General features: G+C 37.5%; 3 protein-coding genes across 3 annotated transcripts; 2 read left to right on the top strand and 1 right to left on the bottom strand.

Moving 5' to 3' along the window:
* Positions 1–1,491: 1,491 nt before the first annotated feature.
* LOC140166030 (nucleoporin NUP188-like) lies at positions 1,492–91,373 on the bottom strand. Its single transcript, XM_072189403.1, is given in 49 exon segments — positions 1,492–4,290; positions 4,837–4,966; positions 6,351–6,469; positions 7,325–7,456; positions 8,001–8,079; positions 8,418–8,566; positions 9,701–9,913; positions 10,620–10,787; positions 11,364–11,552; positions 12,252–12,386; positions 13,441–13,811; positions 14,772–14,929; positions 15,654–15,817; positions 17,228–17,359; positions 18,216–18,291; positions 19,157–19,230; positions 20,066–20,135; positions 20,790–20,893; positions 21,342–21,524; positions 21,527–21,565; positions 22,729–22,818; positions 23,207–23,450; positions 24,683–24,802; positions 25,664–25,766; positions 26,749–26,881; positions 27,327–27,441; positions 32,255–32,331; positions 33,629–33,716; positions 34,584–34,704; positions 35,048–35,149; positions 35,699–35,764; positions 36,229–36,358; positions 38,189–38,302; positions 49,923–49,988; positions 50,950–51,039; positions 51,693–51,893; positions 52,409–52,451; positions 52,875–52,946; positions 53,937–54,019; positions 54,289–54,375; positions 56,004–56,051; positions 73,516–73,638; positions 75,825–75,917; positions 80,324–80,368; positions 80,765–80,845; positions 81,406–81,490; positions 81,841–81,914; positions 83,872–83,926; positions 91,327–91,373. Coding segments are annotated over 49 exon segments (5,655 nt in total). The 5' UTR covers positions 91,344–91,373; the 3' UTR covers positions 1,492–4,086.
* LOC140165507 (adrenocorticotropic hormone receptor-like) lies at positions 57,327–58,372 on the top strand. Its single transcript, XM_072188797.1, has 2 exons — positions 57,327–57,781; positions 57,952–58,372. The coding sequence occupies exons 1-2, from the start codon at positions 57,327–57,329 to the stop codon at positions 58,370–58,372; spliced, it is 876 nt and encodes a 291-aa protein (XP_072044898.1).
* A 252-nt stretch (positions 91,374–91,625) lies between the features above and the next one.
* Positions 91,626–101,235, top strand: LOC140165352 (DNA-directed RNA polymerase I subunit RPA12-like). Its single transcript, XM_072188678.1, has 5 exons — positions 91,626–91,703; positions 94,466–94,614; positions 98,543–98,649; positions 98,843–98,952; positions 99,520–101,235. The coding sequence occupies exons 1-5, from the start codon at positions 91,636–91,638 to the stop codon at positions 99,542–99,544; spliced, it is 459 nt and encodes a 152-aa protein (XP_072044779.1). The 5' UTR covers positions 91,626–91,635; the 3' UTR covers positions 99,545–101,235.
* The last annotated feature ends 1,736 nt before the right edge of the window (positions 101,236–102,971 follow it).

Genomic DNA, 102,971 nt, shown 5'->3' with positions numbered 1-102,971 from the left:
ATGTTGGTATTTTAATCTTTTAGCTGGAGATCAAGGATGTGAATGAGGGTATTATAATCTCTATAGTGTAGTAGCTGAAGATCAAGGATGTGAATGAGGGCATAGTTAATTCAATGACTGCACTTTCAACCAATCATATGACAGGAATATTTGTATGAGGTATATAAAATCTAATAGTGTGGTAGCTGAAGATCAAGGATGTGAATAAGGGTATTATAATCTTTATAGTGTGGTAGCTGAAGATCAAGGATGTGAATGAGTGTATTATAATCTATTAGTGTGGTAGCTGAAGTTCAAGGATGTGAATAAGGGTATTTTAATCTTTATAGTGTGGTAGCTGAGGATCAAAGATGTGAATGAGGGTATTATAATCTCTATAGTATGGTAGCTGAAGATCAAGGATGTGAATGAGGGTATTATAATCTCTATTGTGTGGTAGTTAAAGATCAAGGATGTGAATAATTGTAATATTATATCTTTTGGTAGTAGCTGAAGATCAAGGATGTGAATGAAGGTACTATAAATTCTATAGTATGGTACCTGAAGATCAAGGATGTTAATGTTGGTATTTTAATCTTTTAGCTGGAGATCAAGGATGTGAATGAGGGTATTATAATCTCTATAGTGTGGTAGCTGAAGATCAAGGATGTGAATGAGGGTATTATAATCTCTATAGTGTGGTAGCTGAAGATCAAGGACGTGAATGAAGGAACTATAAATTTTATAGTATGATACCTGAAGGTCAAGGATGTTAATGTTGGTATTTTAATCTTTTAGTGTTTTAGCTGAAGATCAAGGATGTGAATGAGGGTATTATAATATCTTAGTGTGGTAGCTGAGGATCAAGGATGTGAATGAGGGTATTATAATCTCTATAGTGTGGTAGCTGAATATCAAGGATGTGAATAAGGGTATTATAATCTCTTAGTGTGGTAGCTGAGGATCAAGGATGTGAATGAGGGTATTATAATCTCTTAGTGAGGTAGCTGAAGATCAAGGATGTGAATAAGGGTATTATAATCTCTATTGTGTGGTAGTTGAAGATCAAGGATGTGAATAAGGGTATTATAATCTCTTAGTGTGTTAGATGAAGATCAAGGATGTGAATGAGCGTATTATAATCTCTATCATGTGGTAGTTAAAGATCAATTCTATAGTGTGTTATCTGAAGATCAAGGATGTGAATGAGGGTGTTATAATCTCTTAGTGTGTTAGATGAAGATCAAGTATGTGAATGAGCGTATTATAATCTCTTAGTGTGGTACTGGTAGTTGAGGATCATGGATGTGAATGAGGGTATTACGGTAGCTGAAGATCAAAGATGTCCATGAGATATATAATACCCTCATTCACATCCTTGATCTTCAACTGCTGAAGTTTAATAAATCATGTGTTGATAGACACGGACACCACAAACATTCTAGTTCCATGATTTTGTAAGAAGTTCTTTATCCTGCAAAAGGCACTCCAAATCAGTCAACCAAGATTACATTTATTTTTGTATTGCTATTTTCTTTTTATTTTCAAGTTTTTCTTGTTTGTTTTGTTTTTTGTTTTTTTAAATACAAACATTTTGCTTTACAATTGTTTCATTGCATGACATATCAAATATGAAAATACATTTTTTTTATATACGTCTACTACAAAATTGGCATCTGAACTTGTACTACACATCAAATAGTGGTTTCGCCAAATGCCTATTGACCATGCATTTCATCGGTCAAAACACAAAGTGACATAGCGATTTTTCAAAATTTTCACGTAGTGGCTTAAAGGTTTAGAACTAGCTATATCCTATAGGCCTAATAGTTATTCCTTTTCAACTAAGGGATCAAATCAAAACTCGACCGGTGGCCAACTGGCGGTCCTGGGCGGTTCCGTCCGGTTGGAGCCGGTTTCTATTGTTCCAAACAATGGAACGCGGTTAAACCGCCGGTAACCACCGTTCAACCGGCGGTCGAGTTTTGATTTGATCCCTAATGACCGTTAAACTTCAATTTCAAATGGAATTGGGCCACTGAGAGATAACAGTGGAGGAGTATAGACTCCATTATTACTAGCATATCCTACAAAAATGTTTTTCTCGTAAATATATTTTGTCCTTCACGTACGCCATTGTGTGTTGCGACCGATGATTTCATACACATGTGTTCAAACGCCATTTGTGTTCGAAATAAACAGAATTTGTTTTACCTGTTAAACACATGTCAACATTTCTGGTCAATGAAAAAGAATGATTCACCTTCAGCTGGGACAGTATGATTGGTGCAAAGGGCATTTCCATGACATGTCACTGTGGACGATTTTGGAATTCAAATCACATTCTTTCAAGGACACCTTGTATGTTCTAGTGATTATCTCATTAGAAAATTAGATGATTTTCACTTGAAAAATTTAAATAAGCTATTCACCAGCTTGGTGAGTTATATTAGAAAATTGTGTATTTCCCACCTTTTCCTGTATTGGATAATGCAAAATTTCCCTCCAAATGCTAAAATTTCCCTCCAAATGCCCAAATTTCCCTGGAAAAAGCTTCCTGATTTCCACATTTTTTAGGCATGCCTTTCTCATATTTCACTTAAAGGCATAATGCACAATTTTTTTTTTGGTGCTCAATTGGTGGATAGCTTTTTTTTCAATTGAATACCTGAGTGGAAGAAGGGCCCAACTCCAATTTTTTTACAGAAATGAGTTAGACTCAGCATTTTATTGCCAGCAGACTGTTCTTCCTTGTGTGTGAAAGATGAGCCAAAATCCACTCTCTAAATAGTCTTCCACATACACATAATCATGGTTTTCATGGAAGAAAGGCCCAACTCCATGGAGTTGGGCCCTTCTTCCACAAATATTGGGATAAAGAGGAATTTTGTTCATCCACGAAATCTGCTTTTCACTACAATAAACTTTCTTGCTAACATATTACAAGCTTCTACTTGTGCAATTAATGGATAATTACCAAATTTCTGTAACACATCTACTTATGGAACTGGCACTTGCAGTATATTAGTGGAAGAAGGGCCCAACTCCAGCTCGTATTAAGACCTGTACCGTTGCCATGGAAACATCATATATAATTTCGAATGTATGTAATACTGTATGTTCATGTATTAAAGGTTCCCTGAAGATGAAAACATTCTGTCTATAAAACTTTTCAAAATATTAAGTTTTTTCTTAATATCTCAAAAACCGTTTTGATGGAGTTGGGCCCTTCTTCCACTCAGGTATTCAATTCTAAAACTTAACTTCTTTTGTATTATTTCTCTTTGGTTTTCTTTTACTTTACCTTGTTATTTCAACTTAAAATGGACAGCAACCCTTCCTGGCAGTTATTACTAATATTATTTCAACATTTTGAATAAAGAATAACAAAATTAAAATTTGACAGAAATCGTACATTAAAGTTTTAATAGTCACATACATAGCTGGATAACAGAGAGATCCATATAAAAGGTCTGGATAATGACGGTTGAACTGTATTGTACTGTACTTTCAGCCAATTTCCATCACAGGGCTCAAATTTAGCACTTGTCTGGTTCAAATCTGAAAATATACCGGGCAAGTTTTAAAATAGCCATTACTTCCCCAGACGAAATTGTTTACAGGGATGCCAGTGGCCTTAAGTGACTTTGCAGGAAAAGCCTGAAAAATTGCACAAATTTGGGCTATAAAGCCTAAAAATGGGCTGAAAATAAATAAAAGTGCGGAAATTTGGAGTTACAAAAAGTAGATAATCGGGTAATTACCTGAAAACTGGCATCCTTGGGTTCATCAAAAACACTTTGGTTTTGAACATTGTGTGCAACAATACATCACAAAATCCTGAAAATATACCTTTCCCTGTTCTTTTGCACAGGAAGGGTAGAGCAAAAATATCCTGAAATCTGCCAATTTTCTTTTCTTTAAAATTCCCTGAAATCAGGAAAGTTCCTGAAAATCTGGCAAGTTGCTGTGCTTTACTACTTGCCCGCCTGAACAAGTTGGCCAAGATTGGAAAACGTTGTGTGAGTCTTTGATCCACCAGCATTGGCACTACCCAGGTGTGGAGCAAGGTATTTGAAGGGGGTGGGGTCCAAATTTTCCTCAACCTCATCTAAGAATCTGCTGGATAAACATTTGGAGGACTCGGAAGAAGACTTGTTCCTGCTGGTCACTGAAAGATGAATGCAAGGATGACTTGCTGCCCGATGCAGATAATGGATTTCGTAAGATTGACGTAGATGGGCTGGCTGAAGACGGCGAGGCTGGACCGCCGCGTCGGAAGTAGCGTTGCAATTCGTGCAAAAATGTGCTCTGCAACAAAAGATGAAGAAATGAGTGTTGTTGAATGGGTTGGAAAGTTAATCATAGATTGTTTGGCTTATAATTGGTGAAAATTATTCAGTTTTTGTTACTGCGGGCGTCACTAAAGTTCCAACGCTTGTGTAAATTCACATATGTGCGTGCCAGTCACACATAACACAAGATGCAACTGGCATAAACACTGTGACTGCATGTATGCCATTCTTTATGAATACATGATATTATGAGTCTCATTTTTTTCGGCAATAATCAGCTAACCAAACTATAGTAAGTATTACAGGGTGTATCAAAATAAAGTATACTGTTTGAAAAATGCCACTAGATTAAAACGTACGAAGTATTTGGTCAAAATGTTACAGTTGATAGCAAAATCAACATCTTGTCCTCCTACAACTGTAAAATAACTGGCGTGTGACCATTAATAAGGGCTCAGTGCCTATTTTTGTGAGCCGGGTCAAAATACAGTTGCACAAATATGGTTGATCTACCATCTAGCTGCCCCTTGGCATTGCAATGTCTGATAATTCGTGGACTTACCAGTTCAGTGCTTAGTTCTCTTTTCAGCAGCTGTCTGTCACGTAATGGAAGATTGGTTTCCTTTAAACACCTCAAACCTTGTGTCATAATCAACCAGATACCACTCTCCATGATTAAGAATAACACAGATCTATGCACACAAAGAAAAAAAGACACACTTGAGGTTGAACAAATTCATCAGGTTTGGTGAAACTCAGTAAACCAGGTTCGTTGTATCCAATCCAGAAAATGCACTTGTGTATGTTTCAGCAAACACTGTTGCCTTTGTCAACACTTGATGAGGAGTGACTGCTACTGGATCCCTTGCTACTGGCAAATGATCATGAAAATACCCAGATGGAAACCAACTGTTAATAAGTTCTGCGCTAGAGATACATCTAGCAGCGGTTGCCAGTAGCAGTCGTTCATCTTCACATGTTAACAAAGGCATCAGTGTTTGCAAGTAAGTGGGTTTTTTTGATCAGATACAACAAACCTTGTTTACTGACAGATAAGGCCTAAAAAATTGTTTGATTGGCGTAACATAAAAAAAATTTAGGGTAGGTAGGTCGGGATTCTTTTTTTTTTTTTTTTTTTTTTTCTTTTTAAGCTATAAATTTCGGTTGATAAAGGCTTTGGAACTTTTTTTTTTTTTTTTTTTTAATTAATTTATCTTTATTTTTTTAATTTTATTATTTTTTTTGCAAAAAAAATAATAAAAAAAGTTAGGGTCGCGCCTAATTTTAGGGTAGGTCGGGTTACGCCAATCAAACAATTTTTTTTTAGGCCTAACAATGGCTATTCCATTTGAAATCCATACAGCCCATATGGAAGACATGACCGCAAATTTCAAATTCAGGTAAATCCATTTGAAATTCACACTCCCTGTAGGTCTTCCACAGGGGGTGTATGGATTTCAAATGGAATAGCCCAAATGTTATTACAAATAGAGTAATGGTTTTTTTTCACATTTTGATTCTATGAAATCTTAAAATGATTTTTTGTCCAGTGATTGGTTACCAGACAGATGACACCACGTCCATACACACCCATTGCCTCACACATTTGTGACCTGCTCCCACTAAATCAGTGGAAAGTCGCAAAATTGGTAGTTTTGAGGCTCCCTGGCTGCTGCTTTGCTATTCTTTATTTGATGCACACATTTACAAGCCAGCAGTATGTCCTTTGAGAATGCCCCATTGTGCATGATATGCCCCATTCACAAAGGATATACTACTGGCATGTACATATGCACGTCATACAAAGAACATCAGTTCAGCAGCCAGGTAAATAGCACTTGAGATCTTTTCGACTGCGTGGGCAACAACAATGAGGCTGCCCACCCAGATGAAAATAATTCCACTTGCTATTTACCTCCCTAAGCCAGGGGTCTTGAAACTACCCACTTGCGACTTTACGCTCATTTTGTGGGAGCAGGTCACATTCTGTGGATATGATATAAAATGGTTCAAGAATTTAATATTGGGCACTATTTACATTTTTATAAAATCAAACACTGGTTCTATTTCACCTACCTGTCAAATGGATTTTCTAGAGGACTCTCAGCATCTTTCTTTTCTTTGCTGCCAAGTCTTGATGTCGGCGCTTTTGTGGGAGATTTTGACGGTGACGGAGCATTGCGAATGCCCTCCATCTGTTATAAACAAATCATTAAATAATATTTATATATTAAGATAATTGCGAATCTGTTATAAAACAAAGTATTCTACAGTAGGCAGCAGAATGGTACATCAGTCGTTTTTTGCCAATGAAGCATGTACATGCCCTCCATCTGATATAAATAAATAATACAGCGCTTTTTTTGCCCATGGAGCATGTACAATGTCAGGGGCGGATTTGGAGGGGTCGCACCCTCTAATTTTTGCAGAGCGGCACCTGATTTTGTGTTTTTTGCAGAGCGGCGCCTGACTTTGTGTGGGCAGCGGCGGTGGCTCGGCGCCCCCTTTATTGAAAATTCCTGGATCCGCCCCTGAATGTGTACACCATATAATTGATTTTAAGGTTTCAGTTTCTCTTTGTATTTTAATAGGAGATTTTTGTGACATCAAAATGGGCTATTCCAGTTGAAATCCATACACCCCTGACGATATGACCTTAATCTCTCACTCAGGGGGTGTAGATTTTAAATGGAGTCGCCCATTCAGGTAACCCCATTTGAAATTCACACTCCCTGTGTGGGAGATTAAGTTCTTGTCATCCACAGGGGGTGTATGGTTTTCAACTAGAATAGTCCATATCTAAACAACTGCAAAGTTAAGTTCAATGGGCCTCATGGAAGAACAGAACATCCACTGATTGAATAACCCAGGCAAAAACAAAAACAGGATTTTGTAGCCTGTTGAATGGACAGGTGTCGTAAATGGGAACAAAATTACATTGTTATGTCGCATATGAAGGCAAATTAATAATCATCAGTGCCCAGGCATGGGAGGTTTTTTAGATCTTTAAAACAACTTCCTACCAACTACGGTAATAATTTGAGTCTTACCTTGTTTAGAAATTCTATAGACATGTTAACAGCAGATAGGAATGTCCCAAATGTAGCTGGTGTATCCTGCCCTAATGCTGGAGCACTGAAGCCTAACTCAAATAAGATGGGGTAATCAGATACGGTCATACTCTGAAAATACATACACATAAACAAACTTATTATGTACTCAGTTAAAAAGTATTTCACGATTCTAGTATCCTTATAGTGGTATGTTTCATTAGATATCCACAAAAAAACCTTATTTTCAAAATTTCATGTTTTCCCATCTTCTACGGCAGCATCAAATTTTTGAATGTTATTTATTTTCAAATTCACCCTATTCTAGCTTCACAACAATCTTAAATTGGGCAGCGACCACTGAAAACCACAACAACTGATGCCCGGCATTGTGTCGCTTATTTTGAACAACTTGAATATCAGATAACTTCCTTTGACAATAAAAGCATGTTTATTGAAAATTGATAGTGCAATAATCATATATTTAACCCTCACGAATTGTATATTGTTATGCCCATATTTGGAATTGGCATGCAAAATGCATTTAAATGAGTATAATCAAGCCCAGTATTGATCAGTGGTTCTTGAGATAGCTCTTGATATTTTGATAAAATATCTCACATCTTGGAAATTAAATTAGAATCCTATGGCTAGCATGCAAGCAAAGTATTAATACCTGATTGAGAAGCAACTCCAAGAGATCTGGACTGAAATACCTCAATGCAGACAGACTTTGGTTGAGAATAACTAATAATCTGTAAATGTATGAAAACAAAACAATTCAAAACACATATCCATGTCAAAACAATGCACATGTCAGCAGCTATATATACCCCTTTGCATTTATCAATTTTTTTTTTAAATCTCCAGAACGGGCCTGTAGGACAGTACCATTTTTTTTTCGATTGACATTAATATAAAAAATGCAAATATATTATTTTATGAAAACTCAAAGCCTTAAATTTATAAACTAGCAAAATAGTTCAAAATTGGCACAGTGCCAAAAAATACCACTTTTACACTCATTTTTAGGTTTTTTGAAAAGCAACGATTAAAAACAGTAGGATTTTGAGCGACTTATCACTCGACTCACTTTGCTTGTGTTTTCATGACTTTTGGGTCCGTCTGGGCACCGTCCACCTCAGCTTGCTCAAATGACACCTGTCTCTGTAAACCTACAGGTGTACTGCGCATCATGTGACTCAGTTGTTGTGGTACTAGCTCCACCCTCCTGGCACTCATCTACATACATCACCATGAATATAAACACAAAATACAAAATGCAGGGTTAGTGGTTACGTAGCATGATGAAGTAAAAGAAATGATTTGTATGTCAGAGGTCAAGTTACAAAGAGTCATCTATAAATGCTTGAACAACTAGGCATCATATTTTTGTCATCTAATGCAAAGTGGTGTCGATGTTTAAACATTTCAAGTTTAACCGACTGCAAATGCACTATTCGTTTAGAAAAATCACTAACCATTTAAACGGAAAACCTTAGATTTTGTTTGGTCAAAAAACATACTATTTGGTGTTCCAAAACAAGACAACAATGGTTGATAACAAATGCTGGACCCTCATAAAATAATTTGAAATTATTTAAGAATTTGAAAATTCTGTGTGCACTTTTTAAAAATAATTTGAAAAAAATTGTTTTTATAAGGGTTGTTAACCATTGTTGACTTGTTTTGGAACACCAAATGTTTGGTTTTTAACCAAAATAAAAATGTCCAAAAAAACAAAAAAATTTTTTTTTAATATACGTTTAGACGGTTAACAGAACCGATTGAGGTCCATTTAAATAGATAGACAAATAACTTACATCCCTTTCATTCTGCATCTGATCCACAATTCAAATGCAGTGATTGAAGCGTATGAATAATTAGGATTGAACTGTTTCGTTTGGCAGAACTTGATATTTTAATCCAAAAAAAATAATACTACTGTATTTTTCTGGAATGGAGAGTAGTGACCATAGGTAGGGGTGTTTGTGTACCTTTGACAATTTGCAAACTAAGGCAGAAGTCTAATAGTACATGGCATTTAAGAGATCATGTACATAATAAACATTTGCAATGATTGCTTATGATAATAACAGACCACACACAAGCACTAAATAATAGCAAAACAATCCCTTGGCACATCATTTTTGCCGCCATGATATGACACCATCGACACTGCTCACTATTAGTGTGTCTCGTCTCAAGTTGAGAGAACACCATTCGAATCAGTGCATCGTCAGTGTACAGACAAATCGCCCTTCTACGTGTGTGTATACGCCCGCGGCATTAGGTTAGCACACGCAATTCAAATCTTCCACTGCAAAATCCAACATGGCGTTACTCTCAACTTGAGATGAGACAGACTTAAATTACCTCTAGCAGTCTCTGCAGCAGCCTTGGTCTCATGATTAACGCTACACAGGTATGGCATAACTGTGTCAATCTTCCTAGCAGATGATCCAACTCAGTGGGCATGTGAAACCTCCAATCCTGCTTGTAATGTGCCATCTGATAGAGGAATAGTGTAGTGGCCTGTGCTTCTAGTAAACAAGCCTGGCTTTGGTTCAGTTGAACAGATTCAAGACACTGTGAAGGTAAGGTTGAACATTGAAGAATTAATCAATAAGGCAGAAACAAACGACAACAAAAAACCTCAGACGCCACCCCAGTTCACTTAACAAGGACAAAGGCAGCCACCAGCTACCACCGGTCTATGAACCTGTTCTGTCACATGACATTGCCAGCTCGTCATGTGACAACCCAGATTAACAAACCAGTCACCATCAGTTTGAAAAAGACACAGAGTTGTCGTAACGAAAGCTCACGTAAGTGAACAAATATAGTTGTGTGTATCGTTTTAAACTCTATCAATATATAACAAAAAACCTGTTCTACGGGCCTGAATGACCCAGACTTTCCGTTTTGGGATTTTTTTATTGCTGTATGCAATTGCATGTAAAATCAGCTGTTTTTTGGCCAAATGTGGGTTGAATTTGACAGAAATTGCTATAAACAAGCCAAATCAGCTGTGTTAGGCAAAAAGTTGATTTTGTTGGACTAAAAAAAACATGCAATTTCTTTCCAGATTTTGGTGACTTTTAGAGCCAGTTACGAAAAAAAACCCCAACAACAACAGCAAAAAGCCTGACTGACCGACCCTACTTGAAAGGTCCATCCACCTGAAGAACAGGGTATTTTTTCCATCTAAAGCTGAATTTACACTTCTCACAGAGCAATGAACAATAGTTTTTTGACCATTCATTTTAACTCGTCCCAAATTGTTGCAACCTACCTGTACAATTCTTTCTCTATGAACACCAAAGAAATTGAGTGCATCTGTAAGGTACGCATGATGCAGTGTAGCTAACATAGAGGTGTTAAGAGACACACATAATCGGTAGATACCAGGCCATGAGATGACCTCTTGCGGCTGATGTTGATGCTGCTTGGGTTTATCAACCTACAAAGAAACACAAATGTTGCAATTTTTGACTGCAAATTTTTACTCACATTTGCTGGTGTTAACAACACTCCCAATGCGCCTTGACTGCATTGGACATACGCGCAGTTGAGCCTCCTCACGGAACATGAATCGCACACATAATCACAATATTTTGCATTCGCGCATTCCTGACTCACAATTTCCCACCACTTTACTAAGCTGTCTTGAGCCATGTAACTTTTTATAGTTGAAAAGAGTCAAATAAATCAAGCAAAAATATAAGGAATATTAACAAGTTGTATTTTATCAGTTTCAAGTGAAAGAATACATCTTCGTGTTATAAGTATCAAGAAATCTTTGGGCGTGGAGGAATGTGTCTCCCCTTATTCTGGCTTTAAGCAGCTGGAATTCCACAAAATTCCATGAGCTCCAGCCGGATCTATGACAAAATGCCAGCTGTAAATTCAGGCCTGCTTTAACTTCTGACTGGAATTGTTCTTTTTTTACATGTCTTCCAAAAGACAATGGAGGATTCAGAATTCATCTGGAATAATAATAACAAATAACTCATTAAGTTGAAAAAATGTTACCTACCTTCAAGTCTTTAATTCTAGTATTTGCTGCGAGTTTAGAGTCTCCATTCTGTTGGTATAGGTGGAGTAATGCTAGACAGGTATGCTGTGTCAGGCCTCCTATACGCACAGATTCTGCCGATTCTTCTATCGTGGCTAAATCAGTTAACAATAGGAGCACAGCTTCTACATAATGTATACCTTTCTGGGCCTGCATGGGAGATATGACAAATCAAAATGAAAAAAGATATTACTTCTCCTGCTTTTGTAATGTTTACACATGTCCCAACTTATACACCTAAATGAAATTGGCCAAATTTGTTGTTTGTCAGGTTAGTAGAGTAAACTGACACACTGTCAAAATTAGCACATTAAGTCCCTCATAGAACTTCCATGTTAAACAACCAAAATAGCAAGTGGGGTTTCTTTCGCTTTACCTTGTTATGTTGGTAATATAATTGACAGGAATCTTTTCTGACAGTATTACTTATATTATTTCAGAAATGAGTAAAGAATAACAAAATTAAATTTTAATGGAAATCATACATTAGGCCAAGTGAAATAAAAAACATGTTTCACATCCGGGTTTTTGACAAAGGAGGAAGAGGGGGCTTTTTATTTTTCATTTTTTATCGCAAAATCAGCGTAAATACCCGTAAGTAGAGCTGTTTTAATAGCGTATACAATAATGCCTGGAAAAAGGAGGACTTTTTTTATTTGTATTTCTGGAAGGTAGACCCTCTCTAATTATCACAAAACCTTCCAAGAATGTTTCTTGTATATTAGCAAGGCCATGGAAAGCATCTGTACTTCCTAGGCATATTTTTTGAAGCGGGAGGGGATGTGAAACATGTTTATTTTTTTTTATTTGGCCTTATGGTTTTAAAGCCAAATAATTAAGCCAGCTAACCTGCATACAGTCTTGGAGTGTGCTGAGTAACAATGGTAACACACTATGTTGTCTGAGTAGTGGCATCCAAGCACTGACTTGATCCTTCTCAGCTAGGAGTAGCTCATCAAGAAGATACGCAGCAACTACCGGTAACTACAATGGTGGGAACAACAGAAATACTGTAAAAGTGGACATTTTTTACGCTACATTCATTTTTGCGCTTATCACGTTCCAAGCTGCTACCGCAAAAATATCAACGCGCGAATATATTCCTTTTGTGTATAGGCCAATGTAAGGAAACTTAGAATCACAATTTTAAAAACAAGGGAAACAGTTCAAAATTGGCAAAGCGCCAAAAAATTCATCTCGCGAAAATGTCCACTTGTATAGTATGACAATTACTGGGCTATTCTAGTTAAAATCCATACACACCATATGGAAGACATGACCTTAATAATCCACACAGGGAGTGTGAATTTTATCATCACAAGCACTGATAACGTATAACACGATTGTGCATGTATGCAGCGCGTTGTGTGCATAGTGTGTAGACCTAGTACACGCAACTGAAGACATAAAGTTGTAAACAAGTTTTACTCATTTTATGATACATTTACTGGGGGTTTTTATGACCGAAACATAACTTTTGTTTAGCCTATGGTTATTAAAATAATATTGATCCGCCTAAGAATGAGACTGAACGATATAAAATTTTTGAGTATTGTTGAAATTAAGATTTGATTTAAATCTTGGCAACCAGACATACACATTTTTGACGGACGAACTGACGTTGCGACTGAAACCTTCAGTCTTCAGCAAGGTTGCAATGCAAATTATAAATATGACTGTGATATGAAATTTTGTAATAATGATGAAATTTTGGTTTAACTATGCTCTACCGTGTGATAAGATGACAGCCAAGAGTGCCAGGTCCAAAATTATAGTGGATACCTACTGAGCCAGCATCCACTACCAGAGATGCCACTTGGTGTTGTTAAAATTTCCTGAAAATCATGGAAAAATTCTGAAAATGCACTTTTCCACATTCTTTTGCACAGAAAGGGTATAGCAAACATTTCCTGAAATCGGCAAATTTCCTAAAATCAGGAAATTTCCTGAAAAGTGGCACCTTTGTACTACTCAAACTATTGGACCTACTTGTCATCACAAAAATGTCTACAGTTTATTCTCTAAATACTACACTCACACTCTGTTTGTGCTTATTGACTGGTTCCTCCACATCCACCTGATTCTCCTCCAATTTACCCAAACCCACAGATTCCTCCATCATCGACACATCACCAAAGACACCACTCGGTTGCTCACTGAGCAAACTACGGCTCGGTGTATCCATGGTGCTACGATTCCTTCTGGGCGTATCCATGGTACTACGATTTCTTCCGGGCGTGTCCATAGTACTGCGTTGTCTTCTGGGTGTGGTAGGTGTGCCATGTGTTGTTGGTATATTACTAGATGTATTGGTAGTGGTAGTATTTGGTTTATTGTACAGTGTTGTACTCTGCTGCATAGCTACACATACTAGTGGTAGAAGTGTCTCAATGGTCTCAATACTCAATCCTATAAACAAGAAAAAAATATATTTATATTAAAACAAATGAAGTAATAAGGAGCTGGTAGCGGACTATCATAATGGGCTATTTCAGTTGAAATCTATACGCCCCCTATAGAAGACATGGCTTCATCTTCCACACAGGGAGTGTGAATTTTAAATGGAGTTACCTGAATGGGTGGTTCCGTTTAAAATCTCCATCCCCTCTGCAAACATGGGTGGGGTGAGACAAGCGAGGCAAAGCGCCTTGCCCAAGTGCGCAACACGGTGGCGGGACGGGGAATCTTACCCACGCACGTCGAGCAAGCTCTCAGATTATGAGTCCCAAGGCCGTAACCACTGAGCCACCGTGCGATTAAGGTCATGTTTTCCATAGGGGTGTGGACTTCAACTGGAATAGCCCAATCCAGGAGCTGATAGCCTATTGCACTATTGTCATGCACCCTGTTGAAGCGAGACGAATGAATGACTGATTCTGATGTATTTCAGTGCTAGTAACATATGATAAGACCATTTTATACAGTGCATTGTAGATCCTCAAAGTGTGTGGGACTAGATGTTAAACTAAGGTACGCTACCCATTTAAATAAATAATCCATATAAATAAAATGATATACAATTGGTACCCTACGTAAATAATAGGGATTTACTACAGGGGCCCTCTGTAACGTTATGACTAGTGAAAGGGTATTCACAACTTGCAAGCAGTTACTCCAGTTAAACCCATGAACCTCCAGATCTATCAGGATATTGGCAGTTTGCTACAAATTGAAAGTTTCTGGCATTGGAGGTTTAAAAGGTGCAAAGTCCGATTATCATATAAAAGGAGTAAGAAATACAAACAGAAGCCATTTCAAAATTACACACTTGTGCTATTCATCAGCAAAAACAATGCAATAGAAATACAATGATGACGAACATTTTAAAACAATTATTTAACACTATTTTTGTAAAGAGAGCAAGCTTACCTTTTTCTCTGTCCTGTTTCCGATGGTCCTGTAGTAAGGTGGTCAATGTTGCCATGACAGCAGACTGACTACGTTGTAAAACCCCTTGCTCTGCATCAGCGTATTTCTCTATGACGGACACAAAGGCTTCAGCATGCTTCCACTGACTATTCTGACAACTAAATGACAAAAAGGAAATAATTGATTAAGACACTGTCTTAAGCGGGTCTGTTTCCTCTACATATATAATATAGGATCCACAACTTGAAGTTCCCACTAATGATTTTTAAAACAAATCAAAAAAATAATTTAGGTATGTGTCTCCTTATTTGTTGTACACATCTGGACCAATTTATAGCATCATCATTGCACACAGCGTCATCATCCCTATATCTTTGTGTCAAAAATTGCCATGATAATAGTGCGAATCCACCAGTTCTTTAACAGCCACACATGGCGATTTTGTTCGAGATAGGCCGAGCCACCCATGATATTGCACACGCCCGTGTACGATTAAAAGGTACGCTTCATTGCCACTACGAATTAAGCGTTTCCACATAACTCTGAAATGCTGCGCATGCTCATTATTGTGTTAAACGTTTGAACTCAAGGAAACTCGATTGTTTGTCAGTTTTTGCTTTCAATAACCCTGACTGGAAGTTCAATACCATGACCCCTACCTTTCAACACATATATTCAACTGCAAGCCAAGTGGATTTTAACATATACCAAAAATAAAAGGATATTTTCTATGATTAGAGATTATAATCACACAGTGACATATCAATGGAAAATGCACACCATCAACATACATTTTTCATTAGGCCTATAGGAATAGATACCATAAATACTTTAACCCTGTATTATGCTATGAATAAAAGGAAGTGTCTTTCTTTTACTAACCTTTTCCACCTAGTCAGTAATGCGAGATATAAGCCAGTGAGCAGTGAGCACGCCTTGGCATTAAACACAGAACTCAAGAACTCTGTCTGGTTATGGATAGCCATTGCTATACCATTCAAAATACTGCATTTGGTTTTAACATCTGTCAACTGTATAGCATTACCCTGAAATCAAAAATACATAACAATTTCTAATTAGTTTAACTCTTTCCACGCGGGAGTCGACTGCAGACGACAAATTAAAAAAAAAAAAAAAAATCAAAATTTCAAAAATTTCAGAATTGTAATTTTTATTACCATATTTGGAATCAGCATGAAAAATGCATTGAAATGAGTACAAACAAGCCTAGTATTGGTTCAGTGGTTCTTTAGATAGCTCTTGATATTTTGAGAAAATATCTCAAAATTTGGACTTTTTATGTTGAAGCCTATGGCTAGCACGCAGAGCATTAAAAATGCAGTCAGACATATGCTGTATCAAAATGATTGGTACCCATCAATTTTGGTGTTTATTGAAAAAGCCTGCCTTTTTTTAAGTACAACATTGGATATTCTTGAAATGTCACAATGTATAGTTTATGCCTTGTTAATTGTTATACAATTCATCTTATGTTGAATTTTGATGCGCCGGACTCGTCCATATAAAAAAAAATCAATGAATGAAATCAAAATCGATACAGCTTATACATTCTTAAACCCATAACAATTCATTGTCATGACTTGACAAAACTCACAAGAGACTTCTGTTAATAAGCAGGGTCGTACACGTAAGTTGCTATTGAAAACAAATCTACACATCTTTTTAGTGAATGTGAAGGATCTGGGAATATGCTACAGGGTTTTTATGGCACACCCTCCTGTGACACCACCTCTTCCTTGTCGGCAGAACTACTCCCCATTTCAGAAAAATACAGCACTCATTTTTTTTAATTAAAAAAATGCCAAATGAAACACAGCTAAATCCTAATCCTTTATTTAGTTCTAACTGGCAATGAAAATTAGATTGTAATTTTTGGTCAATTTTGGGAAAATAGCCAAAAAATGCAATTTTGCATATGTTTTTTTACAATTGTAGCCACCAAATCTTAAGACTTAGTCTAAGCATTAAAAATCTTTAGTATTGGCTACTAGTTAGCTCAACAGTTTAAAATGTTATGTTATTTTTGATTATTGGTTATGAAAAAGCTTAGAAAATGTGTTTTCCAAAATTAGGATGCACAACTTGAAATTAGTCTTTGTACAAGTCTTGGGCTTGATTGTCACAGCATATAAAAAACACATGTTTTTCGCAGGTGTTTCCAAAAATTGACCAAATTTTAAAATATGATTTTCATTGCCAGTTAGAACTAATTAACGGATTAGGATTTAACTACGATTCATTTGGCAAAACGGGCTAATACTTTTTTAATCCAAAAAAATTAGCGCTGTATTTTTCTGGAATAGGGAGATGTTGGTGTCTGATAAGAAAGACAGGAACCACTAGAAAACTTCAATAACACAGTCCGTAGTTTACCTGCTAATGCAGAACAAAAAAACAACAACATTTAATTTCATAATAAAAATCAATAGACTCACACTTTGAGAGGCTGCTACTAACAAGAACATTCTCCATCCTTGTAATAAGACTAACACTTCATGTTCCCTCAGCAGGTATTCCTCTATGTCTTGGCCATGGCCATCATTGGATTCCAATAACTCACACAAATACTGAAAAGTTGAATCAAAATTATACACTATAGTCAAATTTCATGTACACAATCTTATTTCAAAATACAACACAAATGCATAACCAATTTTATCAAACAAACAAAAACAAAACAATTAAACAGTGACACATCTCATCGCCCCCTGGCAAAAATTGCCTATTTGGGCCCCTGCCCCCTAGTGCATGGAAAAAAAGAGGGAGAAAGAGGAAAAAGAGAGGAGAGGGGGAGAGAGATGGGGGAATCCATACGATATGCAATACCATATGATTCTTATCAATAAGCCTGGCAAAAATTGTCTATTTGGGACCCTGCCCCCCCCAAGTGTAGAAAATTTGGTGGTTTTGGGCCCCCGCCCCATACAGGCTTGCCCCCCTGGAAAAAATCACAGCTACGCTGCTGCCCAATAGGATTGCACATATATATGTCTAGCATTCCACTGGTGTCTTTTGACTTTATCATGGGGTATAGCAGTTCTTGGAATCAAAAAAATTTAAAAAAATAAAATTCAATAAAAAAAATCTGATTTAAATCAAATAAATCAAATTTAAAATTTTTTTTTTAATGAAAAAAATCGCCAACCCTGACACATTTTCACTACCCAGTACCCACCCCACAAACCCATTTAAGAAACATCCTCATCACACTATGGCCCACAATTCCAGTGGCATAGTTCAATTACCTCAAATAAACACTCATAGTGCAAAATTTGACCTCAAGCTGCAGAGTATGAGTATTTGGACCCACATTTTCTAAGGTCATTCAATGAATGTACAAATGTATTAGGGTTAAAGAACTCTGCCATGATAGATAACCATGTTGTGGATCGTAGTGTCCATTCAAACTCTTCACCCACTTACCTGTGACCAATACACATATCTATTCTTGTCTTTCAGCTTTTGGAAAATATTTTGTAAACCATCATCCAATGTATTGCTGCAAAGGAGAATAATTACATGGTCTTACTATAAGTAAAGACAAGGGATACAATTTATTGCATAAAATATATACCACATTCCTTGCAAAGCTTTCTTTCTAAAGGATTTTGGTTCCGTATGTTTCATACTTTTGGTTGTAATTTTTATTTTGAAAATCTGAAAATGTCAAATTTTGTCAGACCGCTATAAGCGTTATGGCAACGAACACACCCACGCGTTGCCGTTGCACTTCTGTGATTGGTAGCTCTTGTTGTTGTTGCCAATGTCAAATTTTTGTAGGGTAGGTAATAACAGTAATTAAAACTGGTTATATTTAACAACGTTTTATGACATAAAATAACATAATTTGATTTGTTCAAAATATCAGATACGAAGGTATATGAATGACAATAATAACTTTGCACCATCTATTTTTAGTTCATTGTGTGAAATTGTCGAGTTTTGTTTTGGGCCTCTGTATTTTTGCTCAGGAGCGGTACCGGAGCTACCGCTCCCTCGGAAAAATACCTCGGCCCCAAACAAAATCCTTTGATTTCACACAATGAACTAAAAATAGATTATGTGCAGTTATTATTGTCTAAATATATCAAAAACTGGGCTATTATGTCTCTTTGAAATTGGCTGGTTGGATGAGCAGAAAAAAATGCATCTATCTAACATTTTCATTCTCTGGACCCCTGCAATTTTGTTCTCTCATCTCCTCCTACTGACCAAAGATGTAGAGAATGGTTGATACAAGTCGGCAGCTGATTGGTTAATAAGTGCTTGAAATTTGAACATACTGTATTTCTTTTGTGACAGTCACGAAATGAGAATGCTAGCGCATTGCAACATCATGTGCACAATGCATGTGTACAACTTACTTGCCAACGTAAAAGCATTCCAATGCCAGGATCAGAAATGCATGGGCTACAGTCTTGATTTGGCACCTCACAGCCTAAAGGGAGAAAATCAAAACACAATTGAAGAGCAGACTATCAACAAAATTACAGTGCAAAAATAATCTTCCTTCATTCCTTTGTTTCCTACCTTCCTTTCTTCTTTCTTTACTTCTATCTTTCTTTTTTTCTTTTTCATCTCCCTTCCTTTTTTTCTTTCATGATATCACCCACCATCATCTTAGAAATGTATGATCAGATTTTCAATTTCAGAATCACACTGCACAAAAGATTGAGCCTATGATTCTTGACAATAATAACAGGACTTCTGCTGGTTTCATACTTTCCTGCAGCTTTGACGATGATTTTGCTCCACTGCACAATCGCACAAAAAATGCTAGTCGTGACCAGCAACAAGCCGATATATCAATCACTCCACTGCTTTGCCCAAGCAGCAGCATCACGATGAGTTGAATTCAATCAACTCGGAGCGGTGCCGCTGTGACATATGAGAACAAAATGGAGTGGCAACACTGGCTTTTAGAGTCATGCCACTGCCACTGAGCGGTGTGCTGCTCCGCTTGCAGAAAAGTGCAAGCGGCATGATGAAGCATCATGCCTCTCAGCAGCTCTCAGCTTTAGCCTACAAATTATCTAATTAACTTCATCAATACCAGAATGACCTCTTACTTTTGATCTACTGATCTGTTGCTCATACACAAGTAGATGGTGCACATTAAATCTGTAGGGTCAGAGGCTCATCAAAATTTGGACCTGACATTTTAGCATCGGAGCAACTTGTGCGGAGACAGACACGCACAAATGACAGAATACAGTATCGCATAATCCCCTCCTGTTTTCACAAAGTCAGGGGATAAAAAGGAATACACTTACATTAGCTTCTCCTTCAGGCACAGGCAGATCTTGAAATAATGGAGCTGCAACGTTTTGCCAAAATTTAGGTCTGAAATAGAAAACACATAAATTACAGATTGGTATATTTGTGGTAAGCTGCAGATCTTTTGTACTTGCAAGTGTTGATTTTCTAGCATGTCTTATTTCCAATCATCAATCATCGCTGCTCGCTCATCAGAAGTTAGCTAAATCAATAAGGTGTTAATAAGACTCTGTTCTCATCAAACAATTGAGCTAATTTTAAATTCCCCTGGATGGGAACTACCTGCTTATAGTATCTGTTAACTTGTGGAGCTAATCCTGGTTGTGATGGTTTATTGTGGTATGTTTAGGGTGTACACTTCTATGCTGCAAGTTTGAATTGTTGTTAAATGGTTTATATGGTGTGTCTTGGGTCCTGTAAAGTTTACTGAAGCTTGTGGGTTTATGGCTGTGCATATCGCAATATATATCACTGCTTTTTTCCCTTTTTTTGTTAAGTGTTATGACCATCAACATTATCATCAACAACGTAATATTATCAGTTTTATTACAATATCATTATTGCTATCATAAGTGCTAGAATTAAAAGATCCCAAATGCAGCTACCCCAGAAATCATACCTTGTAAATGTGATGACCCATATGGGTGAAGTTTCTATCAGAATTTCATCAGGTAGGAAAGTTACTTTTATTGTAAATCTTTTTTTTTTTATTCAACATACCTTTTGCGTAGCAACGTGAGTGCAGTCTCCCTGCAGTCATGCCACAAAGCTCTAAGTAGACCCAAAGCAGCACAGTGTAAATCTGGTGGACAATGAGTAGTACCCTGGTAGCAAAATAGATAAAGCATAGTAATTCATGAAATATGTTGATGAAGCATGTCCTTTGTATTAGGAATCTGTTATAAATCAATTCCCTACCAAGATGGACTGGCACAGTCAGGGGTTAACACCATACTCTTATTAAAACTGACTGTGAGCTACATTGAACAGATATGGTCCTCCTTATACCAACACCTTGACCCCTCCTAAGGACAGAGCATTCTCATGGTTCATTTATCCATTCAAATATGTACCATAGGCAAGCAGGGACGTTTTAGCTTAATCTTTAGATGTTATCAAGTAAATTCAGACCCCGCAAATACTCCTCCAAGTCACCACCACCCGATATTGAGCCCACGACCACATTCCCCAGCGGCAAGTACATAATCCACTTTGCCCCACACTCCCTTCTGATAACCGCCTCATTTGCTCACACTATGTTGCATATCTCACCTGTTTGGGTTCTTCAATTATGTCCAGCACGGCATGAAGACAGCTAATCTTTCCCAACGTCATCTCCTTTTGCTGGACCGGAGCTCTAGCTGTTGATGTAGATGCTTGATCTTTGCTGTCTTTTTTAGCCGGTTCCAGGTTGAGGAATAACTCGCTCAAACCTGGTTGGGTCTCCACCGCTGCTTGGTAAGGAATTCTAATATGCCCACTTTAAGACGAACATTCTGAAAACAATCGAGAAGATTTGAACAACAACCCATTACTAGACTCCCCGTTCCAAACCGGACCGAAAATTGGGGAAAATAGCCTCTCTGCCTTGGTCAGGTCTACGTCAGGGAAACAGTCCAGTCCGGGGTGCCCTGCTCATCATTAATATGAAGTAAAACTCTTAAAATGTTTTGGGGGTACTATTTTAAAGCCATATTTACTACTTCCCTTGGCCTTTTTGATTAAATGTGATTAAATGAGCATCATTAAGGGCTGGGGTATGAACGTTTGAACAGTATTTATTTTGGGACATTAGAGCACATCAGACATATCGAATTGCATTCTGAATACGAAGAATGTCATTCTGATATCAAATAATTTTGATTTTTTGAAATTCGCAATTTAATACACATTTTATGGCAAATCATTAAAATTGATATTTTTGATATTTAACAGTACTTGAAGTAAACTTTATAAATCTGATGATTTATACTTAAAGTGTATTTAGGTGGGATGAAAAGCCGACAATCAATTGAAAATTTTGACCTTTGGTATTGAAGATATGGATTTTTTTCCCAAAACACCAAAAAAATTAGGTCTTTTGGGAAAAAATCCATATCTTCAATATGAAAGGTCAAAATTTTCAATTGACAAATCGCCTGCTTTTCCTCCTGCTACATACACTTTAAGAATATATCATTAGATTTATATAATTTACCGAGGACTGTATTATATCAAAAATATGAAAAATATCAAATTTTTATAATTTGTCATAAAATTTGTATTATATTGTGATTTTCAAAAAATGAAAATGATTTGATATCAGAAAGACATGCTTCAGATTCAGAATGCAATTCGATAGGTCTGGGGTGCTCTCAGGTCCCACAAAAAAATACTGTCGAAACCCAATAAACGCTCATTTTAGATCCCTTAATGCTCTGCAGAAAAAGTTCAAAAACTTGAAATATTTCTCAAAATATCAAAAGCTATCTTAAGAATTACTGAACCAATACTAGACTTGTTTGTACTCATTTTAATGCATTTTTCATGCTGATTCTAAATATGATCATAAAAATTTACATTACTGAAATATTTGAATTAAAAAAAAAATTTGATACATGTCGGCTGCAGTCGCAACCGGCGTGAAGAGCGTTAACATAAATGTCTAGACTTGTCTTACCTCTGAATGTGTCTGTAGTCTAGATAAGTACATGTCTCTCAGTGCTGCAGCTTGATTCCCTAGACAGCCAAAGATAGACATCGGAGCAGCCTACAAAGTTATCAAAACAAAACAAAGAAGTGTTGATATATCAAGCACTTTTTGTTGATGTGATGGGAAAGACCAATAATTTGAGCCCATTCTCAACAAAATCGGAGCATGCATTTTTCAATTTTGATCCCTTACCTGTGGTGCCAAAATTAGACCTATGATGCCACAATGTTACTTTTTGCGCATTACTCCATAACCATACATCGTGAGATAGGTCAAAATATACTTTTTCTGAATCCTTATGAGTGGAGGAACACATTGCTTGTGTTTTTAACCAATGCCGAGCAATTTTGAACACTGTGTTAAAGTTCAACGACCTTTTTCCACCAAATAAGGGCGATTGTTACGGGAATTTATTGGACTAATAGAAACCTTGCCATGAACATACCAGAGCTAACCGTCTCAACAGCAACGTAGCCAGTGTAGATAACCTTGGATCATGTCTATGATAGATATAGCTCGCCATAACGGCTATGAGATGTGGCTGATGGGGCAAGCCTGTCGTATGCGATGTCAAATAGTGCTCTAAGGGACACGGTGGCCGATTAGCTGGTTTTAGAAGCAGCAGTCTGTTCAGTATGGATAGCGATAGCTTAATGAGCTGGCTCAGACGCTCTGCTGCACCATCAAAACTGTAAAGCAAACCATTTCTATGTGATTATGATTGAAGAACAAGTTATGTTTGAGCATAAGTTAAGAGCACAAAACTAGTAATGCTCAGAAATTACATGACTTTGAACTGTCGAGTGTATATGCACATTTTGACAAAATATTAGTTTTAGCTGGCTAAAAACTTGTCAAATAGTCAAAACTATTAACTTTTTCAAAATGTATTCCTGTCAGAATTATAAATCATGTTCATAAGTTACCCAGCAGGCCAATTAAAATTTGAGTCTTGACAATTTCAATGCAGAGAGAAGTCACCATTGAATGCTGTGCATCTATTGCTTTCCTGCTTTTTGGATGTGAGTTAAGCTCTAACAAGCTGGCAGTATTCAACATTGTGTATGTAACAGACTCCAGTAAGTTTCTACATTAATATGACTACTCATCAATTGGTGTCATGAGCTCACCTATTTGTCAGAGTTTTTTGTACAATGTACCAGTGTTATCATCAAATGATAATTTAGCTTGGTACTATGCAGCAGTTCTATTTTTACTATCAGGAAGAGCTCATCATTACTTTCATTTAATTCTGTTTCCTATTTCCAGCAACGGTCCAAGTCCAATGGCCAATAACCCTTTCCCACAATTGAATACATGAATACAAAACCCACCCAAGTCCATACTTGGCCAAAAATTCATCCTCTGTGTCTATCGAGCATGTGAAAAATAGCATGTATGAAAGAACCACCCAAATCCAGGATTTGAGTCTTGCAACACATTGATTGAAATCCAGTATGCATAAAAAGTCCACTTGTGACATTCATTGCTGGAGAGTGACTTTTGAAAAAAAAAATGGGGTTAATCAAGGAAAGTGTGCGGTTTATATTACATGGCAGTATGCTTATCAACATTATTCATACATGTGTGCTTTATTTTGTATTATCTTACTAGTGGTAATCTCATTCCAACATTGTTGTCTTTGTATATGATTCAAAAAACCACCCAAGTCCATTATTTAAAATGAACCCCACAAAGTCCCTGTAATGCTAATCGCCATACCAAATACAGTTTAACCCACTCATTGCACGTAAATCTTACCATATTGACCAGGTAAATCTAACTGAAGGAATTAAAATGATACACAGGTTTTTTTCTCAAAATCACTTCCCATGGACTTGGGTGGGTTTTGAATTCATGTATTCAATTACCAAAGATGGGTTGGCAACTAATACTTTAGATTCAAAATTTTGCAACATACCTTCCCTGTTCAATGATTTTCTGCTCCAAAGTATCTACACCTGTTCCGGCTATGGCTAACAGTGCTTCACCAGCTGATGTGTGAAGAAACGCATGAACGCAGGCTTCACGAATGGACACACTGATAGAGAAATGATAGAGATTACAAAATTAGAGAAAAGTATGAAATATTTGTCAAACAATAGACAACTTGTGTGAGACACCCATGTCAAATTATATTAGAAATAACATATATGAGCCATTGTATAATACATGTATGTCACATACATCCATTTTTTTTTATCTTTAAGAAAAAATTAACATATCTGAAAATAGATTGTGCAATGTTAAATTTTTTTAGCCTTCAAACAAGGATATATATGAATGATTTAAGAAAGGTTAAGTTCTTACAATATTGCAAATTAGAAGTGTTGTGTCAAACACACATGTGACGTGTCATGTCAAAAGGAGACACTTTGGGCAGGGTCGTAAATGGAGAAATAGCCAAAAACCTGCCTGAGGGTGATTTTTTCACAATTTGGGTTTGTTGCGAATTTGTGATGTTATTAATGTTAAAAATATTGTCTGATAGTTTCAGATTGGAAAATAACTGGCATCTTGTATTTTTTGAGAAATTTTTTAAGGTAATTCCTACTCTCAACATTGTCAAAAATATTTTTAAAGGCCGATATCTCAATTTCCAATTTTTTAATACTACAACTTACGAACTCAATATCTTCGTTTTCGAATGTCCAATTTCATTGGGAAAAACGGCGTTGTGGAGCAAAATATCTCTATATTTAAGATATGTAAAAACCTCAAAATTGATAACCTGCCCAAAGTGTCTCTTTTTGACATGACACGTCACATATATTCAGCATCAATCGACCAATCAAGTGAAAGCCAAACAGACTGTATAACTTCATCTAAAAGAAAATTGATGGAAAACAAAATCCCGGCTCAAAATCTCTGGCTGTAAATTTTCGAGATATTTAATGCATACCTCTGTATTTCTTTGCGATCTGCATCTGTCTGTGATTCTTCTGTAACTCTCAATATTGGTAATACATGTAACACTGTATGGCACACCTCTAGACTCAGTTGACCTGAAAAACAATATCAACAGATATATGTCACAAAAAGTTGTACAACGAATGTTAAGGGACACCACAAAATAGTTTGACAAATGCACACAAAACCATTAAGCAATTAAAAAACAGCCTCACTACTCCACAAGGAACATGTCAACATTACGAAAATTCTCCATTTGCACTCAATTTTGCCATGTTTCAGCTCTGAAAAGATTTTTTTGTCTGAAAAAATCAATTGCCAAATGCAGCAAAAACCTACTCAAAAAATATATGAGTACCCCTAGGCTACAGGACCATACATGTGATTTGATGGATATTCTGTAGCCAATCTGTTAGAACACTATGTAAAATAAAAAGGTCATGCTGGACCAAACTGCACACGTTAAGTTGTCAATCTCTAATTATTCCTTGGCATTTGGCCATACTCCCATGTAATATGCTGTAATGGGTTCTACACTTCTCTAGAACAATGAGTTTCTCTTCCCAGCACTATACACTGGCAAAGTGATGGAATAATCAGATTAACTACCATAGCAATAGGTGAAAACAATTTTGAATACATCGCGCTGCACTACAAGCAGGTTGCACTCATCACCTGTGTGTGTCTGCAATCATAGATTGAATACAATACTGTTTCTTTTCAAGTACAGGGTACAGCAGAGGTACAGTGTGAACGTACCAGTGCAGCGCAGTATATTCAAAAATTGTTTTAACCTATTGCTATGGTAGTTAATCCGATAATTACATCACTTAGCCAGCGTATATTATATGGTACCCATTTACACGCCTGGGTGGAGAGAGCCGATACACGTAAAGGCCTTGCCTAAGCACACAACACGATGGTGCTACCATAGTTCATACTTGCAACCTTGAGTCAAAGATTGTATCACTGCACCACTGTGTCCACAAATCAAAACAACATGTCACATTTGAAACTTCCCATCCTGCAGAAATGTGTGATATCAAATTGATCACTCTCTATAACCAAAATACTCACCAACTTGCTCCATGTGTGTGAAGTTGGCATAGCGCCACTTCTGAAAATTAGCAAATATTTCTTTCTGCACAAAGATGACGCATGCCAACAGATCTTGTGATGTTGCTAAACTAACATTCTCACCGGCCAAACCCTGTAAAAAAACACACAAAATCAATATCATTGGTTTCAAGACTCATAACCTCATGAATCATGATATATCATGGTTTAAACGTAGTTTGATGCAACACATACACCACATGTGCTGGCAATGATAAGTAAATGCTATTTGAACCAATCTGAGGTGCAGAGCAACAATGGAGCTGATCGATTCTCAGCCCTAGGTAAAATGTAGGATTTAATTTGATTAAAATTAAGTACTCCCAGTATACAATAATATCTTTATCTGAATTGAAGTGTTTAAGAATGAGAATAAAGGTGTTGTTTTTAGCTACCATCATTATTTCTGGCATAAAACAACTCGGCTGTGTCTTGTTGTTCTACTTAAAATAATGATGTCGCCTGGACGATAGATGCATGACTGTGGCTAAAAACAATACCTTTATTCTCTATTAAAATAAATGACAATGCGGACTAACCTTGAGTAATGCCTTCACCAACTTGAGAAACTCTAGTGTGACAGGATATGAGCCGCAAGTCATCTCATGTTGACATAGAATCTTGCCATAATCAGCAGGTAATATGCCGGCACCACTGAAATATTTATATGGTTTAAAAGTTTAAAAGATTACTCCTACAAACAGTAAGACACAGTTATTATGATACTTGCATTACAGTAACTTACATTATGCTGGACTTACTTATATCATTGTCATTATTAGATATGACTGTTCTGCCAATATAAACTAACATAAAGATAGAATAAAAATTCTGAACAAATTTATTGAAGCAAAGTGAGATTACAGTGGCCTTTCAAAACTGAGGGTGTTTGCGTTATGAATACATCATACAAGGCTAGTCCATATGAGACACAATCTGATCTGATCAGACCAAAATAAATCTAAGCATACTGTTGTTGAGATTCCGAAGTACCAAGCTTGCAAAGTTACAAACTTTTCATGCATCCACTTGTTATGTTTTGCCTCTTATTTTTGTCTACACATCAATTTCATCACTGCCGACTTTAAGGTCAGACTGGATCAGATCATGTCAGATATGGAGAGACCTACAACACCTCCCCATAAGGCGTAGGACAGGTGATGGAGACAAAATGTTTGAGTTGAAGGATGTAAAGATTTGGTTCTGTATCTAAATTCCTTTTTGAGATATTTCAGCTCTAGCATAACCACTCCGCAATTTATACGCAAACTTTTAAACTAGATTGTTAAGCAATATTGATGAGCCATTGAGAGAAAAAATTCTGTAATGGTGTCTGTTGTCTGTCTGATCTTCAAGCAATGGAGACAGGTCAAACAGATTTATTCAAATCACCGTCATATTCAAAAGACAGCACCCTATTTGATAGTGAAAATGTTCAGCTCACTCTTTGCTATTTCCATTACTTTCATATAAAATGAAAATAATGACCCTTTGCCTGATGAACACACCAACGAGCTATTCCAGTGAGGATAAGCTGGATATAATAATCAAGCAACTAAATGAACTAAAGGATATACCACAGAATCTGTATGGAGTATTAGAGGTTATCCACTTCACTCATGTGTGACTTCTAACAAAAGCCGCTGGTTCCTGTAGTATTCCTCATTCAAACCAATTCAATGCATGACCTCAAGAGTTACCTGCATGACTTTTCTCTGGTTATTTTGAAACAGTCATGGTTGCACATGCAGGTACTTCTTTTGAAAGTCCTAAACAAGGTATAGCAGTCGCTGATAGGATATGCAGCTTATAGAACACAGATAACCTCTATAATGCGATTTGATAAGGACGGGATTGAAGAGAGTTTGGAACACGCACATGAAGATATTAAAGACTTGAAATCGAAATGTGAAGCTTTCAATAAGGCTAACTATGCTAGATACAATGATTTTGATACACTGAGTGAGGACATGTACACTCCAGGGAAAATCTGAAGCAAAGAATCAACAGTTATAAACAACCTGATATTCTGTGGTTTACAGGGGAATGAGAAGGAGAAATGGGAAACAGAGAATGGCCTACGCGAGTTTTGGATACAATGTATGGGGGTTCCCGAAAATTGGGCCCATTCTATAATTTTACTTGACTATCATCGTTTAAAAGCACAGCAAGGGAGACCAACTAACATTGTGGCAAATCTTGCCCAAATGGGAGACTGAGACTTCATACTGAGCTTTGCAAAGAACTTGAAGCAGTATAAAGTGAAGACCTGAACTGGAGTGAGACAGCAATACTTCGTACAACAGCATTACTCCATGGAACTGCAATAGCAGAAACAAGGACTTTTGCCATTATTCAAGAAGGCTGGTCAAGCAAATCTACCTAGGACCTTCCAAGTTGTTGGTACATGTATGGAGCTGGCTTTGTTCATAAACAAACAAAGATTTTACCACAGAGAAAAGATTCCTGAAACACATCCAATTTCTACCCATTTGAGATTCACAGATTCTACGGATTCCATGGCTGTCCGGAAAGGATGAAGCTGAGAGATCAGATACAGAGACTGTGTTGTCAACACCGAGTCCTCCACCAGAAAAGCGTACTAGAATCACAGAACCAGAAGAAGACTCTCCACATCAACAGCAATACCACCATGGGTCCTGATTCAGCTAATTAGGTCGGTCTTTCTGCACACCTGACTGAACTTGAAAATGGAAATCTCTAGGACTCTAAGATTGAGATACGTGGTTCGCATTTCAGACCCCTATACGATCCTTTTGATAATTGCAAATATTTTCACAATTTAAATTAAGCCTCGAACATTTATGCTCTCTGTATTGCCTGCTATATCATGGGAAATTATGTATTTTGAATTATTTACGATTTTATCTGCTATATTTGTTTGAATGTTTATATGTTACATGTTGGCAACTATGGTAAGTGAATGTTATCTTATTGATATTATTGTATTATTTGATATATATTAATTTTGAAATGGAGTATGATTGAAAAATGTAATTCAAAAATATCATGCATCACCAGCCAGATTTTGTGTATTGTGTGTGATACACTCTATCACACCTGTTGTGTTTATTCTGATCAAAATCATGAGAATTGGCTTTGTTTTAAATGTACTGGTGAAGTGGTAGCCTCCCAATCAATTAGTGGTGCTACCGTGTCCAGCGTTTTCGATCATCTGAGTAGTCGTAAGGATCTACATATCTATAAAGATATTGTTATCCACGCAGGAACAAACGATGTCGCTAAGGTCATTGCTTTTGACAAAACCATTTCTTATATGGAAGCATCAATAATTTTGCTGATGCGCAAAGCCCCCACTGCAAAAGTTCATATATCCGTCGCATGCCCACGGACGAAAGATCAGCTTCAGCACAAAATAGACACTCTGAACGCAGCTTTTAAGGACCTCGAAACACGGTTGGACTGTAATTTTATTGAATCCGGACAACAAATGGTTTACCAAAATGAACGCGTAGCTTTAATAAAAATTGTGATCATATTAAATTTAATTTTCTTTCAGGATTGAAACATACATTTTCTGTTATGCGTTATCTGAAACGTAGTTCAAAGAAGATGGGTCTAATATTATTGCAATTGATCATGAAGATTATGTTATTCTACATGAGCCTCATTGTGGTAGGAGTGGTGGTTACCATTTATGTTCATAATTTACTCTTGTATAGAATTAGAAATAATTTGAAATTAGTTGAAGGGCCAAGTGAAGAGATGTACCATTCAGAATCTGAAGAACTGGCAACACCTACTGGTGTAAGGTGTCCTTATGGACACTCTCTCACATTTTCCTGCCAACTGATGGAATCACATATTTGTCACAATTTTGGTGATGACTGATGGATTTTGCTAAGCACATGGATCATTTTGATTCATTTTGTTGAATGTGTGTCACCCAAAACCCACATTTTGAAAGGATTTTGTTGGATATTTTCATCAACATTTAGCTAGTACATTATCCAATGTAAATCTCGGCAGTCCTTTAAGTCAGCCCTCCGTGCCCATCTTGGCTAACCAGTTCACTTGTTTTGTTATGGTGTTTGTTTTTTCTGTGTTTTAAGTTTTCTTTTTCTTTTTGCTGTTTTGATGTTTGGCCTCCCTTTAATTTATTGCTTTTGCAATATTGGGCTGTGCCAGGCCTATGGGCCGAATGGGATAAAACTAAAATAAATAAATAAATAAATAAAATAAATAATCTTCGTAGCTTAAATAAAAATTGTGATCAAATTAATTTTAATTTTCTTTCAGGATTGAAACATACATTTTCTGTTATTGCGTTATCTGAAAGGTAGTTTAAAGAATATGGGTCTAATATTATTGCTATTGATCATGAAGATTATATTTTCTACATGAGCCATTTATGTTCACTCTCGTATAGAATTAGATATAATTTTAAATTAGTTGAAGGGCCAAGTAAAAAAGAATCAATTTTCTTTGAAATTTCAGTTCCTGGTAAGAAAAATATTATTGTTGGTAATGTTTATCGTGCCCATCGATCTAATACTGATATGTTCCTTAATGATCTTACCAATTGTTTAACTAAAGTTAATTCTGAAGATAAACATGTTTACATTTCTAGTGATTATAATTTTGATTTGTTACTTTGTACTGATAATGTACATGTAAAAATTAATACCATTAGTGAGTTCCTTTCTATTTTTTATAATCATAATATGTTCCCTCTTCTTGACAGGCCTACCAGAATCACACCCATAACAGCATCTTTAATTGATAATATTTTTAGTAACATCTTTATGCATAATATGAAATGTGGTGTTGTCATTGCTGATGTTAGTGATCATTTTCCTATTTATCAAATTACCAAGTCTATTCAGCTCTTCAATTAAACCAAAGTTAACAACTTTCATTGTAAGGGTAGAATAATATATTCAAAATTTGTCCAGGGTAGACATACCCCTCTCAAACTTGCATTCCCGAGTTTAACACTCTGCAACCGTTTATTTACTTTTTCAGAGTCATTGAATATCACAACACAATCTCGCGCCAAGGTTCTCGCGATCAGCAACTCTCATTGGTCATGTCATGTCATCACAGCAACCTACCAAACAACGAGCACAACCTGACCCAAAATCGTTGTGTTTCCACTGGCAGAAATTACCAGGTGTCACACCACATGGTCTACCTCATGAGGTGGATCACGATTGCCGGGTGTCCACACCGCATCACTCTGAACCAATCTGTTTCCACTGAGCACATTAACCGGTAACACTCTAAACTAAACCGCATTACCCGCCAACCGTTCCCCAGTAGATACACGCAGTGTGTCTCTGCACTGTTTTGTATTTCGTTATTACTTTTCAGGGTGGGCAAAGTGTTCTCAAGCTTTGCTTTTTTTTGGTCATCCTTCCATCTTTTCATTGAGTTGTTGATATGGTAAATAAATAAACTGAAACTGAAAACTGATTCCACTAACCTTACTGCTTCAGCAACTTGAGTGTACACATTGCCTGTGTGTGGGAGAAAGGTGGTCTGTTGAAGAGATTGCCACACCTGATGAGGAAATTATGATATAAAGATTATAGATATTAAGACCTTCCTTAAGTTAGTGATTTTGTATACATGTATATCACATTAAAAATGTCAGAGGTAACACACATACTGTATACAGCACATTTCTAATATTACTTGTATAGTACGGTATTCCAACATTTATTTATCAATTAATGCATGAAATACACAGAATATATCTTTACAACATAATTTCGGGCATGAAAACTGGTCTTGAAAAACAAAACACTGAAAACCATGTTTTTTACCATTTTCTGTTAATTTGATTCAGAAAAAGGTTGAAAAACACTGATAACAACAAAAAACTCTGAAATCAGCTAAAATGCTGAAATTTTTTATGCCTGTAATTTATATATCATACACCAAGCTATTGTCAACCTTACTAGGCTTCACTAGACTATTCTTCTTAAAATCCATACACCCCTGTACAACTCCTCCCACATGATCAGTATGTTTTGCCGATACCCATTTACACACTCGAGTGGAGAGGAACAATAGAGGTAAAGGGCCTTGGACGTAGTGCACAACATGATTACACTGCACAGGGTTCAAAGCTGTAATCAGGGGCGTGATTAAGTATATAGCCTGAAGTTACCCAGAAACAATGCAAACAATTCTGATGGGTGCAGTTCTATACAGACATATTACACAATGAGTACGGAAAAGGAATCAAAGAATATGTGGACTTTGTCTCGATGTTGTTATGCCCTGTGTTTCATGAAGCATCGTTAATCTCATTCCCCAGCCATTTTATTGTGACACGTAATGCTATCAGAGATACACAGACACTATTTTTGATTTTATAATTTTGATTATTATAATAATTTTTTAAATCTGGGAAAATTATAAATCCGGAGAAATTATTAAATATCCGGAAAATCTGAAATATCCGGGCAAATCACACCCCTGTGTAATACTTCAGATATAATTCTTACTATATGTGCAATATAGGTATGTAAAATAAAATAAAAACAGCCATCCCAAATTAAAAAGTTTGCCTTCCACTCAGGCCTTGAAATAAGCCAGAATTTCTGAGGGCCATTTGGGCCCTTGATCTTAAATGTTTGAGGGCCCTCACAAATTTTTGTGGGTCTGAATTTGGGCCATTGGTTTTAACCTATGAACCCCACAAAAAAGTGAGCAAATTGCCACAAATTTTGCGGGCCCGCCGGATGTGCCTTTTGTGGGCCCTCACTGATTTTCGGGGGCCAAGGGCCATTGGGCCCTCCTTATTTTGAGCCCTGCTTCCACTTACGATGAACATATGATTGTGACTTACATGTTGTGCATCATTATCTGCCATGACTGCCAAGCATTTGATACAAGATGCTAACAGGGTCAGTGGAGGGTTAGGTACCACACATAAACTGAAAAATTAAAATTCACAATAATGGTTCACTTAAATACGAAAGCTGTTTGTGATATACAAAATCATAAGAGAGGTACAGAAAGAGAAATAGAAACACATACATGCATTAATAGCTTTCTTCAAGACACTACCAAGTTCAGTAAACTTTAGTTACGCGACGGACAAAAAACACCGTTCTAAGGGCCTGACCAACCCAGATTTTGCATTTGGGGAGAATTTTTTATTTTTACAAAATCAGCTGTTTTGGGGCCCAAATTTAATGATTTTGACTGACAACTTTTGAAAAAAATTCAGGAAAACAAAACACATACATGCATTAATGGCTTTCTTCAAGACACTGCCAAGTTCGGTAAACTTCAATTAGGCAAAAAAAACCAGTTTTTCGTTGCCTTACCACCAAATGGTGTTATGGTAGTCCTTCTTGAAAATATGTGTGGTTTGAGAAGTTTACCACAGGAAATACAAAAACTATGATTACATCAGTATCATCCATTCTGGAGTTGATGTGGGACATATAGCAAGAGCACTAAGCCCTGTTGGTGCCCTGTCTATGGAAGAACAATTTTTGAAACAAATTGCTCAGATATGGCAAGAACGCTTAAATACAAACACACTTGTAATTAACACACATCTATGCATGTTTGCAATCTTTCTTTGAAGGCACGATTACAAATACGCACACAAATAGACGTAGTTGATACTGACAGGGTTAGCTCTTTGCATGTGGACACATAGAGAACTTCAATCAGATAGGTAAATCTTACAAAAATAATGCTTATCACCACGGTTCTTGAGGTACGAAAAACTAATCATGTCAAGTAACTCAAAGCAGACAGAAGAAATGACAAAACCTTAATTTTCTTACCTTGATATAAGAGGATAGATACATCCCATGATTGGTTGCAACCTTGCTGATATGGACCAATCCGATTCCAGCACTTGCGTCAACAGGTTCATAATTTCTGTCACTTGACGGCTTTGTATTTCTAGATAACACAGAAAGGTGAATTTTATGATAATGATTAAATCTTATAAAAAAATCTCATGATCTTGAAAATCTGCACTGGATACTTGTTTGTTACCAGATTCAATTAAAATATCTCCTGACAACTACTAAGCCATCGGTGGTCTTGCACCTCAATATATCACCAACCATGTTAACTCGTAAACTTCTTACAACCCTCCCTATGTAGCTCAACATCTTCGCATACCCACATGAAAACTTAATGCATATGGTTGTTGCGCATCTAGCAGTGCTGCAATATGCCTGTCCAAAATGATGGGTGGACGGGTGGCTGGATAACACCTTGTTACTACACTCATACTAACCTGAGAGGTTTCCTTTGCTTATAGAAAGAATAAGCCAATCTATTAAACACTGGAAAAGCTGCCAACCATTAAACTCTACGGCCCATCTGATGAGTGGAGGCCCTGAAATAAGGCAATAAAGAATAAACATCCATATTACACACAAAAATTAATATGATATTAATTGCTTTTGTAACAGAAATCCTTAACAAAGTCAATATCTGTCTAAACCAAAAAATCCACTGGGTTATTCCAGTTGAAATCCATGTGATGCGATGACGCAATCAGCCTAAGTCATATATACCCAGGGAATTACTGGCCGGGCCAGTGTTATCCATGTGGCTACAGGTCGGTGACCTTCTGCGTGGCATGCGGGGGGTACAAGGTTCGAATCCCGGGGTACCAAGTGACTTCTTTGTTCATCTTCTCTCCTTTTTCATTTCTTCTTTCTCTTCCGATAGCAAAAATACTTGTGTTAGGGTTAATGTTTAAACTTTCAAATGCCATGTATTGTACGGTAACAAGCTAGATTTACATTGCTTTGGTCACCATGATAGACAATCTCGCAGGATAGACAATCTCGCAGGATGGATATCCCACAGTATTACCAAATATGGTTATCCAGTGTTCTCCTAATCTTAATTTCTTTGTTTCCAATTCAGATCTACTAACCTTCTGGTTGGTGGATAAGTTCTCCAAGAGTTCCCATAGGAATCACAAAACCTTTGCAATGCTTGCCTAAAACAAAGAACACAAAAACACATTAACATCTATAGTTTCTATACACTGGTGTTTTTTCCCACTTATCTATGCACTGGCATTTTTACCTCACGAATAACTCACAGCAATTGGAATCGGAATTAGACACATGGCCAATTAGTCAATTATGCAATCAGTATGTTTAATGTATGATTGAGTGGCTCTCTATTACAAGTAAAAATTCCTAGAGTTTTTTTAACTTGTTAAAATTAAACCAGATGTAGCAATTATCATCTTTTAATTTCAGCCTCAATACTGTATAGCGGAACATTTTTGTGTGGTTTTCATTTTCATGTTTTTTGCGGTTGATTTCAGAATCGCAAATTTTAAAAGCCCTGTGAAAGCATTTGTTACCCATAGGCTTTAATATACAACTGTTTACAGATATAAGACACTGCAAAACTGGTGTGGACAGTGTCTTGAAGCCATGCATTATCACCTACCTGACATGAAGACAACCTTGTTGGCCAGCAGCTTCCACACACCTTTCCGACCAGTGCTCTCAATATCCTCTGACCTGTTATTGTCTAAGGGTTCAGTATAGCTTGGAAGCTGCTCAACAAACTCAAACACCTGTGGGTGTGGGGGGGGGGGCACACAAAATCATTATTTGAGTGGTAAAATGTGTAATTCAAATGCAAAGTTATGGCTTCGGGTCTGAAGCAATTACAATTTAACAATGTAAAAATGACCAACAAATCAGCTCCAAAACTCTTTCATATGTTTATATTTACAACTCTTTCTTGTTTCCAAATGCCTCCTCAATGTTGACTGCTGCAATGCTATGCTAAAATCCGTCCAAATAGTAGGCATCCCGATTACCTTATTTTTCACCATCTCAAAGCCAAAACTGATGCTTTTCTTTATCATTCCATCCAACGCTTCCCTAAAAAATGGTCTGACCTCCCCCGTCACATCACTGATATTTATTTGTGGAATAGCTTTAACTGCTTCAAATCCCACTTGAGAGACTACTCAGTCTATTCAAGAAATTGTAATCCTTTGTGCCATCTATGTTTTGTGGTGGTGATAGGGTGGGAGGGGCATTATCTCATTATGTTGTGGTGTGTTTTATCCTGCTTGGCTAAGTGCAATATATTGTGTCTCTTGTATCTTGGGGCTTCATGCTTTTAACATAGTGCTAAAAAAAAAAAAAAAAATGTTTGTACTTTTAATGTGTTAATAATCTTTGTAATTTTTATGTGTATTTATAGTGCAATACTTTGTTTATTTTCATGACCAGCTTGCAAGGGTGGGGTCCACTCATCTTTTAGATGTCAGTGCTTTATTTGCCACTTTTGTTGGGCCCTGGCAGCCCTTCCTTGCTGGTCTAATTTTGCTGTATATTTTTGTTGAAATGCCTAATGAATAATAAATAAATAAATAAATATCATCCTCCTCATACTAAACAGGTGCTACATGTACAAGCATAGCATTTTTGACACTATTTTTTTCAAATCTACATCCTGTTGCTCTATCCAGGGGTGTGAGAGGCCTCAGACAAAAAAAGAGGAAAATTGCTTTAAAAAAATCTGAAGAACAGTGTAAAATCATGGTAAAACCCCCAAAATGGACTGAAAATAAAAGAAATCACATACATTTTGGTGATAAAAAAGCTGAAATAAGCTTAAAAGCTGAAATAAGCTTAAGCTGAACTCTCACACCCTGTCATCAGAAAAGGAGCTAATTGATATACTGATGCATAGTCTCTGAGAAACCAGCAGCAAGCAGTTGGCCACATGTAAACGTGTTATTACATATCAATAGCTATTTTAGCCACACTTATCAAACACAGGACATAGCATCTGCACAATTGCTACCAGTATTTGATCACCAGCAATTTGTCTCTCAATCAATGCAATTGCTAGTATGATACAATAAGATGCCAAAGAAAATCACTGCAGGTCCGCTGATACACTACCGTGAAATTTTGATTTGCGAGTCCGAAGTCTTACAAAAAGTGTCACAAATGTGAACTCGTGTTACATTAACATTTTACTATTTGACTTTGGGCCCATAGGTTGCAAACCCAAAGGCCATGCACATGGACCTTACAGATTTTGGCTTATTTTGAATACTGACCATAACAAATGCTTTAATATATAATTATCTTAAGTTGAACTCTACCTTGGGTTCTGGATACAACACACATTTCTCTACATACATGTCCTTATTTCTTGCATTTAACCCTCTGAACACTACCTGCTGATCTAACCTTGCCTCTGATTGGTCAATTACATGATATCTTCACTTTAATTACCAATCAGAATGGAGCTTTGCAAATAATTCACCCCAACTTTTTTGGGACGTGAAATCATTCTAACAATTTTGCTGATTGGGCCAATTGATAATGAAAACTTCTTTTTGGCCAATTGGCAGGTAGTTCTCATGGGGTTAACTGACCTGTTTACTTCCTTCTGTTGAGAGTGCTGATAACAGTTTGAGTAAAGGTGAGAAATCCATGGGGAATCTTGAAACGGCAGACTGAAGCATCACTGATAGACCTCCTTCTACATCCTGTTAGCAACAAAAGTGTTTAAAAGTAATCGGCAACATATTTAACCATGTCACACTAAAATATATAACCAAAGTTAGCAGAAAATAAATGTAACAGACATACACAGGCATGAAAACTGGTCTTAGGAAAAAACACTGAAAACCATGTTTTTTTTACTATTTTCTCTGAATTTGATTCAAAAATAGGCTGAAAAACGCTGAAAACAATAATAAAAAACGCTGAAATCAGCTAAAACGTTGAAAATGTTCATGTCTGCAATGCATAAGCAGCAAACATATTGCACAGGTCAAAACAAAGCAGCAATTTATGTTAAAAAATAAACTAGTCATCAGAAAAAATAAAGCTTAGTGATCATCAAAATATTTTCACATGCTTCTAAATTCAGCAAAATGAGAACCTTAGTCACCAGCAAACTAAAAGCTTTGTCTTCAGCAAATATAAAGCTTAACCATCTATAATAAATTACTGAGTTTGGCAAATTGGTAAGGCTAAAAACATTTTGGAAAACGGATTTTTGCGTTGCGTAGAGTAAGGTTGTCCGCACCCCAATAAAAGGTCCAATTTTGTTTTTGTTTAAGTTAATGGTATCAAATAATGTTAATTAGTTTAAAAAGCACTGAAAGCTCCCTGCGAGCTAAAACTTTTCACGCCAACACAATACACTAATGTTGACATAGCCTGAAATAGGTCTTCTGTCCTGTCATCGGTGTGAAGATAATATGCCTATAGTCTCAACTATTACATGACACAGTAGAAACTCAATTAACATCTATTGTTTATTCAACTAATTTGTCAACATTGGCATATTTGAAGAATTGGCGGCCTATTTCCTCCTAAATGTATCTTATAAACTCGCCTCGTCGTGCATCGCAACCAGATTAAAATCCTGTTTGTCCGATATTATACACGAACACCAAAAAGGTTTTGTCACAGGTCGATATATTGGAGAAAATATACGTGTAATGTACGACCTGATGAGTTTGGCAGAGAATAAAAATATTCCTGGCCTTTTTCTCATGATTGATTTGAAAAAGGCCTTCGATTCGGTGTCACATACATTTATAATGAAAATATTAGATAAATTCAATTTTGGCAATTCTATTAAAAAATGGATTCGTGTTTTTATAATCAAGCTTCATCATCAGTCCTAGTAAATGGATTTCTTTCGGAATCTTTTAATGTGGGTAGAGGATGCAGACAAAATGACGGACTAAGTCCTTATTTATTTATCCTTTGTGCGGAAGTTCTAGGTATGATGGTTCGAAAAAATCAGAATATTAAAGGTATTAGAATAGGGGATGCAGAATATCGCATATCTCAATATGCTGATGATACTGTTCTTTTCTTGATGGCACAGAGAAGTCAATGAATGAAGCTTTTAAAATCCTCGATTCGTTTGAAAACATGTGTGGTTTAAGGGTAAATATAGACAAAACTAATGTTGTGTGGATTGGGTCAAAAAGTGGTAGCAATGAAACGATTTGTGATCATTTGAGCGTTCAATGGATCCATAATAATAATTGTTTCAGAGCACTTGGTATTGAATTCACTGTGTCACTTGAAAGAATTGTGCAGATTAATTATGCAAAAACAATGGAGTCAATTCATGAATTAATTTACCAATGGTCAAGACGCAACCTTACAGTTCTGGGCCGTGTAACAACAGTTAAATCACTTATTTTATCGAAGCTTACCTTTCTGATTTTAACTTTGCCTAATCCACAATACGAGTTAATAAAAGATTTAAATTAGTCCCAAACAAAAATGTTTGGTAGACTCATAACCGGTGCGATCTTACCTTTCCGATGTTGATTAAGATACTTCTTGCATCGATCCCGAGATGCGGAAAAACCAATAGTCATTTTGTCCCACATAAATGAATAAATAACAAAACCCCCGATCCCGAGTGGACTCACCCATTCGGTGACGTCACACGATAATCACCCTTATCCGACTTGGGCAGCCCCTACCGCCAAACTTGTAGGGGCGGCCGGGTCGGGATAATCAACATCGGAAAGGTAAGATCGCACGGTTATGAGTCTACCAAACATTTTGTTTGGGACTAGACTCAGTACGCGTCGATCTTACCGCTTCGATGTTGATTAAGATACTTCTTGCATCAACATCTGAAAGATCGATCTAGCAAGTAACCGACGGATGGAGGTACAAGATTGGCCAGCATCTGATAAGGATCGGGAGAGTGGGTAGCATGGTAATCGCGAGGTCAAACTATTTCCCCCCCTCACGGCCGGAAACAGAAAGACTACGTGAACAGACAAAACCCTGAACTGAAAATTCAGTGGTTAAGAATAGAAACACTGGTTCTTACCATGTTGGAATTCTGATTGTCCATAAAACACCTGATACCCAACCACCATATTATCTCCGCAGAATAGCCCTGGAGAACTTATCGCCTGGTCGTTGGTTTACGTTTTTGTAGTAAACCGTGGAAAAGGACGACGGGTTCTTCCAAGACACAGCCTGACAAATCTCTTCTATGGGGACCCCCCTATGGTAGGCCCACGAAGATGAGATAGATCTGGTTGAGTGGGCCTTGGGGCGAGCGTCTTTTGCCGCCCCGAGTCCACCAACACCTGGACCAGCCACCGTGCCAGAGTCTGTTTAGCGGCTGGACCGTGCGGTTCTGGCGTGAGTGATAAATAAGCGGTCATGAGCCCCTCTTAAGGTTTGTGTTCGCCAAGGTAGTGCTGTAAGCGCCTCACCGGGCACCACAACCTGTCTTCGGCTATTGACGAACCCTGCCCAATATTGGGGAGGAAGAGGGGCGAGTGTCGGAATGTACTTCGCTCATTTTTTGCAAGGAAATCCGGGCGAAGAAACAGCGTCGCTCCGTTGTTAGTAAATACGGAGGCTGACTTCGAGACTGCGTGCAACTCTGAGCAGCGCCGTCCCGAAGCCAACGCCAGAAGAAAGGCCGCCTTAAGAGTGACGTAGTTAAGGGTCGCTTTTGACAGGGGCTCAAAAGGGGACCCTTAATATACTCCAAGACTGTGTTGAGGTCCCATGGAGGGACCACCTTCCTTTCGGGCGGGCGCCGTTGAACATACCGTCGAGAAGAAGACTTAGGGACCCATCTGAATTGATAGTCGACCCGTCTTCAAATCCCGATGAATCGAGAGAATGGCTGACTTATAGTTGGCTATCGTTGCCTGCTGAAGTCCTGACCTGAACTTTTCTGTCAGAAAATCTGCCACTAGAGGCACAGGGGCTCTAGTGGGAGATGTATTTCTCTCATCGCACCATGCGCGTAGGGAGCCAAACGCTGACTATACGTGACGGAGGGTAGACTCTCGTCTACCCCGGCGATGAGAGAAGCAGCTTCTGATGAAAAGCCTCCCTCCGCCGCACGTTCCTGATAAGGGCCATGCAGCTAACTGCAGGTGCTCTAGTGGTAGACTTGGTACCTCTCCTCCGGGCATCCGGAGCAGATTTGGTAACTCGGGGAGTACTCGCGGCTGAGCCGCTAGTAGATCCACCATCGGTCGAAACCACAGGTGTTTCGCCAGAACGGTGCTATCAGAATGACGTTGCAATCCTCCCTCCCGATCTTGGTCACCACCCTTGCGAGCAGTGAGATCGGGGAAAGCGTAAGCAGTCATTCCTCCCCAGTCTCACGGACAGAGCGCCCACGGCGAATGCCTGTGGGTCTGCGACCCTTGAGCAATACACCGGCAGCTGATGATTTCGATGAGATGCGAACAAATCTATCGAGGGGTGGTACATCACCCCGAAGATCGTCTGGGCGACCTGCGGAGCAAGGGACCATTCTGTAGGTCCCGACACCTTTCCTCGTGACAGATCGTCCGCGAGGATGTTGGTGACTCCGCTATGTGCATCGCTCTCAACGTAATCTGCCTGGCCTTGCACCACCCTATCAGGCGTAGGGCGTGCAGGCATAACCGTGGTGACCTGGCGCCTCCTTGTCTGTTGAGGTAGGCCCCCAGGGTTGTGTTGTCTGTTTGGACAACGATATGAGATCCACGATCACCTTCTCGAAATGCTGGAGAGTTCTCTCCACTGCCCAAAGTTCGAGAAGGTTGATATGGACCTCCGTCTCCGTGGCCGACCATAGGCCCGAGACTGAGTCCCGTGGATGTGGCCCCCAGCCCAGCTTTTGACGCGTCGGTCGTCACTACGTGGATTTGACCGCTGGTGCAGGAAACCTGACACCTTGAGTCAAATTGGGCTGATGGGTCCACCACCAGAGTTCCTCTCGCGCGATCTCCGACATCGGAACCGCGAGGGATATTGGGTGACGACTGGGCCTGTAAAAGGCTAGAAGGTGTAGTTGTATAGGCCTCATGTGAAAGCGGCAGTGCGGCACGAGGTCTACCATACTGGCCATAAGGCCCAAAACCTTCATCCATGCCACAGCGGGTGCCCCTCTGACTCGGCCAAGAGTCGGGCACACTCGCCATGTTCGTCACCCTCTCGGTGAGGGCACCGCGATCCCTCCTTGAGGTTGATCTGGGCCCCTAAGAATAGTGGTGTCTCGCGTCGGGACCAAATTGGATTTCTTGGCGTTGATCAGAAATCCCAGGTCCCGCACCGCACGGACTACTAACTCCACGAGACACTGTGTCTCCAGTGGGGTGCGTCCGTAAATGAACCAATCGTCCAGGTAGCAACACATGTTGACTCCCCTGCGCTTCAGGTACGCTGCCACCGCCCTGACCAGGAGTGTAAACACTCTGGGGAGGTGGACAAGCCGAATGGCAGGCATCGAAACTGGTAAGTTTGACCCTGTACCTTGAAGCGTAGAAACCTCTGATCTTGAGGTGCGATCGGAACATGCAGATATGCGTCCGAGAGATCTAGCGATGCCGCCCACATACCCTTGATGGGGCAGGCTAGCACCGGCGAGAGTCTCCATTCTGAACCTCTTGGGCCTGATGAACTCGTTCAACGGCTTGAGGTTCAGAATGGGCCTCAGTCGCCGGTCTTCTTTGGAGCCAGAAAAACGTGCTCCAAAACCCCTTGGTGAAAGGGGGTAGACGGGACAATCGCTTGCCGTGAGAAGCTGAGTGACCTCTGACAGTAGTGCCCGACGCTGGGGGCCGTCTGGCGGCACTACCGTGGACCTCTGAATCGTGCAGGCGCACGGGGGGTGGCTGGTAAATTCCAGCCTGTAACCCCCACTGACCACTGACAATACCCAGGCGCCCGGTGAGATGGCATGCCATCTCTGGGTAATGCACAGCGGCCGCCCACAGGGGAATCCTGTGGAAGTCAAGGCCTGCCGGCATGGACTATCGACCGCCGTGCCCTCAGGACCGATCTGGTTTGCCACCCTTAGAAGAACGGCTCTTCTTAGGGGGCTTGCCATACGGTCCAGCACTACTCTTGCGCTTCCCAGTTTTTTTGGGAGGTGCTGGAGTAGCCTCGGGCTCGGGTGTAGTCTGTGGTGCGCGTCCTGCTGAAGCCGGAGCTGGCGCTGAAGAACGCTTAGAAGACTTCTTCTTCTTGTGCTTCTTCTTCGCTTTACTGCCCTTCCCTTGGTCAGGGCAGCCTCCGACTTCTTCAGAGTGCTCTCATTGGTGGCCTTCTTTGCCCGGTCCTCAACCGTAGCGCAAAAGGCCTGTCCAAAGAGTAGCCCCTGTCCCACCGAGTCTGACTTCTTCATTGCATCAGCAAAGTCGGAGCCGTAAGTTGACTGGAGGGACAGACAGGCATTCTCCCGGCGGCGAGATGACATCCTATGGGCTAGGCCCATAGAACTCTCGTTGAGGTTAGCTGTTAGCACCGCTAACAGATTAACCTCAGCGGAAGAGTTCCGGCGTTGCCCGTGGTCGTTCGCTACCTTCCTACCGAGGGGCCCGGCAAGCGGGGTAGCGACGCTAGAGACTCTGATAAGCGGCGTGCTCGCTTATCGATGAGCTTTAGCTCCTCCTCCCACTGGGGGAGAGCGACCCGCGCCTTGGCGCTAGCGGCAGGCGCTGGCAACGCTCTGGATCCATGTCAGGGACCCTGAGGTAGGTTTCAGTAGTCCTCCTGCGAAAACACGCAGTGGAAGCGTGCAAGCACGCGGCGTCGAAGCTCCAGCGAGCCTGACAGCCCCACTGAAACCTACCCTTGAGGTCCGCCGGGGAATGCAAGTGCGGGCGACCCTTGTGTGGACGCGCTAGCTGGGCATCCTACTGAAAAGATGCCCTGGTCCTCCTGAACGGACTCCTCCTGAGAGAAAGCCAGGCCCAAACCTTGGGCCACACGGCTCATCACCTCAGCGGTGTCCGCAGGCAGACCATTGCTAGCGAGTTCCTCACGGGGAAGCGGGGGAAGGATACCTGAAGCTAGCTGCACAGTCTCATCAGACTGTGAGTCGCTACTGGTTTCATCTACCGACTCCTGTCCCTCGCCTTCAGACTCTGACTCACTCTCTGATGAGGAAGAGATCTGACGACGGGCATCTGAAGGTGGACAGGGAGGTGTCGCCACCGTGTGGCTAGCCAACTGAACACCAGCAGAAGAGGGAGTACTCCCGCTAGACCCCGAGATGCTAGCTATAGCACCCGGGATCCGCGACGCTCTCGCTGCTGTCGCCCTAGCCATAGCAGTGTGCGGCCTACCCTGAGCTGTATCAGGGTTAGCCACTCGCCGCCCGGGTTGGGTAACAACTGGTGGTACTGCCTGCCCAACGCTAGGCGGCACTTGCCACGGTGGAACACCGTGGAAGAAACCACCCTGCGGCGGATACCACGGGGCATACCCTGTCGGTAGCTGACCCTGAAAGGATCCGCCACCAGGAAACCCCATGGGCGGCAGTACCAGTACCGCCTCCCCCTGTTGCCACAGAGACTGTGGTAACCAGGACGATTACTGCGGTACCTGCGTGGTTGTAGCGTAGGTGCCCGGTAGGGCTCCCGGCTGCGTACCACTGTACCCATGCCTCACAGCGTTCCCCGCTAGAGGATCAAGCCGTGTGTATGGGTACCCCGCTATACTGGCTGTCCCTTGGCTAAAAGGAGCTTGCCTAGTATCACGGGTAGCTGAGCGTGTATACCCTCGATCAGTCACCTCGCTACCTGAATAGGCAGTATCAATCAATGGAGCCATGCTCCGCTGAATAGATAGTGATCGATCATAAGAGGGTAATTGACCCATTGACTGTAATGGATCACCCACGCTCTGCTGGCTCTCGAGGACATAAGTGGGTTGTTGATCAGCCAGGCTGTTCAAACTACCTACCCTAACCTCTTGAGCCTTGCCCAAGGTCGCTGTGTGTGGCGGACCACTCACGGCAGCTATGGGCGGCGTGCATAGTGGCTACCACTGAAGTCAAGCCGTAGCTCGACTCGGTAGCTGCCACTGTTTGCACTTGGGTCGCTGTCCCGTGAGAGACTGCGAGCCCAACCCCGGTATAGCCGCTAGCCAGTCCCGGAGGACAGCCGGCAGCCATTCCAAGGCCCAGGGAATCACTCGGCGGTCCCACCATGGAACGCTGCCGTGTGACAACCCCAGTTGGTTCTGCTAAGACTACACCTGAAGCGTTAGCCCCGGTATCGTCTCTGCTAAACCCATGCACGCGTTTTCATTCGACCCTTGCGGGGAACGAAAGGCGTGCTGCGTGCCGTGGATCAACCCAGGCAAGCCCGGGGCTCCACTGGCACGCTGCGTGCTACAGACCGGCCGAGGCAAGTCCGCTGCACGCTGTATGCTAGGATTCAACCCAGGCAAGCCCGGGTTACCCTTGGCATACTGTCCGCCGCCGGCTACTTCGCGGGTGCTAGACCCGCTCGTTCGCCAGCAATAGACGGGTGTCCACCTGCAAGAAGCTCGCTAGAGATCTCACTGGTAGACTGGTACTCGCCTGTTAGGGGCAAGTACCGCCCTGCTGCCTGCTACTAGCTTAGGCGTTAAGTCAGTGCTTTCGCTGGCTGCTAGGCCTTCGGGCTCGCTAGCAGTCCCGGAGGGTCCGCCTGCTTGCCCGGGACCGAGCCCCAGAGGTTACCTTTAGCGTGGCCCTTGCCGCCTCGCTAGTACCTACCATATCAATCTTACCTGTAGGCTTCTGTTTCTTAGTCTTCTTCTGTCTGTGTCGAAGACCTAAACGAGCGCTCCTTTCGAAATCATCGAGGTGGATGTCCGCTAAGCCTATGCAAAAGGAAGCACACTTATTTGATTTAGAGCAATCCCTGTGGGAGTAGCAGAGTGGATGCGGGTCCCACTCTGGTACAAGGGAAGGGCATGATTGACAAGGCCTAGACATTGTAGTAATCGGGAGCGTACAGCACTACCCCCGAACACAAGCTCAAGCCCAATAAACAGACCCACACGCACAGTGGCTGACGCTGATGTAGTGGTATGATATAAAAATATATATACAAAGGGATGAAAAACTGAAAACCTTTTGGGGAAGATTTGTCAGGCTGGTCCTTCGAAACCCACGAACTCTTATCAGTAACTCGGCGTCATCAGACGCGTACTGAAAGATATAACGATAGAGCACACCATAAACATAGCGATAATCACTCACCATACATGTATACACAGTACTGTACAAACATCTATTGTAACTTACTAGTCTGTTATAGTTGTTTTACGTGAGAACAAAATATAAAATGGCGCCCTAAAGGCGGCCATTTTGAAAACGTGTGTCCCGTATATGAACGGAAACACACATACAAGCTAAGTTTTTGGATCGTTTTTGTCACTTTTCTAGCCGAAAAATGTCGTCAAAACTATCTCCCTAGCGACTATACTGGTTGGTTTTTACCTCAGTGTAACAAACAAACTGTATATCTCGTCCTTTGGTTCGTAATGATACTTAGCGTTGGTAAAGAAAAAATCCACACGTCTATCTCATCTAGAAACCAAGGAGGATAAAGGGTGATTATCGTGTGTGACGTCCCCGAATGGGTGAGTCCCCTCGGGGGATCGGGGGGTTTTTTGTTGTTTATTCATTTATGTGGGACAAAATGACTATTGGTTTTTTCCGCATCTCGGGATCGATGCAAGAAGTATCTTAATCAACATCGGAAACGGTAAGATCGACCGGTGTACTGAGTCCAAATAATATATAAATTTATATGGAAAGGTATTGATAAGGTTACAAGAAATCAAATGATACAAGACTACGGTCAAGGAGGTGTGAGAATGGTTGATGTCCAGTCATATATAGATGCGCTAAAAATAACCTGGATCCGTAGAATCATTAAAAATACGGAGACAGAGTGGGCAAAACTCTTTCTTAAGACAACAGGTATAAATCGTATCCAGGACATTGAGGGTGGATCTATTAATATTATGAATTTCATGAATAACAACAATGATAAACCGAATCAATTTTGGAAAGATGTTTTTTGGCATGGTTTAGTTTTTCTAACTGTCATCAACCAACTACCAGACAGGAGATACTGAAAAGTTCACTTTGGTACAATGAAAACATTAAAGTGGGTAAACAAAGTTTGTATTACCAGCATTGGGTTCAGTAATGGTGTTGATCTTGTAAATGATCTTTTAAATGAGAGAGGGAATTCCTCTCGCTGGAGGATTTTACGAGTACTTTTCATGTTCGCACAAATTTTGTTGAGTACGGTGGTGGTGTAATATTGGCGATCAAAAAGTCATTTCCAAAATTCTTTGACAAACCTGGTGATACTCTTGTTTACCCTACTATTCCATTTCACTTTGATGTCCTCTTTAAAGATAGAAAGGGTTCCAGAAGAATATATAATATTCTGGTTTCGAGAAAACCAATTGTTCGTAAATATGTACAAAATGGGAAGAAAAGCTTGAAGCTACATTTGATCCTTCAAGATGGAATGTTATTTTTAATACACCCTTCAAATGTACAATAAGTACTAAACTCAGGTGGTTTCAATTCAGAATAATTCACAGAATCCTTGGTACAAACGCATTTTTATTTAAAATAGGGATAAAAGATTCCAGTCTGTGTACCTTCTGTCTGGAGGAGAATGAAACTATGATTCATATGTTTTGCAATTGTCATGTGGTTAAGAAATTTTGGGATGATGTGAAAAGGTGGATCGAAAACAAAGTCAATATAAACCTCTCTTGGAAAAAAGATAATCTTCTTTTTGGCGTTGGTCCTAGCTATATTATTCTGGATTTGATTCTAATTTTATGCAGATTCCATATATATAAAATGAAAATGAAAGAAAATAACCCTTCGATCCACATTTTCAAGAAAGAACTGCAAAATCATTACAAATTAGAAAAATATATTTACATATGTAATAATAATATTGGTATATTTTATAAAAGATGGGGCATTTTCAATTCACTCTGTAGAGAATAAGATTTAGACCCTCATACACGTGGAGAGGTTTTTGCATGGCGATGTGTAAGTGGCAGAACCTTGTAATGTGAGGTTCTGTACTTACATAGCGTTGTGCGAGAGCCTCTCTGTGTGTATGCAAATATATTTCATCATGTGTATCATGTAATATCATTGTGTATCATGTGTATGATTAATGTTTACCTCTGTTTAAAGTTTAACTTGAATAAATGTTTTTTCCTCTGAAAAAAAAAAAGGAAAAAAAAATTAAAGCTATAAATTTTCCGTGATAACGGAAACCAGACTTAATTTCACGGAATCAGAGGTAGAAAACGAAAAAGTTGATTTCATAAAAAATTGAAATAAGTGAAAAAAGTGAATAAAATACAAATAAAAAAATTAAAAATGTTAAGTGAAAAAAGTGAATAAAATACAAATAAAAAAATAAAAAATGTATGCCTGTTTTTTGTTGTTTTTAATAAAATATACGTGTAAAAAGTGCGAAAAAAACAACAAAAAAAAACAAACAAAAAAAACATTGGCATGTATTCTGTGTTCAACAGTGTCTATTTTTAGTGTTTGTTTATTGAATTAGTTTGTAAGTGAAGCTTTTGAGTTGAAAGACAAATTAATCAGGGTTGCCAAACCTGTGGTTTGGTAACCCAAATGGGTGACTTTTGAACAATTTCCCTGAGACTTCCCATAGGAACAGATCATGGTTAAGAAAAAATAGGGTGACTTTTCAGCAATGCAGGTGCAAGTCTGGTAAGGACAAGTATTTGGATGTCTTGAAGGCCTACATTTATTCATAGCCTTCAAACACATGTGTTTGAAGGCCTATGATTTATTCAACTAATGGACTGGGTCGGAGAGGGTTTGTCTGATACAGGAGCAGCTGACAGGTTATTTGTGTCAGATGCAAAATATTTAGGCCCATGTGGATCGTAAGTGTCCTACAAAATTGTAAATTTATTTTGATTGTTCTGAGACTGCACTTCAAATTGCGATGCATCAGGCGAAATTGCACCACAACTTTGAAAATGGGGTGCACCCCCATGTAACAAAATTAACTCAAACATTGAAATTGCATCTGACCTTCTCAATTGTAATTCTAAATGACAATATCCTCTCACCTCACTAATCACATTAAATAGAACATTTAAAAAAAATTATATAAAATATCAGTACCGCAAAAGACAGTGACCGCGAAAGACGGTGACCGCGAAAGACGGTGACCGCGAAAGACAGGTGACTGCTAGTCAACACAAGTTACATGCTTTGCCAAAAAATGGCACGGTCTGAGCATATCAAAAATAGCCATATAACATGTATCTATTGAAATATTGTAATTAAAATCTTACTGTTGTCCAGAATTCTTCACATAGGTGTTCTTGTTTGAGAAGTTGTGCTGCTAAATCAACAAGCTCCTGTAGGTAGTGATTAAAAAACATAAAATACAGACCATACATATCAACATTCAAAAGGTTTATCTTTTTATAACTAATCCGATCTTGGGGTTATATATTATGCATATCAACTACGGTATCAGTTTCACACCTTGCTAATGCCAAATTTGAACCATGTCAAGTTTCAATTTCCTTTGAAACACCTAGTGACGTCACGCTGGACAAATTCCATTCACTGTCAGAGGAGGTTCGTGGATGTGAATGAAATGGAGCAAATAAATCTGAAATCAATACAGCATTAATTTGCTTAGAATTGAACAGGGCACCCGCCCCATCAAATCCCTCGAATACCTCTTTGAAAGTGACAGAGGCGTCATCAAAGTTGGAATACATAATAGTACTGTTGTACTTTATTTTCTGATGTTAACATGTCAGAATAATTAAAAATTCCAACATCAACATGATGTCGACGTAACTTGTAATAAAATTGGCTAACCAGACGCCCTCAAATGTTGACATTTACGACAGCATCAAGGGTCACAAGCAGGAAGGCCTTCTCCTGGGGTTCTGCCATTGCATGCACTTTAATACAACATTAACAATTGTCTTTCCTGCATCACTTTGTCACACCAGCTAGGCATTTACAAACTGCCACATCCACAACTTTTGTTTGTCGCAAACCACAACACCCAGGTAACTTTGCTTCTATAACAAGTGGCAGCAACATTTCACTTTCAATGTTTCTTCTCACCTTTAGTAATTGGCAAATGGGCTATTCCAGTTGAAATCCTTACACCATCAATTAAAGACATGGCCTTAATCTGCCCCACAGGGGGTGCAGATTTCAAGTGGAGTCGCCCATTCAGTTAACCATTTGAAATTAACACTCCCTGTGTGGGAGATTAAGGTCTTCCACAGGGGTTGTATGGAATTCAACTGGAATAGCCAAATGCTGAATAATTATGATAATTCAATCACATACCTTAGATCCTCCTACAGTGTCTTCCTGGAATATGGTCAAGACTAAACTCAACAGAGCGTACACTATCGAGTGGCACATAGCACTGACAAGCTGAAAAGACAATGAATAGATAAGCTGAGAAATCTTCCACAGAATGTAGACAAATTGCAACTTCTATCAACTTGTAACTATGATTAACAAATTGCTGTCCCATCCTATAACAAAATTTATTATCTGACGGAGAGAATCAATAACCTGTAATAAAGTTACAGAGATTAGGTCTTACAACAATCAAACCTCTTTCTCCCTAAATGTTATTCTAAAACAGAAGTATGAAATATTATTTCTCCTTAATGCTTGTCGCTAGAGAAGCAGGGGAGATACGATTTGGAAACTTGGGCTATAGTATGCTATTACGCTTCAATGCTACTGGCTTCCTTTAATAGCTCATCAGTGGTAAAGAGTGCTGGTCTAGATACCATGCGATCCCAAGTTCAAGTTTTTACTTCCTTGGCCCACTCGATAGAACATGGCCTACTGGACAGAACAGAATTGTGGCCAAATTCCCCCCCCCCCCCCAACAAACATTACTCAACACAGATAATGGCATTGATATGTTGGATTTTGATGAGTGATTAACCTACAAAATTTATTTTGGTGCATTCTGTAATTTCACTTTCTAAGCTAGCCTACCAGTGGTAAATATTAAAAGATTTTACACTCTCCATAATAAGATCACATAATGAAAATTCAAAGCATCTTACTGTGTTATCTCCCATTTGATTACTCGTCAACCCTTCATGCATATACTGGAACACTTTCAACTGCATAGCTTGCTGTCCAAACTTTTGAACCAAGGGAGAGGTTTGATCTGGTCTAGCTACACTGTGGAATACCACATACGCTAGAAGTATGGGCCCATGTGCTGGTAGACTGCCTAGACTATGCAATACAACTTGAAAGTCCTGTTAACAATTAAATAAAAACATATTTGATTAAGTTTTACTCAGGTCATGCCTGGGTTAGTAAGTGCCATATTTCCATGTTATTGGGTCAACAAGTCCGTTCACATGAAACACTAAAGGCCAGGCTATATAATTGTTCAGCGTCTTGTGGCTAATTTTCCATTGCAACAGATGCATCACCCAACTTATATAGCTAAAATATTTCCGCAGTGGCTAAAATATTTCCGCAGTGGCTAAAATATTTCCGCAGTGGCTAAAATATTTCCGAAGGCGGCAAAAATATATCCGCAGCCGATAAAATATTTCCACAGTAGCCAAAATATTTGACATGCCTCATTGCTAAAACTACAAAGGCCTCTGTCTTGGTAGCGTCCAAAGAGAGATTCTAATTACAGGGAGAAACTGTCACATACGCCACCATTGTTAGTTATCACAGGTCCAGTAGCTGTTTATATTACAGAATAAAGTTTCATGTAATTTTGAGTCTTTATTAAACAGTTGTTTAAAATACTTACCTTTGCAAGTTTCTGATCTGTAAATAACTTATTGGCTTGCAAACTGTGGAAAGAAGAAACACAACAATAGATCCATTGAATATCAATCTAATTTCAATATTTCAGAAAATTCATGTGAAGAAAGATCATTTATGACACTTATTAATCCATATTTCGAATTAACCCTCCCTATATTAAAACAAAAAAACCTACAAATAAATAAACAGCCACACACACACAAAGCAACAAACAACCAAAAAAAAAAACAAGTGTGTCAGTCAATGTTAGAGCCATATCCAGGTTCAAGTGCATTAAAACCATAGACCACATCAAGCCTACATTTGAGCCAAAGTATAAATCCATCAGGTCTGGGTCTGTGCCAAGTCAAGAGTCCTAAAAGAGAGGCTGGGTTTGTGCTTCAGTCATCCAACATACAGCATCCTTTAATGTCTTCTATCTATTTAACTTGTTTAATCACAATGCTCACCTTTCGTCTTGTTCCTCTCCTAGTAGCGGATATAAATCCATGCATTCTATCAACAATAGTGTATTCAAGAACCTGATAATGAAGAAAAAAATATTGCTCATGAGCTATTGCTACAGGTTGACATTTATTAAAAGTAATATTGTGACTGGTTTTTATTTTTTATTGGTTTTTCTTTCTATACTTCCTTTGCTTTCTCATTGGACTCAAATATAATTTTCTCCAATATTACCAGAACTTCCTGAAATGCAGCACATTAAAAATTTGCTCATTCAAATGATGACATTGTGTAAACATTGAGTATTGACAGTATTCATTTGGCCTAAAACCAGAGGCTGATTTATAATGGATTGTCTTTTTGACTGTAAGTTCCCAAACAGTGTACTGTATGTCATTCTTTTTCACTTTTTCTTTGATATCTCTGGACGCAGAACTACATTGCTCACACTGTATTCACTCGGTCGGACATCCGGGAACATTGTCCCCTTCGTCTCCTTTGCACAAGTGTGCGCATAGCAACCAGCTCGAGAAAGGGGAACTGCACATGCGTACACTGGTTTTACATAGCTATTTCCCCTTTGTGACGTCAGCCCGACCAAGAGAATCAAACCTTGAAAAGTCTTTAACAGGTATAGCTCAACCATCATGTAAGAGAAGCCAACAGGCAACTTTATCTACACATCTGTTGCCCAATTGAGTTTTCACATGACCAGCATATTGTACCTTTATACTATTTTTCTTCTTGCGAAGTAGTGAAATCAGTGCGCATTTCATTAGGCACAGCTTCATATCACAAGCATTCACTCTAAGCACCAGCGTATGCATGGGCACGTTTAAGGTGCTGAAAAGATGTGTGGCGAAACACAACTGCCTCGACACGTTGATGTCACTGCCTCGAAGAAGAACAGTATAGTACACTGAAAGACTCATTCCTCAACAAGTCTCACATCTAGGGTGAACAGTGAAGCTAACCTACATAAACTCACTTGGAAACAACATTTGACATGCTACTCTGCCATGAAAAACAGTATTTAGGTAGAGACAGTTGAATTCCATAATACCTACCCTATTCTATCAGTTAGTCTGTGGGCCATATCCTCTGCGTCTAACAAATGCCTGTACGGCTGCCGGGTCCCAAAGCCTTGTTGCTACAGGAGAGATAGGCAAATTAAGAAATAAATGTGAGTAAAAAGGTAATGATAGCAAGCAAACTGTGTGGAACCTTCAATAATTTCTGTCACTGACTGACAGTGATTGCAATAATTTGCATTACAGACCTTGGCACACCGTCCAACTGCATATTCTGTACATATTTTAGCTAACGTTAAAGCAACAGTTGACAGAGAATATAAAATGCAATTAATCACTCATTGTAAGTACAATTTATGTAATGCATAACACTGATACAAATATTTACCTTGAACATCTTGGCTAGTTGCAGAAGTTTAGATGATGGATCTGGCATCTCACGAACGTAGAGTAAGATTATCTCCAACAATTCACACTAGTAAAGATAATAATTATGATGGGCGAGGTTAAAAGGGGCACATAAAGGCAAGTGACTGACTTGTTAATATTGTTTCTAAAACATGCTAACAAAATATCACATGTTAAAAAAGATTTAAAGTATACATAGCAGTTGTTTACCGTATTATGTGGTACCCTGCTAGAACTCACCGTAAGAGTATTACTGTTTAAAAGGGAGCAACATAAACTGGCCTCAAAAAGAAACTTATGGAATAGTGTGGAACAAGACATGTTTCTTGAAGAGCAGAGCCGTTCCACACTATACCATTGTTGTAGTTGTAGTCCTTGGCCCTATAATATACATATCTTACTTGTCACCAATGCGCTATAATTTTTGAGAAAAATGCAAAAATAGGCACAAAATTGGCCAGGGGTGTAGTACCCCCTTAAGAGTAGAATATTGAAGTAATCCTGTGTGTAATTTTTGTTCATTTTTATGGACAGGATTTTAAGATATGACCTTGTGAAAAATTATAAGTTTCTTTTTGAGGCCAGTTTACATTTCAATCAAAATTGAGTTTTCACCACAGATGGCATCATATTGGTAGTATTTGCCTCAATTCAAATCAGAGGTAGCCAAGTACAGTTTTTGTTGTGCACAGCAAATGTCTAGGCATGTATAGAGCATTCCTATAATTGATGGGTGAACATCGATATCGCTCCCTTCTTGACCTTGCTTCAAATATTTTATAATCACATGATACCCTTCTTGTCCTCGCTTTCGTTATTATTTATAATCAAATGATACCCTTCTTGTCCTCACTTTCGTTATTATTTATAATCACATGATACCCTTCTTGTCCTCGCTTTCGTTATTATTTATAATCAAATGATACCCTTCTTGTCCTCGCTTTCATTATTATTTATAATCACATGATACCCTTCTTGTCCTCGCTTTCATTATTATTTATAATCAAATGATACCCTTCTTGTCCTCGCTTTCATTATTATTTATAATCAAATGATACCCTTCTTGTCCTCGCTTTCGTTATTATTTATAATCAAATGATACCCTTCTTGTCCTCGCTTTCATTATTATTTATAATCATGTGATACCCTTCTTGTCCTCGCTTTCGTTATTATTTACAATCAAATGATACCCTTCTTGTGCTCGCTTTCATTGTTATTTATAATCAAATGATACCCTTCTTGTCCTCGCTTTCGTTATTATTTATAATCACATGATACCCTTCTTGTCCTCGCTTTCATTATTATTTATAATCACATGATACCCTTCTTGTCCTCGCTTTCATTATTATTTATAATCACGTGATACCCTTCTTGTCCTCGCTTTCGTTATTATTTATAATCACATGATACCCTTCTTGTCCTCGCTTTCATTATTATTTATAATCACATGATACCCTTCTTGTCCTCGCTTTCATTATTATTCATAATCAAATGATACCCTTCTTGTGCTCGCTTTCATTATTATTTATAATCAAATGATACCCTTCTTGTCCTCGCTTTCGTTATTATTTATAATCAAATGATACCCTTCCTGTGCTTGTTTTCATTATGGGATATCGATATTCATCCCACTAACGGCAGGAAAGTGCCAATTCTAGGAATGGTCTATATGCCATGTTTAGGTTATAGCATTACCTGTTCTCGTAAGCTCTGTATACTCCACTTGATGCTTTGTCTTTCAGTCTGAAATGAAACATAGTACAAAATAAAAATATAATAGTATTAAGGCATTTGCATATTTGCTGATAACACCTTCAAAATTAATTCTCTTCTCTGGAACAGTAGATAATTTCCTCACTCATGCTTTCAGTAGGGATATAGATTTGAACATAATCCATCACAGTAATGGCAATCAAATTGTTCAGTTGATGTGACATTTTATGCATTTCAATTTAGCAATTCCAAGGTCTAATTTTAAGGAATTAACTTAAAACCAGAATGACACTTGGGGTAATCAGGGGGTTTACAGTTTACACTCTCTTTTATTATTTATATGATAAGACACAGTGACGCAACATACAGTATTTCTATTTTCTGGTCATAATCTTTAAGACAGAGATGTCTTTTTGTATTGAAACCCTCATCAATCTGTATTATACAATTTTAAAATGATGTTTACACGTTAAAACAACCCTGTACTTATATATTTGAAGCAACTGGTTGTTCAGTTCAATAACAGGGTTGTTTACATGTTTAAACAGCCTTTAATAAACAGTTTTGTTAATGTAATTGAAACCCTCTACCTGTATATAATGCACTGCAGATAGTTCAATTTCTTGCACTCATAGCCAAATGTTGTAAAAGCGAGCAGTGAGCGCAGTATTTTGTATCAAACTAAAAATCATTTATACATCTTTTATGGTAATTACAAAATTGACTTGGATTGGATATATTTTTTCCCAAGGCAAGTATCCTCCATGACGACAAGGAGACAAAAGAAATTCTAGAATATAATAAATCACCTGAGCCTTTGATAATCATTCTTGTTCACAAGAATACATTAGCTACATTTCCATACATAAAAGCTTTTAAAGTGCATTAATTTATCAATATTACATGAACTACATCAAAAAACAATTCAATCATTTTATGTGAAATCATTTGTACATGTTTCAAATGATAACTCCCATAAAGGAGCATACGGAATGAATTGGGTATACATTTAGCATTACACAAAGGACTACCAAGGACTACTCTTATTTTTCAGGACTTTATTTTATCATTGCACTTTAGTTCTGAAGGTTCCTTGATGCTTTGATGATGTGGATTTACTTTGCTGGAAGAATCTCATTACATCTTGCTACACATACAATGTACATGTAAATTAGAACAGCAATCAACTTAATTATACATTGTACATGTATGCATTGGTCATGTCATTCTGAACTTATTGCAATTTAGAGACTCTAACTCTAAATAATCTTTGTTCATATCACAAAATCTTCAGGACAATCCAACATGACAAAGCCAGCATTTCTCAACAATTCCTTCACAATGAATTCGGAAACACACAACTCTTATGGAGAGAGAATTTTCACTGGACTGGCTTATTTGATAATCTCCATATTTGGCACAACAGGTAACTCTTTAGTGATCATTGCCATATTATTGTCACGTAAACTTCAAACACCAACCAACATTTTCGTTGCAAGCCTGGCAACAGCAGACCTTCTGACCTGTTTGTTCTTAATCTGGAACGTTATAGCCTTATTAGGGCGTGATGGGTGGCCTCTTCCGCATGCTGAATGGCTATGTGCTGTTGCAGGTTTTGCTATCTTCACCTGCACTGGAGTTAGTGTTTACACACTTGCTACAATTGCGTTGAACAGATTTGTTTTCATAACAAAATCGCTTCAAACATACCAGAAGATTTTTTCACCTATAAAAATTAGATTGATGATAGTGTTCACCTGGTGTGCCCCTTTTGTAAATTTCTTTGCCTAATTCTAGCTGGAATTGGTGTGTTTGGATATGATATGGACTCTGCTACTTGCATTGGTTATAATAAACACCCAGGTGGTTTTTTCTATATCATGACAAGCTTGTTTGTGTATCCAATACCATTAATAACCATCATCAGCAGTTACACCTTCGTGTTTACGCACATCAAGAGACATTTTAAAAAGAAGAGAGAAAATGAACTCAACAACATCGCTTTGGCTGAAGGAAGCAGTATTGATCAATCCACCCAAAGGCGTGCAGATGGCATCAGTCAAATGGAACTTAATATTACCAAAAACTTATTTCTGGTGGTCGTCGCATTCTTTGTTTGCTTCTCACCATACTGTGTTTTACAGTTCATTCCCGGGACCTATTATTTGAGTCTTTATGGGGCAATTTTAGTGGTGGCTAATTCAGCAATGAATCCTGTCATCTATGCACGTCGTCATCCCCACTTTAAAATTGTTCTTACTGCTCTCATCAAATGTCAGTATGATAAGATTCCAGAACCAACAGATTTCTTGAAAAGATTTCTTGCAAGAAGAGTTGATCCATTCCCATGACATCATAGAAAGCATATGACTTACGGGCAGTTACGGCACTATTTCTTTGACAAAAGTACTCACATGTAAATATTATTATAACATGGATTTAACAAGACATTGTATTTTTTTGTCAGCTTTTTCCAAGTGTTTCTATTTTAAGTTACAGTGTTTCTAACATTCCCTAAAATAAAAAATTGAAATTATTAATGTTTTCAAAAATTCTGGTGAGAGAATAAGCTTATCACCACTGATGAAAGTTTGGTAACCATAGCACCTGCCTTGTGAGCAAAAAAAAAAAAAAACTGGTAAGATTTAGGGAATTTTCAAATAAAATATACTTGGATACTACACCCTTGCAGGAAAATAGCCTGTGTCAAATCAGTCATGTCTATTCATTTAAATCTTTAACCATAACAAAAAAATGTATTTTCCCCACCCATTTTAAGAGTCTTGTATGAATTTGTAACAATGACGATGGTAAAAAAGGGGGTCGACGAAAAGTAGAATTCGGCATGAAACAAATAAAATAAGCGTTATTTATTGCAGTGTATCATTATCAATTGGGATGCAGTTGGTGCATTGTGAAGACCTATGTGGCGCAGGCGATGTGTTATATTATAACAAAATCGCTTCAAACATACCAGAAGATTTTTTCACCTATAAAAATTAGATTGATGATAGTGTAGACATTGTATAAAGATATTGATGGAATATGTCATCTGTGTGTCTTATTGTACCAACAAAATGCAAACACAAAGAAGCTGGTTAATGCAACATCTTGAATTCTTTATTTACGTAACATTTAAAAAAAGTATATAGTACCAAGTTAAGGTAAAAAAGAAGGCTTGTCTCAGCTTCCTGTGCGCATACCTTTAAATATTGCAGTATCCACGCATAATTTTTTTTAATGTTTTTCCGCGGCTGTGCGTATATTTTGCCATTTTACACACGGCTAGAAAAAATGCTACAAAAAGAATTCCTTGAAAATTATACAGGATGTGTGTATTGATAAGAAAACCTTACTTGCCAACTGCCAAGTTTTAATTGTTTCCAAACAAGCGTTTGTGACTTTGACTGAAACATGACTGAAGCTATTTTCCTGCAAGGGTGTAGTATCTGAGTTTATAACTCATACAAAGTTTCTTGTTATTTGATTGGCCAATTACTATTGATTATTTCTGCTATTTTTAGTGGCTAGCTGCAAAAGGACTACTGCACTCCGCGTCCGTGCAATATTTATAGCGCGAGGTTTCCATCTCGACTTGCCAATTATAGGTGTTGGTGTTGCTTCTAAAATAAATATGCATTTAGATATCTTTTAATTTATTTTTGTTTTCCTGGTATTTTATAAAATTAAGTGTAAGCAAGGGAACTTATTTATGAGTTATATAAAACAAATATTAAATGTTTTTATTTGTTCAAAGGAAAGAATATTTCCATTCAGTGAAATATGAACTGCTCCATTCAACTCAGCAAAGCCTCGTTGAATGGAACAGTCCATAATTATTTCACCTCATGAAAATATTATTACCATTGAACTCACAAACATTCAATATTTGTATAATAAGCTACATTAATGAATGAGGCAGGAATCAATTATTCTTACATGTATGGCAATGGCAATTATTATATATTTACATTAACTACACCCCAAGAAATTTTATGTGAAATCTCTTGGACACGCAAGTTGATACATGTTTCCTATACGAACTCCCATATACATGTAGGATTATTTGCATTACAGAAAGGACTACCAAGTGTTTCTTACTTTTTCAGGATTTTATTTTGTCATTTTACTTTGGTACTGAAGGTGAAATGTTAGTTCATTGATGCTTCGACGACATGGACTTATTTGTGCGCAAGAATCTCATAACATATTGTTACACATACATGTAAATTAGAACAGCACTGAATCAACGTAATTAATACATGTATGCATTGGTCATATCATTCTGAACTTATGCAATTTCAGAATGATATAAATAAGCTAAAATTCTATAAATAAGCTGTGTTCATATCATACATTTTTTTAAGGACAATCCAACATGTCCATGCCAGGGTTTCTCAACGATTCCTTCCCATACAACTCTTATGGTGAGAGAACCTTTGTTGGACTAATTTGGTTGCTAATCTCCATATTTGGAATAACAGGTAACTTTTTAGTGATCATTGCCATATTATTGTCACGTAAACTACAAACACCAACCAACGTTTTCGTAGCGAGTCTTGCAACAGCAGACCTTCTGTCCTGTCTGTGCTTAATTTGGAATGTTTTAGCCTTATTAGGGCATGATGGGTGGCCTCTACTGCATGCTGAATGGCTGTGTACTGTTGCAGGTTTTGTAATCTTCACATGCACTGGAGTTAGTGTTTACACACTTGCTACAATTGCTTTGAACAGATTTGTTTTCATAACAAAATCGCTTAAAATATACCAGAAGATTTTTTCACCTATAAACATTAGACTGATGGTAATGTTCACATGGTGTGTCCCGTTTGGTGTATTTCTTTGCTTAATGCTATCTGGAATTGGTGTGTTTGGATACGAGAAGTACACATCTACTTGCAGTGGTACTGATAACACAGGTTATAACTTATTCGATATCACGACAAGCTTGTTTGTGTATCCAATACCATTAATAACCATCATCACCAGTTACACCCTCGTGTTTACGCACATCAAGAGACATTTTAAAAAGAAGAGAGAAAATGAACTCAACAACATCGCTTCGGCTGCTTCAACATCTCAAGTTGAGTCAGGAAAAAGTTGCCAACCGATTCCTGCAACTGAAGCATCAACATTGGCAGACGGAAGCAGTTTTGATCAATCCACTCAAAGGCGTGTATACCGCATCAGTCAAATGGAACTTAATATTACCAAAAACTTATTTCTGGTGGCCGTCGCATTCTTTGTGTGCTTCTCGCCATACTGTTTTTTTATGTTCATTCCCGGGAGCGATTATTATTGGCTTTATGCGTCAATTTTAGTAATGGCTAATTCATCAATGAATCCTGTCATATATGCACGTCGTCATCCCCACTTTAAAATTGTTATTACTGCTCTCATCAAATGTCAGTATGATAAGATTCCAGAACCAACAGATTTCTTGAAAAGATTTCTTGCAAGAAGAGTTCATCCATTCCCATGACATCATAGAAAGTATGAATTCTGCACCATTTCACTGACGATTGTATTCCCATGTAAATAAATTATAATATAAGAACAATGTACAACTAGAAATAATTAAGCGGTTCTTAATTAAGGTGGCCCCCACACAAAGGTGTGTAAATAACAAGCGTAACTTGTAAATACAAATAAAGTGCAATATGCAAATAAGCTCATTAATATTCATAAATATGCAAATTACATGACACAAAACTATACAGCACATTGTGCCACCATACTCCCCATACCAAGTTTGATATAAAATTGGACGGATTGAGTGTGATACCTGAATTTATCGGTCTAGCTAGAGTTTTCAAATATCATGCGAGACGAAGTCGAGCGTGATATTTGAAAATTCTAGCGAGACTGATAAATTCAGGTATCATGCTAAATTATCCGTCCAATTTTATCATTATTATGTCTTCAGAATCTTTTTTGGTCAAAAACATGATTTTTAGTAAAAAAACATGATTTTTGGTCAAAATGCAACTCTTGGTCAAAAATGATTTTTGACACGATTTTTAGTCAATTAAGGTGATTTTTTGTCAAAAATGTGATTTTTGGTCAAAAATGTGATTTTGGGTCATGGCTTGTCACATTTACAAGAAAAAATCACACCAAAAGAGACTTTTACACATGTAGTATATGAACTATGCACTCTTATGAAAAGGCTACAGATATGAAAAAACCCTGTAGCTCCAGGTGACCGATACACAAATTTATCGTATAGGATGCAAGATTCTGAAGACATAATAATGAAGTTGATCGGTTAATGACGGTTATTGTGTTTAAGTTGCATAGTGGATTAATGAAAATGTAGGCAAAATATGCAAATAGGCTTATTAATATTCATATGCAAATAACATGACACAAAACTATACAAAACTATGATCTTCGTACCTACGATTTCACAATAAATTTCCTTGGTTTCAAACAGTATTATGTTGTTATCATGGTTATACATTGTAGGCCTAAAGTCAAATGGGTTTTAATGTCACGAATATCCATTTTAAAAGCCTACCCATGGGTAAGTGAGGGAGTGAAGGAGGGGTCGAGGGGTGAAAAGAGGAGAAGTGGAGGGGCTATCGAGATTAGAGGTGAGCGGAGGAAGACAAAAAGGAAGGAAGAGGGGAGAAGAGGAGAGAGGGAGACGGAGAGCAAGGGAGTGATAGGTCCTTACAGTGTAGGCAAAAGAAAGAATAACTGCAGAGAAATGAACAGAAAGGAATGAATAAAGAAAATAGTAATTATTATTGTAGAAACTAAACACATAACCAGGGTTCGCAGCTTTTTGCCACAGGTGGAAAAAAACACGGTTTTAACCACTTGGTAAAAACAGTTTTTGCCGCCAAAAATGGCAAAAATTTTAAAAAGTTTTTTCATCTCAAAACAAATTATTAAGTTACAAAAATAAATTCCTGAGTGTAATAAGGCCAGATTTGGTAATTATAAGCAACATAAATTAAAGGCATGGGTTTTCATTGCTTATTAGTGCAGCATTAACGGCAATGTGGCATATCAAATTCAAAACTTTTTCATTTTAAGGAAGGCATTTTCACTACAGAGGACAGGTATAGTATAGTTTCAACAATGCATTATGGGAAGCTATGGCATAATTTTGTCAATTATATTGTATGGGAATATATAAGGTACAGCTGATGCATTTATGGGAAGGCATTCTACTATATAGTACAGGTACTTACCATGGCAATATCATAGTTTAAATAATGCATTATGGGAAGCTATAGCAAGAGTTCCAACAGTGCATTATGGGAAAGCATTCCAATACAGTCTACAGCAATGCATTATGTGAAGACATTCTGCTACAGAGTAAAAGTGCAGGTATAGCATAGTTTCACCAATGCATTACGGGAAGCTATGGCATAATTTCAACAATGCATAACCAGGGTACAGAGAATGTCTGTAGGAACTCCAAAATCCATTAACTATAGGTCTAAAAGCCAACTATAATTATAATAATTACAACTATAACTATAAACCCAACTATAACTACTACTATAACTATAAACTCATAACTCCAAATACAACTACAACTATAACGATAAACTCAACTATAATTCCAACTACAACTATAAACTCAAGGATAATTCCACCTACATGTACAACTATAACTACAACTACAACTATAAACTACAATTACTTCAACTATAAACTACAACTATAAACTATAAAAAGTTATTTCGGTGTATAGTCAATTGTCAAAATTCAAAAAGTATGTTAGCTGATTTATTCCTGAACCACACCAAGTATTTAGTTATGTTTAGTTGTGGCGTTAAAATACCCAAACAATTAAGTTTCCACTGATACAGTTCTTTCAGGGACACCCTGTATTTATTGCCAAATCTAAGAGTAGAGACAGGTAGCTACAAGTCAAAAGTCAGTTGAATGTCTGAACCTCCCAATGTGTCAATGTCATTAACAGCCTGTACAGTTGAATTTTTTCTAATCTAATGTAAGTAGTACAACTTCACGCTAGGATCCACAACATGTTCATCTATCAGGGCACAGTTCTTTAACCTCAAGACATTTGTACATTCATTGAATAACCTTAGAAAATTTGGGTACAAAAACTCATACTTTGCGCTTTGAGTGTTTGATTGAGGTTATTGAACTATGCCATTGGGATGAGGCCATTGTGGTCCATAGTGTCAAACCCAAAAGCTCTATGATTGACCATGGATATATTCCTGTATTGACCTACCTCAATATGTGCAGGTTTGTGGGATCATTTAGGAGTTTTAAAGAAAGTTGGTCATATCCCTGGTCATACATGTACATTGCTAAAAAAATTGCAAACTGATAATAAAAGTCTTCTTTCTGCAGAGTTTGAGTATGCATATAGTTTTTGTATGGGGGGGGGGTCATTCCCATTGTGGCCTGTACACATCCGCAAGAAAAAAATCATCTTTTGAAAAGCCCTATTACAAACAAGGATTTTAAACCCTTAACTAAAATGATACCCTAAAAGGTAACACGCGCCTGTTTTCACACCCTAAACAGGGATTATTTCACACAATGAACAAGGGTAATAGATTAATAAAATTGAGCAGTTAAAAATTGGGAAAGATTCCACATGCAAAATTAACACTTTTACAGTTGTGAGAAAACAGTACCTTAAAATATGATAACAAGGTAAATGTCAGCATAGATAGACAGTCTATGGTCAGGCACAGTTCATTGGATTAGCATGTGTCCCTCTTGGACCAACCTGGGTAAACAGCTGTAAACTAACAATTGGTTTTGAGTTCAATGTTGCCAGAGACTGCAATATCTGCACAATTAGGCTCCTTCAATCAAGTGCAATTTCTACTGGAAAGTACCTGTTGAGATTCATTTCAGAGTGGGGTGCAAACTCTTCCAACATTCTCTAGCCATTCATTTTACCCCCTTTCAAAAGGGTACTGTAAAAGTGGTTATTTTCATGTGTGTAAATTTTTGCATTTTGCCAATTTTTACCCATTTCACTTGTTTTAAAATTTGCGATTTCCTTTATTCTTCCAAAGACCAATACATTAAAAGAACGCATTCGCATGTTTTTATTTTCACGGTAGCAGTATTGAGTACAAAAAGCGTGAAAATTAATGTACCACGATAATTACCACTTTTACAGTATTGTACTGTACCCCTCTACCATACCCTACTTCCATTTTGGACTCGCATTTATTGACATTGGAGACAATCACTCAATGAGTGCCTGATTAGGCCAAAATAAAAAAAAAGGTTTGTCTCAAAGCTCACGAGAAATTTAAAAACAAATGCGAAATGCGATTTTTTTTTTATTTATTTATTTTTTTTATTCCCGACTTTTTTTCATGGTATTTTGAGAACAAAGTCTGATTTTCGCCGATTTCTTTCTGGAAAAAACTTAAAATTTTTTTTTTTTGAAATAAAAAAAATTTCCGCATTTGTTTTTTGTCAAATCGTGGGATTTTACAAACGCGCGCAAAAGCTTTGAGACGAACTTTTTTTTTTTTTGGCCTTAGTAGATAGCCCTTTGCTACATAAAATTATAGTGCCAACAGTTATAGGCCTACACATAATTTGTTTTGCAGGTCCTGTTGGTATAAAATGTTGTAACCCTATTAAGCTACTTGCGGTTCCGCCATTATGCACTATGTGCGGGGAGAGCCTCGAACTGGCAGCATACATGAAAGGAAGAATTATGTAACCTTACACAGAAGCGTTATGACTAGTTCAATTCCCATTCATGTATGCTGCCAGTTCGAGGCTCTCCCGCACATAGTGCATAATGGCGGAACTGCAAGTAGCTTAATATGATCTACATGTACATGTATTATCAGAAAACTATTTGGTATTTTGCCTGAAAAATTCTGGCAATCCTGTACACAATAGCAAACCAGGGAAGTGGGGGATACACTCTGATCTCTTCTCTCAGGAAACCAGCCACATCACACCATACTTGTTAGTTTTGTTACAATCAACAATTGTGTTACTCTGTAGAACGTGATTCAAGTTCTCCACCATGGCTTCCATACAGTATGTACTTGTATGTGCTTTTCTCATGTACCAGGTGCTTTATCCTGCTTCTATTCAGCCTACAAATGGAAAACCAACCGAACAGGTGCAGTCATGTTATCCAAAAGGAAGTATCGCTTGTAAAATGTGGAATTCTACCAATATGGATTGTAGTAACAGGAAACTAGTCTGTGTTCCATTATTACACCATGCTGCATCTATACAATCATTAAATCTAAGTTTGAATCATCTCGGTATCATCTCTGATGATGCATTTCGCAGACTTAAAAAGTTGCAACATTTGGATCTTTCTCATAGCAACATATCAACATTGCATGATGGTGCGTTTACATCACTCCATGAACTTTTAACACTGAATTTAAATGGCAACTTGATTTCCTATGTACAGCCTAAGGTATTTAGCAGCTTTCGTAAACTGCAACATTTGGATCTTTCTGGAAATAACTTTTCAACATTGCATGATGATGTATTTGCAGGACTTCACAATCTACAAAATTTGGACCTGAGTTACAATTCTATTTCAACATTGCCTGGTGGAGCATTTTCTGGACTGAAAAATCTACTAAGCATGGATTTGAGTAACAATAATTGTGAAACCTTTAAAAGTGACAAAACCTTCAGCATGCTAACCAAACTAACCCATTTGAACTTGCACAAAAACTTATTTGGTCCATTAGCTGGTTTCCCATTTCAAGATCTCATCTCACTGCAGACACTTGAACTTACTTGGAACAATATATCAAGTCTTGGTTCTACATCCCTTTTAGGGTTAGAAAACTTACAAATTCTGCACATGTCATTTTTTAGCTATAACTTTGACAAGATCACTGTTCCTGCTCTAGCTCCACTTTCATCATTACGTGAACTGTACATTGATAGTACTATCTCTAGTTGTGATAGCATAGAGGAGCTCCTAACTGGATTACACAACCTACAACACCTTGAAATCTCCACTGGTGTCTGTACTGATATTATGTTTTGCTCATCATATTATGAAAAAAGTCTCCATTCTTTAGATGCGAATCATAAATGTAACAGACCAATTCCTTTGAAATATCTCCGCCTTGACATGACGTACTCTACATTTGGCAATCCTCAAGTTTTCAAGGAACTCTATAATCTCACTAGTCTGGAACTTCATTTCGGAGATATCAATAGCGAAATAAACATGCTAGATTCAAGTTCAACACCTCTTGAAAAGCTAACTCTAATTGCATGGCAAGACAAAGTCCACCTGTTTTCAACCACATTTACATCATGGGGAAATTGGAAGGCATCATTGCGGGTATTAACATTAAGGGCAGAAGGTTCTATATTAATGGTTGATGGTGCACCTTTTGAAGGCTTCAGTGAATTGCAAGTTTTAGATATAAAATGTGAACATCTCACATTGTTTGTGGCTGCCTTCCATGGTTTAAAAAGTTTGAATGAATTAAGATTGTCATCCAATAGTAATGTGTTTCCCCTCAATGTTCTAAATATATTTAGTAAATATAACTCTTTAAGGTTACGGAGGGTGAAAATTCCACTCAACTTGTCTTTTGTTTTTTAATTTTTATTTATGAAGTATATGTATATATTAAACATCTCAGAGATGTAGATTGAAAAAATTGTATCAACAAAGTATTTTTTAAATTATTTTTGTGTATCAATATTTGCTCTAGATATCCCACAGCACTAATTCTTTTTTAAAGACAGTTCTTGTTTTAAGGGGACACTACACTAAATCCTTCCGCATTTGGTGTAACTCATGGAAGAAAGAGAAGGTGTGAGGGGCTATCATTTTCTTTGGAAGGGGGAATCCCAAATATACATGGGGGGGCCCGTGGGTTAGATTTTAAAAGGTATGCCAACATTTCCTGTCATCCTCCCCTGGCCCTGTTCTCGGCCAGCCTAACTTTGCCAATGTGGAAACTTTAAATGGCCTAGATATTATGATGCAGATTTGAATGTTTCTGTAGTGTTTCCTAAGCCTTATAAAGATGCACTGTAAATGTTTGCCAAAAACTGCTCCCCCTCCCCCATTCTACCCTCCCCAGGACTCATAATTATTATGCACCTAGTTACTTTATTGTATTTTCACATGTATTTCAATGGGACATTTATTTAGTGATGTGCCCCTTATAGTGATTATTATTCCAGTGCATGAACTGGCAACCCTATCATTTTCATTTGATTGCTAAAATCACTGAAGCATATGCACAGTGGAGCATGAGTATTCAACCAGCACTATACTAGACAAAATCAATAAAATAAGTACTATCACCTTGGCCCTGGCAACACTAACTAGCATTGTAAACAAGTTAGCACATGGTTTGAACATGATAATAGATAGTGTGGAAGTTTTGGCAGAAATTTGTCAATTTCTGCAAGTTTTGTGAAAATCAATTGATACTTCCCATGCAGTAAGGATTATCAGTAGTAATACAGGAGCACTGCACCTGGAATATTATGGGATTGTGAATTGATACTGTGAAATAGCAGAAAATGTGAGTACTTGAAACTAAATGTGTGGATATCTCAGAACTCCATTTTGGACCATTTGGCCTGATATGCTGAGATGAAATAAATTATTTTTAATGTTTCCGTAGCTGATTCATAAAATTTTGATATGCATGTGTTAGCTGATACTTCAAAGAAATAATGTAGGGAATAATTGTGTCAATATATTGGCACACTAAATTAATATTGTTGTTGCAAAAACGCAGCGACATTTACCCCATCATTTTCATTGACATTCTGTGAACATGTAAGCTTACTGTTTTAAATCAGGAGGACCTATCGAAAGAATAAATAGGTACATTATTTCATTGGTTTGTTTGTAACACATATGCGAAATCGCAATGAAATCGGACCCTCTCCCCATATTTTCCTGGCCTCTTTCCCAAAAAACCTCATGCTCATGAAATTGAACACAAATTGAAACACTTACAAAGTACATTTGTGTATGAGCTATGACGTTAAAAGTATTACAATAATAATCATTAGAGTATCAACTTTAAGATGAAGTATGATTTTTAGGCCTGCCATGTTTAATTTTTGAAAAACAAAATATTTTAGGTGGCTACGTGCAGCCAATTTGCCTACACAAGAGTTCAAAATCCTGTATAACCTTAACCATGTTAGAACTGTCACACAATCGTCTGAGTGTCAATTTTGAATCTTTATGGGAGCAACTGTACAACATTCCATCACTTAAAAATGTAAACATGCAAGGTAAAAAGTTAGGTCCTAATATGACCAATTGGCCACATTCTCCACCAAATTTAGAAGTATTAAACATAACACACCAAAATGGATATCAGGTTGCAGGTCATATGACATTACTTGATTTAAGAACATCATCAGTGTCCACATATTTTCAAAATTATACCTGTCCTCATCTGAAGTCTTTAATTCTTTCAGAGTGCTACATCCCTTATCCACTTCAAGAAATGCATTTGCCTGTATTAAAAGAACTGTACCTGGGTAGTGTTGAAATAAGTGTAAAACACATAGCCGTGATAATACAGAAGTTAAAAACACCTCAACTACAATACCTTGTTTTGAGCAACAACAAGATTACAGAAATTGGTAATAATCTTGCTCATTTTTTTAGTAACCTAACATACCTGGATCTAAGCAGAAATAACATCGAAATCATTTATAAAGAACAAGTAGCTACATACTTTAGTAAACTTGAATATCTTGATCTAAGTAACAACAAACTGAAGTCAGTAAGCAACTTAGAACACTTGGGCAACATCAGAACATTGATTCTTAATGACAATGCAATTTTAATAGTCTCCAAAGCAATGATATCCCAATATCATCACCCTTACATGACCAAATTGGATTTACGGAACAATCCACTTCATTGTGATTGCAATGTGGAAGCATTAAGAAATTGGGTTCTTACAGACAATACGGTTCTTCTTCAACATGATCTGCTTGGTGATTATAAATGTTATTTCCCTGAATCAAAACTGGATTTTAGCATAACACAGGTTAACCTAGGTGATTGTGAATCACACTTGTTACAACATATTTCTATTGGCATTGCTTGTGCTATAGCTGCATTGGTATTAGGTGTTGTGGTAGCTGTACGATATCGCTGGCACATTAAGTACAGATTATTCTTGCTTTTCAATAGAAGAAGAAACCAACAACACTTTCTTGTCAATGATGACGATGATGACCGTATTGATGATGATGAGAATGGTGTCCCTCGATATGATGCATATGTCCCTTATCATATAGAAGATGAAGATTGGGTTGATGGAGAACTTTTACCCAATATAGAGGAAGGTGAAGAACCATTCAGACTTTGTCTTAAGACCAGAGATATACGTGCTGGGAGACCAATTTTTGGTGAACTGTCTCTTCATATAATGAGAAGCCGCAAAATTCTTGTAATACTCACACCACGATTTGTTGAAGACAACTGGTGTTATTTTGAATTAAACATGGCGCATCATCGAGTCCTGGAAGAGGGCCGCAATGTGATGATTCTTATTCTCCTGGAGGAGATTCCAGATAACAAAATGACTCTGTTGCTGAGACAATTATTTTGTAGAGTGCAGTTGCTAAAATGGCCAGGCGATGGACATGAACAGTATATATTTTGGAGACGCCTTCAAGAGGAGCTTAAGAGGCCTGTGCCATTAGATCGCAGATTTGATATTTAACTGTAATTTATTTACATAAAATGTGAAGAGTAACTATAACAGAGTTTTGTGAAAATCAAAGAGATTAGACTTTAAGATCCAATTTCTCAAAGCTTGGCTAGTTAGTAGGCTAGCCCTACCAATGTGGATCAGTTTTATTGATGTATGATGTGAAATTATAAGCACTGGTACATGTATATAGGACTAATAGGCTTATGGCTTAAGAAGCCTGACCACTAGCCATGCTTCAAGACACCGGCCCTAAGAGTTCTGGACTCCGCCATGTTTGCTTGCCAATCATGGGTGACAAAATAGTTATTTTGAAATGTGCCTGGAACATTTTGATAATATATAGTGCATGCTTGTTTGAATTCCAGGTGTTGTGCCGATAATGCATGCTAAGTACAACTTCCCCAGCTGGGGAAATATTTTTATTATATTCTTTACTTTTTTCTCTTTCATTTGACACCACTCGGGGTCATACATGTACCTTCTTGGCATTTCGAGATATGAAAAGGTCTCATAATATGAATACTGACCCGGGTCTTATGAGGAGTGTCACCCCCGGTAAGGAAATTATTTTTATTACATTTTTTTAATTTTTCCTTTTTCATTTGACACCACTCAGGGGGTCATTACTTCTTGGCATTTGGAGATATGAAAAGGACCTATCATGCATATTCACCTGGGTTTTATAATGAGTATCACCCCCGGGTGGGGAAATATTGTTATTATATTCTTTAATCTTTACGTTTTTCTCTTTCATGTGACACCATTCAGGGGGTCATACCTTCTTGGCATTTGGAGATATGTCCATTTCAGACCAAAAGTTTGCCGAGTAAGTAAGTAAGGAAGAAACTAAGTAAGTTAGTCTAATATAGGCTGACTATTTCATGGTTCAGCAAAAAGGTTAGTAAAAGTGCAAGAATGTGCCGTAAATAACCTGTGATTATGGTCATTCTTTGCTAGAGTTTCAATGAGTGCATACGCTGCCATTTTGTAAATTGCAGTACTGCGTCGACGTATAACAGTGCTGCTGATTGTTTTACAGGCAGTTTATCGGCATTTGTAATATGTAATAGTAATAAGGACCAATGGCATACCCGAACAGTCATAGATACCACAAAATACCACAATGAAAACTAGGGATGGGTTATTCCGTTTATTTTCCTACACGTTTAACACATCAGTGATGCGTGCGTTTAACGTATTAACACGCATTGATCCAGCCCCGTCTGGCGGCAAGATTTCATGAATATAATAGGTGCGGTGCACCTCACAAAACCGGAATTTCTAACAAAATATGTTAGTACCAATGGTGCCGTACATAAACATCGCGAAGTCAATGGCCCATACATGTCAGAAACTGTGCATTAATTCGACGTATTAGTGTTGAATAGATTTTGTTACTTTCAACTGTTGATTAGCATTGAAAAATGGAAAATTGAAGGTTGAAAATGACTTGCGTATTACACGTTTACCGCAATTGCTTAACGTTTAATGGATCATGTGTGCATTTAACGGTACATGCGTTTAACGTTCCCATGCCTAATGAAAACCACCGCGCATACGTGAATCCCAGGGTCTGTGATGACGCAATCACCCTAAGTGTTATATGCTCACGGAAACGCTGCCTGGGGCAGCGTTACCCGTGTAGCTACCAGTCCATGATTGTGTGCTTGGCATGCGGGGGGCTAAGGTTCGAATCCCGGGGGTGCCAAGTGACTTCTTTCTTCATCTTCTCTCCTTTTTCGTTTCTTTTTTAACTTCCGATAGCAAAAAGCAGGGTTAGGTGTTAGGGTTAATAAAATCTTAGCTGCCAGAGTAAAAGAGACATGCGATTTAGTTGGATTTCATTTATGGTGTTCAGTCGTCCATTTTTCATACAAATATTCATAATTTTTTACTTGAAATTATATACATACTTATACTGCATTACGTTCAGCGCGGAAACAATTTACAATTTTTATGAATTTTACGATGAATTTTAAACACAAAATTGACATGGGCTTTTGCCAACATCACTTGCCTAGGATCTTAAGATGCTGGGCTGGGGACATTCCATTTTATACATGCAGTAAATCAGCTGCACTGTTGTGTACAATCTTAAGTACATGTTTGGTTTGTAATCATACAGTGGCCACAAGTAGGCTAGTGCAGGATGGTTATTAGAAAGTGTATGTTGCTTTATTCAGAAAATAATGATAATGTTACATGTATTCTATATTCTACAGAAATCAAACCAAAATATTGTATTCGGCCGACCCCTATATATATATATATATACCACGGTGCAAGCCACCACTAACCAGATTCATCACTGATCAAAAAGGTTTCTGATTGTTTAAGGAAGAATTATGGGGGCCAAAACTGACTTGAAAGTGCTTTTGTTCCCAACCCCTGGGAAAAGAGAGGAGCTAGTATGATTCAGTTTGAATCATTTTTCAAAGCACTTCATATTAAAACTTAAGATTAAAAGACTGCTCAAATGCGATAATAATAGTATAATAAAATGTACAATTTAATTCAAGATAAATGCCTCTGTGTGTAATTTTGACTATTTGTCTTGTAGTAACTGGGATAAAATTATTGACAAGTGCAAAAACATTTTTTGAAAAAATATGTTAACCGCTTGAATGGATTTGACCATACTGTATATTCCTATAACTAGAGAGCAAGTCTGGCATAATGCCAACATTAACCCAACCTGTTTATCACAATAAATTTTGCTGGCGGTGCGTGATAAAAGAAGTTGCAATGAACTTGCATGCCTACAATTCAGTTATATCATCTGCAACTCACAAATAAAAGAGAGACAAGGTTTGACTTACCATGAGAGGTCCTCTGTTTTCTCTGTTTGGTGTGAGAGTTCCAAATATCTTCTGATACTGATCCAGAAGTTTATCCAGTAGTCCAGCTCGCTGTAGACCTTCAACAAACTCAGTATACTGAACCTGATATTTAATCAAAATGGTGGATAAAAGTACTTCTTTGAAAGGCCAAAAATGCTACCCATATTTACGGCACATCCTTGTATGGTCATTTGTACTGAGTACCCCCCCCCCCCCTATAGACATTATGAGGGTAGTATTCAGTCTAGTTAAAACCCATCAAATTCAATAAACTTTTACCCTCTTTGATGACTACTTGAACTCAATATATTAGCTTCAATACAGAAACCGCACAATTTAGCGCATCATATAATTATGCTCCGTCTATGCAAGTAATGTGACATGCTCTCACAAAATGAGCTTAAAGTTGACAAAATGTGACCGTTCACGGCGAATGAGCCATAAATTCCTCCCCCGGTCAATTTTGTTTTATTTTGTGTTTAAAAAATAAACATCATAAACTTAAAAATGGTATATCATTTGACTTCAAGCGATATCCAGAAGCGGGGTTATGGTTTGTTAAACTTTGCTCCTTCAACAAAATTATAGCTTTTTTGCGTTTCTACATGTGTCTCTTTTTCCACATTGCTGGCAATAAATATCAAACAGTCATAATTGGCGGTCATTTCAAATCATCCCCAAGTCAACGAGGTTTAAGAAAGTTCTCTCATTGTTAATTGTTGGTTATGCATACCTATACAAAATACAATGCCTGGTAACCCACCACTTTAACAGGATTTAGCAAAAGCAAACAAAGATCAGAGCTATTAAAATTTATATAGCCATCTAAGGTAAAGCCTCCATTTCTCCGTTTTACAAAATCAAAATTCCGTTTTGCAATTTTGCCATTTTCCGTGATTTTCCGTTGTACTCATAAATCCCTATAAAAACACCTTACAAAGCAAAATGACAACATGAACTTGTTAGTTATTTGTCCTACCTTACTGAAGCCGACCTTCAACATTGCCATTGAAGTATAACATAAGTAATTCCTTGGTATGTTTTTTCATCTCAGTATCACTAGGCTTAGAGAAAAACGCAATTTTTGACCAAAAATGCGAGATGGCAACTTCAAAATGCGAGAAAAAAGCGAGATTTATGCCCAAAAATTGGCGAAAATCAAAAAAAGGTAAAAAATTGAGTGAGGGCAGTATTTCATTGACTCCATACCCCTGAGTGATGCCAAAACAAAGCATGGAAATTGCCGACGGACTATCAAAAATACACAAATTTTGTCCTCATAAATCAGCTTAAAAGGTCAATATACTGCAAGGTTTGAGTAGTAAATAAAGAATATTACTTGTGTTGTTGCTTGAATGTGCCAGAAAATGGACTGTTTTTGTACATTCAGGCTGGAAAATCAGGTCAAACTTTAGCTTTTTAGTTGCAATGGTTGTCGAATTCTGCAACCTTTCGCCACAGAAATAGATTTTAAGTGGTAGAAATGAATCTTTTAAAAGCGAGAAAAGCACTAAAAAGCAAGATTCACGGCGAGAAAAGCAAATTTTTGGATAGTTTTAAATATTTTTTCAAGAAAATTCTTACTTTTCTGTCAATTTTAAGCTTACTTTTTCAGAATTTTTCATTTTCGATTTTCCGTGCTCAAATTCCAATTTCCGTGATTTTTTCCCATTTTCCGTATCGCGGAGGAATGGAGGCTTTAATCTAAGGTAGAAGTTTATTATCCACTTCAACAATAGGATAATTGATTAGTTTTTCACTATCAAAATGAGATCGATGTCGGGCCAGCTTAAGTTACCGATGAATACGACCTTCGTATACACATTTTACATCGTATCTCAGAATACAATTTAGGGAATTTACGGCTCATTTGTGCTGCGGGTCACAAATGTTCAATGAGATATTCCAGATCTGAACTCTAAAACCATACAACATGTTAGGATTGCTTCTTGATTTTGTCTTCAAAAATCAGTATTCCCTCGAGAATTTTCATTGTTGCTTTGTATTGAATATTGGCATCTTTAATAGTCTGCATCTTCTAAAACACTTTCCAACTTCAAGCTCATTTTGTGGGAGCTGGGTCCATTTCACGAAGCTTCATAAGTCTTGAAATCGTTTGTTAAAACAAGTCGTAAGTTCCATTTCACTAAACTTAACGCATTTACTACAGTTGAAAGTTTGGTGAAATGGACCCCAGGTCATAACTTAATGTCTTAAAATGTCTTTAAAGTTGAGTACAGTTTTAAGTTATATACTTCCATTCCATTTTCTTTGTAATTCCGACATACCTGATAAGGATGGTCCTGATCTCTGTAGAAAGTGAGCACATGTTTGAGGCTATGCAGTAGTAACACCCTCTCACCCTGGTAGTATTCCCATACCTGAATCATGCATAAAACACAAAAAACACCATCATGTAACAAGATGTACAAAGGTACAAACTAGGGTTAGCATTGGCGTAACCAGTGCCCCCGCTCGTCATGGCCGTGGCCGGTTCATGTAAGGCCGTCGGTAGACGGAAGGCGTTGTTGAAAAACAAATCGGGTTAACAATAGACTATTTTTTACTCTGGGTGACAGAAAAAAGGGGAGAATTGTAAAAAAATGATGAAAAATTGTGAATGAAATTGAATTTTACATAAAAATTGAGTGTTTTTATGTTGGTACCGCCTAATATCCTTTTTTTTTTTTTGCTCTTCAAATGTTTGGGTCAACAAATCACAACTTTCGTCGGCAAAAAATATTTCCGTCGGTACATTTACAAGTTGTGCCCCCTCGGTTCCAAAATCCTGGCTACGCCACTGAGGGTTATGTTTCCCATTTTAAGGATCTATATACAATATTTCAGGTATATTTTATAAACACTCAAATAGCAGCCAAAATGGCTGAATTGCATGGTGAATTACAATAATTACAATCAAATTTATATAAAGAAAGGCAGATAATAATAAAATACATACAAAAAACTTGAATTATTGCACAATACAATTTTAAAAGGTACAATCAAAGAATTAATAAATAGCTGTAGCTCATACTCAACCGAACTCGCCCCAACACCATATCTCAAACACATCCCTGCACACACACCCCTGTCTGTGTTTGCCTCCAAACGTGGACATTGTGTTTTGCTATCTAACCGAGGACGTGTGTATGATGTTTTCATCGCCTAACCGTGGACTAAAATGGCGGATTTTTTTGTGTGTATAATACAAAGCGGAATTTTAGCCATCACCCCTGCGGACGGTAGTTTTTACACGTGTGGTCCTCGGTTTCAGGCAAATAGCGTTTAAAGCATCTAGCATGCATTTGAGGTCTTTTGCAGCAGTTTGAGACCAAGGACAGTCCTCAGTTGGAAATAGGTCCACAGTTTAGGGTGAAAAATCTTGTGTGTGTCCCCGTTTGTCAGCAAACACGTACGCACCCCCTCCCATACCCATACACACCCACCAACATCCACTGATGCACTGCTACACTTACCATTGCACAAAACTCAACCTAATAGAATATCAATGTGACGGCATAATAAAAAGATATAATAATATGACAGGAGAGGGAATTGCACATAAGGGCTTGGGCTACCAAATCATACCAGCCCCTCCCATCCATCCATTCACACAAAAAAATGAATCAAACCAAATCACTAGATGGACAGGAGAATACTAAGCATGATTCAGGAGTTCAGCCATGTATGGAACTGGGCTTTCCTTGAATCTTTTGGTTTTCCACCTGTAACTCTTGACTTTAGGGGGCTTTCTTAGGGTCATTGAGGATGAATAGTCAGTGGCAGGGAACCATCTGGAGAATTTTTCAGATGCATGTGCTTTGGAGGCAAACTCCTTGCAAATCTGCCGTCCACGGGAGTGTAGAGGCTCAAGATCTAGAGTTGCAAGGAGTCGGAGAAGATTTATACTCCTTTCCAAGGAGCAGCTTACATACACGTTTCTGAATTCTCTCCAAACGGTCCTCCTGGCTCTGAGCGAGACCTACATGCCATAAGGGGGCTGCATACTCTAACACTGGTCTCATATAACCTTTGTAAACAGAGAGGATTTCACCTGCGTTGAGACCTGCTTCTTTAAGTTTGCGTAACATGAACATTTTTCCATTAGCTTTGGAATGCATATTGTCTACCTGGCCTTGCCATTTCAAATCATTTTGGATGATAACTCCCAGCAACTTGACTTTCTGGACTACTGCCAGGAAGTGCTCAGAGATGCGTAGATCAACATCCGGGGGATTGTTTTTACCAAAGTACACACTCATGGCTTGGCATTTGCTTGGATTCAACTTAAGTTTGTTACTGACAGACCACTCAAGGAGAGATTCCAAGCACTGCTGTACCTCAGTGACATCATCAATGGCTCTATTTTCACCTATTGTAAGGTCGTCAACATACTTCCAAACCTTCATTCTGTTGTCATCAAACTCAGTGAGCGCATCATTGATCATGCCTAAAAAGGCAATAGGGCCAATGATAGTGCCCTGAGGTACACCACCATGTAATTTTACCCACTCAGACTAAGTGTTTTTGTACTTCACTCTTTGTTTCCTCCCTGAAAGGAAGTCCACCACCCACTGCACAAGGGAAGGAGAAACACCAAGCTTGAGAAGCTTTGTGACTGCGATCTTATGGTCAATTAAATCGAAAGCCTTTGAAAAATCTGTTAGCACAAGTGTGCCAACATTTTTTGGTTTCTCGGCCCCTGACATCAAGTGGTGATAGACATCAACAAGGCAGTGGGTGGTAGAAAATCCCTTCTGGTTTCCAAACTGTCTTTGGTCTACATGGGGCTGAATGGCATCCACAAACCATTTGCAAACTCTTCCTTCAGCGACTTTCGCAAGGCACGAAGTTAGAGAAATTGGACGCAACTTGTCGATTGAAGACAGAGCTTGCTTGGGGATTGGGATGACATTGGCTTCCTTCCAATGGGTAGGAACAATACTTTGCTTAAGGGATGCATTGATTATATTTGCTACCGGCTGGCTCAACTCATATGCATACTCTTTAAGAAACCGTGGTGGGATATCATCAGGACCCCCTGCTTTGGAAGACAATAGTCCATCAGCTAGCATGGATTTATTCATCAAAATCCTGACAGGGTTTATCTTACTCAGAATTTCTTGCAGAATTCAAAAATCCCTTCTTAACCCTAACACTACTAGAGATACTGCAAAATACTACTGATATATGTACAAATGTACTCCGTGTGTGTGCATTTACTCGAGAACTCTAGCTTTGAATTTATACACGATAGTTACGCATTCGATGCTAGAGTGCTTTGATATCATTTTTCGATCGGACAGGTTATTTATTCTGTTAATGTTGAAATTTGGGTGAAAGTTATTTCGATGAGTCAACTCCATCTTTTGAGCAAGATTTGCCTATTTTGGACAGTCTAAAATTTTGCTGAAGTGTAATTTTAGCAACATTTTTGATGCAATCGCCTATCGTGATCGGCTGTGTTTACTTCTGAACTTCCATTGCTTTACACGGTGTCATACTTCAGCGAATCCAACTAGATCTTGAATGCAATGGTCTCTAGCCTAGAATGTGAAGCTATCGGTGAGCAAATTCTTGGCTAGACTTTTCAAGCAAGTGTGCATCTAACATGATGCGAAGACACAATCACCCTAAGTAATTGGACGGGCCAGCGAAAGATCCATGGCTACTGGTCGCCGACCCAGTGATTGGCATGCAAGGAGTCCTTCCTTCTTTCCCTTCCAGTTGCCAAAAAAAGCCCTTGGGGTATAAGGGTTAATCATGTAAGCACTGACCATGGATGGGTAAAGTCACATAGGGGTCAATTTCAAAGTTACTAAAATTTTGTTCTAAACTAATCAATGGCTATATATAGTTGCAATAATAATAAAAACAACGAACAGTAAAAGTCCCAAGCTTATATATCGTCCAAATAAAGGAGAAATTCTTAATTTCTTACGACGACCAGCGGTAAGTTTGCAATCCATGGTGGCTGCCATATTGATACCCGGTGTATTTTTATTACGCTGTAATGGCACCCCGATTTTGAAACCAGCGAAATCCGTGCCATAAGCCTCGTCCCTCGTGAACTTTGGTGACACAAAGCGAATACTACCAAAGTTCAGATTCAACATTCGTTCAAAAGAAAACGCGACAATTTATACCCATAAAACTACAGAAGAACAAAAAAAATGTATTTTAAGTAATATTTATGATCAACAATGTCTTTTGAGAACGAAAAGTGTAAAAACAGCACTAAAACCAAAATTCGCTGTGAGGGTCGCGAATGCCATACAGCAACACACGCTCGCCGAAGGTAGCCGATGGTCTGTGTGAAAGGTTACACTACCGCTTGTGGCAGAAAGGATTTGCAAGCAGCTATCATGGCGGCTTCCATGAATCGCAGAAAGCGAAGGATTAAAAGTGCTTTTTCTTTGTTAGGAATATTCCGAAATTCATATAGACCGCCTGGTATGTTTAATTTAGGGGTATATAACTATATTAGCAATTGATTAGTTTATGGTACAGATTTCCTTTAACAATCATTCCAAAGTACTCCTCTCATTCTAAGAATTCCGAAAAAGGTATTCATTTCATGGTACCACTCACTCCAATAATACGACTGAATTTGTCATCTGGTACTATTAAATTTGTGTAGCATCAAAACACTTGGTCATTAATGTATAGACAGATTACATCAAAGTGAAATTTCAATCAATTTGTGTCATATCATATCACATTTGCTTTACGGTGCTTAAAAGGGGAAAGACTCACCGATTTGCTCAAAGGCTCACTAGTTACCTACCTTTAACATCAAAGCTTGTATGCTACGATCATCTTTCAATATCGACTGTCAACAAAAAACACAACATGCGCATGATTATTAAAAACATTAATTTCACTAGTAGTACTGTGTTTTTGTCTTGATCTCCCTTTCTCTGAAACTCTTCTTTATATTTCTTTCTTTCTCTCTTTAATTTTTCTCTCTGTCTATCCTGTCTTCTTGCCTGTCTAGACAGTGGCTATTGGCTAATCCCAGTAAGATATTACAATAGCCAGGCATCAGGAACTCGGTCAACGCTTAAAGTCAGACCAAAGGAGAGATGGGCAGATGGAGCCAGTGCTCCGTCTCCAAGAACTTCGACATGAGACAAACTACACCACTCATGACTAGTCTAAAGAAGACATCTAACTGTCCCCATGATTTTATGAAATGTAGCCGGGGAAAAGAAGTTACACTATTTACCTGTAGCTGTTGTCCTGTCCCACGGAATGCATTCAGCAAGTAGCATTCAAACAGTTCTTGACATTGTACTGCATCCAAATCCTATGTAAACAAAAAAAATGATGTGTCCAAATTACAGTCAATCGCATCTCAGTTATGATGACTGGTATAAGATAAGCCAGCAATAATCAAGGACCAGGGTTGTAACTATGCTGGCCAGCACCACCCGGGACCAGCCTGTACTGATGCAGGCAGACGGCGACAGACACAAAAGAAAATGTTAACAAATGATTTTTCATCATAAAAAGAGCACAAAAACCAATATTTTTAGGGGGTGATACCCCGTAGCCCATTTCCCGATTCCCCACGTTAACTATACCCGGTAATAGGAAACTTAGCCAGCACTCAACTTGGGCTAGCTACAACCCTGTCAACCCTATACGGCTTAGAAAACATTTGTACACAATAAGTGACATAAAAATACCAATTTCATATTAACTTTAAATCTTTGTCTCTTTCTTGTATACACCGTTTATATTGAAAGATGTTTCTCTAAGGCTGTCTACTGCCTCACACACAGAAAAATCCAACTACCTTGTAACAGGCTGCTTGGTGGGGTAGTTAATACTAATAATCAGATGCCAGGATCAGAAATTACTTACCAGAAATTTGCTTAGCCGCAACAGAAAGTTCAGCTCTAGTTTAGAGACATTTTTGTCACCTTTGAGTTTGGTCTCTGATGATGAGCTGAAAAAGAAGATGGTAAAAATGGAAAGAACACCATAAATTTATTTTTATCTGAAGTTTGATTTCCGCTGATGATCGTAAGGTCACACAGCCTAGTTGTATGTTGAAAACCTGGTAAGAATATGCCCATGATGGCCATCATACTTTTAACAATTTTATCATCAGCCATACCATTGAAAATTACTATTGTTTGATACCTTTAAAATCCCAACAATGCTAATGCCCCTCAGTCTGTGTAATGGTAGAAATATAATCATTTGTAAATCACCATGTGATCAAATGTCAATCATAAACCAGTTAATAGTTAAATACTAGGGCCAGTACACTTGTAACAAAATGTTTGTAATTACCTGTTTTCCTTGTAGGACAACAAACCCTCTAGGAATTGACGTCTGTGACTTTTTAGTTCTTCTTGTATTAATACCTAAATTGAAAAGAAAGAAATGTAATTATAATATCAAAATCAACAGGACAATTAGGATACCGGTATTACAAAACATTACCGAAAAGATTCTGAAAACTTAACAATTTTTTTGGGGAATATAGAGGTGCATTTTTAGCCTCCAAAATCATGTATTCTTAGCAAGCCTATCTATATACACTACGGGATTCTCACGAGAGTAGCAGCGCTGCTACTCTCGAGTACCCACGTCGGCCACCAGACCCTTGTGGCCCAGCAAGCCGGCTGCAACTTCGCGAATACCTCGTGGGCGTAGGTACTTTGAAGGTACTCGAAAGTACCGACACTGGTACTCACCTGCCAGGTAATATGCAGCTGAGTACCGGCGTCGGTACTCTGGCAAGAAAAAAATGAGGCAAGCGGGTTGCCATTTCTTATTTGTTTTTGTTGCCATATTGATTTATATTGATTAATATGTTCTTGATTTATGTTTCTTATTTGTTTTGGGGCATTTTAAGCGGATAAGTTAAATAGGCCTATTAGTAAATGAGTAAATAAATAAGTAAATAAGTAAGTAAACAACTAACTAAAGGAGTAAGTAAATAAATAAGGCAATAGGTAAACAAATATAAGTTATTAAATAAATAATTACCCAACTTGAAGTAAATAAATAAATAAATAAATAAATAAGGAGATTGGTAAACAACTAATCATAAAAATAAGTAAATAATTAGGTAAATAATAACTAAATGAGTAAGTAAATAAACAAGGAAATAAAAAAAATAACCAAGTAAGTAAATAAGCAACTAAATAAATAAATATCTAAATGAGTAAGTAAATAAATATAATAAATAAGTATATAAACAACTAAATAAAAAATAAATAGTGAAATAAGTAAAGAAAAAGTAAATTTATAAGTAGGCCTACATAAATAAATAAGTAAATAACTAACTAAATAAATAAATAGGTGATAAATAAATGAGTAAATAACTCAAGCAAATAATGATTTAATGAATAAAAAACGTATGAACATGTTAATAAAATACATGATTCCAATCTTTTCTAAACATTTATGAAAAATAATAAACTTACTAAATAATTAATTAAATAAGATAAAAATTACCAATGAAAACAACCAAGCTGAGCAACAGCCAAGCAAACGGCTAACTAACCAACCAAGTAAACAATCAAACAAACATAAAACCGATAAAAAATCAAAGCACAAGAAAATAAATAACAATCTTCAGGTTTTGGAACAAGGCAATTTAAAACAGAAAAATCTTCACATAACATCGGTCTAGGTAACATGCTAAAACATTATTAACATAACAATGATGATGGTAATTTGGTATTAACAAATTAAAGTGTTATTTTCTTAACAGAACAAAGCGGAAAACAAAAGAAAAGCACGGGATTATAATGTAACACTGTCGCGGCGCACGGAAAAACTGCATTGTGCAACAAGCATTATTGCATCCATCATAACAAATTAATAATTCCACTTCAACGCGTTCGTGTTCAAACCTTGTTGAACGCGTAGTCGGTCAGCAGTAGTTGTATCATAGGCGCGCACGCCTTGAAGGCAATGAACTTTACGATCGAATGATTTTGGCGACGGAGTACCTCGCGGGTGAGTACCTTCACTGCTACTTCACTGCTGACACATGGGTACACCATGTATGCGGTTACTGTGCAGGTACTTCCGCTGAAGGGCCAATGAAGTACCCCCGACTATGGTGTGCCTATAAGTCACCTACTCGGTGCATTGCAGTTGACTCTTAGGTGACGCATGGCGGAGTATCGATGTAAGTACTTTGCTACGGGGTATCTACAGTATGGTGGCGGACGCTGGTACTATGGTGTAGTACCAACGTCGGCCACAAAGGGATTGGGTACTCGGTAGAAGCAGCGAAGTAACATTGCAGCAGAGGTACTACGTCGCCAGGAATCTTGTAGTGTATCTAACAACTTATTTACTTACTGGTGTCTGGATGGCTGATAACCCACTTATAATCTGGAGAAGTTCCTGATTTGAGCTGCAAGTTATAAAAAAAGAAAAGTAAAATGGAGATTTATAATACATAGTGTATGACAATTTACAACTTCTCATTAAAACATTCTCATTCAAACTTAGTGAAAATAAGTTTGAAGATGGTCCAAACTTGTCAAACTTACATTCTTATCACATTTACATATATGTATAAATAAAATATTCTCACTAAATCTAAGTATTAATCACATAACTCTTACAACAATGTACTGGGCTAGCACATCGCGCGTTATTTTAAACGATGATATGTATAATGATGCATGCCTAAGTCCAACAACACTTTCCAGAATCAAACAAAGAGGACAAATAATGTCTTTTATTAGCAAGGCTGAATAGAGTATAAATCATAATGACGGATGTCCTAGACTGTGACGGTGTCACAGTCGGTGTGACCATGCGCTATCACAGGGGTCCGCAAATAGCGGCGCGCAGCTCCCCGAGGGGCGCCGTTTAGAGTTTTTTAACATTAAAAAAAATCAAATCAAATCAAACCCTTTGATCAAACTTCATATCCATCAGGAATATCTCCAATATTCTACATTTCAACATTAAACAATGTGATTCCCATGTTCTCCTTGTAAAGACAGGCTAAAAAGTAAAAATTGTTGCACCAAATGGCGTCATTTGCACCTCAAATTTCAAAAAATCAATAGCTTCAGAGGGGGACACCCCAATCTGACAATAATATTGTCAATAATATTTTTAAGGCCGATATCTCAATTTCCAATTTTATAATACCATAACTTCCGAACTCAATATCTTCGCTTAGGAATGTCCGATTTTATTGGGGAAACCGTCGTTATGGAGCAAAATATCTCTATATTTAAGATATGTAAAAACCTCAAAATTTATAACCTGCCCAAAAGTGTCTGGTTTTGACATGACACGTCACAAATGCCTATTTCCCATTGCACTTCCCATATACATACATACATGTAGTCATTTTCAGATTTTTATATGTGCATACCTCAATTTTGAGTATTGTTGCACGGATTTGCATGTAACATACACTGTTTACTTACGCACCGTCCTGGAACCTGGAATTCTTAATTTCATGGTATTTGACCTTGGGACTGAGTGGAGTTTTAAATTCTTGAAAGTACTAATTAATAAAAATTCCTTTAAAAGGGAAGGCCAGCCTCAATGCAGAAGAGGTCTTGTAAATAGTTTGGGTCACCGTGAAAGGCATTTTTAGGATCACGCTTACATCCATGTTACATGACACCAAACCAAACCATGAATGGTGAGAACATGCACACTGAAACAGCAAAAAACATTAACTCCTATAACTCCTGTCAACTCTTTAATTCATTACTCCAAATTGTTCTGTAATTTTGTCTTTACTGCTTTTTACCCATGCTTATTATTAAAATCAAGAAATACACTGCAGTTGTTAGTTAATTCGCTATGTAAACTCAACTTACATGCACATTTTATTTTAAAATGATTTTATATTATTTCGCAATGTATAGTTTACTACAAAGTAGATAGTGGCACGCACATGATAAAGGACTGATCATTCACTACAATCTTCACTTTTAAACTCTATTTTTTGAATGTGTTGATTGTTAGTCCGAAACTCCTGCAAAGCTATGGACATGGCATCTTACCTACTCCATTCTGTAATAGTCTGCATTGTGTGTTTTCTCAGTCTTCAATCATTTTGTTGAATGTAATTTTATGAATCGAATAAAAAAGATAGAAAGTGGCCTCACTCACTTTAGTTATGTGTCATTTTATAGTATTTATAATTTATAAAGTAAGACAATAATTTATTTATTTTCTATAAGTGCATGTCAAAATATGGGATATATTGTTCAATATTATAGCTAGCCCCTAAAAACTTTATTTTCCATCGGATTTTTCCCATTGAAAAGACAAAACTGATGTTAAAGATAGCAATAATATCATCAATAACATTTTGAGTCATTTTTATCCATAAAACGATACAGGATAGGATAGATAATTACTTTGACTTCAATGTGGTCCATATAATGAAGATTTTGATTGTACAACATTATTAAATCTGTTATCAACATATCAATTATGCACTCACAGGCAACCAAACATCATGCTATGCTCAGTAGTCCACTGATATGACCTCGTCCAGTGATCATTCCCCGCTAATTACTAATTGTTGACCATGTCATTTTTTTGATATGCTGATTGCTGAACAAGTTTATGTTTATGTGTAGGCCTAACCTATGATAACTTTTTAAGTCATTTAAGTCATAATTAATTCAAACATAACTTTGGCAATACTCAATCGTTTTAGATTCGTTGAAACGGCAAAACATACTTTCTTTTCCTTGCAAATCGAATTAGCAGACATCAAAAACATTTCCACCACAAGAAGTAAAAAAAAAATTCATACCAATAGAAGAAGGTTATAATCTTAGCTAATCTTTAGTGTACACAAATCCCATCTCAGAATTAGATACCAGCCCTATGGGCTGGCGAAAAGAGGTTTAATATTTGATCAATAATTGACAGTTGAACTATGATAATCCCTATTCAATCCTGTGTAAAGCAGGAAACTTGACATCTCAAGCAAAATATTTACTTAGTTAATTTGGTTCAATTGACTTTATTTTTTATCAAAACCCAATCAGGATTGAAGTCATTCAACAAAACTATGTACCGTATTGGTCCGAGTATAGTCCCACCCGTTTTTTATGTGAAAATTTTTCACAATTGGGGGGTGGGATTATACTCGAATTTCAAAAAAAAAAAATCATTCATGGTTGACCTAAAAAAAAAAAAAAAAATTATTAATGATTTCAAAATGCTTTCAAATTCAATGCATTTTGAAATCATTAATAGAGTATGACATGAATACAAATTATCAATTTTCATATTAAAAATACAAAATATCTTGAAATTTTGTTTATTTTTTTATTTTTTTTTAGGTCAACAATGAATGATCCTAGCATTTAGGTCTAGGGACACTCCAAAACCGAAAAAAAATAAATTTTAAATTTTTTTTTTTTTTTACAATTTCTGAAATTTTTGAAAAATGGGGGTGGGATTATACTCGAGCGTGGGACTATACTCGGACGAATCACGGTAATTGCAAGAAGTTTCTTAATATATGTGACATGATCAAGGGGAATGAGTCACATGTCGACCCTGGTCGAAAATGAGTTTTACACATCTTTCTAAAGAGGACATTTAGGGCTTTCAGAATCAGAAAACCCCATGTAAATATGATTTTTCTTTGCAAAGTTACAGGCGGCGGATGACATGATCGAGCCGGCAACTTGTGACACCGCCCGGTCGATGGCATTTTCTTATAATAATTATACTCGGTTAGTTTTGTGGGGTTCATTATCGAACCCCAACGGTTTTAGCTTGTATTTATATTATTTATCAACATAGGCCTATTTGTTTGTGATATTTCAAGCGTTTTAAAATTTCAAAATAATCCCATTCAATTACACGGTTGACAATGAAAATTTACTGAATTTAGAGAATGCAATCGGCCACCACCTGCAAAGTTACATCAATTTATCAATCGCTGAAAACAATAAAAAACAAAAAAATTTCAGCACTTTCTTTGCCAATATCTCAAAATCAATAATAGTGACATCCGACTCATTCCCCTTGATCGTGTCACATATCACAATCATAACATTTATGTATGGACTATTTAAGCATGCATGAATCATACTTCTTAGTATTGACCAGTTTTGACCAGTTTAAACCTGGTTTTAACCGCTTTCTGGACAAAACAGGTTTTGACCACCTACATGTACATTGTAACTTAACAACACGTCTTCATAAAATCAGCATCACTTCCATCATATAAAAAGATGATCAGATGAGTGGAAAGTGGCAAAGAAATTTATTAAGAAAAATACATCACAATTTTTGAGAAATTTGCCATCTTGAATAAATGCAGAATTGCATCACGCAGTAAAACCTGTCAAACACGCTTGAAAATGCTTGATACACGAGTGTAAATCATTGTCAAAATGAGCGTACATCAAGCACTCCTGCTACGCGAAAGCGTTGGTATTTGGCCCATTTCACGGTTAGGCGCCACTTTTTGATTTTCAACATATCTGGCCTGGTGTGTAAAAAATAATGGGGTTACAGAATTTAATGTTAGTGATTTTTCATTGTCTCTGCATGGCCTACCTCCACTAGCTTAATCGGCCTTTCTGCTTTAATCTTTCAGGGCGCACAGGGGTCAGAAGTGGTCAAATAACCACATTTCACTAGCAACCTGGAAACAGACATTTGTTTTCCAATGCTGCCACTTTAAACTATGTTGAGCCTACCAGCTGCTTTTGTTGTTTTTATATAGTGAACAAGTTGCACTAAAAAGCCATACATGAACGAAGTATTAGTTGTCAGTTAAACTAGCATGAGAACCATTTAAATTTCTGACATCGGATGTGACATTTTCCGTTCACATAGATGTACCTTATTCAATGTGGAATAGATCAACTAATACTTTACCTGAATGGCAAACTAGTGCATGTTAGTAAAGTTCAGAGTCTTAAAACTATTTGTTGAACAAATTACACTTGCTGCTCCTAATATGTAGACACAGCGATATTTTGAATTTTTGCCAACAAATTCTGTTCACAATTTTGTCACATCCGATTAATTTTCCAAATAGTATAATTTATTAACAAATATGTGGCATAAATTTTTCTCCTTGATTTTTAAAAATCTCCTGCTATGAGCTATCTAATGACACCATTTAATGAAAACTTCTGCATCAACTTAGCTTGCACATGTCATTTCAAAGTTTCCGTTCACATGTGTCACATCCAAGGTACCTGTCACATCCAAAATAGTTTCTTCAAAGAACTAAGACAGGAATAGGGCTAGGATGCCAATTTGAAGTTATTTCATTATAGGTTTGTGGGGGATCAAAAGGCACAACAAATCTTTAATTCAGTATGTCTTCTTTAATTGTGACAGGAGATTCAAAAAGCTTCCATTTCCGTTCACATGTCACATCCTCAACATTAGTAGTTTTTAGGCAAAGATACTTGAACAACTTGATATTTGACTTTCTAAAACAGGTTTATTATTTTGCACACACCATATATGATAATTTCATGGTACTTTGTTGTTGTCTTCAGGGGACAGTTTTGTATACAATTGATAGAAGCGGATGTGACATTTTCAATTGTGAACGGAATATTTCAGCATTATAAACAGTTTGCTTGTCAAAAATTAGTATAAAGGGTCAGAAAAACATTTAGCATTGCTCAATTCAATAGAATCTCATAACATAAATGTGTTAGAAGTGGGCAAAGCTTATATTTTTGACAAGCAAACTGTTTATAATAATGCAATATTCTGTTCACAATTGAAAATGTCACATCTGCTTCTATAAATTTTATACAATGTTTTAAAACGAAAACTAACACAGGTTTATGTGTTTCAATATATCTCTTTGGATTTACTGAGTATGTGAAAACTCTTAAAATCATTATTTTCTAAAACATTCTCTGGTTTACAGCGTGTGGTTTCCGTTCACATTGACATCTGTCACATCCAAATTTTCACAAACATCAGAATCTTGAATTTGACCGGTGTTTTCAAACTGGCTAATATTATTTGTGAACATTACCCATATTATGACCTTCAAAGCTGTGAAATATCAGAGTCATTCATTGATTATTAAAATTGTTGAATAAACCTTTTCATGTCAATTTCCCTTTTTTACCACAAAAATTACATTTAAATGGCCATAAATTTGTCATTTCACAACCAAATTTGCCCATATTTGGTCAGAAGGGAGCCTATGACATACTCATTTCTGTTCAATATCTATTATGTATGTATTGAACACTCAAAGAATAAATATACACTTCTCAATATTTATCAAATTTGTTAAAAAATTACATAACATGAGATAATAAATAATAACAATTTTCTTTGAGAAGTAGACAGAATTAAGCTGGGAAATGATATTTTTATGAAAATCTGGTCTTATTTGTATAAGAAAACCCCTATTAAATGAAATTTAATCCATTTTGAAAATTTTGAGTTTTTTTAACCAAAAGTGGCGCCTAACCGTGAAACGGGCCATTTGCATTGGCCAGTTAGTCCAGAAAAGAGTCATCATCTTTTGATTAAATTAACTTAAGTTCTGAATTTTATAAACAATTTTTTTTTTTGTTTTAAACTCGGAACGTTCGTCGGATCTCGGAACGGTTGGCAGATCACAGGTATGGGATTTTGGAACAAAGTCAAAATAAAGTTTGTTTGAAGAAATAAAAGGTATGTTTGTATCTACAGTGTAGCTAAAACATGTTTAACCTTGATCCGAAAGTTTTTGATAAATTCGTAATTTTAATTTTTAACCATATATATAATTAAAGACAGGGATAAAAAGAATTTATCGCGTCTGATGTCAATTACGATCTTTGATTGGTTTACACAGGTTAACAGCGCATAAAAAGGAAGACCGATCTATCTGGTGCTGATCGGAGAAAAGGAATAGCAGCAAATGGCAAAAAATTACGTACAAGGCAAAAAGCAGCTTTTCTAGGCATTGTTGACATGGTGCCTTCTCCAAAGAAAGTTTCCTACTATCAAGACCCAGTTGTAGTAACTACAAATTTCGAACGTTTGAGGACTTGTTCTCAAGTTGTAGAAGGTGCCATAGGGTGTCTAGAGTGTTAAAATTATTTTCATCGTAAAATGTCGCAAAATATTAATATTGACAATAATTAATAACCTGTTTCACGTACCTCTCCATGTATTCATCATTGCTCACCTGTGTTTTCATATCATATTTTGTGGTGAAAAATGACTACAAATGTGTAATTTGCAATCATTTTTGGAGCAACGATTTCTTTGAACTGACGGCTATAAAGTGTGTATGTGAATGCACATTAAACACATTACACAGCACCTGTTGGAACTCCCGGTCGGAGCCGGGAGTTTCAATTATTGGAACTGATCAAGACCTAACTTTTGAGACGGTTTGCATGTTTGGGATCGAAGGTGCAAAATTATTAACAATATCAATAAATAAGCATGATAAGGTAAGCAAGGTGCCCGGTTGTACCGCCGCGTTCAGCAAGTCATCATCACGACACTTGTAAACAAACCGTGCTCGAATTTGATTGACAGATGACGTCAGACGCGATAAATTCTTATTATCTGTCTCTAATTTATAGCTCGGGTATTCTGAAGAAAAGATCTCCTGTAACACATTGAACAAGTTGCCGAATTCAACAACCTTCAATTTTAGTACCAGTTACCAAGCGCTTCTTTGCTACCTCATCAATACAACAGCAAATTTTAATACATATGAATAAAAACAATAAGAAGGGAACAAACTAAACGACATATTTATGAAGACTTTAATAATCTAATAAGTGAAGAAAAAGAGAAAAGAATTCCTTTCTTTACCTCGTAACGGGCGCCATTGTTTCAAGAAACCAAAAACTATATAGCACCCTCGTTATCAGGCCCCAAAAAAAGTTCATTTCAAGTAATTTAAACTAAAAATAGCTGTATAAGGCGTATACTAATTACTTGTTTATATCATATAAGGCACGTAAAATCATCACAAGGTTCAAATTAATATATTTAAATTGGTTGTTTGAAACATTTTAGCTTTATTTTTAATGTTAGATAGTAAATTATATTAAATTGTGTCTCATTCTTATTTACATCATCTGTGCGTTAAAATAGTCTTGTCAGAAAAGCAGACGCCGGATGTCATGGATGTGCACACATGTGATGAAGATTAGACCACTCTTTTTTTATGTTTACTTCATTATATGGTGAGTCTTTTTGTCTTGACAAAGGTCCAAAATGTGCTAGACTAAAGTTCTAGTCTGTGTCAGTGAGATAGTGTGGTGTGGTCCATGATGGGATATGAATGCACATGACATGACATGCATGATGATGATGATATGCATGCCAAGCAATGGCAATGGCAATGGAATGCTGCATGCTGCCCATGGCATGCCATCAATGATACATGCATAATGTCATAAATGATGTATGGGTATGAAATTTGGTGGGTACAGTCAGCATTTAATATAGCTCGTTCACGTAGCGGTTCCGTTGTCCCACTACTGCACCACTGGCCTACATAAACGTAGTCTAGATTGCATGGCGATCGGAATGTTATGCCAGGGCCAGGCAAACCTTAATTAACACATTGCTAAGTTAATTCTTTATTACTTCTGTGGTCCGAGCTGCGATGTGCGCCAAGCGTAGACGAGCGTACACACAGAAGAAATAAACAATCACGCTGATTGGCTGATCAACGGACTTGACAACAAGCCGGTTGTTGACCCATTGGTCGTCGGCGCGGCGCGTAGTAGGCGACCTGTCCTTGTCACTTCTACGCGATCGCAATTCACCAGCGCGTACCCGGACCACGGAAGTAATAAAAAATTAACTTTAGTCAGCCAAATTCGCCTAGATTACACAATACATTTATTTACATCTAGAAATATAAAAGAACTGGCCGGTCAAGGAAACCTACATAAATATATGTTGTCTATACTTCACTTAACCCAAATATATGATTTTTTATGGTGATAAGTCACTCGCACATGGAATTTTAGGATTTTGATAGCAGTTCTATTAAAAAAGCTGCTATCAACATGAGACTAAGATCTAGAAACACCACCGAAATGCTTTTTTGGGGAATTTTGTTAGCTGAATCTTTTTGATGAAAGTCAATCTTTGACAAGATGTAACTTTGCTACGGAAAGTACTACGGTATGAAAAAAAGGTTTTCAGTTTTAGCTTTCTTTACTCATCTTTAATTTGATATATAAAATGATGCAGTTTGATGGCAAATTTGAATTCACCTGGCATGTACCTAAATGTTATCGTCAGAACACCTACACGGACACATGTGGACTACATTTAATAGAGCCCCACAGAGTACTACAGAGTACGTACCACCAGTCAAAGTCCCCGTGTATATATGATGTAAGAGGGCCGATTGTTCGATCGTGCCGTATCTAACAATCACGCCAGCGCTGCGTGCCTTCGCGTATATGCGATAGAGCGTTGCATGCTTTCGCGATTACGCGATAGACCGTGAAAATACGCGGTAATTGCATAGCAGTCTCGCCTGTCGCATTTCATGGAACAATCGGCCCTCATTATCGGATGATGCGGAGACTTTTGACTGGTGGTACTACGCTCTCTGTAGTATTCTGTGTAGAGCCCAATTGGAAGGTCATTTCAAGGTCATCCGTGGTGTGGTCACCCAGGGGTCATCTGATCTGAGGTCAAATTACTAAAAAACTGTCGTATGGGCATGAAACTTGGTGGGTACAGTCAACATTTAGAGCCAAATGTTTGGAAGTTTATTTCAGGGTCATCCAGGAGTCATCTGAGGTCAAATTACTAAAAACTATCATATGGGCATGAAACTTTGTGAGTACACTCAACATTTAGAGCGAAATGTTTGGAAGGTCATTTCGAGGTCACCATGGGTTGCAGGTTCATTTACTTCTACCAAAAGTAATCGCGAAAGCAGGCTGTTGTGAAAGCAGGCGAGACTAGTGGTTCGAGAACCACCTTGTGTTCATCCCATTTTCAGAATAGCGTCACTTGTGATTTTACCTAGAAACCAGCAACTTGAGAAATACATTATAAATTCTGAATTAAAAAAGTCTTTTTAAATCTTGGCAGGTGCTTGGATACAAGCCTACATTTAATACCTGACACAAATTTTTCACAAGATCTGCCAAATATTTTTGGTTTTTAATATTGATTTATAGGTGTGCAACCTTTTCCGAAATTGTGAAAACACTGCAGATTGGGACGGAATACTAGACCCTAATTTTTTTTTTATGTTACGCCAATCAAACAATTTTTTTAAGACCTTATTTGGTGAGGCCAATGAAAGTCAATTCCTTGTTTCCCGTTACACAATTTTTCCTGACTGTGTAGGTGACCATTTCATTTTTCATTTTTCATTATTTCATACCATTTCATTATTGCATCTGTTAGAGGTGTAAACCAATAACTACCCATGTATACATGTGATAAATCACAGTTTGTAGTTTACAGATGTATTTTACAACCACATGAAGGTGATTGTACAACTATTATCAAAAGTTTCACAATATATTTTACGGGATGAGATCAGAGCAGATCAAAAAGTGCGGGGCAGAGAAGTGAGTAGGTATTCATTATTAATTCATTATTAACCACATACCATGCTCCCACTGCAAAGAAAATCCCTGAAAATCAACAGAAAGAGATTTATGATATATTTAAAACCACAATTATTTATTGGTTGTTAAAGTTTGTTAGAAATCAACATTTAATTCAAAATAATGAAATATTTGACCAGCAATTGGTTTTGAGCGGAGTAGGGTAACGGGAAACTAGGAATCGACTTTCATTAGCCTGATGTGAAATCAGAATGCAGGTGGTCACAGTAGAGTTTTCTACTGTGGACAAATCCATAGTAGAGTTTGTAACTCAACAATTTCAACATAATTATGTAGATGGATGATTTACTACAACTATTTTTTTTTATATTGATAATAATATTTTATTTTTTCAGCAATAATATGGACAACCCAATAGAGCAGAGTGAAAGTTTCCATGCACCAAAAGAATTCTGTCCTAGATGTGGTGCAGTGCTATCTTTTCCAAAAAAAGGTACATGGATGATGTGGTGTAAAACATGCAGTTACCAGATTGATGCTAGAAGTAAGTTTTTTTAACCCCATGAGAACTACCTGCCGATTGGCTAAAAATGAGTTTTCATTATCAATTGGACCAATCAGCAACATTGTTTGAATAATTTTACCAAGCGAAGAAATTGGGGTGAATTATTTGCAAAGATCCATTTTGAATGGTGATTAAAGTGAAGATATCATGTAATTGACCAATCAGAGGCAATGTTAGATCGGCAGGTAGTGCTCGGGGGATAAGCTTGCAGGTTGGAGCAGATATAGTCCCTGGCAATGCCAATGAGCAAGATAAATGTGCCTTGATCATACTTGTTGCGCTGGAAATGTTATAAATATGATTTGTATTTTTGCCAAAACTTGGTCATTTATCTCGAGTACTTCTGCATGATCACTTTAACTGGAGTACAAAATCAGGCTAAAAATAGGAGTTGGCAGGTACCTGTCATTTTCACCAAAACTGCCTGTCCAAAATTTGATCCTGAAAACATAAATCAAACCTCTGCACTTTGTGGGGGTTCAGTCAATTCAATAGCTATTGATATAGCATTGATTTATTATACTGGTCTTGTTTTGAGTTCGTAGAACTTATTCAAATATTATTATTAGATTTTCCTATATATGGTGTGATCAAGCAAAACCGGTCTGAATTCGGTCATATTCAATTCTCAGTTTCTTTAAGGATAGTAAAAGGAAAGTTTACAAAGCTGCATTTTGCAGAAAACCCCATTAAAATTGAACAACCAGTTCAAAAGATATGAGCAATTAAAAAGAGTTTCCAAAACAGGAGGAAACAAAAGGAAACATTTCCTTTGTTTGGCTATCTCAAAATCAATATTTCTGAGTTCCACTGATTTTGCTTTGATTAGTTTGATCACATCACATATATATGTGATGCGATCCAGCAAAATCAGTCGGAACTCAGAAATATTAAATTTTCAGTTTCTTATAGGATAGTAAAAGCATTTACAAAGCTGCATTTTGCAGAAAACCCCATTGAAATTGAACAACCAGTTCAAAAGATGAGCAACTAAAGAGTTTCCAAAACAGGAGGAGACAAAGGGAAACATTTCCTTTGTTTAGCTATATCTCAAAATCAAAATTCTGCCCCTTGTCAACAGAGAACAAGCAGATCTCGCCTATCTGCTAATATAAAGGTTTTGGTGGCTCTGAAAAGAGCCGTTTACTGAAGACTGCCCCTTGTCTACAGAAACAAGCAGACCTCGCCTGTCTGCTGATTTTTAAGTTTTGGTGGCTCTGAAAAGAGCTGTTCACTGAAGACTGCCCCTTGTCTACAGAAACAAGCAGACCTCGCCTATCTGCTAAATTTTTGTTTTTAAAGGTTTGGTGGCTCTGAAAAGAGCCGTTCACTGAAGACTGCCCCTTGTCAACAGAAAACAAGCAGACCTCGTCTAGACCTAGGACCAGTCTTCAGTGAACGGCTCTTTTCAGAGTCATCAGTAGACAAGGGCAGTCTACATGTCTCATTCTTAGGTACTTTGTCCTGAAGAAGTCAGAGCTACTCCTGACGAAAGCTTGACAGTTATAAACTTGTCCGACGGCGAACCCGCTAAAAACCCACTAATTGTTATGAATTCCTGTCGTAAAAGCCTATCCCACAATTAGTCACATATCGCTCATTCTACAAAATCCGGTGCCAATAGCCTTTTTTCCATTCTTTGGTCCACAAAAACTTTGTCGAGCATTTAGGGCATCAAATATGTTGTTTTTCTGGTAGAACTCAACGAGATCTACACGGACATATATAGTTTTCCATACTTTAAATGCTTTCTTCAGCCTGATTAACCCTTGCAAAGGCTCAAAAATCGCTAAAAATGCGTTTCCACAGCTCAAGTGTCACATCTAACCCTGAATATTTTCTTTGAATAAATGTGATTTCTTTACATATTTGTTGTTTTTTAATTAGATAACGCACCATCATATTGTTTATCAACATTATTTTTTAGTGATTAAAATGTCTTTGTGTAATTCTAAAATAAATTACACTTTCCACCAAAACGCTGTGAGCTACGTTACCCCTTTTTTTCATATTTTATTGGAAATATGTAAAATAGAGGTATCAATGTAATTTTTGCGGTTTTTGAAAGGAAACACTCATAGTTTTTTAAAAATCACAGTAAAAATCGTGATGCTGTAGCATTTTTGGCATAGAAATGTTGTAAACATTGAAATTTCGACCGACCATGTTAAGATTGGTGAGCTACGTTACCAGGATTCTATAGTATGCACTTGTATTACATGTACTTCCTAATAATATGTGAAAGCTACCAGTGGTCGAACCCCATTTATATTAGAATTAACCGACATAACGTTCTAACGTTCGCAAATCACATTAAAAACATTAAAAACCAGTGAACTACGTTACTGTGAGCTACGTTACACACTCATTTAAGCATCTTCAAAACTTCTATGAAATGGTGAAATCTGTTCTACATTTCACTCAAGTGATCTTTAATTTGCTTTTTATGACCTTGGATTGAGTAAAACCAGCCCATTTTATAGTCGGTAACGTAGCTCACATTACATTGAGTTTTAGTGTTAAAAAACATCATGACTTCCTGAAAGAAAAATATGCAAGTGGTGTTGGCAATTTTTTACATCTGAAAGTAGTGATACATTTACTTTTAAAAAACACAAAAAGCAGGTCTTTTTGAACAACTTTTTTTTTTCTATTTTTTTAGTGGATTGGCACGGATTTTGTAGAATGAGCGATATATGTCAACAGCAGGGTTAGCGGTGCCTGGTTAAAACAGGGGGTACAGTGGAAGCTATTTGGACCCCTTAACCCCACCTTTAGTCTGAAAATAGGGCGTCCAAACCTAAAAACAAAGGGTCCAAAACGCCAAAATCTTTAAAAATAAAAAAAATTGAAAAATACCAAAAAAGTAAATTTTTTAACAATTTAATTTAATTTAATCTAATTTAATCTAATTTAATCTAATTTAATCTAATTTAATCTAATTTAATCCAATTTAATCCAATTTAATCTAATTTAATTTAATTATTTTATTTCATTTTATATCATCTATATATTCCATGTCTACCGCCTGCTGAGGCTGGTCAATAATTAATTTTATACTGCCTATTGAGGGCAGTATATTTTTGTTCATCTTAAAACCAAGATGGTGGACTCGATCTCATAAAGTTCGCGATACGGCCAAAACGGCTGAAGTTACTGTAAATTCTACTTCACAAATCAGTATTACTGTGTGATATATAAATTATTGAAGTAAATTAGTCCATAATTCACCATTTTAGGGGTTCAGTTGCTTGGAAAATGATGTGCATATTATGCAATTTGGGGCCTAGAATGCCGGACTTTCTGAAAGTTTTGGAAGGCTAAAATAATGACCGGCGACGATATGAACTGAAAATTGACGGCGCCCAGCCTTGGATATTCCTAAAAACAACGACTTTTTGTGGCCGATTTTGAAAATTAATGACACATTTATGTAGATAAACAGTTAACATTGTTAAATGGGAGGATTTTTTATTTCTACACAGTAAATCCAGCTGCGATTTGGATGCGTCCAGTTGAGATTTTTTGGACCCCTTAACCTCCTTGGATTTAGAAATTCAGTGCGTCCATATTTACCCATTTTCAAAATTTTGCGTCCAGGACGCAATGACGCATTAAAACGCGAACCCTGGTCAACAGGCATGAATTGTGCCTACCCCAGGAGCAAACTGCCCATCCAAAGTGACAGGTGGACTAGGTGGCCCGGACAGGTGGCTAGTTAAGTTAACAACCTCAATGTCACATATTTATTTTAAGGGCATTTGGATTTTAAATGCACATGTTTACGATAAGATTTTTTTCATTAATAGGGCTATATCCAGGAGTGTAGAAGTGAAGACTTTACTATGTACCCAATTTGCCATCACACATTTGATTCTCATAGTAACATCATTATTTTTTTCTACAGCTGCATTGGAGGGCATTGAATATCACTCCTATGTTTCCTTCAATTCAAGAAAAAGTGACAAGAGAATACACAAGGATGATACAGAACAACCCAACTTGGGACCACAGGTATATGTTCAAAAGATTCATCTTAAAATAGGACCATCAATTTAGGATTCAAGTTGGCCACTCAATAATGATAAAAATCGATAAATTGATTTTCCACCCAATTTTACTCACACTTGTCGGCTGCTACATGTGTCCAATTTCACATATGTTTGTGTCATTAACCAGTATGTTGTTTCTGTGCTTTTATTTTCAGATTGACAGAGCTTGCGCGAAATGCGGCCATGAAGGTTTACACTATCAAACAAGACAAACACGATCAGCTGATGAAGGGCAAACTGTCTTTTATTACTGTCCAAGTTGCAAGTAAGCTCAATTATTTATTTTCTGTAGAAATAATTTCCTGCTATCAGTTGAGCCATGTTTGAAATTGCTTAACTTACTCACACACACTAAATATGACATGTATACAGGTCTGTATTCCATACCCACCCCTCCCTTGTCTTAGCTAATAATTGAGGTTTGCCCATCATTTGAATAAAATCGCCTATCCTAATTTGACCTTTAACGTTAGAACATTGACCAGTCCTCTACAGCCCATTAGGGGTTCAAAGAGTTCAAATATGTATTGCTATAGCCTTGTTTTGTAAATCTGGTCTACTAAAATGGTCAATAGCCTTTCTCAACACCTACAGTTAAACTTACAATATAGCATCTGTCAAAAGCATTAATTTTGCCCATCCCAGGAGTAAACTCCCCATCTAAAATGACAGGTAGGGGTGGCTAAAAGCGAAGACACTGCCCCATACAAATTTTAGCCATCTTAAAAGTAAAAGCTTAAATACTGTATACATGACACGGGGCACTTATCAATTCTGTAGGCTAGAGTTTGAATTAAAATGTTTCTTATTCAAACTTGTTTACTTTTTTCAGACATCAAGAGATTGAATATTCATAACAGCAGATGAACAATGGGTTGAGTGGAGTGGAAACATCTTACCAAACAAATACCCAAGCTATGCTAAGGGTCTACCAAGACAACACTTACAAGACATGTTGTGCCACATAAATGTATGATAATGTATCGATTCCAGGTGGTATTTTAGTCCGAATAATCAGTCCCAGAACAAAATATTAATTTCTGACATGATCGTGTTCTGGGTCTGAACTGTTTCCATTCGAAATCTTGATGGCAAATTGGACAAAAGAAGCACATGGTTCTACTTCACAGTTTTTTAATCCCCTATTCATGCTGCGTGAATCACTTAATTGTGGACCATCCTGATGATACTTGAGTGTTTGGACAAGCGGAACAGTTTTGACAGGCCTTTTGTCTACCTCTCTATTTATAAACAGATGAGGAGGTCAAAATTGTCATCCTCGCCGAATAGGAAAGTCAGCGTAATAGTACGGCGCTGGTGGTATTTGATAAGAAAATATGAGGTTACCTAAACTCAACATGTTTACTGGCAGTGAAAGCCAGTGAACATCCATGTGGACCTTCCTGTGCCAGAGATCATTAATTTTACTTGGATTAAAGTGGTCCTTGGATTGCTTTGAATTAGTCACTTTAAAGGAGTATTTTGTGATCCTAGCATCCTCTTTTTTATGACATTTTTCAATAGATGATCGATATCACGAAAAAAGCTTATTCACAAAATTTCAATTGATTCCAATTTCGCATTTGCATGTTATGCATAATTATGTGTACACAGTTCCATAGGCTAATGTGTTGAATTACGTTCTGGTACAACAGAACGAAAAGTGGGGGAATGAGGCTGTGGATCACGAAATGCCCTTTTAAGTTGAATTTACACTAGCGACTACCGAATGATGAGATTTTGCTCTTATCTCAAAGATCTACTTCAGTGCTTACAAACTAATCGCTCCTTATTCACATAACATGCTCAATCCAGAGGCTATTGATGGACGTATTGATACTACGCTTTATTACATACAATAAGCGTATTGTTATAGAGGGCCATACTACAGGCTGTATGCATTGTAATGTACAAAAAGTAGCCTGGGTTCGGAACAATAACCTCAGATCGTACACTCTACTTATTCATCAATCTTCATTGGTTGTAAACTAATCTCTCTCAGTGTCAGAGAGTCAGTTCAGCTTTACAGATATTCTATTTGTACTTTGGCTATTCAATATGACATTTTGGAAAATTTGGCACATTTTGTCATTTGACTGGAAGAACATCTTATGTGAAATAGAGTTGAATAGCTGTTTCATGTTTTTAATTTTATTTGTTTGGCATAACCAATACATAGAAAAGAATCGGCTTTTACATATTTGTCCTCACACATGGCTAAGTTGGCAAGAAGGGTTCCCAAGCATAGTGTTATTTTCTCAGGGAACAGGGTGCTTCAATATAAAATGGGCTATTTCAGTTGAAATACCCTGTGGAAGACATGACCAGGGACAAGTGATTTGCGCGGGAAAAAATAGCCAATTGCGCGGAGATTGCGCAGAACTTTTTTTTCCAGTGCAAATCATGTATCTCTGCCCATAGGAAAAAAATAGCCAATTGCGCGGAAAAAAAGTTTCGCGCAAATCACTTGTCCCTGAATATGACCAAAGAAAGTGCTGTAATTTTCCTGTTAGCAAAACAATCAGGTTAATGATGATGTAATTTTGTAATAATAAAAATGTGAAATAAAGTAAAAACTTTGAAGCCTTGTTTTTTGTTTCGATTGAACTATGTTCAGGATGAGACTTGGTAGCCACTTTTTTGCCTCTCCAGCCATCTGGACAGGGACGTAGCAAGCGGGTGGACATGGTGGACGAGTCCATGGGCTCCCAAAGTTCCAGGGGCCCGAGCAAAAGTGAAGATGAAGTAAGAGCAGATAAAGGATATGTTTAAAGGGTCCCTCACTGCTCCTTGTCCATGGGCCCCCAAGGCTCTTGCTACGCCACTGCATCTGGAGCTGTTTCTCGGAATCCATTAGGTTTATGGGGATGCCACTTGGTGAGAGGAAGAAAGGATCTTTTATAACATGGATAGACAATAGATTACGTAACGCATTGTTTCTTGTATGCTGAATTGATTTGCCGATAAGCTATTCATAAAGTAGGATAAAAGGGTTCAGACATTAAATTGGCAACTGACCTGACAGCATATTAATGCTTCACCCAACATGCGAATGTAATAAGTGAGTAAAAGAAAGTCATGTGAATTGCCCACTTTAGAAAGTGGGTCCTTTGGTTCTCATGCAGTCCAGAGGTGTGTTTGAAAAAAATTTTTTTTTTAAATGGGATTTTGGCCTACTGTGATTGAGGTGAATTTTGGTGGAAAACAGGCAGCACAATTCACTTCACAGGCACTTCAATATGAAAGGATTATGTACCGTCGTGTAGGGCTACTTTAAACAGTGAGGGGCATTTGGTGAGAGCCAAATGTAAAATATATAGGGTCATTGGGTGAGAGCATGATTTTTGGCATTCAGTGAGAGCAAAATGTTAAAAATATAGGATCTTTGGGTGCGAGCCAAATCATCCCACAGAAGTCTTGAACATTTAATTTGTGTACCTCCACTGGAAGCATTATGTTTCCTGGTTGTCCATCCTTACGAGGTTGTACATTTCCTGGAACTGGTAAGGCACATAGTGTAGTGTGATTTGGTTGAGGGGTGGCAATTGGCGGTCTTCAAATTCCAGTTGGTTTTTGTCTCAAAATATGGTAATTTTTTAATGCACATCAATCAAAATATCCTTGTATACAGATTATTGGGAGATCCGTACGGGTTACAGTGATGAGACCGTGGGGAGTAGCACAACCAGAGGTTCTTGACCTGATTAGATTTTCAGCACAAAACATGGTAAATTACAAGGTCATTCAGGGTCAACCAAGGTCAAATTGTCATTGATTGTTGCAGGTTTATGAAATTTGGTGGGAACAACCACCCTAGCGAGACAAAAGATGTCAAGGCCTTTCGGGGTCGTCCAGGGTCAAATGGCATAGATTATTGCAGGTTCATGAAAGTTTGTGGGAGCAACCACCAACACAAAGACAAAAATGTCAAGGTCATTTTGGGGTCATCTGGGGTCAAATTGCTAAAAAGACTTCAGTTTCATGAAATTTGGTGGGAACAACCACCTTAGCGAGGCAAATAATGTGAAGGTCATGAAAAAATTCTAGTTTGTTTTGAATGTCTTCAAATGACTGGTTTGTTTTTTCAAATTAGGCCCAAGTATCAAAATCAGTGATGAAAGGACACTCCTTCAAAATGAAAAATAACCAAAAGCTAAAACAGTCCCCTTTTTTGACCCAAAGAAGAGGGAGTCGCCTTGTTTATAGGGTGGGTACACTCTAAAAATTAACTCCTCACAAATAGAAAGTCAAACTATTCAAATTTTACAAATATGTTTATTCAGA

Source organism: Amphiura filiformis, chromosome 12 (assembly GCF_039555335.1).
Source record: "Amphiura filiformis chromosome 12, Afil_fr2py, whole genome shotgun sequence".
Taxonomy (NCBI): Eukaryota; Metazoa; Echinodermata; class Ophiuroidea; order Amphilepidida; family Amphiuridae; genus Amphiura; species Amphiura filiformis.
The sequence above is the reverse complement of the archived record's forward strand: the minus strand, read 5'-3'. Positions and strand labels throughout refer to the sequence as shown.

Bases quoted from the DNA above. Each gene is read 5' to 3' on its own strand.
- LOC140165507 (XM_072188797.1), top strand. From the start codon at position 57,327: ATGACAAAGCCAGCATTTCTCAACAATTCCTTCACAATGAATTCGGAA. The intron at 57,782-57,951 runs GTGTGCCCCTTT...CATCATCAGCAG, and splicing joins TTGATGATAGTGTTCACCTG to TTACACCTTCGTGTTTACGC.
- LOC140165352 (XM_072188678.1), top strand. From the start codon at position 91,636: ATGTCATGGATGTGCACACATGTGATGAAGATTAGACCACTCTTTTTT. The intron at 98,650-98,842 runs GTATATGTTCAA...TTTTATTTTCAG, and splicing joins AACCCAACTTGGGACCACAG to ATTGACAGAGCTTGCGCGAA. The intron at 98,953-99,519 runs GTAAGCTCAATT...TACTTTTTTCAG, and splicing joins TATTACTGTCCAAGTTGCAA to ACATCAAGAGATTGAATATT.